At 34.6% G+C, this 133,168-nt stretch overlaps 10 protein-coding genes, 5 long non-coding RNA genes and 1 pseudogene across 18 annotated transcripts; 9 read left to right on the forward strand and 7 right to left on the reverse strand.

The window, feature by feature from the left end:
* The first annotated feature begins 8,799 nt into the window (after nucleotides 1-8,799).
* Nucleotides 8,800-13,297, forward strand: LOC120341681 (methionine--tRNA ligase, mitochondrial-like). Its single transcript, XM_039410253.2, has 8 exons — nucleotides 8,800-9,074; nucleotides 9,209-9,296; nucleotides 9,433-9,560; nucleotides 10,018-10,156; nucleotides 10,933-11,225; nucleotides 11,443-11,648; nucleotides 12,295-12,470; nucleotides 12,748-13,297. The coding sequence occupies exons 1-8, from the start codon at nucleotides 8,840-8,842 to the stop codon at nucleotides 13,199-13,201; spliced, it is 1,719 nt and encodes a 572-aa protein (XP_039266187.2). The 5' UTR covers nucleotides 8,800-8,839; the 3' UTR covers nucleotides 13,202-13,297.
* Nucleotides 13,298-16,369: 3,072 nt separating this feature from the next.
* LOC144432150 (uncharacterized) lies at nucleotides 16,370-18,646 on the forward strand. Its single transcript, XR_013480417.1, has 3 exons — nucleotides 16,370-16,445; nucleotides 17,125-17,233; nucleotides 17,990-18,646. It is a non-coding gene; the product is annotated as an uncharacterized LOC144432150 (long non-coding RNA).
* Nucleotides 18,647-21,604: 2,958 nt separating this feature from the next.
* LOC120341690 (uncharacterized) lies at nucleotides 21,605-24,686 on the reverse strand. 3 transcript variants are annotated; one of them, XR_013480418.1, is made up of 5 exons: nucleotides 24,565-24,685; nucleotides 24,354-24,470; nucleotides 23,816-23,925; nucleotides 22,433-23,130; nucleotides 21,605-22,009 (listed from the first exon to the last, which is right to left on the reverse strand). It is a non-coding gene; the product is annotated as an uncharacterized LOC120341690 (long non-coding RNA). The 3 variants fall into 3 exon arrangements; XR_013480419.1 differs by having other exon boundaries at nucleotides 24,354-24,478; nucleotides 24,565-24,679; XR_005569431.2 differs by lacking the exon at nucleotides 24,354-24,470 and having other exon boundaries at nucleotides 24,565-24,686.
* Nucleotides 24,687-29,357: 4,671 nt separating this feature from the next.
* On the forward strand, nucleotides 29,358-35,163 carry LOC120341678 (guanylate cyclase soluble subunit beta-1-like). The gene is made up of 14 exons (XM_039410246.2): nucleotides 29,358-29,492; nucleotides 29,561-29,634; nucleotides 30,004-30,104; nucleotides 30,395-30,513; nucleotides 30,617-30,811; nucleotides 31,051-31,212; nucleotides 31,381-31,696; nucleotides 32,003-32,156; nucleotides 32,555-32,752; nucleotides 33,017-33,137; nucleotides 33,214-33,330; nucleotides 33,668-33,808; nucleotides 34,303-34,457; nucleotides 34,545-35,163. Exons 1-14 carry the CDS (start codon nucleotides 29,490-29,492, stop codon nucleotides 34,678-34,680), a joined length of 1,992 nt encoding a protein of 663 aa, XP_039266180.2. The 5' UTR covers nucleotides 29,358-29,489; the 3' UTR covers nucleotides 34,681-35,163.
* Nucleotides 35,164-38,364: 3,201 nt separating this feature from the next.
* Nucleotides 38,365-40,954, reverse strand: LOC144432153 (uncharacterized). The gene is made up of 3 exons (XR_013480422.1): nucleotides 40,824-40,954; nucleotides 40,242-40,312; nucleotides 38,365-40,153 (listed from the first exon to the last, which is right to left on the reverse strand). It is a non-coding gene; the product is annotated as an uncharacterized LOC144432153 (long non-coding RNA).
* A 2,863-nt stretch (nucleotides 40,955-43,817) lies between these two features.
* LOC144432151 (uncharacterized) lies at nucleotides 43,818-44,598 on the reverse strand. The gene is made up of 2 exons (XR_013480420.1): nucleotides 44,368-44,598; nucleotides 43,818-44,131 (listed from the first exon to the last, which is right to left on the reverse strand). It is a non-coding gene; the product is annotated as an uncharacterized LOC144432151 (long non-coding RNA).
* Nucleotides 44,599-44,651: 53 nt separating this feature from the next.
* Nucleotides 44,652-48,926, forward strand: LOC120341687 (large ribosomal subunit protein uL16-like). Of its 2 annotated transcripts, XM_039410262.2 has the most exons (6): nucleotides 44,652-44,707; nucleotides 44,813-44,843; nucleotides 45,282-45,479; nucleotides 47,078-47,185; nucleotides 47,998-48,160; nucleotides 48,722-48,926. In XM_039410262.2, the coding sequence occupies exons 2-6, from the start codon at nucleotides 44,821-44,823 to the stop codon at nucleotides 48,869-48,871; spliced, it is 642 nt and encodes a 213-aa protein (XP_039266196.1). In that variant the 5' UTR covers nucleotides 44,652-44,707; nucleotides 44,813-44,820; the 3' UTR covers nucleotides 48,872-48,926. The 2 variants fall into 2 exon arrangements, with proteins under 2 accessions (XP_039266196.1, XP_039266195.1); XM_039410261.2 differs by having other exon boundaries at nucleotides 44,701-44,843.
* An 11,878-nt stretch (nucleotides 48,927-60,804) lies between these two features.
* On the forward strand, nucleotides 60,805-68,011 carry LOC120341677 (uncharacterized). Its single transcript, XM_039410245.2, has 11 exons — nucleotides 60,805-61,205; nucleotides 61,518-61,558; nucleotides 62,098-62,225; nucleotides 62,541-62,607; nucleotides 62,957-63,260; nucleotides 63,667-63,789; nucleotides 64,430-64,582; nucleotides 64,958-65,759; nucleotides 65,824-65,879; nucleotides 66,223-66,453; nucleotides 66,913-68,011. Exons 1-11 carry the CDS (start codon nucleotides 61,077-61,079, stop codon nucleotides 66,973-66,975), a joined length of 2,097 nt encoding a protein of 698 aa, XP_039266179.2. The 5' UTR covers nucleotides 60,805-61,076; the 3' UTR covers nucleotides 66,976-68,011.
* Nucleotides 68,012-70,061: 2,050 nt separating this feature from the next.
* Nucleotides 70,062-75,523, forward strand: LOC120341683 (solute carrier family 41 member 1-like). Its single transcript, XM_039410255.2, has 8 exons — nucleotides 70,062-70,719; nucleotides 70,834-70,941; nucleotides 71,327-71,543; nucleotides 71,747-71,874; nucleotides 72,561-72,733; nucleotides 73,466-73,677; nucleotides 73,757-73,908; nucleotides 74,429-75,523. Exons 1-8 carry the CDS (start codon nucleotides 70,129-70,131, stop codon nucleotides 74,612-74,614), a joined length of 1,767 nt encoding a protein of 588 aa, XP_039266189.2. The 5' UTR covers nucleotides 70,062-70,128; the 3' UTR covers nucleotides 74,615-75,523.
* A 671-nt stretch (nucleotides 75,524-76,194) lies between these two features.
* Nucleotides 76,195-79,766, reverse strand: LOC120341688 (DNA-binding protein SMUBP-2-like). Its single transcript, XM_039410263.2, has one exon. The coding sequence runs from the start codon at nucleotides 79,334-79,336 to the stop codon at nucleotides 76,268-76,270; it is 3,069 nt and encodes a 1,022-aa protein (XP_039266197.2). The 5' UTR covers nucleotides 79,337-79,766; the 3' UTR covers nucleotides 76,195-76,267.
* Nucleotides 79,767-80,073: 307 nt separating this feature from the next.
* Nucleotides 80,074-81,563, reverse strand: LOC144432145 (putative hydrolase LipZ). Its single transcript, XM_078120258.1, has one exon. The coding sequence runs from the start codon at nucleotides 81,446-81,448 to the stop codon at nucleotides 80,426-80,428; it is 1,023 nt and encodes a 340-aa protein (XP_077976384.1). The 5' UTR covers nucleotides 81,449-81,563; the 3' UTR covers nucleotides 80,074-80,425.
* A 3,989-nt stretch (nucleotides 81,564-85,552) lies between these two features.
* LOC144432143 (membrane progesterone receptor epsilon-like) lies at nucleotides 85,553-90,186 on the reverse strand. Its single transcript, XM_078120257.1, has 4 exons — nucleotides 89,683-90,186; nucleotides 88,338-88,514; nucleotides 87,163-87,793; nucleotides 85,553-86,050 (listed from the first exon to the last, which is right to left on the reverse strand). The coding sequence occupies exons 1-4, from the start codon at nucleotides 90,065-90,067 to the stop codon at nucleotides 85,921-85,923; spliced, it is 1,323 nt and encodes a 440-aa protein (XP_077976383.1). The 5' UTR covers nucleotides 90,068-90,186; the 3' UTR covers nucleotides 85,553-85,920.
* Nucleotides 90,187-93,973: 3,787 nt separating this feature from the next.
* LOC144432144 (isocitrate dehydrogenase [NAD] subunit beta, mitochondrial pseudogene) lies at nucleotides 93,974-95,250 on the forward strand (annotated as a pseudogene).
* Nucleotides 95,251-95,628: 378 nt separating this feature from the next.
* Nucleotides 95,629-109,026, reverse strand: LOC144432147 (vasopressin-neurophysin 2-copeptin-like). The gene is made up of 4 exons (XM_078120262.1): nucleotides 108,941-109,026; nucleotides 100,785-101,066; nucleotides 97,278-97,512; nucleotides 95,629-96,705 (listed from the first exon to the last, which is right to left on the reverse strand). Exons 2-4 carry the CDS (start codon nucleotides 100,959-100,961, stop codon nucleotides 96,467-96,469), a joined length of 651 nt encoding a protein of 216 aa, XP_077976388.1. The 5' UTR covers nucleotides 100,962-101,066; nucleotides 108,941-109,026; the 3' UTR covers nucleotides 95,629-96,466.
* Nucleotides 109,027-122,987: 13,961 nt separating this feature from the next.
* LOC120341682 (uncharacterized) lies at nucleotides 122,988-128,580 on the forward strand. Its single transcript, XM_039410254.2, has 11 exons — nucleotides 122,988-123,442; nucleotides 123,570-123,626; nucleotides 123,753-123,941; nucleotides 124,043-124,116; nucleotides 124,347-124,476; nucleotides 124,914-125,076; nucleotides 125,523-125,652; nucleotides 125,865-126,065; nucleotides 126,308-126,539; nucleotides 126,876-127,090; nucleotides 127,848-128,580. Exons 1-11 carry the CDS (start codon nucleotides 123,308-123,310, stop codon nucleotides 127,885-127,887), a joined length of 1,566 nt encoding a protein of 521 aa, XP_039266188.2. The 5' UTR covers nucleotides 122,988-123,307; the 3' UTR covers nucleotides 127,888-128,580.
* Nucleotides 128,581-128,710: 130 nt separating this feature from the next.
* On the forward strand, nucleotides 128,711-129,720 carry LOC144432152 (uncharacterized). Its single transcript, XR_013480421.1, has 3 exons — nucleotides 128,711-128,929; nucleotides 129,455-129,526; nucleotides 129,615-129,720. It is a non-coding gene; the product is annotated as an uncharacterized LOC144432152 (long non-coding RNA).
* Nucleotides 129,721-133,168: the final 3,448 nt, after the last annotated feature.

The raw sequence follows: 133,168 nt of genomic DNA on the forward strand, positions 1-133,168 counted from the left end.
CATAAGGAAATGGAAATTTTGGTTTTAAACCCCCCCTGTTTTTAAAATCCTGACTGCGCGCCTGGCTGATTTTCATCATTCCACCGTGAGCTACATGTAACCCTAACAAAAACGATGAAATAAAGGCGCTCCGTAGTATGTGCACCAAGATGGCGGACGCCGGAACGTAGAATGTGTACCAGGTTTGGGTTAGGGCATAATTTTATTCCCGTTCTATTTAGAGATGTACCGATACCGATTAATGTTTAATGTTTACTTTAACTGATCAAGATACACTGTACTGTACAGTAACGCTAGTAATCTCGGTGTTCAATTAGAAAACTCATAAGCCGGCATGTCCAATTTGAATTTAATGTCAATATCGCGACCTTTGAATATCGTTTTTCGTGTTTAAAAGAATATCGAATATCACCCACACATTCTAGCGCCGCCGTCCTACGTTCGAATTAAAAGCATTTTACAAATATTTTATTTCGTGGCTAATCGTAATCGTCGACGCAATAAGTCAAAGCCAACATGAAAGAATATCGATCAGCACCAACAAAAAGGAGGCCTACCTATAACCGTCGAGGATGTTTTTTACTTTACTATTTTATAATATTCTACAATTGCTATCATATATTTTGAGACAGTCTAGAGGGCTAGGCGGTCACGTCAATATATCTATAAAGTAATTGTGTAGTTAAACAAAATTAAATTAATACCTGCGTAGAGGGATAATTGTGTCGGAATTTAGTTTATCGATGTCGACGGACTAAATGACACTCGTACTTGACGACAAACAATCAGAATTCATACCCGTGCCAAAAGTATATGTGCGGTTAATAGGATTTACGAATCGAATCGCATCTTTTCCGAATCGATTCGAATCAGATTTAAGCGATTCGGAAAAAGAGAGAGATTAACCGAAAAAAACAAAACATTGAACGTTTGTTAATAAATCGTTGTTTTCGGCGGCTTTAAATCTGCCGAATGCGTGCATGCGCACTCCAAATAACACCAAATTACGGGACCAAAAGAAATACATTCAACATTTGTTCATCGTTGTTTTCGGCGGCGTTAAAACTGCCTAATGCGTTTATGCGGCACTCCAAATAACATCAAATTACGGGACGGAAATGAATGAAAATAAATTTTTCGTGATTGACTTTTTTACTTATCTGCCGTCATTTGTTTCAAATTCGACACAACACACTCTTTTACGCATCACTCGAGATGATGTGTGGCGTAATTTCCACCAAACTGCAAGTTCAGTTTTCCACTAAATAGCCTAAGTTTCTATTATGCGCGAATTTGAATAGATCGTATACTTAAAAATTCGTGATAATTTTGATAAAAATTTTCAACAGCACACCTGCGCTGCGGCTGAGTTATTGTACGCCCTGTCATGATTGGATAAAGAATCAGCTACCGACGTCTAGATAATATTTAATTTTGATTGAAATTTAATTTGAACTTTGTTATGAGTCAATTATTTCTCGTACAATCGAAGAGAACTATTACTGAATGAGTTCATCGGCCGGCAATGTTAATTGACAATCATGTTTCTCATCTTAAAATATATATTTATTTTGTTTGCGTTTGTCAGGCTTCCACTCGAGTGGCGGTAAACGAAATCAGGGGGACATAATGTAATAGCTAATACGAAAAAAAGTAGTATATACTTACTTTTAATTCTGTTAGCGCGATACAAGCGGGAATAATACATTTCGGATTATTTCTAGCAAATGTCATAACGGACAGGTGGGTGTAAATAATACTTGAGGTATGGCAACTTGTGCACTGTTTTATACTTGTGCACTGTTTAAATCAACACGTGCCAGATTCCATACCAGACCAAGCATACTGTGCGAATGTCGTCTTACTTTAGCCCTGTTTGATCGAGATGAAGCGTCGATCAATTATCGCTGGTCAGCGCGGCGTCCGTTATGCACATTTGGACTTTCTGAATTACGAAATTAAACGTAGTCCACGATAATAATGAAGACCTAGTTAGCCAATAACGCTGTTAGCCACAAATAATATTGTCTGCAGTATTTATGAAAATTTTTGTTCGCAATCGTAGTCGGGTGAACGATTGTTTTTTCGAAATTAATGTAATTAATCGTGGTTAATTTTATCGTCTTCAGTCATATTCTTGCAAGCATTTCCCATTTATAGTAATTCAGATGCAATTAGAATGTTTTTGTCGTATTACTCTATGCTGCTAGCATAAATATAAAATATTGTACTGAAAATTTTGAAGATAAAGAATCGCTAATAAGGCCGGCCTCAATTCAATATAACAAGAAGTGAAACACCACATATACTGGAGTGGGACTGGGAAAGCAGTGCTGTTATTGTGTTTATGGCATAACAGTACAACTGTTTCCTGCTTATTTTCTTATATGAATTCCGTCGAATTGCCTCAGTCCTGATACAAGTACAGCGTGTTTGGAGCTCAAAGATACACAATAATAACTCAATATTGTAAGACTCACAGATAAGTTGCAACAGCAAGTTTTTCATCAATGCATTTATTGGGGATATCTATGACCTACATCTTTTTTTATCATGATGGAAATAAGTGTGGCTTATTGACTGAAAAACCCTTATCATCCTTGCTATATAGCTTATTTCACTTTCAAGTTTTTCTCTTCTAGATTTGAGCTTTTTTGTGACTTTGAGCAAACATACGCATTCAATAAACAAAAAAAAGTTTAATGGAATCAGATTCGGAAAGATTCGATTCGAAAATTTTTGATTCGCGATTCGATTCGAAAAAAATGTATCCAGAAGTGGCAACCCAAGCCGTTGGTAAGGACCCCAATTCCACTGTATGATTTAAAACTGGGCGCCTATAGTTGTTTTTTGTTATGTGCTGTGTTGATATATTTCTTCATAATTACTACGTAATATTAAAAATGTCAATATAGAAATTTGACAGCGAAAATAGCCAAATTAGTTGAGCTAGTTTGGCTGATAAATAGCTAAAAACACGTGAATCCTATTCTTTCGCGGGGATGGAGACATGTATGGCTCATGGCTCACGATCTCTCCAGACGAAAAATAAATTAAAAAGTAGTATTCCAACTAATCTTTTAAAACACTCTGGACCATATCAAAAGGGTAAATATATCGGAAATATCGGCCTTAATCCAACCGATGCCGATACCGAGAAATGACCGACATTGCCGATACCGATACCGATATATCTCTAGTTCTATTACGAGTTTGGGGACTAGCCAAATGACTCCTGTAGTATTTGTACCTGAAACCCTAACTTGGTACACATACTACGTTACGGTGTAGGTCATCACGGTGCACATAATACGGGAGTACCAAAATAAATTTTATCTTCTTTAGTATTTATCGCGATTTCATTGTTTCTGGCTACAAAACTAATCGCGAGTGGCCTTAATTAATACCTATTACATAAGTCGTCCAAAGACAGGTCGGGTGTAGAAATGCCGTATGCCGAAATCTCGCGTAAGCTATTTTCCATGCACGTTATTCAATAAAATGATTTTGTTGCTCATCCGCTTACTATTCAAACCAGGTAGATGGCTATGCAAACCATACGCATAAAAATGTTTAGCACGCGAAGGTGCTCATTATTCTTAAACTGGCACGCCGAGTTCAAAAGGTTGCCGACCCCTGTGCTAGAGGTAACATGCATACTCTTCTCCCAACCCCAACAGAATTTTGTTAAAGCTATTCACCTGCTCGAATTATTATTATTTGTATTTTTGTTTTATCAGAAAGTTGCTATTTTAAAGGGCTGCGAATTCAATTTTTTTGTGTGCACGATCCGCGGAGGAAAACTTTCACATGGAAATGCCGAGATTTTACATGGCACAGTATTTTAATATGTGGATCTAATTATTTTGGCCCTGGGTATCAACGATTTGAGGGGGTCGTGCGCTTCTCATGCAAGGCCACTATAGTGGCCCAAGAAGCTGACTTCCTTTCTTGTACAATAAATCGACGTTGGATGGATCAATTTTAACAATATTCACATCGACAAAATCTGCAATCAATTACCTTGCAAACTTACATCAATTCTGTGAAAATGAGCAAAATAGGCCTGAGAAAAAATTGTGCACGGTTTAAATATATTTCCATCGATTCCAAAATGAATATTATATCTTTATTTGTCGCTGAGTTATAGTCAATTAAGTTTGCCATATTCAGATGTCATTGGTATCTTCCTGGTTTCATACGATTAAATTGCGGAACTTACGTATGCATCAAAGTCACGGTCACGATTATTTTTTGGTCCTGATGCGGTGACCCATTGTATACTGCACAAACACTAGAAAATATAAAACGTACAAAAATAGAAGAAACTTGGGTGAATGAAAATAAACTGGAAATTGAGGTAAAAGAACAGTAGACAATGATAAGGTGCTGTCAACGATTATGTATTTTCATGCGATATAATTCTGCACCATGTGCGGGGCAAAGAGCAACATCACAACCCATGCAAGAATATTTGGTTCTTGTTCGTCGAGATTGGCATGTGCTTTTACTTCAGAGTGAGGTTTTAACAAGTCAAGGCATTTATCGTGGATAAAATCTTTCAATACTTTTCCATCTTTCCGGACTCCACTATACAGAATATGTGCACTTACCATGCAAATGCTCATCAAGGCATCGAAGATTCTGAAATACCACCCTAGTCCCCTTTGAGGGAACAAATAGGTTCTCATTTGTTGGTCCATACGATCGACTCCACCCATGTACCGTGTGTGATTTACAATACACAAGGGCCTTTCACGCTTCTAGAACCCGTTCGTGCAGCTTTTCAAACGAACTTCCGTTGTAACGTAGGGGTTTGTGTGAATTGTGGATAACAACGCCAATATCTTCGTATCATGTCGCGTACAGGCCAAAATTTTGTTTAATCGCAGGAAGACGGCATAATCAAAAAGAATTGCATAAGCTATATGATAATTACTGGCGTCACATCCGAAGACGTTAACCTCGCGACGCACAGCTGGAGGCGCGATATCGACGATAGCCACGTCGTCACGTGCGTCAGTGTGTTGTTCAACGGCAACGCAGGCAAAAAACTTAGCAAATTTTGCCAACTTTCCCGCTTCGTTGTTCGAAAAATTCAAATGCAACATCATGCGATTTTTTGTGTATGAAAAGGTAAATATCTTGGTTACCCAAATGTCAAACCTAATTCATTTTTTATTTTTTTCGGAAAACATCACTATTAATCGCTTTGATTTTTGTACCAATTTTTTGGGGGGAATATTTACGTTTATCTTTTAATCGAGCATTATAGAAAACAAATAATTTAATCATTAGATAGCTCTGAAAAAACTAAACAACTGTCAAACTTTGTTTTTTTGTGGCTGTAACTGTTTTAAAAATATAGCCTTTAAAAACATGACTACGAAACGTAATTTTGATAAATAGGGGTATTTTCAACAAGGAAGTACTCCCTTTTCTAAGTTCGAGTAGTTTTAGGTTCAATGTGTGTGATAAACTTGATATATTCTACTTTGATATGAAATTATAAAATCGCGTGCCTCTTGAGCGGAACATATTTCTATTAACATTTGAAAATTGCAAAATTTAACCCTTTTTCGATTTACGTAATTTTGATGAAAAGGGGTATCTTCAACAGGGGAATACTCCTTTTTCTAAGTTTGAGTAGTTTTAGGTTCAATGTGTGTGAAAAACTTAATATATTCTACTTTGATATGAAATTATAAAATCGCGTGCCTCTTGAGCGGAACATATTTCTATTAACATTTGAAAATTGCAAAATTTAACCCTTTTTCGCTTTACGTAATTTTGATGAAAAGGGGTATCTTCAAAAGGGAAGTACTCCCTTTTCTAAGTTCGAGTAGTTTTAGGTTCAATGTGTGTGATAAACTTAATATATTCTACTTTGATATGAAATTATAAAATCGCGTGCCTCTTGAGCGGAACATATTTCTATAAATATTTGAAAATTGCAAAATTTACCATTTTCACGTTTCACGTAATTTCGAGTAATAGGGGTATCTTCAACAAGGGAGTACTCCTTTTTCTAAGTTCGAGTAGTTTTAGGTTCAATGTGTGTGATAAACCTAATATATTCTCCTTTGATATGAAATTATAAAATCGCGTGCCTCTTGAGCGGAACATATTTCTATTAACAATTGAAAATTGCAAAATTTAACCCTTTTTCGCTTTACGTAATTTTGATGAAAAGGGGTATATTCAACAGGGGAGTACTCCCTTTTCTAAGTTCGAGTAGTTTTAGGTTCAATGTGTGTGATAAACTTAATATATTCTACTTTGATATGAAATTATAAAATCGCGTGCCTCTTGAGCGGAACATATTTCTATTACCATTTGAAAATTGCAAAATTTAACCCTTTTTCGCTTTACGTAATTTTGATGAAAAGGGGTATCTTCAACAGGGAAGTACTCCCTTTTCTAAGTTCGAGTAGTTTTAGGTTCAATGTGTGTGATAAACTTAATATATTCTACTTTGATATGAAATTATAAAATCGCGTGCCTCTTGAGCGGAACATATTTCTATTAATATTTGAAAATTGCAAAATTTACCATTTTTACGTTTCACGTAATTTCGAGTAATAGGGGTATCTTCAACAAGGTAGTACTCCATTTTTTAAGTTCGAGTAGTTTTAGGTTCAATGTGTGTGATAAACCTAATATATTCTACTTTGATATGAAATTATAAAATCGCGTGCCTCTTGAGCGGAACATATTTCTATTAATATTTGAAAATTGCAAAATTTACCATTTTTACGTTCCACGAAATTTCGAGTAATAGGGGTATCTTCAACAAGGGAGTACTCCATTTTCTAAGTTCGAGTAGTTTTAGGTTCAATGTGTGTGATAAACTTAATATATTCTACTTTGATATGAAATTATAAAATCGCGTGCCTCTTGAGCGGAACATATTTCTATTAACATTTGAAAATTGCAAAATTTAACCCTTTTTCGCTTTACGTAATTTTGATGAAAAGGGGTATCTTCAACAGGGGAATACTCCTTTTTCTAAGTTCGAGTAGTTTTAGGTTCAATGTGTGTGATAAACCTAATATATTCCACTTTGATATGAAATTATAAAATCGCGTGCCTCTTGAGCGGAACATATTTCTATTAATATTTGAAAATTGCAAAATTTACCATTTTTACGTTCCACGAAATTTCGAGTAATAGGGGTATCTTCAACAAGGGAGTACTCCATTTTCTAAGTTCGAGTAGTTTTAGTTTCAATGTGTGTGATAAACTTAATATATTCTACTTTGATATGAAATTATAAAATCGCGTGCCTCTTGAGCGGAACATATTTCTATTAACATTTGAAAATTGCAAAATTTAACCCTTTTTTGCTTTACGTAATTTTGATGAAAAGGGGTATCTTCATCAGGGGAGTACTCCTTTTTCTCAGTTCGAGTAGTTTTAGGTTTAATGTGTGTGATAAACCTAATATACTCTACTTTGATATGAAATTATAAAATCGCGTGCCTCTTGAGCGGAACATATTTCTATGAACATTTGAAAATTGCAAAATTTAACCCTTTTTCGCTTTACGTAATTTTGATGAAAAGGGGTATCTTCAACAGGGGAATACTCCTTTTTCTAAGTTCGAGTAGTTTTAGGTTCAATGTGTGTGAAAAACTTAATATATTCTACTTTGATATGAAATTATAAAATCGCGTGCCTCTTGAGCGGAACATATTTCTATTAACATTTGAAAATTGCAAAATTTAACCCTTTTTCGCTTTACGTAATTTTGATGAAAAGGGGTATCTTCAACAGGGAAGTACTCCCTTTTTTAAGTTCGAGTAGTTTTAGGTTCAATGTGTGTGATAAACTTAATATATTCTACTTTGATATGAAATTATAAAATCGCGTGCCTCTTGAGCGGAACATATTTCTATAAATATTTGAAAATTGCAAAATTTACCATTTTTACGTTTCACGTAATTTCGAGTAATAGGGGTATCTTCAACAAGGGAGTACCTCATTTTCTAAGTTCGAGTAGTTTTAGGTTCAATGTGTGTGATAAACCTAATATATTCTCCTTTGATATGAAATTATAAAATCGCGTGCCTCTTGAGCGGAACATATTTCTATTAACATTTGAAAATTGCAAAATTTACCCCTTTTTCGCTTTACGTAATTTTGATGAAAAGGGGTATCTTCAACAGGGAAGTACTCCCTTTTCTAAGTTCGAGTAGTTTTAGGTTCAATGTGTGTGATAAACTTAATATATTCTACTTTGATATGAAATTATAAAATCGTGTGCTTCTTGAGCGGAACATATTTCTATTAATATTTGAAAATTTACCATTTTTACGTTTCACGTAATTTCGAGTAATAGGGGTATCTTCAACAAGGGAGTACTCCATTTTTTAAGTTCGAGTAGTTTTAGGTTCAATGTGTGTGAAAAACCTAAAATATTCTACTTTGATATGAAATTATAAAATCGCGTGCCTCTTGAGCGGAAGATATTTCGATTAATATTTGAAAATTGCAAAATTTAACCCGTTTTCGCTTTACGTAATTTTGATGAATAAAAGCATAATCGACACGGGATATTTATAAAAAATTAGTTGCTAACTATTTATTATGCTCATTTTACCAAGCAATTAATGTTTTTGCTTTGTAAATGGTAATTTTAGTTATATTTAATAAATATCTTTCCTTTTTTGTTATGTTAATTTTACCTGTCTACATTTTTTCAGTTGTAAATAATGACACGCCTATAATTCTGCCAAGAATTTTAACCTTTTCGCCTCGCCGCACACAAAGGTCAAATTCTACTAGCTTCACAGCGGTCGCCGGGGTCGTTCCGTTTGTTCATCTCCGCAAGACCGCAATGCGAGGTAATTTTTTGAATTGGGTGACCGTTTTTTCAAGGCTAAATTGTAAGTGTCGAAGTAACAGTCATGCATTTACAACGTCCTTACGAGGAAAAAGTTATTACGTTACTACACCAATATTTTATGTGAATTCACAGCCTCATCTGGGGCATTTGTATACTGCAACTCTGGCTGATGTTGCTGGTCGTTGGCAAAGACTGAAGAATGGAAAAGAAGTTGTGTTTGCGACAGGTAATTATTGAACAATAACTAGCCTACATTGTTTTGTTGACTCGTATTTGCATCCTATATACTGATATAAGTCAGTAAGTTATGTGTTACCGTATCTTACATTTTAAACAACTTTGGACACTGAATAATAATAGGAACAGATGAACATGGACAGAAAATTCAGGAAGCTGCTGCTGAGGAAGAAATGGAACCCAAGTCCTTTTGTGATAAAGTCTCTGGAAGGTTGGTTAGTTAGTATTGTCCTAGTTCTGTAGTTCAGTAGGTTATGATCATCTTCACTATAGTATAATTAGGATTAAAATAATCTTGACTATCAGACTACTTCCGTATTTCCAATTTTCCATTCTTTAAATTACAGATATAAAGATTTGTATGAACTATGTAACATAGACTATACTGATTTCATCAGAACAACAGACACTCGTCATAAAGAAGCTGTTCATGCTTTTTGGAAAATTTTAGAAGATAAAGGATATATCTACAAAGGTGAAATATTATATTTTGAATCATATTTAGTTATCCTGCATGGGTAAGGGATTTGAATCCAGCATGGTCAGGATGGTATAAATAGGGTGCGAGGTGATGGGGACAATTTCTCAGTTTTATCATAGTATAATGATCAAAATCTTAGCGCACTGAACTTTTTTATCAAAATCAATGAATTTATCAAAAAAAAATTGTTTCCATTTAGGTTTTGCAATCATTCCTTGAACATTCTTTCTAAAAAAAAAATATAATATTTCCTACTAGTTCGTTCATATATTTGTTCTTACTAATCATACAATCAAGTTCTCGATATTAAAAGGATCTTGCTCTGATCAGTTTAACAGTTTACTTATAGCGAAACTTTTTTCTTATTAGCCATTGAAATTTGTGTTTATCGTATTGTGAGGTTCAAGAAGATTTTTGCTTTTGATTCCTTATTATTTCTATCCATATTCAGGCTCATATGAAGGATGGTACAGTACTCAGGACGAAAATTTTGTGACTGAACTCCAAACCAAAATATCGGCGGGTCATAGAATATCAATTGAAAGTGGACATAAAGTAGAATGGGTTAAGGAGAATAATTATGTATTCAGGTGAGTAAAAATATTTGTAAAATAATAACCAATTATGTAAGTTTACAAACTTTGTTTCATATAATACTTTATCACATATTGAGGCATATTTATATAAAAAACATTGGTATTTGCCATATTTTTATACAAGCAAGCCTTAGTTCAAGGCTTCATAGTCTCTATCAAAAGCCGAAATGAAGTGTAAAGTATCATATTATCATCTTCCCAGTGAGTTTGGTTATTATAATACAACCATAATATGGTTGTCATAACTATATTTTAATGAATGTGTTTTTGAAGGTGGATCTGCTATGCCAATCTTAATAGGATAATTTCGCCCCTCTATCACTTTGGACAGATGAGTTTGCTTCTGACACTTATTGGCCTCATAAAGCTTGATCATATTCATAGGTCTTTCATTCCAATATTCATATTTTCTGAAGGTGCAAATTTTTATATTTCTGAGAATAAGGATATAACATATTAGTGTGGAATTAGACCTCTATTCTATATAGTATATACTAGGGGTTATGGGGCAAGGTTTTTGGATCGGGGTCTACAAATTTTGTCCACCCAGAATGGCTATGTAAGTGTGACGTAAGAAGTTACATTTTATGAACAATATTCACAGTATTTCACAAGCAAAATTGGGAAACGCTAAGCCTCATGCCAAAACTAAATTTAATCCCAATCTCAACAAATTTCTTAATTTATTTTCGAGCTTAAACAGACTCTTAAATAGACTCTTGAGTTATTTCATTTTTATTCATAGCAACTATTTAAATCACCATGTGCAGATTATCTGCTGTCATCGATGAAGTGAAAACTTGGGCTCGACAGAATCCAAGCTGTGTTTATCCTGCAAAATTTCATCGGGTACTTTTGGAAAATTTGGATGCAATGACCGGTGACATATCCATATCAAGAGAAAGTTCGAGGGTTTCATGGGGAATAGAAACTCCATCTGATTCAACACAAACTGTCTACGTTTGGCTGGATGCTTTAATTAATTACTTAACAGTCGCTGGATTTCCTGACGTAAATGGGGAAAGGTTTCAAACAACCTGGCCTGCCAATTGTCATATTATAGGTGAGTCGTATTCAAATAATGACGCATTCATTATCACTATATCTTGTACTTGTTAGTATATTTATTTTCATCGTATGATATACTAGTATGCTATTTTGTATAAAAATGGTTAAGTGAAGCTTTGAATTATGTTTCCAATATACACTGTGCACTTAACCTTCTTCTGAATTTGTCTAATCATTCGGGTTGTCTAATCATTTGTCTAATCAAATTTCAGGTCATGACATTCTGAAATTCCATGCAATTTACTGGCCAGCATTCCTTATTGCTGCTGGGCTTGATCTTCCCAAGCAAATTGTTGTTCATTCTCACTGGCTGATGAATCGAAGAAAAATGTCGAAAAGCCTAGGCAATGTTATTAATCCTTTCAACGTAGCGAATTCTGTATCTGGTGAACGACTTAAATATTTCTTGATAAAACAGGTAGGTTTCGAAATGCTTGCGTCTGCTTTATCTCTTTAGGTATGTTGCATCTGGCATTAGCCATGTCTGTGAATTGTTTAAGCGGTGCTGAATGCCCTTTTAAATGGTCAATCATTCAGCAAGCCATCGTCACTATCAAGAGAGCACTGAGAAATGATCAAATATATGATTACAAAGTAACTTACCGTACCTAGTCCACAGTATGTTACCGATATCAAAAAACTTTCTTGTAGCACGAGTTCTCAAAGGAAAGACAGTGGTCTGGTCACGCTAGACAGGATAAAAACCGCTTCCCATTCAATAAAAATTGAACAGCGGAATTTGGATGAAATATCAAATTTCATTTATAGGAAATTTAGGAACTAATGAAAGTAATAGCCCTCTAGTGACAACAATAATCATGAACCTCTGAAAATTTCAAAGCAGTTGGTCTAGTAGTTAACGAAAAGTGATTTTTTTCATAGAACAAAAATACTATCAAGAATTTGATAAGAATTAACGATGAGAAGAACAACAACAACATAATAACAATATGATCCACAGGACCACTTCGTGTTCAATAAAGTTTTCCATCATTTAACCAAATGTTTGATCCTCTCACCAAATTCTTGTTTCATATTTACTATATTTTCAATATTCTCTCCAGGGAGTTTTAGAACATGACTGCGATTTTACTCATCACTTATTGCTGCAATCTGTAAATGGTGATTTGTGCAATTCACTCGGAAACTGTTTGCATCGAGCTGTTGCTCCTAAACTGAACCCAGATCAGATCTACACAAATTTTTACAAAGATTGCTATCCAAAATTGATAAGTTTCAGGTAAGTGAAGGATGTAAAAGAGCTTGAATTTTTTTTAAACACATGAGACTTCGCATTTAAGGTAAGGTTTGAGATAATCATGCATGTGAAGATGTAGCATGAAATTTCATGTTCATGTTTTTAATAAATGTTGTTTCAAATATACAAACTCGTTTATTTTCTTTTTTCTTTAATGAATATTTCTAGAACATGCCATTTCCAATTTTAGCTAATAATTTATATGTCTCGATTTTTTATTTGTTGTATTCTCATATTGTGTATGTGTTCTCATTTTCAGTGACAAAGCCTCTGGCGAAAAACCATCTGGTTTAATCAACTTAGTTCAGAAATTGCCTGATGACGTCAACAAGTTTTGTGAAGACTTTCATTTTTATAAAGCAGCCGAAGCAATTATGGAATGTGTTCGTGAATCAAATCTGTTGATTCATAGAAATAAAACGTGGAGGCTTGATCTTCACAATGCAAGAGATAAGAAACTCAACGACACAGCTTTACATTGTGTTTACGAAACTCTTCGTGTATGTGGTATATTATTACAACCTTTTGTTCCGTGTATTGCCAATGATATGCTGGATAGATTGAATGTGCAGCATCATGAAAGAACATTTTTGCATGCAACCAAAAGTTTTTACGGTTATGGTAACAGTGCTGAAGCATGTCCAATGACTGGTCGAAAACTTGGCAAAAATAGAGGTGTTCTTATCAAAAAAGTTTCTAAAATAAAGTTTTGATAATGTAATACAGTGGTTTTCAACATTTTTTTTATACCATAAATTGTTTGTGGAACACTACGACTAAATGATGGTTTAAAATTTTCTGAAGTAGAAGGTTGATTAATTGGTAGTTGCCTCCGTTAATTTTGGCTTAGAAAAGACATACTGAAAAGAACAATAGTTGTGGACTATATAGTGGGAAAAGACCTACCAAATATGGATTTTCAGCACAAAACGCTGAAATACCGACGCGAATCATATGGTAGGCTGTTATGTATCTTGCGATAGATATGACATCTTCAAGATTTTGGGCCTATTTTGTTGAGAACAAGTCTTTTATTTTTGCGGCGATTAGGGGAAAATAAACACGTAGTTATTCTACAATGTTTCTCACATTTTTTTAAGTCTTTTCTATTCCGATATCTATCTTTCTTGGATTAATTAAAATCCCCTTTTCTTCGAAGATAATTTATCGTGCGAGACATGCGTTTGATTGATTCATGCGACACCTAATTACCTAGTCAAAGGCATCCGGAGTTATTCGATTTGACGGCACTGGCAATTGTCTATATTCGTGTTTCCCAATAAGCATTTTATTGCATTTGTCTGCGTAAATTCTAAAGCAATGACAAATGAGCTTGGCGGACACGACTTGCAATGGACCTTCCCCCGACCTTTAACCCCATAAAAATTCTTCCCATACTTTACCATGGCAAAATGCCCGGGACTTATTTTAAGAGTGGTTTCGCGAGTTGGCGCTTGTAAAATGGGGTAGTTGTTTCAAACCATCATTCTGATTCATCGCATACAACAACCTGTTTTTTAAAAGTACCTGTAAAGAATTTTAGCCTATTCTATCACAGGTATTCCTATATTACTTTTTTATTACTGCAATTAAATTAAAGCTCCTAGGAAGACAGGATCATTGAATTATCTGATTTAAATTTCCGAAACACAACTGAAAACTGACAAATAGAATCCAAAAACGAGGTAATGTTTACGACCACGCCCGAAAATCTGTCTGAGTGAGAAAAGTGTCTGAGCGGAAGCGAACGGAAACATTGTTACGTCACTTTTTGCACCTTGCTGATTGGCCAATATCACGAAGTAAACAAGGACGTCGATGCTCGGGGAAAGGTCCGAATTAAAACAAAATATCGATTGTCGTAGAGCTCGGAAGACCCTTGAAAAATTAAGTATTTGAGCATTGAAAATTTTAAATCGTTTGGTTGCGGAGAAGAGCGATTTTCCCCACTAGCTTTGTTGGAAAGATATCGGACTGGTTAGATATAATGTCACGTGGTGGTGCAATATTCTTGGAAATATCAAACTTGAAGATAAAAAATCGATCTATAAAAGAACTAACCTTTGACATTTTAGAACGTCAAATGCCACCTCAATAACGATTGGCAAATCTAATAGTAGCCGTATACAGTTTGTGTCCAAAGATGCAGCAATTTTCGAGAATGAATTGGTTGGAATATAGAGTTTGTCACAATGCTGTCAATTTTGTCAGCAAGTTGTGCATTTGATTAAAACTGATTCGATATCTTAAAAATTCCAATCTTGTTAAAAATTAATAAACTTTAATTTGCGATTCTGATATTCCAGTCATTTCCCTATAACAAATATCCTATGCTTCAAAAATGTGAATATGAAAATAAACTAAAGCTAGATTTGCTTCTTTTCTGTCGTTACAATTCATTTTATTTCAATGTTAACTCACATCGGGGTAAACCAATTTCCTATAACTTCAGTAGAATTATATATATTCGTTACTTTTCCACAAAAATGCTGTCTTTTATGGGTTATTAGGAATGGACAGTTCATGTATGACATTTAGTAGTAAAAAAAGTTCAAAATTATACATAATAGCTCATGTATGGAAATTTCTAGGAAGATTTCCTCAAATGCGTACATAAGAGTTCATTCAAAACAATTTCAAAGAAGCCTACAGTAATATTGTTCATAAATATTAAACTTACTGTGAAATAATTGCATTCCTCCTGAGGAAGCATTGGGAATAACACACATTTCGCGGCATAATAATGAGATAAGTTATTAAAGACATGATGCCTAGTAAAACAAGTGCATTCTAAATTCCAATTTGTTTGAAAGAACAGAATTTTTTTTAATAATTTTCCATTGACTAGAGCAGGAGGGGTGGCCAATACGTCGATCGCGATCGACCGCCACGTCTCGAGCAGTCAATCGCGTCTGATGTTGGGTGAATTTTATTAAAATACCCCCAAAAATTTACAACAGGAAGAATACAGTACTTTACCTGCGCAAAATACAATATACACATGCAATATTTGAGTCTGAGCAAGCCCGATAAATTACGTAACAAAGGCAAGTTTTTTCGCTGCCAAGGTTCAAAAATGAAGTGCGGCGATCGCGTAGTAGACTGACAAGCGATCCTGCAACAACGTCCGCAGTATGCGAAAGTTATTGTCTCACTCCAAGAGTAGTGTAGTGTGATAAATTTAATTTGCAATGGTAGAAGTGGCATCAAAATGCTCATCTTGTTCTAATTCTAAGCAAGGGAAGAATCGCGTTTGAAGGAAATTGTAAATTAGATACTGACGTTTGAGCAGTCATGTAACATTCATGGTTTGAGAACATTTATATTTTGCTGCTCAGATAATACATGAATACTTGGTAAGGTTTCTCGAGGAATTTTCAACACTTGCGTCTAAAAATTAAGAAGGCCAAGTATCGGAATTGTATGATTTGAATAAATCTTAAATAAATGATGAAACAATTACTCCGGGTACAATACAAATTTTGTGTCAGTTTCATTAAAAATGCGCCCACGAAGCCGAGTTTATTGACAGTGGTGAAATTTTTCGTATGTGTAGCCTATGTGTGCATTTATATGCGTATTCAGTATTTATTCGATTTTGTGTATGACCCCATTACACCCCAATTGATCGCAAACCATTTTGATGATTTTAGTCGATCGCGGTCAAAAGCAGGTTAGCCACACCTGTATTTGAGCATCGTTAGACCGACATTCAAAAATAAAGTTGCGAGGTGAAATACTAAATCTGTAGATGTGCTTATTTGACGTTCCAGCAGTCCCGCCGTTTCCATACAGATTCATTTTTCATGCATATATAAATATTGCCAATCACTGAAAAGTACATGAATTAATTAAATACAGCTTATTTTACTGAATTTAACAGTCACGAAAATAATCATCCAACGTTTGCGAAATGAGACATCTGGGCTTCGTCCTTTTTTGTATCGCAGCCTTTGCGTAAGTATTGTGGATATTATTATTGTGGATGTTTTTCAAACCGTTCACAAGTATAGTGATCGGTATATTCAAATGGATGCTTCCCCAACCCTGGACATTCTCCTTTTACTTCACAATTGCAAAATTTTGCATGCCTAATTTGACTAGTTTACATTTTCAAAAGCATCAATTTGTCCCTAACTGTTTAAGCAGCTGCACAAAAAAAAAACATAGTTATACAGCTAATTTCAAAAAGTCCAATCTACCACTCTTTTCGATGGTTCTTTCGATTACCGAAACCAGACTAAAATAATACCGAGAAAAAACGATAGCTGAATAACCCTATTTATAATAACAATTTGAAAAAATAACTAAAAACTAACTAATAACACTCTAAATCACGAAAATAAGTCAACGTTTCCAATCACGTCCAGATTGCCTGAGTGATGAAGATGGCTGAGCGGGCCCGTTAATTAATTGTTACGTCACTGTTGACTTCTTACTGACTAGTGACTAGACATGTCACGAAAATAAATAAAGAAATCAAACCTCAAAAAAGCATTCGAGCTCGAGGAAGCATTCATTTTAAAAGACTTCAATTATAGTATACGATTATACTAGTATACCTTGAAAAGCTCGACGCAACAAATGAACTGGGGATATCGTGATATTAAGACGGTTAGGTCTTTTATTTTTTTAGAATCTTTCAAACATTTGCGGTCAAGTATTGCAATGGATTGAATTGTCCAATAAAGTGCTGTAATGAAGTATTTTCAGAAAACTACTATTGTGCTAATCACGACCAAACAGTAAGTTGATAAAAAAAAAATGCTGGAATATAATATAAAGTTGATACAACGAGATAGGAAATATTCCAGACATATTCTAAATCACACGATATGCAGCGTAATTTTAAAAGTAAACTAGACTATAGATCCAGTGGCGTAGCATCCACTCCCGCAACCCCTGCGGTCGCGGGTGGGCCCACATTGCAAAGGGGCCCCAGCGGTTAGAATTTAGAAATTTGAGCCGCAAAAGCTGCAGTGCAAAACCAGTAATGCACATCTTATACCGTTGATGTTAGTTCTGCTCAAATCATTTTGTTACGTAACAATGCCAGTGAGTCGGTGATTTTTGGCGTCTTGTAGGTCGATTGCACCGGCAAAATTACGAAGGCTGTCAAAATGATGTCGAAAGCAAAACCTTTCAGTGGCGCACAGAAACGCAGAAAAGGGGCAGAAGAAGAAGCACGTATAAAAAAAAATTACCAAGATAAACGGAAAATTTTAGGTTACCATTGCCTTTTAATAGCGACATATTATGCTTTTTGACGAAATAAAAAAAGCGTTGTTTCAGCTTATGGGGGGGGGGGGGGGGGGGTCTTGTTACGCCACTGTATTGATCAGTAGACTGAGTAGAACCTTTATGATAAATTTACAAATTACGCTATGGCTTTCGTTATCTTTTTCTACGCTTCTGATATATGCTTTTTAACTGTGGGCAAAAAAGACAATAAAAATAAATTTACGTTGTTCTTTATGTTTGAATGTCATTTTTTTTTTCAGAACGGGCTTGTGAGCTGTTGGTAGGATGATTTTGATGTTCTGAAGAAAGAAGAACATTGATTTCCTGAAAATGTTTTGAGAAATAAAAGATCTGAAAAAATATTTTACTTGGTCGTTTATTTAGTACAAGAAACTTTTAAAATTCTAGATGAATATTCAGAAAGTTAAATAACCAATACCCTATTGGATTCAAGTATTCTAACGCTAACAAGGCAAACCACAATACACAGGAATTTAAAATGAGTGGTGACTAGGGGCCAAATTTACCTTACCAGTCGAATAGAAGCGCATAGAGTAACAAATCTGAACAATTCTCAAATGAATAAGATTATTAGATTGACCTAGGGCTGAGTGACCCCAATTCATTTGGTTCGGACCTGAATAAAATATAACGTTGTATATGTAGCAAAGCTATTTTTGATTCTTGGTCTCCTGATACGTTTTAATTGAAAACATGCCCACATCAGTCTCAATTAATTCTATATATCGAATTCGGTGCATTGGCTACTTTTTCGTATTTTGAGGTTGTTGAGAGTTTAGTTGCAATTTGTATTTGATTTTTATTCAAAATGTGTACATAATGTCTTATGTACGACAATTTCTAGGAAGTTTTTCTAAAACGCGAACATAACAATTAATTCATAACAATTTCTGAGAGGTTATGTTAAAATTAGAGTTTTTATATACCGGCTATATTGTGACTGGAGGAAGCGAATGAAATAACATTTCCAGGATATTTTACATCATAGGAATGATATTAATTGTTGTAGACTCAATGTCTAGTGAAATATGTCCATAACATACGAAATATATTTCAATATATTCTTTCTCAGTAAGATTCATTTGTCATATATGAATAAATATTGTTGATGACCAAATGTTTTTTCACCTGAAAACTACTTATTTTCCTTAATTTTAACTGACAAGCAAATAACCAGTTAATGAGTGCAAAATGAGACATCAGTGTCCTATCTTATTTTGTATTGCAGCATTTGTGTAAGTATTGCAGTTAATAAATGAGCATAGGAAACGTTTAGTGGTTGTTATATTTAAGTCTAAAACAGACTGCTATTACAGTGAAGATTACGTGGGTATACATTGACCAGCTGGGTGAAAGAAACTCAATAATTACTCTCATGATATCAAAAGATCTGCGGATTTTATTTTGCAGAATTTTTCAAACACTTGCGGTTGTGAATTGCAATGGTCTCATTTGTCCAAGAATATGCTGCTACGATTCAATGTTGACAGGGAGGTTTGGTTGTTCTGAATATGACCGAACGGTGAGCTAAATAAATAACCACTGGGTAATAATATGTAGTTAATACAACGAGACAGGAAAGCTGAAAAAGTTCGCTTGTATGTGCTAGAAATACATCCATCCTTGCAATATGCTCTCCAATGCAATGCTGATTGCCAATTGAGAATGGGATCACGTAATCGCAAGGAATAAAATTACCATATTCGTCGATGAATCTTTCAGGTTGAAACTTGTCAGGGTTAACGAATTGTTGTTTCTGATCGCAGTGACAACCGGTGTTGCAGAGTCAACACATAACCAATTTGTACTAAGTTCAGTTAGCTTTTCATCTAAGTTCGTTGTATATAATAAAAATGGGTAATATTAATATTATTCAACTCCTAAGTTTTTTTTAATTTTACTGATTCATGTTCAACAATACTGAGCATATCGGCAAGTTCAATGGGAGTTTGTGTGTTTTAATTCATGTGTCGGACGTGCATGCATTTGTCACAGATAGAATTTTTTTCTGTGTGTTGAAAGAATCAGAAGACTCAGATTCTGGATTTGTGGTTTATTATGAGACAACTTCACAGTTAAAACACTTAAAACAGAGAACACAGGAAAACACGTCCGACATCCAACCCAGCCGAGCGAAGAAGAGGCGGGAAGCTCTTTTTTCTCACGACTCGATGGTGGTCGGAGTCTCACAGTAGCCGGACCCGGATGAAGTATATCCAAATTAACGGTCCTCGCATATCGGCAAATATAAAAGACAAACCAAACTAAAACACACGGATAATAAAATCCGTGACACATTTACATTGTGGAACTGCACTTTATTTTTTTATTTATTCAGCTGTGTTGTTTTATTCGTTCATTTTGTTTTTTCTTTTCTTTTTTGTCATGCTTTTGGTGTCCAGTCAGTCAGAGACAGCAGGATATCGGTATGCAGATATCAAAAGCAGCGTCAGATCGAAGCTAAAGACAAACAAATGTATTGTACGGTAACATCGTAATGAACTTTGAGGGCAAAGTGCCAATATTCTTGAAACAACTCTTATTATGGCAATTAATAAAATACCCTTTTAATGTGAATAAGTAACCCGAAAACTTCGACCTGGACTTTCTTCATCTGTGGACTTCGAGAAATCCAACTGTAATAATATATTTTTCCGAAAATTTATTTGGAATTTAATTTTAGACTCTAACTCAAAATTCTTTTGGGACTCTATGGTTCCAGTTTTTAACTCAAATATCAAAATTTCAACGTTTGTATATTGAAAAATTTAAATAACGACTCCCGAAACAACAATTTGAGAACTGAGTTCCTAAAAGCGAAAATGACACGTTATGAAATTCTTACACCGTGGAGAAATTTCTTTTTCCTAGGCCTTCCTTTCCTAGGCCTTCAGACCTACCGTATTATTTTTACAAAAATGTCAAAAGAGAATTCTTCTCGATAGCAGTGTAAGAAGTACCATTACATTCGTCTCGTAACAATGGCAAGAACTAAACATACATTGTTAAGCTTCAGGGATGCCTGCGCAACTCTACCTCGGTGGCCTTTTTGCATTTATTTATGTCGAGGTGATGGTTACCTACTTCCACTCTCTGCCATCCCAACACTCTACCACTCTTTTTCCCATTTACTTCGTTTGGAGAATCGACTAGCTGTATTGGGGGTATCTTGCAGATTAATGGGTAAAATATGCAAATAGGGCTAAGATATAAATCTACGAGACGAATGCAATGGTGTACTTACACTGATATCGAGAAGAGTTTTCCACCCGACATTTTTGAGAAAATTTAGTTAGAATCGTAGGAATAAGAAACTTTTCTACAGTTGGATCTCCCATAACATGTTATTCTTACTTTTGGGATACTTCAAAACTTAGGGCTTTAATTGTTGGGTCGAATTTTCCGATATTCAAAGTTGAAATTTTTATATATATTTGAGTGTTGAAAACTGGAATCATAGAGTCTCAAAGGAATTTAGAGTAGAAGTCTAAAATTAAATGCCTCAATGAATTTTCGGAATGCATAACATACGCAAATGCATTACAGTTGGATTTCTCGAAGTCATCAGACGAAGGAAGTCCAGGTCGAAGTTTTTGGGTTACTTATTCACAGTAAACGGATATTTTAATAATTGCTATAATAGAAGTCGTTTCAAGAATATTGGCACTTTGCCCTCAAGGTTCATTACGATGTTACCGTACAATTCATGGCTGTCTTTACCTCCGATGTGATGCTGCTTCTGATATCTGCATAACGATATCCTGCTGTATCTTTGACTGACTACCAACACTCGACACCAAAAAAATGACAAAAAGACAAAGAAAAACAAAATAAACGGATAAAACACAGCTAAACAAATAGAAAATACCAAAATTGCAGTGCAGTTTCACATTGTAAATGCATGCACGTCCGACACCTAATTTAAAACCCATATGAACTTGCCAATTGGCTTAGTTATGTTGAGCATAAATCAGTAAAATTAAAAAATAATTATACAATGAACTTAGATAAACAGCTAACTGAACTTAGTACAAATTGGTTATGTGTTGACTCTGCAACACCGGTTGTCAGGACCAAAATTTGTATGAAGCATAAAATTAAAAAACATTACACTAAACAAAATGTTGTTGACAGGGGAATAATGGAATCATGAAATTTTTCAAAAGAACCAAAACTGAACTTAAAATGTTTTCCTCTGCATTGACATTTTCACACGCTCGCCATCCATTGCATGCAGTAAAGTTTATAGTCAACCTTGCCTGCAAGATGAAGAAATGGAAAGTTAGTTTGTTTTTATCTGTTTCGGCATTATCAGGTAAATCCACTTAAATTGTTTTGCACGGGGGACTACGTTTGTTATTCAGCTTATCATTAACTGAATCTGTATAGATCGATTATTATTCAAAAACAAATTGAATTGGCGGATCCATTTCTGACCTTTACCCTTCAAGGCGCAATAGCCCGATGAAATTTGAAACTCGAAATTTTAAAGTGAAATTTGTCAAAGTCTTTTTTATTTAAATCGACTGATCAATTGGCCTCAAATAATTACCATTCAAATTGACAAATACGTTGGTGTATGTGATTAAAAAGACAAAATCAGAAAATGAAAAGGGAAAAATCAGTGTCGTTTATAAACATTTGTAAGACAACCCGCTGTTTGACAAAAGCATATAACTTACATGTAGAAGCTTAGTAGAACATTTGTTCCCTATAGCCGCTTACGTTTTCAAATTTGTCTTGTTTCTAGAAAAATATAATCAGTTTCAATTCCATTGATTTGTTTAATCTAAAAAATATTAAATGTAGCAAAATGTAATAAACACTATTCCGATAGATTTATATTGTAAATCGCTACAACCCACGTGTATGACTGATAACAAGCTCATAGTTAGACTTAGTTTTCATTTAGTTGGAAAATTATATAATTGATAATAGAAGGGGTAAACTCAATAACACTGGCAGTTATTACTTCTGACAAGAGTATAACAAAATTTTAAGGTTATTCTTTAGTCTCTGTGAGCCAATCCAATGTACCATTCTAATGGATTGACAAAATTAATTTTTTGATGTATTGAATTCATATAAAATAAATAACTCAAACGGTATACATATGCAACAATGCTCCATTGCCAACTACAAGAAAAAGGCTTTTTTTTTTTATCTCAAATAACATACGTGACCCAATCTGAGGCCAACGTATGGAAAATGTTCTTTTTGTTGCACATATACGCCCCAACCCCCCGTGGAAATTTTTTTTGAAAATAGTAAAACACTTAACTCTCCACTTCACATAGTTGTATAATTCACAATGGTGACTTTTGCCTTGTTCCGACAATCAATCTTGAGTTCACGAAACAATAAGATTTGACATTGCAGCCTTAAAACAAAATAAAAATGAATAAATAGCAATGGAGTGACAAATGCAACACCATGGTACCATTGATTAAATGTATAACTAATTGAATTATGATACCTGTATCTTAAAATTTCATCTTAGTTTTTGCCGAGCTGCTTGTCAAATCTTTGATATACCCTGCAGTAATAATAGTTTACGTTGTGCAAGGATAGAAATTGAAAAATGTTCAAGAACGAATCAAATTTTTTTTTATAAGTACGATCTAAGATCACCAAATACAGGCCACGCAAATATTTAACATTTTATTTGAACACATTCTTCAGCCTTCCCTAGTCTGGCCAACATATTATATACTATTATCACGACGGTTTGCAGCATCGAGTACTTGCTTAATCCGGTATTAAATCTTTTTCTGAAAATTATTTGTTCTGATTCAAATAATAGAACACGTTCGAAAATATAAATATACTTATTTCTTAATTGGTAGTGAACATGAATCTATTATTATTTTTGGGTCAATTGAGTTCGAATAATTTTTTTTTACCTCACTTTACGTTTTTGAAAAGTTTTTTACATATAGAAAATATTGCTAATCTAAAATGTTTTGAAGGTTTTTTTCTAGGCTCAGATTAGATATTATATGCTTCTTCATTGGCTAAATAGGCTGTAGATTACCTATTATATAACATCAGCGTGTAATATTTACCCCTGTCTGGCGCCTATCTTCGCATGTTTGCAAACGTATTTTCTCCAGGATATGGTCGATATCTCTTTGTACAAAAATGATCCACGTAATTGCCAAACCATGTAGGATATCTGAATACTTGATAAATAAATATATTCACAAAATTTCGATTTATCAAAATATGTAATAAGTTTTACATAAAAGGTTCCGCGTATGCCATCAATTTTGTACAATTAAACATAAACAGCTTCACGCCAAAAATTGAATGCTATGAAAGAGGTGTTGCTAACGAGTTATTCATAGTAATGCCAACAATAATAAAAATACTTTTTAACACATTGGTGATCGCAATTGCGCGTATAGGTGAATGGAACCTATATACTGACCCACGACCCACATCACGAATGCAACCTATTGGAGTGGCACGTTAGTAGAACGTGTGTATGAAAACAATAAATATTGAGCACAATGAAAAAAGACTCTCACTCATTCGGGTAACCAAGCCATTTGTTCGTTTAGCTTTGTAGGCTAACTAAATATTTTAAAAATTTCGACTCACCTGCTGGGAATCAAAATTTAGCAAAGTTGAGTTTTAAATTGAAATTCCACGCTTCAACCTTTTTGATTAATATATTGTATAACTCCGCGATCATCGACCGCCAAAATCTTGATTGATCTGAATTCCTCAAGTTTTATAATTTGCCACTTATAATACCAGAAATAGCAGCGGCTTAGTATATCTATTTTATTATCGAAAAACATCTTCTTACCTTAATGTTGCATCCAAGGAATCAACGACTACGTTGAATAGCCTTCGTCCTACACGAAACAGACAAACCATTCGTCATCACGCACCCCAGTGACTTGTTGAGAAAAGCGACGCGCTTCTCCACATTCCCGCCCAGACTGATTAGCGATATCACATAATTAATTAACTGTAATCAAATTAGAAAACGGTCGAGGAAAAAATTGAGTAATTAGTCGGGTTACACAGGGTAGATCCCTTGGTCCGGCGATATCATGCGTCTGGAGATGTTTTGCGGTGTACTCCATGTTGATGCGAATTTCACAAATGACAACAGATATTGTTGCACGGTGAAGAGTTTGATAGGCGTATGGCTATAACAATAAGAGTATTGTCCTTTGATTACGGTATTTAAAGTGGGCCTATGTTATTCCTCTTCCTCTTTATTCGACGCAAGTTGTGTGATTTGCGTTCCTCGAGAACCCACCGACAGACCGATAAATTTCGTAATGATATACAAAAGTATTATTATAGGCATTTAAACTTAGTGATTAGACTAGGAGGCGTCTAATTTCAGTGATTACCAGAACTGAACTAAATATGCTCCCCTTCTCATCATTGTGTCTTTTGGTATTTTGTATTCTTTTATTTGAACTTCGGACGTGGATTTATGAGCAATTGCCTATTCCAGTAGGCTTTGATAACGCGATATATATTCTAATTACTGAGCGCACGCTGGTTAACGACGCAGTCTCTATGTCGTAATCAAAGGACGTCAATCCCGCTTGTTGGTTTACGCCTTACATCATAACATTGTTTATTCAAAGTCAATACTTTGGTAGTGTAAATGAGCTCCAAATATGTTTGAACATGGAAACCCAGGGCAATCAATATAAATTTTTCTTATATCACATACTTTTCTAGAATACATACTTTTCTATGGTAAATATATGTAGACACGCCACTGGCTATGCGTGAATATCACAAAATTTATATTCTGCTCTTTCTGGTTTACCAAAGAAAATATTTATTTATGTAAATCTTGGTTTTGCCCGATCACTATCATACGCTATGGTGATGTTCTATGAACATCAGTTCAGGCGCTTCTGTTTCGTTTTGCTCCCACTTTTCGTCGTCATGCGTGAGCTATGCACGCTTCATGCTGTTTGTATATATTTGCAAAGTGGTCTTGCAATACAATTGAAGTCATGTCATACAGTTGCCTTTCAGGAAACAATTCTTTTTGCTTCTTTTCTATGAAATTGAAAGCACTCAGTCAAGATTAAGCACTTTTAAATGCCAGAAATATGTATCATGAATGTATATTGTATGAGGACCATAGCAGATAAAACGAGGGAGGTAATTCCCCGGGTTTGTGTCATCATGATACCATGCAATAAGAATAAGGCGAAAACCTTTTGTATTCGTAAATGTGCGTATATCTCATGGAACCTGTAAGAGTCTATGGTGTTTACCTGTCATAGGCGGTCACCTTTACGTACATGTTTCATGTTATCCGAATCGAAAAATGTGTAATCGACTCATTATACCATCCTCTAACGGAAAAGATCCCGGGCATTTCAATGACGTTATTCTATTACTCATTAGTAGATGCTCACTTTGTTTCGGAGCGAAATTGCGAAGACAACAGCACGAACAAGTTGTTATCCTTAGGAATGTGGTATTGAAATTAGTGAGTGGAGTTTGTCAGTTCTTGTTGGTATCGGAGTCGAATGTAAAAGCCGACATTTTACATCGTTACAAAATATCTTAATATCTTATCTTATGCCAAGTTATACCATAACAGCTGGCGGGTCTGGTCTTGAGGGTCTAAATAGCGTTACAAGTTGCGGAAAGTATGTATGTATTTAGTATGTAAAAGACAGAAAAAAGTTAGGTTTTTACATTTCGAAAAGGGGGTGGTTCCGACCCTCACACATCCCCTGGCCACGCCCCTGTTTTTTACTGTCGCTTTATATAACCTACTCAACTTATATAAGTTGGTACAACTTGTTTTATTCGATTAATCGAAAAGCTGAATATCAGAAAAAAAAAACAGGTTTTTACCATCTGAAGTTTTCAAAGCCGCTCACTGCCAGGCGAATACATGCATATCGATTGCGTTTCAATCATTTAGGCCAGCGAGTAGCCGACTATGTCATCGCTCGCGAAATTTCGACTGAAACGCTATCAAACCTACATTGTAAAATAAATTTTGTCCAACAAAAGAAACCGACGAACGGTTGTTTGAGGTGACGTCCGGGAAATTTACGATCAGATGGGATCTCGCTTTATATCAATATTTGCGCTGTAAAACGCGGCCAGGTTGGATTTTATTTTTCTTCTTAACTTATCGATCGAAAATGCTGCATAATTACCGCAGGAATACGCTTGGGAGCCCGCGAGGAAAATATCGATTTGAGTGACCACCGGTTACAGGTCGACTTACTGTAATTGAATTTTTGATAATCCTTGCTGCGAAGTTGTTTAGTATAAGTAAAACGAGGATGAGATTTATTATTTTTTTTCACGGAACGTTGATATTGCGCTATGGTACTTGATCGAGCAGTCCAGCAGGTGATGTTTGGAGAGATTGTGACACGAGCTGACCAACCGAAAAGCAAACTAACCCAAATTGAAGATTTTCTCAATAGATATAACTGCGATATAGTTTCATCTGTATGAGCATATTTCATGTAAAATGACACAATTATTACCATCCAGTAGTTTATAAAGATTGTTTTGTTCGGAAACTTAGCCTTTATATTTAGCAGGAGTAAAAGAAATTCGTAGTTCCGTAAAGATACGAATTAATTGATGTTTCTAGTTACATCAGTCTCTTAGATTTAGGAGAATCAGGAAATCGAAAGCCTATAGCAACATTCTTCTAGTCACTACATAAACCATTAGTCACAAAAAGAACGAAACTCTATTTGTATACAACAAAGCGTTGTGATACTTCCGTATAAAAAGGCTATAAAAATTTGTGATTTGACATCAGGAATAAATACGAAACTTAGAATGTACAGGTTTATTAATAAGATCCACTATTAGTATGCTATTTTGCCCCGTCTAGTACCCTAGTACATAAACAATTATCTTAGCGTTTGCAAATACATTCGATAATGCTCATAAATTTTGGATGAGGAATAAAGGTTGCATAGCACGCCGTTGTCTGCAGAATTGTTAGATTTGGAAATATCATTCACAGCTGAGTAGTGAAGTTGCGGTAAACCGAAAACTTGGAGCTTCTGAAAATGAAGGAGTTTAGTTAATATAGAAACTTACACGTGGTGTACAATCAAGCACGCCAGATAGGTTATTGGATTGATATCGCAAATTTCGAACGTAATTGATTAAGTGCTCATGGCCTCACTTTGGACACAGCATCGATAGAGAGAAAGATTTAACAAAGTAAGCACCGTCATAAATTCGAATAAAAACGGAAAATTGATACTTGTTTTGTGTGGGGCAGAGTGTGTGTGGCCGATAAAGATCGAGGCTGCGAGCCAATATGCATATACAAGCAATATTTGGGCTATAGTATCAATAAAAAAAAAGAATTGAATTCCCCGCTTTCCGCTATAAATCGTTAAAGTTTCGGAAGTTCTTGGCACTTCAAAGGCCGCTCGTAACTTGTTCTGAAATTAAATAAAGAAATACAATTTCGCTGGATAATTTCGTCCCACAATAGTATTTTCGTGTACATTCGTTTTGGTGTACAGACTGTAGAGTAGACTGTCGAGTATAATTTCTATACTTTCGTTGTAGCTTCTACTGCTGCGATACAGACTATACATTTTAACCCTGACTCATCAATTGATGCGTTTTTGACGTGAGGAAACGTTTGAACCTTTCTTCAGCCGTGAAACGACGTGGGTGTCGGTTGATGTTTTTGTTGAGGCATAATTAAGATAGATTACAGAAATGACGCCAATGTTGAGCGAGCAATTATGGGTAATATGCCCCTTCTACCACCACTATATGCGAGACTGTAACAAAATCTTAGAATCGGTAGTATGTTGTGGTGATCAATGATCATAGGGAATTTCAGAAAAAGGTTTGATAGTAAAATGTGCTAAAAATTCTTTGCTTTTTTAAATAAGACACTGCATGACATACAATATCATTTTATGTCTGAAATAAATTATAGATTACGATTCATTATGAAATAACAAAATCGAAGCATTATTGAAACAAATAGATACAATTCACATTATCAGTTTCTATATTATGTAAGTTAATCCAAGAAAAGTTGATCGTATGTTTTCTTTTTATAGCATTTTAAAATTAGTATAATCCTGTAATATTTTATGTTACGATAACGCAAATCGATATAGCTGATAGCTGCAACATCGTACTTCATTATTAATTCGTGCTTGTAACCTGGCCAGGTTAAACTTACTGCATCAATATTTGATTGAGTTTGTTGATGGTCTCTTTACTTTAGTATGAGAAATATTCTCCAAATGTGAGATATAGATAATATGTACATTGTTGCGACTTTTCGACCGCGGTCCACGATCGGAAGAAATGATATAGCCAATGTTTTTCAAACTAATCCATATAGAGTTAGACCCTTTGAATACACGAAACTAGCCTGTCTCAACTGATAAATCGCTTTTTTATCGGAAAGTAAATAATCTAAATGCTGGCTAGACTGAGGGAAGATATATCTGGGATGTTAATATATTATATAACCCGGTATACAGGAAACTGCAATGAAATGCAAAGTTTCGAAAGATATATGAACCAAAGCACGACGATAGGCAACTTTGCTCAATCACTTTATTGAACGATCTCTTGTATATATTATACGAAAAAAATTCGAGTAATGGTATTTTTCATGTGTTATTTCAGATTTTTAAATTACTAAATTAGCTAACAGAATTCTTGAATGCATTGACATTTTTTGCATTTGGGCCGAAGCAGGGGATCAGAGTAAGCAAAATGGTGAGTATTTTTGTGTAATCTTTTTTGGTATCTTCGCAATATAAGGTTAACGACGCATTCTCTTTTAGTATGGATTTGTGAACTACGCTCTTGAACAACTTGTCATCAGAAATTTTGGCGAAGAAATATGGAACAAAATAAAGTAAGATTTTGATATCATTTAAAAAAAAGAAGATGTGAATATGAAAAGATAAACCTTCAAATAAGATTAATGGTATAATGACGAATAGCGATGTCCTGTATATATTGGAATATCAAATTCCGTAAAATAGGTAAACGCGTATGGAATAGTAGTTTTTGGCAGCATTCGACTAAAAATGTTACACATTTCAAGACTTTGTGGTGAAATAATGCTATGCGATTCAATATATAATTGTCTTAGCCACTTTATTACGATCTTTCTTTGAAATAGCCAATATTAACGTGGCTATTGAATGCAGACCGACGTAAACACGAAAGGTTTGCTACAATTCAGAACAGTTTGTAAACTCTATTTTTTATATCATTGTAGAGAAGCTGCAGATGTGAAAATGGAAAGGAAATTTATTCAGAGAATGATTTACGAAGATTTTTGTACATTCGACTTGGTTAAAGCAGCAACTGTGGTTTTAAGTGAGAATACATTGCAATTTCACACCATTTTGTAGTAAACCAGCCTAAAATTTATAGTGTATCATCGCAGCGCGTTTATTTTCTATGTGTTAATATAGAACTTATAAATATAGTAAAAATGTTCGTTGACGATGATAAACTGTACAGGCTCACGCTGACGAAAGCTCGCAATTGCTTATTTTCTTAATTAAATAAAGTTGAATGAATTCAGTTTGGCTGTTGCTAAAATCGACAGAAAATTGAAACTTCTTGCCTTTTTAACTTAGTCTTATATTTGTGTGAATTTTTAGACGTTGAAGCAAACAAAATATTAGAGTTATTCGGGAAGTTCTTCTTTGAGTTTTGCCAGGAGTCTGGATATGATGTAATAATGAGAGTACTCGGCTCCAACGTCAGAGAATTTCTCCAGGTTTGTATTTTCCGAATGCTTATTCCATACTTTCTACGCACATAGGCCAAAAATGCCGGTAATCAATCATAAAACATTCAACTCAACCACGTTTTATTTATAGAATCTCGATGCTCTTCACGATCACTTAAGTTCCGTTTATCCGGGTATGAGAGCTCCTAGTTTTCGATGCTCTGACGGTGATGATGGTTCCCTTATATTGCATTACTATTCCGAGAGAGATGGGCTGGAACACATTGTAATTGGAATAGTAAAAACAGTTGCAAAGGAAATTCATAAAACTGATGTTGATATAATGGTTTGTAGATTTCCTATTTTATATCAATATATTTTCATTCTTTAGAGCCCTGGACTAAAAATCATCTTCATTGATTCATAATGTATTTATTTAAGAATATATTTACGTATAAGTTTTTAAAACCCGTTTTTTATGTAGATAACAATATAAATAACTAATTATGGAATTAAAATAACAGATAACAGCATAATAAAAATAAGATTCAAAATTAGAAACATTTGTTCCATCCATTTTTGCAGGTATACAAAAGAAAAGATGACGAAACTTCTGATCACGTGCAACTAAAAATTGTTGCGAAGAACGGATCTTCCCTTTCAGGTGGTGACAACGTAGATATAGCTGAAATTGAAGAAATGCTACATCAAATGGATCCAATGATAACTCCAGAAACATTTAGCAAGGTGGATAATTTTTTATTTGAATGTCAATACACAACCATGCTTACTATGAAAACAAGGTTTAGTATAAAACTCATGCATACGTTTAATCCTGTTATCATCATGTTAAAGGTTGTAATAATTAATTGGACCTGGATTTGCATTTAAACATCTGACAATTTTTGCATTTAGGCATTGCCGTTTCACATAATGTTTGATCGTAATATGAACGCAACACAAGCTGGAACTGCCATAGCTAGAATCATTCCTCAACTACGCGAAGTTCTTCCAGGATATCGCAATTTTGATGATGAATCTTCTGACAATGATTCTGACTTAGATGAACAGGATGCCGAGAATGATGTTGAATCCGGGAACGTTAATGAGGACGAAGATGAAGATTTAAAATTATCCAATTTATTTGATCTTGTTCGACCACCGATACAATTTTCGTTCCACCATATTTTGTCCCAGATTAATCAAGTTTTTGTGTTGCGGACTAAAATAGGTACGAGATAAGATTTCTGATTATATATATAAAGTTTTCCCAATGCATTAACTCTATAACGTGACGTGCGGTGAACCCCATTTTGAAATACATTTTACATCATAATAATTACGGTATTATACACATCAGTATAAAAGTTGAAGTTTCTAAGCGTACAGTGCTATTCTTGGATTACACGACAACATGTAGCCTAAATGGCAAAATTGTTATATTATAAATAAATAATTTGTGATTCAAAAGTAGCAAAGCAAGTTTGCAAACTATGTAACTCAATTTAAAGACATTATGAGTCGCATTTCTGTTCAGATGTCTTACAAACAAAATCTAGGAAAATCTCAGTTATTCCAGAAGATCCAAGTACTGTAGAACCAACTGATCCCGAATCGCATTGTTTACGGTTGAAAGGTCAAATGATTTTCGTTCCGGAAAGTGATAATTTACTTTTTCTTTGTTCCCCAAGGTATATTTATTGAATTATAGTATGTGATTGGCGTGACAATGTAGATTTATTGATTTCTAGTGTTAGCTGATATTTATACACTTGGATATTAGATTCTGCTGTTTAAAAACACAAGGCAAAAAGTGCGAAAATACTAAATGTAACCAAATGTAATATTAGGAATCTTTTGGAAAAGATCAGGCGATTATCAAGTATCAGAATCCAAATAAGCATTTTGTGTTTACCATATTTTGATCTTGTTATGAAGAGACGAGGTAGCATTTTATGTCGTATCCTATCAGCACATTGTATTCATTATCAAGAAATAAATTTGCATTGGCAAATTGTAAATAAATGAACATTCAGGCTAAATTTTCCAGTCATTTTTCTTAATGTTCTTTAAATCGAACCTTTTTCAGCGTTATGAATTTGGACGATCTGATGAAAAGAGGTTTATACTTACAAGATATCCCACTACATGACGCAACAAGAGATCTGCTGATGTTGGGTGAACAATTTGAAGAAGAATACAAACTCGCACAAAATTTGGAAATTTTAACGGATAAGTTACAACATACAATGAGAGCAAGAGAAAGGGAAAAGAAAATGACAGACAAGTAAATAGAATAAAAATTTCCAACCATGTCGGTTACACACGCAGCGATGGACTCCTATGTGCAGAACATATTTACTTTCTTAGTCTATGGGTGTGTGACTGTATTTTTGTTACAAATTTTTTTTATTTTTTAACATGTTGTTCCGGGGTTTGTCCATATCGCGAATATAGAAAACAAACAATGAACTCTTGATGACATGAAAGCGAAAATATATTAATACATGATAGTCTCAAATCACACTATTTATTTTCTTTCATATAACAGACTATTGTATGCCGTTTTACCACCATCTGTTGCAAAGGAGTTGCGACATAAAAAGCCAGTACCACCAATGAGATACGACAAAGTAACATTATTGTTCAGTGGAATCGTTGGATTTAGCAAGGTAAATTGAGTTATTAATTAAGTAATGATAACACTTGGAGTTCTATTTATTGCTATAATTTTTTATTCTTTTCCAGTTTTGTGCAGGTCTCACAAGCTCAGACGGTGCAATGAAGATTGTTACAGTACTCAACACAGTTTACACAAAGTTTGATCAACTCACTGATCCCAAAAATAATCCTGATGTGTACAAGGTGATTAAATTCCTTAAACGTTCAATATGTTTAAAATATTATTTGTGGGTCAGATATTTGATTTTAGGTATCAAAAAAAGTATTTGTTCGTGTATTTTTCGGCCATGTCTACTTTCTCTATATGAGAATATGATTTATCGCGAATAGAATTTTCCGAATTCCATTATTTTTTTATCATCAAAAATTGTCTTTTCGTGTACACATTATGTAAAAAAAATTATTTAGATTTTACGCAACTTAACTGAAAGCAGCACAAAAGTAACGTTTCTACCAAAGTTTTGATAATCGCATTTTGTTTTCAACTCATTCCGAATTTAATATTTTATGTTATTTTAAGGTTGAAACTGTCGGTGATAAATATATGGCGGTAAGCGGTTTGCCTGAACCTTGCAAAGACCATGCTCGACAGATTTGCAATGTAGCTCTAGATATGATGGATATGTGCGAGCAAATTGAGATTGATGGTCAGAAGATTCAGGTATGCCGCTTAGGAAAAAATTTATAACTGTTGCTATCGGCAATTTCTGAAGTTAATGATCCAAGAATGATTGAATCGTGAGATCCTAAAGGGTTCTGCTGATAATATAACAAGAATGATTTCATTGACCAGTAATTCAATTGTCGATCGATACCAATTTTCGTATACTTCGTCAATTAAGTACAACGTATTTAAGTTGAAGTGTTTGCAAAAAGATTTTTAAAAAGATAATTTAATATCATTGTGCTGATCTCCATGCACCATGCTAACAAATTTTAAGAATTAGCCAGAATATTCACCTACCAGCTGGGAGGATGATAGAAATCTAACCACAAATCGTTGTTTTTATGTGCTAGCTAGATGGCACATTTCTCAAAAGACATCATGAATTACTATTTATTGCTCATTACCATTAAAATTATTTGCTCTAATTACAAATTTAATTTATTTCATTCATAAAATTGGAATAAAATTTACATCTAATCATTTTTTAGATATCTATTGGGATTCACACAGGTGAAGTGGTAACAGGGGTGATTGGACAGAGAACACCCAGATATTGTTTATTTGGCAACACTGTCAACTTAACCTCACGATGTGAAACAACAGGGGAGTCGGGACGAATTAATGTTTCAGAGTTTGCTTACAAGTAAGGTTACCTTCATTCTGATCGCACCACAGCTTATAACTGTACTCCGAAACTTTGTTATAATTGTTTAATTATATTAAATTTCAGCGCTGCAATTGCTCCCGGCTCTTACGATCCAACGTTTCAGTTCGATTTGAGAGGAGAAATAAAAATGAAAGGAAAACCGAAACCAATGAAGATGTACTTTTTAACTCGACGTAATATCGAAGAAACACATCTCTAATAGAAAACAAGTTATAGGAAGGGATGAGTAAATCATGTTGCTGGGGCGCATCACGCAGAAAAAATAGATTTTTTTGGTTGAGTAAAGATTCTGTAAATACTCTAAATTTTATGTATAATTCAAATTGTATTAAATGTTTTGAATAATGAAGTAAAAACAACTTGAATTTAAAACTGATTAAGCTCGGGGTTTCAGTTATTATCCCGACCTGAAACATTGATGTATCGTATGTGAATCGGGTAAATAAAACATATATATTACATAAACAGTATTATAATGCTTATAGTATGTTTGATTTTATAATCTTATTGATTGAACCAGTACCTTTTCAAATAATAGTTAAGGCAATTTCTGCATCTTTTCAAGCAGTGTTACACAATCTTTCATATCTATCTTCAAATATTGTTTTTCATTGAATATCTGAAATTGTATTTTTAAAATGTTCCTGTGTTGTATTTTATGTTGAATAAACTTGTAAATAATACAAAACACTGAGCGTGTATACGAGTATCTGATGAATACGCAAATTTTAAACGCAGGTGATTTCTGACAGAAAGTTCACTGTTTTATTTGAAACAAAATGATGATTGAGGCACGAGTGTATCGTTTTAAAAGTGAAGTAGCCTATGGCGAAATTGGCGCCGTCTGGTTAATTATATATTCCAAAATTGTGAATAAGTGAAAAAGTTAAAATGAATTTGTAGTTTTATCAACAGCTTGAATAATATAATTTCTTGAGTTAATATAATATTATAAAGTTCATGTTTGTGTCTTGCACTCGCTCTGACCATTCAAGCCGGTCTTTCGTGAATAATATACCGGAAAGTGTTTCCTAATAATTTGTTATCAATTTCACTTGCCGAAGCATTTCTGCGTGATGACATTGTGAAATTGTGAGAGGTGGCCGTCTTGCCTTTGTTTAGGGGAAGATGGGACATGGGGCACAGTGGGAAATCAGCTCTCCCACCCATACTATATTTGGAATCCGGTCACCGGTTCGCTGTTTTAATCTGCCCTTTGGTGAGTTACAACGTCCCCACAAACGGACAACGGCCGTGAAGAGCGACGGAAGCTATGAGGTTAAATTGTTTTTGTGAGGTTGAAACTGAGATTTCACCATTCCATTTTTTTCATTTTTCTACTTTAGCCTTTCCAACATGACGAACCACCGTCTGATATTTCTCACCTTCAGTCCACTGTAAAATATTCATAACGTCGGTGAGTGGATGCGCCTTCCCTAATCTCGCCATGAGATAGTCTAAAAGTATTTGTTTCCTATGGGGAACAATGGACCGGGGTTCAGTGTAAAAACCACTGGGCACAATTCGACAGTGTTTGATTCATTAAGTGCTTATAGGCTTATGTTTTGTGAAATATTGGGGTTTCTTTTGGCCCATGGCCCAATATGGAATATATATATATATATTCGAGAATCAAAAATATTTTCAGATTCAGATTCGAAAAAGGAATTAATTAAATTTGTTCAGGTAATTTTTTGGTAAACTGTCTGAAATATTTCGGTTGAACATTGATTTCTGAAGTCCCCCCGTTTTTTTTAGATGATAATGCTGATTCTCTGCTTATTTTTAAGGGCATACTTCGTTGAATTTAACAGAATGCGCCATTGTACCCCAGCGTCTGTCCGAATGTGCCCCACAAGTGACACTTGACAAACGTTTTTCAAAGCATTTTGGTGGTAAGATGTGTGTCGCAAGAAAATTTCTTAGTCGCTGAATAAAAACTACATTTACCCCTCTCTGCATTAGTCCTGCAATGTGAAATGAATATGCAGAATAAAGTGCCTAAATAATTCAAAAGAAAAAAAAAGTGTCCCAACCTTCCCCTACTATCGTGTACTACACCAGATGCAAATTTTGGATGCATTAAAAGTGGAAAATTTTGAAGAATGCCAAGAAAATATCGAAGAGTATTAAATAGAGGCTCGTGGGCAGAACCTCAAATGAGAATGTCAGTGCGAGCTATTCAAAACAAGGAAAGGGTAAAGAATGCAGCACGTAACGTACTTACAGTGTTCCGAGAACAACCCTACGAAGGCATGTGTTTCGATCTGTTAAAAAGGCAATGGTAACAAAAGAATGGCAAAGAAGATTATGAGAAAGAGGTCGAGGCATTTACGGTCGAGGCAGAGGTTCAGTGCCAGAAATCCCAATGGCTTCATAATATTTACCCCGGTGTTTATGGAAGAAGCATTATATCATTCACTGTGATGGCTGCACTGCTTGTAGCTACTTCTATCTATTCTTTACGCAATTCAACGAGTTTTTTTGTTGTTATGATTGAGATTTGTGTAATAGTGCGAGCAAATAAAATTTTACTCCATTAAAATAAGTGTTTTGTGATACTTTTATGGGCTATGCTATGGTTGTCAACTGCCAAAATCCACAGGGTAAATTTTTTAATGGGCCAGGATTCTTTTAAATATATCGTTTATTTTGATCTTCTGAAAAGCAACAGAACACATTTTCCGTATTTCGATAAGATTTTATGAAGTGTCCGTCATATCCGAATTATTTTTTCAGAAAAAAAAATGAAGAGACGGAACGGAACGCTGGTCTGATACGGTCTAATACAGTACGAAATATACCCCACACATTTATATGTGCTGAATAAACCTATTGCTGGTCTGATGCACAGTTTCGACATGTACTCCGCATAAATATATGTACTGAGTAAACTAATTTGATTGGATGAAACTATGATTTCATCAGTCATCATTGTCATACTCACGACAATGACATTAAACAACATGATGCGCAACTCCGGCATTTTTGTCCGAAGATCGTATTCGATAGCACGCTCCAATGCACATACTTGACGAGACGAAAACCAATGACATTAAACAACATGATAGGCAACTCTGACGTCACTCCATAAGACTACATGCGAAAGATTGTATTTCATGATACGCTCCAATGCACATATTTCTCGTCGCCTTTCGCGACCGTTTTCCGCTTGCTTCTGCTAATCGGCGTCCTCTTTACGTTTAGTACCTGCCTTTTTGCGCCTGTAACGTAAGAAAATAATCTCTATATCTAAGAAGTTTTGCTCACCTGGAAAGCTGGAATGACATACAAGCTGTAAAGAGTAAAATGGACATCATAGACTTTTTTTTATCAGAGAAGATTACAAACGCGATAGCGTAAAGATTTGTGTGGGACATTTTGCAGATAATGACAAAGTTCAAAGGTAGTAATTTTAATGTTTGCGCTTAAACATTGAAATTTCATTTAAAGAGGGTGTCATACAAAACATCAAAACTGTTTTTACTTCTCTTAACGGTGCTGTGATACAATTCCATAACACAAAGTTTGCACCTATCGAACTTGCCTTAGTAGGTGAATTTTTTGGACAAATTTATTGTGAGGGATTTCGCATGTAATTCTCATTGATTGGTGGCTGTTTATAATTCCTATTAATTGTGAATTCTGATTATAACAAAAAATTTACTGGCACCTTTTTCTTGTCAATACTCCAAGCTGAGGTAATAAACAAGACAATACATTTATGTCATCTGGAAGCAAAATATGCACACTAATTAAAAGTTTGACACATTGAGATAATACATCATTACAGAAAATACAAGTTAAAGATATGTATGACCATCACATGGTAATTAAAAATAAAATTAATAGGGGCTGTGGAGTATGTAAAGTTCAAGACAAAGAAAAGAACAAAAGTTCATAGCTCATGAACTCTCAATTTTGCCTCCATTGCTTTGTGAAGGCCAATATATTCCCAGTGGCTGAATTGCTTTACCTTTATGATAGCAACGATTTTGTATTTGATACGGCAAGTTTTTTTCAATTTAATTGAAGTGATATTATTTCCCAAAGCAATGCTTGAATTGTCTAGAATAGATCAGTGGTGTCAAACTCATGGGTTTTCGAGAGCCGCATTGCATGTTGGAAATTGTAAAAAGGGCCGCAAACAGTTTTTGATAATGTATACTTGAAAGATATTTTCAAGATAGTTTTAGTTTGTGACATTTATTAGGATGCAACTAAACAGTTGGATTAAGTTTTATTATTTTCTTTAATTTCAAATGCAATTTCATGTTATTATTTGCATTCCACTAATATTGCAAGTTACTGTATTTATTACAAAAAATCATAAAATTCTATGTACAACCATCAAAATCATTTTTGAACAAGCTTTGGATAAGGAAAGAATAATACATACACTAAAAAAATGACTTAATCTAAATATATGAACCTAAAATTAACAAAAATACTACAATATAAACTCAATGTTTTTTAATTACATTTGTCCTGACGTTTGGCATCTTTTTTGTGTCACCAGCATACTAAGGCCAGGATGAAATAATTTTATAGTACCAACTCTAACTAACGAGATCACATGATCATGGGTTAATCTGGATCTTTGCGAATGTTTAATTAATTCCAGTAATGCAAAAAAGTTACTTTTATCATTTCATGTATAGATCAGTAAAAAAACAAATGACAGATTTTTTCGACAAGACATTTCGCGCCACATTCCATGGCATAAGATTGCTTGAATTATTATTGATATTTAGTAACAAAAAAGTTGTATAATTATATTAATATACAAACATATGGAAATTTTCTGTTCGAAGTTGGTCTTCGAATTTGTCATATTGACTGCTAAGCTTATTGTGTTTTTTCATTGTACTGATGGAAATATGACAAATTAAACAATGTGCTTCAGAGAATTTTGTGAAATGCAGAAATATTGCAACTCCCATTTTCTTCGAAAATGCCACCTTCTTCATGTACTTTGCGTTTAATTTAATCACTCAAGTGTTTTATTCAAGTATTCTTTTGCTAGCTTGATGTGTATTCTTAAATGGGTTAAAATGTGAACAAAAAAAAATTAATTTTTTAAAACTACTTTCAGTAAATTGTTTTCTGTGTGAATATTCAATTTCACTTTAAAAAGTTTGAAAAATCTGTTACATTTAGATAAAAAAAAAACTTCCAAAATACTTTTACAATTATTATTAAGCGTTCGAGGCCGCACTGGAAGTTCTCTGGGGCCGCGAGTTTGGTCTAGATTGAAGTTTTCCAAAATATATACCAGTATTTTATCATGAATCATGATTATACCCTTTCCTGAATTTCTTCTACAGTACTACCAAAAGTTGATGGACCAAATATAACACAGGTGTAGTGAGTGACCCGAAATCCTCATTTTTCAAAGCTGTTTTAAGTATGCCTGGCATGTTTTGTGCTTTTTCACAAATAAGACCGCTTATGCAATCTTACGCATTGGAATTTTTAGTTATTTTCCTCAAGCCTTGCAGGATGTAGGGGCCATACACAACTCTACCGGAGGGTCAAATGCATTTGCATGCCTCCATAGGTTGTTCTTCTATTGCAAACATTTATGGAGTATTCTAATTATATTTCTTGGAATCACACTGTCACTGATATGTCGCCAGACTTCTGATATCTCCCCTTCTGCTACAGTTGTCCTGTGAATAAATAATAGGAAATTGAGATTAGACGAATAGTTGAAAGTTTTGCTTTATGTCGGCTTAATTTCTTGATTGATATACTTACTATTTTTGCTATTGCCGCTTGTGCTGCAGGAGTCTCACAATGCTAGACAGGTTTTTCCACAACATTCACGTCTGAAGAAAGAGAGGAGATTTATTAATTTTCGTCAAGAATAAATAAAGCAGTCTATATGATTTAGAATGGAAAAGCTAATAAATCCAATATCCCATGTCTATGTAAAATATGTTTTACTGAATTTGGTATATAAACCAACTAATAAAAGGGTTTAGTCAGAAAATTACAAGCATTCTTATACTTGAGAGATCAGACTATACAATATAGACCGGTATGAGTAAAATGTTAGGTGAACTTGTTAACCCTTTGATTCAATACGCAAATAAAAGTTATTGAGCAATAGTATGTTACAGCAATGAGTATATATCCTCACTGATTAAAAAATCTAACTGGAGGTGCATGAACTATTTGAAACCATAAGGGGTAAGTAAATATGCAATTTCGGCAAATGGACAACTACGTACCGTACTGAATTAATAACTTCGTAGTATTTGACAAAAGCTGGCTTTCCCACATGTACTAAACAGTGCGATGCCCGGGTGTGATATACAACAATAGTATTTACCTTACCTTTTTCCAATTTCTTCCTACCTCAACTTTACAAAATATCATTAAAATCGACAACAACTGTCAAAGCAGGCACGAACACCATTCGTGCTATTCCTTGAAAGCAGCACACATCCGCTCGTTTTCGTCTCGTCAAGTATGTGCATTGGAGCGTGCTAACGGATACGATCTCCGGCCAAAAATGGCGGAGTTGCGCATCATGTTGTTTAATGTCATTGCGAAAACGAGCGGATGTGTGCTGCTTTCAAGGCGTAGCACGAATGATGTTCGTGCCTGCTTTGACAGTTGTTGTCGATTTTAATAATATTTTTGAAAGTTGGGGTAAAAAGAAATCGGTAAAAGGTAAGGTGAATACTATTGTTGTATATCACACCCGGGCATCGCACTGTTAAGTACATGTGGGAAAGCCAGCCTTTGTCAAATACTACGAAGTTATTAATTCAGTACGGTACATAGTTGCCCATTTGCCGAAATTACATATTTACTTACCCCTTATGGTTTCAAATAGTTCATGCACCTCCAGTTAGATTTTTTTAATCAGTGAGGATATATACTCATTGTAACATACTATTACGCATTCACTTTTATTTGCGTATTGAATCAAAGTGTTAACAAGTTCACCTAACATTTCACTCATACCGGTCTATATTGTATAGTCTGATTTCTCAAGTATTTGGAGCCACGAATGCTTGTAATTTTCTGACCAAACCCTTTTATTAGTTGGTTTATATACCAAATTCAGTAAAATATTTTTTAAATAAAACATGAGATATTGGATTTATTAGCTTTTCCATTCTGAATCATATAGACTGCTTTATTTATTCTTAACGAAAATTAATAAATCTCCTCTCTTTCTTCAGATGTGAAAGTTGTGGACAAACCTGTCTAAGCATTGTGAGACTCTTGCAGCACAAGAGGCAATAGCAGAAATAGTAAGTATATCAATCAAGAAATTAAGCCGACATAAAGCAAAACTTTCAACTATTCGTCTAATCTCAATTTCCTATTATTTATTCACAGGACAACTATAGCAGACGGGGAAATATCAGAAGTCTGGCGACATATCAGTGACAGTGTGATTCCAAGAAATATAATGCATTTGAAAATAGAAAATTGCAATAGAAAAACAACCTATGGAGGCATGCAAAGACATTTGACCCTCCGGTAGAGTTGTGTATGGCCCCCACATTCTGCAGGGCTTGAGGAAAATAACTAAAAATTCCAAAGCGTAAGATTGCATAAGCGGTCTTATTTGTAAAAAGGCACAAAACACGCCAGACATACTTAAAACAGCTTTGGAAATGAGGATTACGGGTACCTCACTGCACCTGTGTTATATTTGGTTCATCAACTTTTGGTAGTACTATAGAAGAAATTCCGGAAGGGGTATAATCATCATTCATGATAAAATACTATCATATATTTTTTGAACAACTTCAATCTAGACCAGGGATCTCAAACTCGCGGCCCCAGAGAACTTCCAGTGCGGCCCTCGAACGTTTAACAATAATTGTAATAGTATTTTGGAAGTTTTTTTTTTTTATCTAAATGTAATAGATTTTTCAAACCTTCTAAAGTGAAATTGATTATTCACACAGAAAACAATTTACTGAAAGTAGTTTTGGAATATTGATTTTTTTTGTCCACATTTTGACCCAATTAAGAATACACATCAAGCTAGCAAAAGAATACTTGAATAAAACACTTGAGTAATTAAATTAAACGCAAAGTACATGAAGAAGGTGGCATTTTCGAAGAAAATGGGAGTTGTAACATTTCTGCTCTTCACAAAATTCTGAAGCACATTGTTTAATTTGTCATATTTCCATCAATACAATCAAAAAACACAATAAGCTCAGCAGTCAATATGACAAATTCGAAGACCAACTTCGAACAGAAAATTTCCATGTGGGTGTATATTAATATAATTATACAACGACTTAGTTACTAAAAATCAATATCAATAATAATTCAAGCAATCCTATGCCACGCAATGTAGTGCGAAATGTCTTGTCGAAAAAATCTGTCATTTGTTTTTTTACTGATCTATACATGAAATGATAAAAGTAACTTTTTTGCATTACTGGAATTAATTAAACATTCGTAAAGATCCAGATAAACCCATGATCATGTGGCCTCGTTAGTTAGAGTTGGTACTATAAAAAATCATTTCAGACTGGCCTTAGTATGCTGGTGACACAAAAAAGATGCCAAACGCCAGGACAAATGTAATTATTAAAACATTGAGTTTATACTGTAGTATTTTTGTTAATTTTAGGTTCATATATTTAGATTAAGTTATTTTTAGTGTATGTATTATTCTTTCCTTATTCAAAGCTTGTTCAAAAATGATTTTGATGGTTGTACATAGAATTTTACGATTTTTTATAATAAATACTGTAACTTGCAAATGTTGCAATAATAGTGGAATGCAAATATTAATATGTAATTGCATTTGCAATTGAAGAAAATAATAAAACTTAATCCAACTGTTTAGTTGCATCACAATATATGTCACAAACTAAAACTATCTTAAAAATATCTTTTAAGTATACATTATCAAAAACTGTTTGCGGCTCTTTTTACAATTTTCAAAATGCAATGCGGCTCTCGAAAACCCATGAGTTTGACACCACTGATCTATTCTAGACGATTCAAGCATTGCTTTGGGAAATTATATCACTCCAATTAAATTGAAATAATCTCGCTATATTAAATACAAAATCTTTGCTATCATAAAGGTAAACCAATTCAGCCACTCGAAATATACTGGCCTTATCAAAGCAATGGAGGCAAAATTGCGAGTTCATGAGCTATGAACATTTGTTCTTTTTTTTGTCTTGAACTTTCCATACTCCACAGCCCCTATTAATTTTTTTTTAATTTTAATTACCATGTGATGGTCATACATATCTTTAACTTGTATTTTCTGTCATGATGTATTATCTCAATGTGCCAAACTATTAATTAGTGTGCATATTTTGCTTCCAGATGACATAAATGTATTGTCATGTTTATTACCTCAGCTTGGAGTATTGACAAGAAAAAGGTGCCAGTAAATTAGGTAAAAAAAATTTCAACTCATTGTTATAATCAGAATTCACAATCAATAGGAATTATAAACAGCCAACAATCAGTGAGAATTATATGCGAAATCCCTCAGAATAAATTTGTCTAAAATCGGAGGAAGGCAAAAAATATAGGTAGTTTCCATCCACACAAGCATTTCAAGAAGACTTGCTCGAGCCAAACTAAATGAGCATCGTCAGGTGATCGGTAAGGCTGCAAGTTGAATTCAGCCCTGCAACCTCCTGCATAGAAGATAATATTAATTAGTGGGCTATGAGCTAAATTCCTAAATTTAAACAAACCTATCTACGATGCATTATGTACCAGCAATGTTACCTACGATTAATAAATTCACCTACAAAAGCAAGTTCGATAGGTGCAAACTTTGTGTTATGGAATTGTATCGCAGCACAGTTTTGTATGACACCCTCTTTAAATGAAATTTCAATGATTAAGCGCAAACATTAAAATTACTAACTTTGAACTTTGTCATTATCTGCAAAATGTTCCACACAAATCTTTCCGCTATCGCGTTTGTAATCTTCTCTGAAAAAAAAAAAGGCTATGATGTCCAGAATTGCTCTTTACAGCTTGCCTGTTATTCCAGCTTTCCAAGTAAGCAAAACTTCTTAGATATAGAGATTATTTTGTTTCGTTACAGGCGCAAAAAGGCAGGTACTATACGTAAAATAACCTCCGTACCAGCGAGACTTTGATGGTGCAATAAATGATGACTCATTGGTTCTTACTCACGTGATCATTTTATACAATTGCTTAGTCATGATTCGTTCTTTTCTGTGGATGAGAGGAGGCGCTCGGTACGTTGGAAATTCATATCTTCTTTGATCCTGATTGTCAGAGGCCTGGAACTCTATAGACTTTAGGTATTGTACATTTTAGCAACAGTATCAATTATTTTTCAGATTTCAGAATGGGTCGACGTCCAGCTCGTTGGTGAGTAGTGTTCATTTTGGTGGTGTTGGTTTCGTAATGCAGTTTTGCCTATGCCTGTGGTAAAACCTATTTTGCACTTCAACGTGATACCGGTATCGTTAATTCTCTGATCCAGGGAATATAAATAACTAACATTCACCAATATCGGAATTTTCATATACCTGTAGTCTAGTTCTCGAATTTCACCTGAAACAAAATATTGATTTCATGTGCAAAAAAAAATTCACAACTTTGCTGGGACAAGAAAGTAAAAATTTATCTTAAATATACCCCGCAAAAACTGCATTTTTGAAGCCATTCAAAGGTATTGTTGAAGTACAGTGAAATTAAAAAAATCAGACATATCATAAATCATAAAATTATGGTGGTCGTTGTGGCAAACTTTGCTTTGCTTCCTTTTTTTTGTGAGGTTTTGACAGATGTTATTGATTATTTCAGCTATCGTTATTGCAAGAACAAGCCTTACCCAAAGTCTCGGTTTTGCCGTGGTGTACCAGATCCAAAAATTAGGATCTTCGATTTAGGAAGAAAGAAGGCGAATGTACAAGATTTTCCATTATGCATTCATATGGTTTCTGATGAATATGAACAGCTGAGTGCTGAAGCCTTAGAAGCTGCTCGAATTTGCGCTAACAAGTAAGATTTACCTTCCTATATTGAAGTCAAATGTCATTGTAGTCTATATTGACACAAATTATAGATTAAAATCTATTGATCTATGTTTAATAACCCATGTCAGTATGGCACAGTTTTCCGATTGCAAAAAGAACCTATTACAGCAGGCCTGCACAACATGCGGCCCGCTAGATACATCTGTGCGGCCCGCGGGTGATTTAGAAACACGCCACTTCTCGGGTCTAACAATCAAAGCCGGCATTGTTATGCAAGCGTGCCGTTAGTCCGCTACTCCGATCATATTCGAAATCATGAGATTTATGTTTTGCACTAGTTTCAATAAATATCGACCTTTGTGTGAAATTGGTGTGCCCTTCGCGATCCCTAAAATTCGTCGTTCGACCCCTCACCCCCCAGTTTGGGAAACCCTGATTTAGATATCTCAGTATTCAGACTGAATCACGCTTAAAACAATATCGGTATACGATCTCACACCCATTCGTGCATATTAGCAACCTATTAATAATCTCATTATTTTTTACTAGCAGTTTATGAAACTGAAGTTTCTTTTCGATTCAAATTTAGAACTTAAAAAACAATTCCTTCATTTATAAATGGTGCAAAAATTCTCGCACAAAAGATATTGCTATTTACTGTAAAATTTCAAATAAATTGGAGCAGATTTTGTAGAAACATGTAATTTAACAGTCAAAAAAGTACAACAGAGGAGAATATATTGGTACCAAACGGATTGTTTGTATAGCCTACAATGGAAATATCCAATATTGGTAGATATGACTGAATAAATTGTCATACATATATTTGGGACGATTTTACAAAACTGAACCCGAGTAAAATATTTTTTTCTGCAGTCAGTTTATACTGCAACACGCAACACCTAATGCTAATAAAAATGAAATATTGAAAATGAAGGGTGCGTTTTCAAGGTAGATGAACACTTAAATACATATTTGCCATCTCATATGCAAAAATCCTGTACCTTGTTTTCACTCAAGGAAATAAGATTCTTCATATTTTAAATCTCCCCAGTAATGAAAGTGTTTCATTAAATTTAACTGTTTCACAATAATATTTTGATTTGTAGTTCATCTTGTGAAAAATGTATGTGGCAAAGTTTACGGCCCGCCGGGCCTTCAGATTTATGCTTGTGGCCCTCGTGGTAATGAGAGTTGTGCAGGCCTGTATTACAGTATTATGCGTCAATTATAACGATGAGCACAACTCTCATTTGGTGAGAGAAGGTATGGTGTCGTTACCTCTCGATATTGCTACAAAATTGGCAAACAGGTACTGCACAACTAAAGTAAACGGAGCGCGCATTCTGTGAACACCGCTATTAATTTCCTCAGAAGAATACGATCAGTTTCCCCAAAGAAAAAAAATTTCACAATGTAATTTGATTTTTCAGCAAATACCTTGTCTGGAACTAATTTTGGTTACATAGCACTAGCAGACATGGAGCAATCTTATGCAATTCTAATTTTTGTAATAGTTTTTTAATAGGATATATATAATTTTCTTTTATACAAAGTCATTTTAAATTTCATTTTTGAGCTAAGATTTGATGCCTTATTCTATATTTTGGTTGAACTTTTCAGATATATGGTGAAATTCTGTGGCAAAGATGCTTTCCACATGAGAATTCGTGCCCATCCTTTCCATGTTGTCAGAATCAATAAAATGTTGTCGTGTGCCGGAGCTGACAGGTATGTTGGTCCATTGCTTTAAAACAAGGTAGAAAACAATAGACAGTGTATGAATAGGGCTGGGCATTGCGAAACTACAAAAACGAGGCTTTGACATTTTTAGACCAATTTTTCTTCTTTATTATTGTTAGTGTGAAGGCAGCTTCTGATTTTTTGGCTGATGAGCTGAATTCGAATGTGGAAATTGGTTCGTTCAGCTGTTTATACAGGGATGTCCTAAATGAGTCAAATATTTGATGTAGTAGATTCTTGATGTTAGGAATAATTTAGAATCGTTTCATTTGAAAACGTCACTTTTAGGCTTGGTCATTTACTATCTGATGCCCAAGACAAATTATCCTTCACTTAAATTTTCAACTTTTGTTCTCCAAATTCATTTTCTGTAATTTTCATGGATTTGCACCTGTTTAACATGACCCGATTCAAAATATATTTGACATCCATGATGAAAAATATCTTATAATGTATAATTTCGGTCATTGCTGCTCGTACTTTAATTGTATGTGATTTTATTTTCATACACGGCTGTTTGTCAAGTGTCATTTTATGTATATCAATGATACAAATGATTTCTAGGTTGTATCTTTCTTTACACTCATAAAGGGTGATTGATATTCAGATGATATTTTCCGTTCTTTAGTTCGATATCGTTTTGAAAAGTACTGGCCCTGCTGTGAATTTCAGCGAGACGATTTAGACTCGTTAGTTTAGACTCACTCACGACACACCATCGGTCAGAAGTGGGATCTTCATTCTGGTTGTCTTGTGTGCGATATTTGTTTTTACATTGTGGGATGAAAATTCTTTTTCAGGCTCCAAACAGGTATGCGAGGTGCATTTGGAAAACCCCAAGGCCAAGTTGCTCGTGTCAATATTGGTCAGTCAATTATCTCAATTCGCTGCAAGGATAACAACAAGGCCCATACCATCGAAGCTTTGAGACGTGCAAAGTTCAAGTTCCCTGGCAGACAGAAGGTTCGTTTCACACTGGTTAATATTTTTATAGAGTGTTTAAAAAAAGGAAGTAATAGATATTTGGGTACTTCTGTAGTATGTGTACCAGTTTAGGCCACAATTTTATTCCGATTTTCCTTATTTTAGTTCTATTACAAGTTCGGGGACTGTCTGTGTTAGCCAAGTAAATATACCCCCTACCCACAAATTGATGTAAAGTAGTCGAACAAAATTAGTTACCTTCATCTTGGTACACATACTTCTGGAGCGCCGATATTTGTTAGCTAATAGTGGTTTGTCAGCAATGTTGGTACTGATATTTCATAACATTACAAAAAAAGATCAGAAACAATGTCCCGTTTGTTCATGTTGTTATGTTATAACAATAATCGCGAGATTTTTATGTAGGGTCTGATGTCCGAAAGCGTGTGTGTCTTTCTCTAGTTGTTAGTTCTATTTTCCATTCGAATCTTAATAGCAATTAAAATTTTTCGCATATATGCTGCCTGTCATCTGGTGAGTCCTGACTTACTCATGATTCAGCTTGGTGTAAATGCCTGAAACTTTCTTTTCTTGTTGCAGATCCACATATCCAAAAAGTGGGGATTCACTAAATGGGAACGACCAGATTACGAAAGGATGCTGGCTGAAGGCATTTTGATACCTGATGGTGTCACCTGCCAGTATAAGCCCGATAAAGGTCCGTTAGATGCATGGAGGAAAAGGCAATGAGGTCTCTCTTGAAATTTATCATGATTGACTATTAAATCTTTGCCTTGACCTGCGATTTCTTGTATTTATCTTTGAAAATGGTGGGAATAGGCAAAATTTTATAGCAGTAAAACGGATTAATAAAAACGGATATATATATTGCGAAGAGAAAGTCAGGTTATTGTGCAAAGTTATGGGTTTTCTGTGCTTGGGTCACTGGTCATTGTACACAAATTCATCGTGGTCCATTTTGTATCATTAATGTGTGTTGATTCCCTTGCAAGATTACAGGTTGATTATACTGGAGACCAGGATCTTATTTACCTAAATCGCTGTGTGCAACATTTATATATATAATCTAAAATACACAACGTTGATGGTCGTATTTCTGATAACTTAAAGGGGTAGGCCGGCGGTGCAAGACGCACGGCCCAATGTTGGATCATGGAGGGCAACAAAAAAGGGGGGTACCGTATACTGGATAGATCATGTTTTAGAACCATGAAGTTGTTAGAAATCTTATAATACAGTAGTGACTTGTGATATCAACAGCTGTTTGTTTAATTTTGAATAAAATGATGTTTTTGAAGCGTTCAATCTGTCGGCACACGCCGGAACTTGAAAACCCTTCCTAAAATAAGCATTGAAAATATAATGATATGGTATGTTCCCTAAACTTTGACCCCAGAAAATTTCTTTTTATACTTTACTTTTGCGAAAAAAATTTACGCCTATTTTGAGAGTGTTAGCTCTCATTGACTGGTTTATATGCTTGAAACCAAAATTTGTATGAGAATCATCCGTTTAGAAATACTGATAGCTAATTTTAGCCGGTCTGTATCTATCGCATAGTCTGCGAGCCTTATTTATGACGACTGAAACTAAAGATCCCCCGGGGAACTACGAAAACGAGGCAATGTTTACAACCTTACTTGAATATATATATCTGTCTGATTGACGGAAGTGTCTATGTCTGAGCGACCGCAGAAATTGGAACCTTTCCATCCGCGACCCACTGCCATATCTGTCTTAACCTACCTGTCGTCGATCCACTGCCATACGACCCTCAACCTTCCTATTCTCGACCCACTGCCCCATCCGCGACCTGCTGCCCTATCTCCCCACTTTCAATTTTCGACCCACTGTCCGTCCTATCTTTTTCAACCTTCTTATCCTCGGCCCACCGCCTACTCCAACCTTCCTGTTCTCAGCTCGCTATCTTATTTACCCCAACCTTCCTGTTCTCGACTCGCTGTCCTATTTCCCACAACCCTTCTATTTCCGACCCACTGTCATATCTCTCTCAACCTCCCTATCCTCGACCCAGTGCCTACGTGCCCCAAACTACCTGCTCTTGAATTTCTTTCCTACCACCCCGACCTCTCCATCCTCGACCTTCATGACCCACCGCCTTATTTTCCTCAAACTTCCTATCCCCGAGCCACTACCCTAGCTCCCTCAACTTACCTATCCTCGACCCTCCGCCCTACAACACCCCGTACCTAAGCACTAACCGTGCTTTGACCACGCTCCGATCGTCACACCCAACCTCGTATGCTCGCGATTATGCAAAATCTCGGGTTTTATACGACTCTAGTATGTCAATGAGATGATCGAAGCGTACGTCGACGAAACAAGCCTATAAGGTTGACACCAATCGTGACATATTATTATGAGTACATTTAAATAATAAACAAACGTTTAGCTTCAGTGAGTGTACATGATGACAAAACTGTTTGAAATCTTCGAAAGGCACTCATTTACATCATTTGCCAGGCCATTTAAATGTAGGCTGTAATCCTACTATCGCATCTGAACTAAAGCCCCCCGGAAGACACGAGGACAATTAAGTTATTTGATTTTGTAAACAAACCTGAAGAATGACAAATAACACGCAAATCCACGAAAACAGTGCAATGTTTACACTCATGCTTGTCCATGCATCTGAAACAAATAACTGGCTGAGTAGTTCCATACCTAGAATTACCACACGTCCCGCTTTTCAGCGTTTTGTCCCGCTGATTCCCATTGATGGCAGACGTATCGCATGTAAAACCAATACTAATTAGTCTAGATTATTTGCACTGGTATCGTTAACGTCAATTCCTTCCGATTTTTCGAACTGAACCCGATATTTTGACAGAGAATATGCGCATGAAATTTCGATAACAATATGGTCAATAAAGACAGCCGAGACAGCTTCAAATGTAGGCCTATGTAGTAAAATTGGAAAATGTGAAGTTATAAAATCACAGCTAAGGGGTCGTTGTCTTTCGAGGCGTCCCGATTTGAAGTCACAAAAATATGGTAACCCCTTTTCATACTGGGCATTTTCGAATACCTTGTGATTTCAGAATCGAATCGAATAATATTTTTCGAATCGAATCTCGAATACTTGAAAATATATAATTGTAAGCGATTTTATTATAGTAATTGGTCCTCTCAACAAATGAATTACCGAAGACATAGAATAAATCACCCAGATAGATTACTGAGCGCTCACACAGAATAACAAACACGTTTTATCAATAACTCACTACAGAAAATAGTCATATGTTAGAATTTCGTTGAAAAGATATGACTCCAATGAAAATAAAATTGGGGAATTCACCACGACCATTAGCGGAAAGATAAAAACAAGATGGCGGCGATTCGAAATTTAGCTCTGAATCGATTCGAATAATTTACTATTCGATTCGATTCGAATATTCGATTCGAAATGCCCAATCCCTAATTCATACCCGACATGGACTGGCAACCGGACGAAAGGGCGCGGTTCGCCATATGATTAAGCCGTCTTACCCCCCTTTTCTCCGGGATAATCTGTCTGAGTCAGGGGATCTGAAACTGGGGTCCGCGGACCTCCGAGAATCCGAAAAGGACCAGTAAAGATTTTATGAGTGAACCGAAATTCATCGCAATACGGAGTACGAGATGAGCACAAATTAAAAACTTTCAGGAGAATAATTGTTGTTTTTGCTTGTGGATAATTGGTTTAATCTTTTACCCATTCAATTTGGGATCTAACATAACAGTTCTAGCAATTCGCCACTCATTTCTTGGCGTCACAAATGTTCTTCGAACGATTCCTGGGAATGCTGGAAATCAAAACTAAAAGTAGGATGTGAATGATGACACAAGGGACACGCTTAGATCAATAAAATATTTTAGAGGTCCGAGGTAGAAAAAATTCGAAAACTTAAGGTTTGAGATAAAGAAGTATGTGAGTGGCTGCACAAAGTGCAATTTTTACGTCATTCTCGACTTATTGCTGATTGGTCATTGTTTCGAGAATAAACGAAGAAATTGAAGGTCGAAGAAACATTCTTGTCTCTGATAGGTAGGCTTACCATTACCATACGTCCCGCTTTTTAGCATATTGGCCCGCCGTCCCGACAAGTCAGCCAAAAGTCCCGCTTTGGCGTTCAGCCATCCAGTATAATACACGAACATGTTCTCGTTACTGTTATTGCTGTGTAGCGCAACGCTAGCCTACTTACTGAAGGTGAATGCGTTATTTTGTTTGTTTCGTTGTCTCCCGCTAACATTGTTAGCAAACGTATCACATGTAAAATCAATTCTTATTGGTCCTGTTCGGATGTTCACGTGAATGTGACATTGAACAACGTCTTTTTGAGATTTTTCTGTTTTATCTACAGAAAAGCATGCATGGACGATAAAGTAAAGTCCCAATGCTTGAAAACAGCAGACTATTTCATTATTCTTTATTCCTATTGCTGTACATAAAAAATCTAAATTCGGATCATTTGTATTCTATTTTACGAACTGAACCCGAAATTTAGACAGAGAATATGCGCATGAACTCTCGATGACAATATGGTCAATAAAGACAGCCGGGATGACTTTAAATGTAGGCCTATGTAGTAAAATCGGAAACTGTAAAGTTACAGGATCACAGCTAAGCGGTCGTGTCGTGTCTTTGGAGGCGTCCCGCTTTGAAGTAAAAAAAATATGGTAACCCTACTGATAGGTATATTTTCAAACGTTGGTTCAGTAGTAAAATTGCGCGTTCTTGTGTTAACGTTCACGTATAATACACCATCCTTATCAGAAAAATCTTATTTTATCCCAAAAGCTGACACTAAATTCTCCCAAAAGTCAACCAAGTTCACTGGTCCAAAAATTTGGAATCGAATTCCTGGATCAATTAGATTAGCATGCAATTCAAAAAAAAAAAATACCTAAATGTTCTTGTTAAGGATTACTACCATGTAACAATGATGCTCATTGCATGTAGTGATAATATTCAATAATGATGAAAAAACAAGTAATTACTCATCATATAATTGTCACATAGCCACTGTTTGCTTACTATCTTTCATTTTTTTGAATAATGTTCTACTACTCATTATTATTTTTCTTGTACCTCTTACTTTTATATTATTATTTGTATTTAGACGTAGTAGTATGTATTTACGATTAAGAGCATACTTCGTTTAAATATATTTGGTAGCTAACTGGTCGGCGGTTATTTTTTTTATTTCCTTCTCAATGATTATTTGGCTGGAATGTGTGGTAGCTGACTTTGATCGTATCGCCATCTCCCAGTCTATACCAAAATAAATGCTGTGTAATTTATTGTTTTAATATTTATTTGTATTTTGGTTGACAAAATAATAAACTTTTTCCTTCTCAAAGCATCGCAGTAATTTGAAACCCGCTAGCTGGCGCTTCAGTCTTCCAGTTGGAATGATTTATCATCATAATGCTTCCCTCGGTATCAGTCTTGTTCGTCTGTTCGTGGCGCCGGTAGTTGTGCCGTTGATATCCGTATGATGCTGTTCAAATTAAAGTACCGGTACCTGGTTCAAATGTATTGTGACAGTTTAATTTCATACTGCAATGAGTTCCGGTACGGTACCGTAGTTATCGAATGTAACACCACCGTGTTCTGAGGGGGAGGCGGACAACTCGACTACACGGACAACTCACCAGAGACAACTCGACTACCTGGAGACCTGGTGAGTTGTCCGTCTTTTCGCATTTTCTACGGTGGTGTTTTAGGTCTATAGAAAAACGTTTTTGATATTTTTAGTGCTCAAATGCTGAGAAAAATACATAAATATTCTCTAGAAAGTATTTTTATGTGTATAAGTGGCTTATTTTAATCATGTTGTATAAATACAAATACAGTCTACAGACGAAATTGAAGTAACGTTAGCGAAGTTAGACCGTTGACTTATAGGACTGTGTTCGTTTAATTTTATGACCTTTATTGGTATTAAATGTTTTGAATGAGCACATTTAAATATATTAAAACCTTTATACTTCACAGTAACACTTAAATATTTATGAATGTGAGCTTAGTAGTCTGTGGTTGCAGTAGTCTAAACTCGCCTACGGCAGTCGCCCGTCAACTCACCAGTCGAGCAAACGCTCTGCGACGTGACGTCATCGATGCTCGAGGTAAAGACAACTCGACTACCGAGCAACGAGAGTCAGACAACTCACTAGTCGAGCAATCGCTCTGCGATATAGATGCTCGAGGTAAAGACAACTCGACTACCGAGCAACCTCACTAGTCGAGCAATCGCTCTGCGATATCGATGCTCGAGGAGAAGACATTGCTTTGCAAAACGCAGACTCAATAGTTGCATAGCATTTACTTAGTGCCGACTGATATTAGTTGTAAGCCAACTTACCACGGCAAGGTTTCAGTCATAGAGTTGGAAATTCTTTTTGCAGAAGAAAACCAGGAACAGATAGGCACTGTCGCTGCGCCCGGCAAAGAAACTGGGCCGAAGAATGGATAAAAGATGTTTACTTTTTGTTACGATTAATGAATTTATTATGATATTTAAATACTAAACGTTATGGGGAAATTTAATGGATGGAAGGTTGTGTTTTCTTTTTCGTTACGAATATTGAATTTTATTTGAATTCCAGAACGTTATGGGAAATTTGCTGCGTTACATACTTACTCTTTGCAATACTGCGGCCCGTAGATCCTTGAACACCTCCGAGGAAGAGAGTCCACAGCAGTGTTAACTCTAAGCAAATTATGAGTGCGAAAGTGCTTCGCAGTCGAAAAAAAAAGTGCGAAAGTGCTTTTGCCGATTTTAACAAGTTAGGTGCCCTAGCCTTTCATATTACCCACTTAAAACGGCATAGATACTCGAAAAGGCGCTTCTCCGGTTAATATTATGAATTAAAGAGAAGCCTTTTCGTTAACCGAGTTCCCTTTAAGCGGATTCATGTTTAATTAAAACCAGCGAATTAATCGGCAACGAAATGACATCTGCTAACACCTGCCGCGGACAAAACTTTCATGCAGTATATCACGGTGTCAGTTGCTTACTCGCGTAAACAGCAAAGACTTTCACATTTGTTACTCCTTCCATCTAACAGACACGAGGCAGGCTGGAAACCATATTAGTTACAGGGTGGATCGTATGTACAAATCCCGTGCAAAATAATCCCCCCCCCCCCCAAATATAAATAGCAATCAACTAATTAGAGTTAGGTGCGTTGGAAATTCAACTTTTCGATTTATCCCTAAACCTAATCTGACAAATATTAATTTGTGATTTTGAACCACTTTGAAAGTCGCCACCCGCTGTTTTAAAAGATAGGTTAACCTACGTTCCCTCCGAAACATTACGCAGGATACTCCCCTGTTTTAGGAGATAGGTTGACCTACTTTCCTTTCAAACTTTTTCCTCCGAAATATTACACAAGATCACTTTGAAAATCCTCCCGTTTCGTGAGCTAGCGTGACCTAATTTCTCATTTACATTTATATTATACTATTTCAGAGCTTACCCAAAGACAAGTAATTTTTAAATGTCGACACGCCTTGGTGTGCGTGCGAGTTAGTTTAAATCGGGCAGAAAACATCATATATTGGCAAAATGTTTAGTAATGTCATGTACTTTCAGCATTCATAAATAGCACTCTTTGTAATGCTGCTGACCTAGTATCAAATATTCGCATCATAACGCCACTTGCGAGGTTTCCATATATTTCAATTACACAAATAGGAATGATGACACCAAAGAGTTTTCTTTTGCGAAGGTACACTAAATATAACGAGGGTGATTCTTGAGAAAAAACATGAATATAAAAAATAAACGAATGATATGATAGTGGATCCCAAATAATTTTGAGAGTGTCTCGAAATACCAATTCATTTGATAAATAATTTTTATTCGACCACATGAACGCTGATATCCTGAAAATTAATGTTGAAAGAGAATTACGCATTCTCAGATATCGGACATCCAGTCGCGATATTCAATCGTTCATATGCACAAATCTCACATTAATAGTAATTGCTACCCAAGTTTGTAAAGTTTAGAAACCAACAAACAGAAAATAACTTATCCTAAAACACAATTAAAATTCAGTCGGCAATGAATTCGTCGAAAAGACGATGCCATTACAAAACAAAAAAGATTTGGTCGCGAGAGTTACGTGAGATGACTGCCGTTGTTTTTTAAGCAGAATGTAAAAAAATTTATAATTAATAAACAGGAGTTACGACGCCCTTTACACATCGTGTGTATTAAACTTCCCTGGTACGTACTATTATTATTGTACCTAAACACCTGTTGGAGTATTTCGGACAATTTCGAATTTAAAATAAATGGAAACCCGACATATAATAAAGACGCAAAAGTAAAATGAACATTTATTGAAAAAGTTATTATTTAAGACAACATGATCGTACAATTCCGCCAAAACCTCCATGTTCGCAAGTGAGATGATAAATAAATACTTCCCTGTATTCGATCAATTAACTTTAGCGTATCGTTGTTCTGCCAACAAACAGCCGGGTGCAAAATATTTCCGTCCTGTGATATGCTCACAACTATTCTCGATATTAATATCATACCCTCGCGTATGTACTTTCTATTAGCTCTTTAGTGATCCCTTCCTTCCTTGGCCAAGTAATGTTTCGAATATGTGAACATTTTATTCGACCATACATGGCCGGCGGGATGTTAAAATTGTAAACAAGAGAGAGGTATAATCAATCGCGAATTTCGTTATAACGGCTCGTTTACGAATTGTTGCGCCTGTTATCGTCGAAAATGATTACATTTGTTGTATTTTGAGGCATTTAAGCAGTAATAATTAGGGCATGACATCATCAAAATCGTCAAGTGAGATCTTGAAATTGCAAATTCCGTAAATATAATTGTGAATTATTCGGTAACGAATTCAGCTTTAATGACCGTCGGGGTATTGTTTTGTTGAAAATTAGTATTAATGTGAGAGCGCCAAAAACATACAGTCCATACCGATGCGACTGCAATTTATATGGTCGCAATTGGTGTGGCGCGTTTATTAATAGTGTAAAATAAATTAAACGAATATCAATTATAACCAAGCCTGTCAGCGTGTTTATTTTCTGTGGGCAGGAATCGTAAAATACCATCTTGAGACAAATTCACTTCTATTATAAAATCTTAATTTTCAGTTATTATCGTTATACAAATAACGTGTGGCAACTTTTTAATTTATCGTCGACCAAAAAACCACCCCACACTCGTCCAAACGTGTGTCGAGCTTGAACGACAGGAACAGATTCATCGACGACCTTAATTAGGGAAAATATGTATTTTATTGGGAATGCAAAATAAATGTAACAAAACGCATTTTTTTGTGATATAACTTTGTATTTTCGGAAACGGGTTGCCGTGAAAGGTAAAATTTGATCTAAATTAATCTTTATTTTTAATGTAACAAAACACATTTTGCGATATAACCTTGTATTTTCGAAAACGGGTGTCCTGAAAAGTAAAATATGATCTAAATTAATCGCAAAAATGTTTTATTTTAAATGTAACAAAACACATTTTTCGAGTTACAACTGTATTTTCGGATACCGGGCGTCATGGAGAGTAAAATATGATCTGAATTAACCGTAAATAATGTTTCATTCCAAATGTATCATAACGCATTTTTTGCGATATAACTTTGTATTTTCGAAAACGGGGCGTCACGAAAATTATTAATCTAATGTTTTTTCTATCGTCTAACTAACCTCTGCAACACATCATTTTCGGGGAGAACTCTAACCCGCAAAACGTCATTTAATTTAAAATAGAGAATGTTTCATGCATTTCAAAACGGAAAATCACCAGTAAGTGGACAGGGATTCAACCCTCCGGATTCAGTATTCTATATCCCCCGTGTCAGAACTTTCTGAAGAATAGAACCAGGGTTGTCCAAAACGAATCGAATATTCGAAATTATTCGAATATCAAAGTATTCGAATACCTTTTCGGCTCATTTCCGAATAATTACGAATAGTAGTCACTTTTCGCCGTAAACACGGTGTTTCGTTTTACCGGAATCTTCAAACGACTTTTTACGCTTTCTCACGTATTGTAATGAGACGATGAAATAGAGTCGGCATTTTGATTGTTTATATTCAGCGCGAATGTACGTCGCATAGTGTTGCGACACATTTGCACGTTTGCGTTGGTGGACATTGCCGACATACGTCTTTTAATTCACAAAAAATACTCAAGATCTCAAGAACTTCGCCGAATATTTTCAAAACACATGGTTATACAACAGTGTCTGGACTCCCAAGGATTGGTCAGTATTCGACGTAGAAATAAGAACCAACAATCATCTGGAAGGTTGGCACCGCCATTTCAACAGTATAACTCGGAAAAATATGCCTTTTTACAGTTTAATCTCAACAATGTACGAGGTAAGTATAGGGATAGAGGCGGACGTTGTGGATATTTTGGGAGAGAATGTTGTGGGGCGTGTCAACAGCAGGCATGCGGAAGCCAACGAGAGGGTGCAACATGTTTGGGAACAGTTTAAGGAAGGAGAGTTATCTGTGGACTCTCTTCCTCGGAGGTGTTCAAGGATCTACGGGCCGCAGTATTGCAAAGAGTAAGTATGTAACGCAGCAAATTTCCCATAACGTTCAGTATTCAAATAAAATTCAATATTCGTAACGAAAAAGAAAACACAACCTTCCATCCATTAAATTTCCCCATAACGTTTAGTATTTAAATATCATAATAAATTCATTAATCGTAACAAAAAGTAAACATCTTTTATCCATTCTTCGGCCCAGTTTCTTTGCCGGGCGCAGCGACAGTGCCTATCTGTTCCTGGTTTTCTTCTGCAAAAAGAATTTCCAACTCTATGACTGAAACCTTGCCGTGGTAAGTTGGCTTACAACTAATATCAGTCGGCACTAAGTAAATGCTATGCAACTATTGAGTCTGCGTTTTGCAAAGCAATGTCTTCTCCTCGAGCATCGATATCGCAGAGCGATTGCTCGACTAGTGAGGTTGCTCGGTAGTCGAGTTGTCTTTACCTCGAGCATCTATATCGCAGAGCGATTGCTCGACTAGTGAGTTGTCTGACTCTCGTTGCTCGGTAGTCGAGTTGTCTTAACCTCGAGCATCGATGACGTCACGTCGCAGAGCGTTTGCTCGACTGGTGAGTTGACGGGCGACTGCCGTAGGCGAGTTTAGACTACTGCAACCACAGACTACTAAGCTCACATTCATAAATATTCAAGTGTTACTGTGAAGTATAAAGGTTTTAATATATTTAAATGTGCTCATTCAAAACATTTAATACCAATAAAGTTCATAAAATTAAACGAACACAGTCCTATAAGTCAACAGTCTAACTTCGCTAACGTTACTTCAATTTCGTCTGTAGACTGTATTTGTATTTATACAACATGATTAAAATAAGCCACTTATACACATAAAAATACTTTCTAGAGAATATTTATGTATTTTTCTCAACATTTGAGCACTAAAAATATCAAAAACGTTTTTCTATAGACCTAAAACACCACCGTAGAAAATGCGAAAAGACGGACAACTCACCAGATCTCCAGGTAGTCGAGTTGTCTCTGGTGAGTTGTCCGTGTAGTCGAGTTGTCCGTCAGCCTTCTGAGGTTGCCGAGTTCGTTCTTTATTATTGGCTTACAGTATTCAGGTATTGGCCATTGCTGTATTGTCTGATTGCAGGATTGTGAGTCCGTAATACTCTGATACGCAAACAGGGTGATAGATTTATTTACCGCTAGTTCTTGTTTTTTTAAGTAACGTCATGATAACAATTGCCTAGCATTTAAATTTTTATGTGGCAATAAAAAAATAATAAATTTCACAACTGCTATTTGTAGATTTGACCTGCCTGCCAGTAAAGCCATCACCAAGTATTTAGCTATCATGGTTATCCTTATCAGTTTAATTTTTGTTTTAACCATCTTCAACCAATATTAAAACCAATAATTGAATATATCAGTATATACAGTCATACAGATATACGGAAGAACAGAACCTTCCAATTACAGTGGAGTTATTTATTATTTTATTAATCTATTAATTAATCTTGTCAATATCCTGATATCAGTATTTCTTTATGTGCCAATGAAGTCTGACGCAAACTCAAACAAAAATTCATCATACCACAAAAAAGTTATTTGACAGTTATTTGCAGCCTTAGACAAAAAAGGGCCATGCATGCATCTGAATCAAATAATAACTGGTTAACCGTGTCTAAATCCTGAACTGGTAATTGAACAAGAGATTAATATATTCTAAATTGGTAAACTGTGCCAATAGTGCTTGTAGTCTGTATACAGACAGCACTATCAGACTATTTACAAGGATTGTTAAAAAGTTTGCTGGTTTAAATCGTTATATCTTTTAATGCAAGTCAGTGGCAAAAGCACTAACTTGTATTAAACAATCAATGCAATTCCACAAGCTTAAGAAAATTGGCATTTCGACCTTGAATTATTAAAATTATAGCATTTCATTGGACATGTGTTAGTGGTGCTATATCTTATTTTATCTCTAGGTTAGGTTGGGATTAAATCTTGCTACTAGACTCAGTGGTTCTCAATCTTTTTCCTTCCGTGGCCCATTTTTGTTACACAAAATCCTCGTGGCCCACTAACTTTTATTGCAAGACGAAAATGAACACTTCTCCTTCAATAAATAGAATGTAAATTACCAGTCAGCAGCAGAAAACAGCATCATCAATCATTGGTACTATAATCAAAATTAAGGATAGTCATACAAATAAAACTAGCAATTTTTATTAGTTCTGTGGCCCAGCTCAAAATCTTTCCATGGCCCAGCAGTGGGCCATGGCCCACTGATGAAGAACAAGTGTACTAGAGTCTGACGTAGTCGCATATTTTCAACTTGTTTTGTCATCAGATATCAAAGATTGATAGTTAAAAATTGCTAATCAATTTATCATGGCATTGAATGCCGAATTGCGTATTAATCTGGCATCGTTGAAACGTCAAGATCCATATATAGGAAATATCACGGATTCATCTACTCATGTTGCTGTCTACTCATTCAGTCCCCAGTCTAACGAATGGGTAAGAAAAGTGTGAACTAGTATCATATTCAGATAGTGAAAAATGTCGACTGCGTTTGTCTTATATAAATATTATGAAAGGGCATACAAGCAAAATGGATATTGAAAAATTGAATTTGAATTGATGTTGACTGTTTTAATTACAATTTCAAATTGATTGTGTGCATCAGATATATAACACCTTTAATTGTAAAATTTTAAGGATGCATGTAGTTTGTTGATTTAATTTTGATCAAGTGTAATCTTTTAGATCACATACGGCAATGGTGATTGTTTATCCTTGAAATTTAAATTATACATTCATTTTCTATAGGAAAAGACTGATGTTGAAGGAACAATGTTTGTGTACAAAAGGTATATTAATATTTTTGATGCTCTTATATTACTACTGTGTATTATAAGTAGAATATCCAAATACTATGGAGTTGTATTTGTCAAACTCTTCAAACTTTTGCTTGCTTGGGGGTCAAATATACTTTGAATGTAACACCCTCAAACCAATAAGGTAAATTCATTTGAAGGTTGCATCTAGAAATGCACATTTTAATTATTTTTGGTCAATTATACGAGAAAGTAGATTGTTTATATTTTGCTTTGCATTGTTTCGCATATACTGGAATAACCATATAAATTATTCATAACTCTTCATATGTATATGTTATAAGTTACACACATCTATTGATTTATTTGATAATATATACCGGTATGTACATTGATCATGAATAAAAGTTTTGGAATTATTAAAGCAATATTTTTGAACTCATTATATTTCAAACAATTAAGATTTATGTCAATTGTACAATGACACGTTTTATTGCTATACTTTTCATGATACCTTGTTGTGAACATATCGTTTGTAAACATACCTAATTTTGCAAAATCAAATTTTCCAGAGTTGCTCCACCATATTGGGGTTTCACAATTTTGAATCGATTGAGCATGGAAAATCTCACAGAACCACTGACTTCTGAGTTAGAGTTTCAGACACAAAATCCTTTCTTACTATACAGAAATGCGAAATGTAAGTACAATTAGATTTTGTTGATAACACTGACATTATTAGGAACCGAATAATTGAGTCTGTTTGTACCTTACATTGGCTTAATTATTATGTAAATATTTATGTTAAAACAGGTGTATGCTGTTTTATTGTCTATTCCAAAATGTAATGCCTTACATCAGTAAATATAAAGGAGGATAAATAATAGAATCAACGCATAACATATCAAATTACCGGATTCTCTATTTTTATTTCAAACTACTATTCTGTTTTGGTTGTCTAAAATTTTCATGAGAATTAGCCTCTTCATTGTTTAGCCAATACTATTTTTTTCAGTGCTTATTTATGGAATATGGTTCTATGATCAAGATGACTGCAAAAGAATAGGAGAGCTTTTGGCAAAGTAGGGAAATATATATATATATACCATTTTTATTCATATTGAAATCACCAATAATAATTTCTTCTGATAAAAATGATGTTCTCTTGATTTGCTTGATATTTTTTTCATTATATTTATTGATAGCAAAAGTAAGCTATTCACTTGATTATTATGATGCATTATAATGTTCGATGCTTTGTTATCACTATTTGTAGCGGGCTATGTTTTTTGATGACATCTAAAATTTAGCGAGTTACTATTTATTCTGTGAAAGTTTGGAATTCATCTGGTTCAGAAGTGTTTATTTTCTTCGGATCCTGGGTTAAATCATAGGTGGGACACAAAGTATATAATTATACATCATTTTTAGATTATGTAGAGAATCGAGCCATCCTCTGGCAAACGACACAAAAGCACAAAAAATAAACATCTTTGGTAAATTGGATAACAGCATCTTAGGCAACAAGGAATCAGTCCCAAAGTCAAATTCCCCAACATCCAACTCTGTGAACAGCATATCACCGGGTAGTTCAGTAGGTGGAGGTCAGAGACCACCAAGCAATAATGAGGAAGCAGATTCTGAGAGTGAAGACAAAGAAGTACAACAGAGTACTAATAAAGGATCGATTAATATAATGGATTTATTATATAAAGCTCAAGATAAATATGAAAAGGTATGTGATATTGTCAATTCGAATTTAGATTAGTAGAAATATTTATGATTATATATTAGGTAAAGGTATGTTTGTTAACCTCATATTCATTTCATCACCTCTAGAGCAGCATTGGCGTTGTCATCATTATATTTTTCAATCTGTAGGTCAGCTCGTGGACCATCCATCTAACTTTTTATACATTAAATCTTTGAATTTCCTATTAATATTATTCCTGTTCCTTACAACGAACAAACGAATCAATCGAAGGTATCACTACCGTATTTTTTGGGCATTATAGTATTGAAAGCCACCATATTCGTTATACTGTTACTACACAGAATAAAATTTTTAGATATACCGGTAGGTAGTTTTGTATTGTAAATTGTAATATTTACAATTACAATATGTTGTTTGTCTTTGACAGGAGAAGAGAAACACACCAGATCCAGTAGTTGATGGAGCGCAGAATGGAATGTTAATCAGTCCAACAGATGCTGAAATGCCGCTTGTCAAACCAGTGCCAATCAAACCAACTCATCCACAAAAGGTAAATCAAGATAGGGATTTTCAATCAGAATGTAAACGCAGGAATTATATTATTTCAATAGTATTACGTTTTCAGTTTTAACAACATTAATAAATCCATAATGATACATAGCTATGCTTGTAAAGTTTAAATTCATCATTACCTTTACCACCATGTATACTGGTACTTATATTGTATATTACTGTTGAGTCACAAAACAAATTTCCATGAATGGAATATTGTGGTCAAACACTTACTATTGTTCGATTTCCTTTTTGCTCTTACGACTTACTTCCTGATGATAAATTGAGACTTAGAGTACAAGTAGATAAGGATATGCTTGCTGTGCATGACAAGCGCTGGCATCTATTTCATTTGTGTCTAATCATAGACTACTGTTGAGTAATGGAGAAAGCAGATTATAGATGAAGTAATTTAGGATAGTAGAAAAAGTTCTATTTAAATGAGTACGGTAATTGAATATCGAACAGAACTGGCATAAGGTTTTTCTTTAAACAATAAATTGGTTGAAAATGAATATATGAGAAAATCATTCAGCCCCACTATCAGTATTATCACATTGATATAATTTAATCATAAAAAAGCGAACATTTATTATTACTCTGGTGGTTGTTAAATGTTGCCTTTTTTTATTTTCTAGCTCGATGTTGCATCCTTGTTTAAGCAGCAACCACATAAACCATCATCTGATCCTTCTATTGTGAACAACAATCTACCTATTACTGTGGCTCCTGCTATGCTTCCAACTCCAACTATGAATGCACCCTTTGGTGGTATTTTGCCGCAACAAATGGTGAGTAAGAAGAAGAGTGAGGTATAGAGATATTCAACATTTTGGTATTAACAAAGTATTATAGTACATTAGACTGGATTAGTTGCACTTTATGTGTGAATGAATACTTATTATTTGAATGTTGTTATTTTCGAGGGCAAATGCAGGTTGGTGGAAAAATTTCACTGCAACTGACAATTGCGTTCATTCGAATGATCTTTCACCTTTGACAGTATCTAATTCAATGAAACTATCGTTCTACATTAATAAATTGTTTCAGTGGTAATTTATTTATACTTTTCCACATTGATAAATAATGTTCTAGTAAGTGATTTAAATACTCAAGTTACATTTTCGATGTTGTTTTCCTCAAATAATTGTGTCTTTAATACCCAGGTTGCAATACCCACACCAAGTGCCAGTGTTAATATTCCAAATCAGCCACAAAGAAGACAGCCTCGACCTATAGGAAGATCTTATTCCCTGAACGAAATGGCAATGCGACAACATTTTGATGCTTATGTGAATGGTAATGTTATGTCAGTTGAGGAAGTAGAAGCAAGCATGAATCGAGGTTCTACAGCAAACCGACAACAGGAGGTCAATTCTACTCTGGACAGAATGATCGATATGATTAATTCTGGAGGCGGAGTTTCTGGCAATGTGGCAACAGGAGTTGCACAAACCCCACAACTACCAGGAATACAAGAAACTGTTTTAAATACACTGCCTGCAGCACCGAAAACATCGTCTGGAAATAGTGGAAGTATTGTTGTAAATGGTAACCATGCAGTTTTCCATGGTGAGGGTGAAGTTTTTGGAAAACCTTCCAGTCTTACTTATACAGGAAGCTTGATCCATGCTGCCCAACCAGCATATGGGCAATCGTCCGGCACACCGCGACAAAGGAGTATCTCTACATCGGGTGTGCATGTTTCTCGACCTAATTTTATGGGTGTCAGCAGTGCACCACCAGTTGCTGTGAAAACGCCATTCACTCCTAATTTTCCTTTATTACCGAATTCGTTGACTTCGCCAGTTCAAAGCACTGCCAACTCTGCTTCTGTTCCTCTCAATCCTCAGGTTACCAAGTCTACAGTCTTTCCCACAATGCCACAAAGTGCCGATTCAAGTTTATTGCTGCATGGCAATGCGGTTATTTCTGAAAAATCATCATACAATATTCCGAATTCACTAGGTAAGAATTTATCATTTATCCAATTTGGAAAATTTTCGAGGTAACTATTGATTGTTATTTTCAGTGTCTGCCATAACAACATCAGTATCTGCAATCAGCATCCAGGATCAGGCTAATAAGGTAAAGAAAGTTTAAAATCATATATTAGGTTTATGCCAATGTAATATAACATTCCATGATCTAAACTTCTTCGTAATAATGTTACATTTAACAGGACTATACTATGTCTTCAGTATGCTTAGCCAGTGCTAATTTTAAAATATCTTAAGCCAATGGAACATGTGAGAATTTTTACAGACTTTTTTAAGAAAATTTGAATTGTCATGAAATTACATTGTCTATTTTTCACATTATAACTACATAATTGTGAGCATTTGGTATTAGCATGTATTATTTCAAAACTTGACTTTTAGTTTTTACTAATGACATCATATTTTTAATGCAAAAAATTCCATTTTTCCAGGTTCCTCTCAATACCACAGTCATGCCTCGTACAAGCAAAAGTTCTCCAGCAGTTGCAGCCACTCTTATCTCACCAGAAGATTTCGAACGTTCATCGACAACACCGCAAAAGAAACTTGAATTAAAGCAGAGAATGTTGCAAGAAGTAAAGCAGCCAATTCCACAACCGAATTTGGCAACAGTTCCACTCACAAAACAACAGCTTCAACAAACACTGGTGTCCCTTCTGCAGGTACGTTACTGTCATTCTATACTGCTTCAATCTATAGTACCGCTCCTAGATTGTAAATCAACCTATTCGATATAGAGCTTATTTTGAGAGCCATAGCTCATAAAAGATTTTAAGGTAATTTCAATTAATTCTGGATTGTCAACTGCGGCTTTGCACTATATGCGATAGGTGTTTCATGTTCGATACGATTCAAACTCCCTAATCTATTCTGTTTTACCTGTTGATGCTTATGTTGGGGTACAATAAAGTCGAAACGTGTTGTTTGTGTTTTGAATATGACGTCATGGACTCTGAAAATATGATTCTAGTCCATAGTGTAGTCCTTGGAATCATTGAATTCGGCAAATTCCAGACTTACCCTATTTCTAGTGGCGATTAACAAGTTTGTTGACTAGCCTTTGCTTCAGTAGTCTGTCCAAATAGTCTTGCTATAATTATTAATCCTTTTTCATTCTGCAGAAAGACAGTTCTTTTCTTGCTGCAATTCATGAGGCGTACCTGACCAACTTCCAACAGACATAGTCTGACATCAGTGCGAGAGTCACATGTTCTATGCAAGATTTCAGCAGTCTGTTTTAAACTAGATCTATTTTTAGGCAACTGGAATCTCAGCGTGTATATTCCGATGTAAAACTAGAAAAAAATAAATAATTTGGCTAATTATGTATACATTATGTCTTTAAAACACTATTGTGCCAGTATTAGAGTTGCAGTCTCACTTTGTGTTTTATTGCTTGAACATTTGAATATGTGATCCTGATGATGCAAATCAAAATTACTGTTGGGATGACTGAATGGTGACTACCGTGATTTCGGAGATAGGTCATCAAAATGTGTTGTTTCTGCCCCCAAAAATGAGGTGTATGGTCTTTTTTTACTTTTTGGTAAAAGTTCTTCTCCGAAGTTTCCAAATGTTTTGGTATTGTACAAACTAGTTCAACTCTTCAACACGAAAATTTGTGTGTTTGTCATTCATGTCGCATCAACTGATTTTTCTTTAATATGCTTGTTGCAAATTTTCAATCCTTCATTTAGTAGCATCTTTTATCTTGGACTTATTATTTTCATTCATACCATTGAATTTTGTCAAATTAAGCTACAGGTTTTTGCAATTGTGGAGGTAAATGAGACATGCTCCATGACTGCTGTGTTTTCCTTCAATTCAAACTATGATCGAGTGATTCGATAATATCTTCATTATTGTCTGTGTACCAGGGGAATAGAATTTTTTCTATGAACATTAGTTTTGGAGTTTGTGGTACAGTTAGTTTTGTGTCATGTTGATATTTTTTGCACTTTGATTTTTAATGTTGATTCTGTATGACCTGCCATTAACCACTTTTGTTATACTGCCTGTTTGTTGTATTTTACGGCCTACCACAAGCCCAAAATCGAAACCTACAAATGTATAAATTTGTTGACAGTGGGCTTGAATATTTGATCCTGTAGCTCTCATTGAGTTATTTCAATTACTGTCAAATTATTCTGTTATGGTTGTAAAGTAGTTTTAAAACTGTGGAAAACAATCTATTAAATTTGGTAATAACATCTAACTAGACTTCGTCTGATACATTTTTTGAATCGAAAGTTGGGGTTTACTTCATTCTACCTATTCAAGATTTTTCCAGATTGTAGTAGGGAAGCTTTCGTCGGCTGACCATTTGCCTGGAGTTCATAGCACAGCTCCCATAACCACATACTGCTTTTGTGATCACTCCGATTCAAATCGGTTTGCAATGCCAGCAATTTTGGGAGGCAGGTTATACTATATGTATCAGGGCGTCCGCAGTATAATTTTTTCACCGAGATAGATTTTACACACTTCAAGTAGACTGGACAAGGATATGCTGCATGCTTGTGGGGGAATTCGAGCAGATAAATTTATTGTCAAGATGTAGATTTCAAGGCAATCCTAAAGATGGCTATGTGGAGTTTTATAAGTGATTCAAGAAGAAAATATTACTCCGACAGTTCAATATTTACTATCGCGTTTGATGTTGTGAAAGGAGTGTTAGCTAAAAGATCTCGGTAAATAAAAGGTCTAAATATATCAACAAAAAGGTATATATATATATACAGGGTGCTCTATGAACATGTGAGCCTATAAACAACGAAAATCAGATGGGGTTCCGACTTCAGGAATATGGACGCTACTGCACCATCAATGCCGATTTTTTTTTTACCGCATACAGCAAGAAATTCATTAAATCAGAATGTTAATTATTCTGTCTCTATTAAAGGATTGAAAAGTATGTTCAGGTATATAGTCATCAAACGTATAGTATTAAAAAACCCGCCGTTGTAATGGTGAATTTGAAACTCGCACAAAATGTTCGCCAGAACCGCGTTGCGAGTGAGAAAAGACGCACCGAGTTTATTTAATGTACTTTGAACTCCGCCATAGCACAAACGCGTGACACAATACGGCACGCACGGGATGGAAATTCAAGAAGTTGCCAAAGCTTTAAATGAAGTTTACTTTCTTCCGTAATCAGTTTTGAGCGCGTTTAACTTTCACTTATTTGTGTGGCCACAACACAGGCTATCATTCACAAAATCCTTCTATAAGAAGAACAGAACGATTCTTTAACGTTGCTGGCCTTGTATTTCTTTCGAGTCGGTTCGGCTCACGAAACAGACACACCGCTCCGTGAGAGTGGGAAATGACCGTCCAGGTCAATCAACCAATATTCGGACATTCCTCAAACGCCCCACGACTCTTTGCGAACCCGGAGGCTTGTACGGTCGTTTAGGCCAACGAGAAGAGCACGACCACACTCCACTCCGAAACCTGAATAAAGTGAAAACGTTAGGGTTAGTTAGCAAGAGCCCCGAGAACGCACCCACCACCAACGAGATCAGGCGGCGATTGAATCTGCGACTCACAGCGTGCTGCGAACTGCGAAAGCTTCTTGTTGCGCATCAATGACTTCAGAGTTCAATTCGATGACGATTCCTTTTTCAGTTTCCATTTCTAAACTTGTGATTACCAGAAACAAATGGATCTGTATCTATGCGCACTAGCGCCTGTCTAGACAGTCTGAGTTTTTTTTATATTTATTTTTATATTTATCCTCATATCTTATTTTTTAACGTTGTTTATAATTGATATCGTATCTAATTAGCTTTACTGGTATTCAGGTATTAATTCAATATTATGTTATGAAAATATCAGATCTTTAATTCTCCGTAATGCAGTGATGATAATAGTTTTGCTGATATTGGCAAGACCTGATACTGGGCTTTAACTTACTTAAATTGCGGTATCCTGTTTGCATCTATATCTGTATTTAAAGTATAATAAATGAAGGGGTGATGTAATATGCCAAACCATAACAAAATTGATTTGATGTCTGGTCCTTTGTTTACCATATAGCAGCTTATGATAAGTGTAAAATGCTTTAATTCTACAGCAGTATGGTACTTGATGTTTCCATAGCAAGGTCTCAATACTGAACGAGATCTCAATGATACTAATCAGCACATTGAAAGTTCTGAAGTATTAAAAATCTGGCTGTTCTAATACCGGTACTGTAATACTTCAATGTAATTCAATTTCAAGACCTTCATTAAAATCAGTTTTTTTGAACATTCTCTTTAATTTAATTTTTAATTAATTTTTACAGATCAGATGCCAGGTAAAAACTATGAAAGTTCAAATATATATTAATCCAGATGCAGAAGCCTGATAAATCTGCGTCTAACTCGAAGGTAACATCTAATTCTACCTCTTTACGTCGACGGACAAATCAACAAAATATGGTACCAAAAGCCCATCTTATAAATGATGGTCCATCAGTTTCATATTGCCGGATAAGTAGTTCAAATGAAGAAATAAAATTAACTGATTTAACGAGCAACAAATACAATAACCAACATTTAACGAAAGCAAAAGATTCAAATATTTATCTAAATGATTTGGATACAGGAGGAGGGACAGAGCGTTCTAATTTTTCTATGGATAATTCTCGTAGTATTTCGGAGTCTGAATCAGAAGACTTCAGCGTTCAAATTTCACACAATAAATTTCAAACAAATAATGGTGGAATTAATCATATCGAATCAGATGATTTAAATGATGATGATTTGTCAAAACTACTCCCTCAATCAGCAAGTAACAGAATTCGTCGTTTTTCGGGCGATCCAAATGAACATAATGAGCATCAAGAAGAAGCATCATGTACAATTGCTTTGCAAATATCTTTTCCTTTTTTAATGGCTGGTATGGGAATGGTGTGCGCTGGCCTCGTTTTAGATAAAGTTCAAGTGAGTAACTTTATTTTGAGACTGCTTTCAAAAGTTTTCAGTCTGGCACATGATTTTGTGTATAATAGTTACGATATAGACAAGATAAATATTATTTGCCACAACTTTTTGCAGCATTGGGAAGTCTTTGAGAAAGTGTCTGAAGTTTTCATTCTTGTTCCTGCTTTGCTTGGATTGAAAGGAAACCTTGAAATGACCTTGGCTTCAAGACTTTCAACAGTAGTAAGAACAGTTTTAATTTTGCTTCTTCAAACTTGTGTTTAGAACTTAAATTTAATCATCATATTCAAAATCAGGCCTGAGGAAAAATAGCGTTTTTATAGAGAATTTGCTCAAAGCAGAGTCACATAAACTCACTTGTAACTAAAGGAGATTTATCTCTGAGTATGGTTATGGATGGCCATGTATATACTGATAGTTCGAGTTATTAAATTTTATCCTATTTTCATTTTGACATGTTGTCAAGTTCTGTTAGGAATATTTATTGTCAGAAAATTTTGTGTCGAGTAAATTTGTAATATACAGTGCTATTAATGGATTGCTATTAGTACATTTAATTTCAATTGATAAATTATTGTGATTGTCATTATACATATTTTCTTATCAGGCTCATCTTGGACACCTGGATGATCCTAAGAAAAAATGGTCAATAATTGGAGGAAATATGATTCTAGTTGAAGCTCAGGCCAGTGTGGTGGCTTTTCTTGCATCTCTTGTTGCAATGGTATTAGGGTGGATACCTGATGGAAAATGGGAAACAAATCATGCTCTTATTCTTTGTGCAGGAAGTTTACTTACGGGAGCTATTGCTTCTGGAATTTTAGGTATGTTGGTGTTTGTATAATTTCATCTTCTTCTTTATGGTCAGTGTTAATTTAGTATGTCATTTTTTTTTATATTGCCATTTAAAATAAAAAAAGTATGTCTACTTATTTGATTTGACTTATCCAAATTGTTGATATAGAAGCAAGTGGATTCAGTAATTCAGTTCATTTTGATTATTAATTTTAATAATATATTGTTGTAGGTGCAATCATGATTCTTGTTATTGTTTTATCACGGAAATGTGGAATAAATCCTGATAATGTGGCAACACCTATTGCTGCTTCATTGGGAGATTTGACAACTTTATCTTTACTATCTGGAATTGCGCAGGTATATTTATTTATAGAAACCTTTCAACCTCTATTATTAAATGGATATGCAGCCCATCCCATTTGTTAAACAATATTTCAATAGTTGGTATGGATATTTTGGCGTCCGTATTTCATTGACCTTGTTTAAGTACTTTCAGAAATTCACAGTGAGCCCTCTTAGTTGGTTTAATGATAGGGTTTGAAAGCACTTGAGATGAGATATTCCATTCCTGTACTGTCAATAAATTTTAATCATTTTTGTAACAAATGTTAAATTTACAGGTTATTTATTAGATTGGGAGTGCTCATATTCTGCTACTATGCATTGTAATTATTGATTTGATACCCAAAATATGCCATAATGAATAATTACACTATTATCATTGTCTAAAGACTGATTTCTAACCTCCTACCTAAACAAAACATGAATTTGTTTATAATAATCTTACTACCATGGATGGAAAAAAGTTACACATACCTGTCTTTTTAAAATTTTGAATTCATTTTTAGGTAATATTTTTCATTACGACACAGAATCAAAACTTAATAACACCAAATTTTATATCCTGAATGAAATAAATTGAATATATATCAATAGAAAGGAGACTTATCTTTATATAGGATTTAATCTATAATTGTATGTTGCTGACGTATTGCTCAGAAATAAAATCACCAATATATTTATTTACACATTGTTTTGTTCAGGCGTTATACGATATCTTGTTGAATCCATCAAAAGTTTGGATAGTGTGGTTGATCATTGCTTTGTTTCTGCTCGTTACTCCAATTTTACTATTTCTATCTTATCGAAACATATATACGAGAGACGTCATACAGAACGGGTGGTTTCCAATTCTTTCTGCTATGGGTATAAGTAGGTACGTACGTGCATTGAAATACATAACAACTTTTGAAGCTTTTGTCCTAATCATATAAATAGCACTGTCAAATCATGTTTGCAGACTTTTGCTATTTATCTTGTAATATAATTAGGCATCTTTTTGGCCATCAATTATGCCCTCTAAGGTGTTATTACATTTTCACCTCAAAATTTTTTTTGTGGCTGACTTTGAAACCAGCTATTATGTCAGTTCCTGATATTTTGGATAACTTGTTTTGTTCGAGAAGATGATAACACTGTATTATTCGCATTACAGATTACTTATCTTAAATACATACATTTCTTGGACACTACTTTCTGCTTCACTAAATCTCGCAGTGTGTCTGTATTGCAAGAATATAAAATGGTCGTTAGGGCCTTGACCGATGTTCCAATTATTCACATGAATAAGGATTGTAAATTGTTAAAAATTGTGTTATTGGTGCCATTTAAAAATAAAAAATGGCAAGATTGGTTGATTGATGACGATTAAACAAGATATAAAAACTTGAAATTCCAGTAACTTGGTAGGTTCATGTCTGAATGAATTGGTAATTGAGAATTCTGACAAGACAATTTATTGAACTTCTAAATATCAATATAGATTATTTGAATACTTGGAGTAAACTTTTTCTAACAGTATTTATTTTGCCAATGACGATTTTGTTGAAATGGAATTCTTTTGATGATTTCAGTTGAAAGAAAGTTTATGATCTTTTGCCTTTTACAGTGTTGGAGGTTTTATTCTTGATTTTGCTGTTTCCAATAATCCTGGTATTGCTGTATTTGCTCCTGTAATCAATGGAGTTGGTGGTAATTTTGTAGCCGTTCAAGCAAGTAGAATCTCAACTCATTTACACAAATCAAATTATCCATTGGGAACACTACCAACAACCAAATCATCTGATTGTATCACTCCATGCTTTTTATATTGTGGTCAAGGTTTGTTTGAACTAATTGTAAAATTTACTAGAACTTGGTTCAAATGAGAATTTACTTCATCACAATTTCACATCTCTAGGTAATGCACATGGGAGGAGTGCCAGGGTAATGACAATGATGGCGGTTCCGGGACAACTCGTATTTTTACTGACAATCAGATTTTTGCAAGCTGGTCACACATCAATAACTCCACAATTTGTTATCATGTATCTGGCTGTTTCAGTTATACAGGTAATTGGCCAATTCTTTCTAGTATTAAAAAAGGGGCATATGAAGCATCTACATGTAAAGTGAAACTTTTTATCTTTCATTCTTGGATTGGAATTTGATTTGACTAAGACATTCCGATGGTGTTTATCAAATGAACCATTAGTGCATTCATGCGCTTTGATTGAAATCCATATAAACCATCCTCATATTTGTTGTTAGGATCGATGATGTTTCCTGCCTCGTCAAATATTCAATATGAGCCATTTTTAGACCTCCTTTCATGAAATATTGCTTATCTGTTAGTGTTTCTCAAGATACTCCTCTTTACAATTTGCTAACACCCCCACCACATTCTGCACAAAACATGAAATGAAAATGAAAGTGCCTGGCTGCACGAAGGAATATAAAAACCTAATACGTGCTAATACACAGTCTTGTGTTGTCATATATAAGTTACATATCGAAGCGTCAATTTGTACCTCATCAAAGACTTATAAATGCCAAGGATCTCATGTTCTAATATATTTTGTTATTTTCTCAGGTTGTTGTTTTATTATATGTCTGTCACTGGTTAGTTCATCGTTTATGGAGAAATAAAGAAGATCCAGATAATTGTGCAATTCCTTACCTAACAGCACTCGGTGATTTGCTTGGAACTGGTCTACTTTCGCTAGGATTCCTTATTTTATGGACAATTGGAGACAGGGATTTAGATGTTGGCGATTAGGGTAAAATTTTAAGCCATATTGCCTTTGCCAAAGGGCTTTCACGCAATATTTTTAAACAGCAAAATTATATATTTATACATTGTTTGATTATTAAATACTGGAACTAGGTTTAACATGTGTTAATTGATATCTGCAACAAAAGGGTGAGGATATGAATAACCAATAATTCATTTTATTTGACGAAAAAAATTTAATGATGTATTGGTGTGGTGTTTTTTATTATTATCCAACTTAACTCTTATGAAGTTATTTTGGAGCATTGTTACTGTAGGCAAAATAAAGGCCTGGGTACACATGCATTTGAAAGAAAACTACCGTAAGTTGATGGGACAATAAAGCACTTTATTTATAATCCAGTGGTGAATATATGCATGACCCTGTTTGAAAAGTTCTTGATAAAATTGTAATAGTATTATCCATCTCATGGCTCACTATTTCACAGACTTGTGGTGAACTAAAACCTCTATCTGTAGTTCTTTAAACAGTTATTTTACTTGTCATTAGACGTATGGTATTATTGTGTATAAGCTGCATATATTATGTCACTGCCATATTTTGTGATAATATTTGCACATTTTTATGAATTATAAATATTTCTTGACTAACCAATATCCTGTCATTTGGTGATGTTCGTACTTACATAATAATTGTCTTCCTGTATATGGTATTGGTAAAAAGGGCAAAATTTTTCGTAGCTAATCACCTCTATCTTTAGTAGCGTAGATATGTTTATTATCATAGTTTCATTTTCCTTAGTGTGAAATTTTAAATTTATTTGTCATCTGCTGAAAATAGTGCCTCAACTAACATGACGAACACGTCATCACTAGCATATATTTTGTTGGTGTGCAATCTGTATAAAAAGTAAATAAATATATATCTCTTGGAGATGTCATTTGGAAATAAAAGAGCAGTACTCAATGTGGAGGGCTGAAGTTAGAAGGTCCAATGCATGGGATTTTCTAGGTGAGCCGGAGGTGCAGAAATACCGGTACCTCCTTTTTTAAGCTATAGCACAAGGTGCTATTGCAGATATGAAGATTGATGGAAAGTACGTAGAACCAATCTGATATCCCAGACAGGCCCCTTTTTGTCATCAGGATAATACATTCACATCCCATAAAATTCATTCAAAGTAATAAAAATATGTCACCATGTCCGTTTGATGTTTTTCCTGCTCTAAAAAGTCTAAAACAGGGTGTAGATTGTTGTTAAAGTAAACTAATTTGGTTTGTTACATGTTGAATAACAAACACATGTGTGTGTAGTTGGATAGTTCATACGCATACCCCACTTGTCTAATATTTCGTATCGATCTTCGCCCAGAACGCACAGCGCATTTCTGAGACAAGGTTCACCACCTAGTTCTCAACGCGTCAATGTAGATTTCTATTTATCAAGTCCAGTGATTGCCTCTGACTGTCCTATTGATGCTCTTACCAACTTCATTCAGATTTGAGGGGACGGAACCCCATTTCGAGAAATTCTGCGCAAAACATCCTATTAGCTTATGAAACTGTACTTTAATCTGACTCTGGTGAATGGCATTAATTACAACAACTAATCGAGAGAAAAAAAATTATTTGAAGTTGTTTAATACATGTTAATGAAAGAATGCTAAATTTTCACAGTGGAGATCTAATAACAATACATTATTTCTTTTTGTTCACAGCTTTTCTTTTATCTTCCATTTCTTTCAATTTACTTCCCAGTTTACGCTGCAAATTTGCATGTTTATCAGGTGGTAGTTTTTTACTGGGAACACCACTTCCATTATATAACACTCCATCTCTGGATATTTGTCGTCTTGCTGACGAATGTGCTGCAGAGCCGCAACCATGTACTTCAGGCATATGGTGTTGCAAACAGAATGTCTTTTTGCAAAATGGGCAAACCTGTCCCAATAAAGTAGTCGATTGTTCGCAAGAGTTTCCAGCACAAATTTTGTTTGAATGAATTGCCTCGTTAACTAAATTATCGTCACTCATTTGTGGTTTATTTTTGTTCTTATTTTTCTTAATCTTTGAGTTGTGCGATTTTTGAGAACTTTTAGGATTTTGTTGTTTGTTTGATTGGAATTTATCTTTCATTGCTTTTAAACGTTCACAGTGAATTTCATGGAGTTTTATGTTTTCAGACGGCAGCTTTTTACCACAAGTTTTGCAAGTTGTGATCTCAACTTCCTCCAGTTTTATAACAGGTTCTGGTTGCTGTACATGTAATAATGTATTTTCAGGTGGTTTTTCATCTTTCAGGTTTTCAACAACATCTTTATTTTGATTTTCTGACTTGTTCGACGTAACTTTTTCATTAAGTGATTCACTTTCCACAGTTGTCGGAGAAACATCAATTTCAAGAATTCTGTTTTCTGAAGCATTCTCTTTTGCAAGTGATATTACTATTCTTCTATCTTTGTCTATTCCAATACTTTCATGCTTCAGTCCCAATTCTTCACACAATTCATGAACTGCGAGCCTTTCATGAGCTTTCAAGGTTGGCGAAAACTCATAGGACTTACCATCAAGGGCTTCTTGACTTGTGCTAAAGTCTAGTATTGTCTTGCGGAATCCACTCTTGATCTTTTCCAAATCATGCTTCTCTTCCTGTTTTTGTGTGGGAACAGGTTTGCTATGTTTTTTCTTGACAACATTATCTACAAATGCATCAAAATGAGATGCATCATCATCTAAATCTTGAGTAAACTCGTGAGCCGATCTCACTTCCCCTTTCTCACTCATATAATCAACAAGAGTTTTTAAGAAGTTATGTTTTCCAACAGTTAAAGAATCACAGATTAAAGCAAGATGACGCCGTGCACGTGTGACTGCAACGTTCATTCTTCTGTCATCAGATAAAAATCCAACTACGCCTTTTGGGTTTGACCTTACTAAAGATAAAACAACAGCTTCCTTCTCTCTGCCTTGAAATCCATCTATAGAGCGTATTTCTATGGCTTTGTATTCTTGATGCAAGAGCTTTCTTAATAAATCAACTTGCATATTGTAAGGTGATATGACTGCAATATCGGCTGGACTCATTCCCGCTGTGATGAGTTTTCTTACATGATTTGCAACAATGTCGGCCTCTGCTGGGTTACCAATGGATTCACTATCAATAGTTTGAAGTTCAGGCATGTTACATCCAGCTGTATCAATGTATAATAGTGGTGTTATTGTGTCCTCTGTATCATCAACTCCTGTGAGCTCTTTCAAAAGATGATCTTTCACAGAGTCATGAGCAGTTAATTTTGAGTTATACATATTATCTGAAGACCAATTCATAATCTCACTGTTCATTCTGTATTGCACATTCAACATTTGGACAACTTTACTATGTTTGATGACAATCCTTTCCAACAATGATTGAGAAAGTTGTTTTGTAGCAGCTGACTTTGATTTCACAGTCGGGGGAAGTTGGAGATGATCTCCCGCAAGAATTGCTTTTGGTGCTTGTAGCAATGGAATCCAACATGATGCTTCTAATGCTTGACCACATTCATCAATCACAACAACATCAAAATGATCATTGGGTAAATGTTTGAGTGGTCCATCAGCATGAGCTCCCACATTTGTTGCAAGAATGACATCTGCAGTTGCGAGAATTTCTGTAATTGCTTTTTTCTCTCGTGCTCGTAACTCTTTCATCAGAGTCTTTTTCTCCTCTCTGAACTTGAACTGTTCTTGTTTATTGTGTTTTTTGCGAAAATTCAAGTATAAATTATCTAGATCTTTACGTACATCCTGGACAATTCTAGCTGCATCGCTTTTTGCGATCATTGCATCAAGGGATAATCGATGTAGGTCTGAAGATAAAATTCGAGCAGGATGACCGAGTCGTATAACTTTTATTGGTGCCAAAGTAGTACTGCCCAACTTTCCCTTATTTATCTTTACTTTTGAAAGTTTTTCCAAAATATTATCAATTGCGACATTGGAAGGGGCACAGGCTAAAACTTTTTGCTCATTGATCACAAATTGAGTTATCAATTCAGCTATTGTAGTAGTTTTTCCAGTTCCTGGTGGACCGTGAATAACAGCAAGTTCTCTTTGTGACAATGCAAATTCAATTGCACTTTTCTGGGATGTATTTAATGCATCATTATAATATTTATCAACCTTAGCTGGGCTGGAATACGTTGTTGGTTCGGCCGTTTCAAAACAGACATTAATCAATGATGAGACAATTTTTCCATGATGAAGAAGGCGTTCCAAACCTTTTTGAAGACGTCTATATGTGACTTCATTTGCAGTTTTAAAAACAAGTAAGCTCTGATCATTTGAATTTAACTCATCAGCTTTTGAGCGAGAACCATCACCATCTAATGCCACATGGATTGTATCATCTCTCACAGAAGTAACAACTCCTTGCAATTCTGGCTTAGAAAGATGATCCACATGTTTCGAGTGTAAATCCACAATGTCACCAGAAGAGAAGTAATGTGATGGCAAAGGTCTGTCTTTACCACCTCTTAATCCAAGTTTAATGATTGTTCGCCCATAAAGGCCAGTTTTCATAGATACAATGTGAAGTTTTTTTAAGCAAATTCCACGGTTTTGTAATTCTGATAAAGGAAGAGACTTTTTCAGAGAGCTGCATTCTTCTATTTCAGCCTGATGTTCCTCCTTCAATAACTCTTTATGGAGTTCAACAAATTTCTCCATATTATAACTTATTATGAAGAATGTATCTAAAATTTTAAACAAATGAATCACAGTCAACATTAATTAACATGGTCGTTTGAATGAATTCATTATAGCCTACCTCAAAAATTGAAATTCAAGGGATTACCAGCCTATAAAATTTCACATGTTTCAAAAGTAATTTGAAAAATAATACTCCATGATTCAACAATACAAACATTTCAAAAAAAGCAAAAATTTTCAAGGCAATGATCTTATTAAAAATTGTCATTGCTGACATTATTCATTATTAAATGGATAAAATTTTGCCTTGATATTTTTACATCAGACATAAGTATGCATCATGAAATATTATCAACAGCTCATCAAAAAGTAATACTGGATACTATGACTGCAACATTGTTAGATGGCATATCACCTAGTTAACAATTTAGTTCAAACTTTTTTGGTAAATGCGGAAAAATTCAACCAGTTAAATTATATAAGAAAGCAACCTAAAATTACATATTATTCTCCTTTACGGCCCCGAAACCTTGCTCTCATGTCTAAAATAGATCTCCGGCATTGATAATATGTATATCTAAGATTTTGACAAGCTGGATCAAGTTCATTACTAGCCAAGCACTCTCTTGCTGATTTTTTATCTTTAAGTATACAGTCACTTTCCATCACACATTTTTTTAGGTCATGACGAAGCATCCAACATGCTTTTGTTTGATCTTCTTGGATATCAGTAAATTTATCACCTTCACGCTGAATGTACGAGATTTCACTATTTTGATGACCTTCACTTTCAGCAGTCATCTCCAATAGAAAAGTAACATAAAGCTCTGCTGAAAATTATAAAGTAATTTCACAGAATTATTGTATTGAACATCATGATATTTATGAATTTACAACACTGCATAGATTCAGTATAATAATTATAATAATCATTAATAATTATTATTATAGAGGAAAATGAGTGCATATTCACTGTACCAACAAAATCAAATCAAAAACAGCTTCAACTGGTTTCCAACATTTTCAATTGAAATTTGATGCATAACCTAATAGCACAATGCAACATAGAATCAATTTTATTCCGATATCAATTATCAGCTATTAAAGGTGTTTGTTATCTTTAAAATCTAAATATTACACTGTTAGTATGTTTTTACAGTTTGAAAATTATTTATCCAATATTTTGATGACTTCCTTCACCCATCTATTTGGGTTTTCTAGCATCCAGAAATGTCCACAATTTTCGATAACAGCCAGTTCAAAGTCAGGAACCATATTTTGAAACGATTTGGGAATTTTAATTGGACTAACAGCATCAGAATCACTCCATATAAATCTAGAAGGAATATCAAGTCTTTCAAGAGCAGCAAACCATCTAAACTCAAAGTGATATCGATCCCATAGATAATAAATGGTTTTGTAAGAAATATCAATTGCGCCATTGTACAAATTTATAAGCATGATATTTTGAATATCCTTCTCCCGTTCAGCTTCATCTATGTTCGGACCCCAAATCGATTGAACTTGTTTTCGAAAGATGAATTTTCGCAATCCTAACACCTTCACAAGACTTACTAGAGGTTTGCCTATTTTGGGATACATAAGAGCAGTTTGGGTTATTCTAAAGTTTATCATTTCAAAATTCATGCCACCATTTGTAAAAGTAACACTCTGGAAATAATCATCAAAATAGCTTGGCAACATTTTTCTATCCCTCCGCGCCAGAATTTCTGTTAGAATGGAGTCACCCATATCATGTGAAACAATGTGAGCTCTCTTTATTCCCAAATGTCGCCACAGTGCCAAAACATTTTCAGCAGCCTCTCCTAATGAGTATGTGTAATTTTCCTTTGGCACATCAGAAAACCCAAATCCAATATGATCATTCACCACAACGTTTCCATATTTAGACAAATTTCTCAATACTTTGTGGTATTCAAAACTTGAAGATGGAAATCCATGAATAATAGCAAAAGTTGGTGGATTTTTGAGGTTAATATCAGCACATTTGAGATGGATATAAAATATTTCACGTCCATGAATCGTTGCAAATTCGCCCATTTTGTACCACTCTTGAATCTCCAAAGGAAGTTCTTCAAAGGAGACACTCTCTTCCTTTAAAAGTAAACTATTCCCGACGATATAAGCACAGATTCCCAAAATTACAGCGAAGGCCTGACGAAGTACCATCTTTGCCAAGTTAAAATTTAATTCAAGTCAATACCGTACTGCAATAGTTCGATAAAATGACACACCACTGTGAAGTGAAGCTAATACCACGGTGACCTGTATGTGCGACCAAGCGAAAAGTTCAAAATTTCTGGCAGAAATAATGTGGAGCTAATTTCTCATATGATAAACTTCTTCAAACGTAAATATCAGCAATGAAAACAAAGCACCTGTCAGAAAAGAGATTTCCCAAACAATAAAAATAAAATGAGTAATGACAAAATACAAACCTTGTCAACACTGCTATCGCACAAGAGGGGGATGATTTTATTAGTGAAATGAAAATCAGATACATTAACTATACATAACAGAATCTGAACAAATCTTGCATTTAAATGTAATCCATTGTCGAAAATAATTTTTCATCATAAAACTCGATATACGCATATAACGAGAAATTTCACAATTCTAAAACCCCAGCAGCATTTTTCCAGATTAAGAGGAGCAAGCCTGTATTACTGAAAATTATTCTAGTACAGTATATATGTCGTGCATGTAATCCGTTACTGAAAATGTCCTATTTGATCAAAATCGACATGGGCGAAAAAAGTGAAAATTCACACAACAGGGGCAAGATTTTATTATTGATAATCATTTAAGTTATACACTCCGCATCACACAATTTGAGTCGTTTGTAATCCGTTACTGAATAAGTCCTATTCCGCCAAATTCTACATAGGGGACAAACATGAAATTTCACAATAATCAGAATGTCTGCAACTACAACAGCATATTTTACGATTAGAAGGGGCGAGATTTATTATTGAAAAATACAATGTTATATATGTGATACATCACACATGACTGAAAATTACTCATATTGTCCCAATCAGCAGCAAGAACGATAAAACTTGAAATTTCACAATTTTCAAACCCCAGAAGTTTGTCTGATTTTATTATTATAAATATTTTATATAAATTAGTATATGTAGTACATACTCTTTACATCATATATACAACTTGAGTTGTTGAGAATAAAAATTTGGCATTCATGTATCCTCCGTTACTGAAAATGCCCTATTTCGTCAAATTCGACACAGGCGAAAAACATAAAATTTCACAATTTAATTTTCAGCATGTCAGATAACCCAACTATTCACATATTGGACTAGGACAGTGTCTAACCGGACGAGAGGTGGCGATTCGTCATATGATTATCGACTTTTCTCTTCTTCTGGTTGAATATAAAAATGACCTTCCTTCTATCCCACCCTGAAACAGGCAGCGGTTCAGCGACTGCTCTTTCTGGCAACCCCAATCGGCCGATGTCCCCCAATATTCAAATACGGAATTAGGAAACTTGATGAATTTTTACCAATATGTTTGTGTTATAACTACCAGTAAAGTCGCACGAGACTAACTCCCAATCCTTGCTCATGCCTTTGCGCTTTTATTTCAAACAAATTTATTTGTCACCCTATTTGAACCCCATGATTGTTCTTTTCTTGTCATTGTTGTAAACTGCTTGTCTGAAGAAGTCTGATTTTGGTCGAAACGTTTCAGAAATACATTTGTGTTAGTGTGCAGCAGGACTCCTGAATTGCATAGTATGTTTGTGTTAAACTCACTCTTCTTTTTCAACGACTATTTCTAATCTAACATTCCTTACAGAAAATACCAAAACAAATCCCATTATGCAATTGTGTCGCCCTTGTAGCCTACCCGAAATCTATAGAATTATGTTATTAAACTTATTGGATGTGTTTCTTTTTACGACACTAATAATAGTATTTTATATGACAATAATGCATGGTGTATCTCTATTTCTGTTGGACGTATACAGTACATACATGCTTGAGACTTTTGATACAGAAAATTTGAACGGTATCGATATATCTGATTGTCCTGTACTTTTGCGGTCAGGTATGTTATAACGCGTTTAGATTTTATTCCACTACACTTTATATGGCCGTCTAACAATAGTTTTGCAGTAATTTTCATTTTTTTTCTCGTATTTTCTGTATTCAATTGTTTTTTATTTATTTACTGGCTGGAAAAAATAAACTTGGCTTGAGATATTACTTGCTTTCATATTGGATGTTACCCCGAGTATCGATTTCCTTGTTTATTTTCGTAACAATGTCTCCCAGCAAAAAGACAACGAAGACGTAACAATTGCAGTTTGTGCAGCCGCTCAGACAGATAATCAAGCATGGTTTTAAACATTACTTCGTTTGTGTGTTATTGGACACGTAGTGGACATAACGATCGTTTCAATATTATGTTGTTGTTGTTCTTGTTGTTCTTGTTCTTGTTCTTTGACACGTTTTTAAAAAGTCGCTTTTCTCTTCGAATACTGGACCAATTGCTTTGAAATTTTCAGTGGTTGAAGATTAATTTTTTCGCTAGAAGGCTATTACTTTTGTTTATTCTTAAATTTTATATGAATCCTATGAGATATGATATTTCATACAAAATTTCGCGGTATTTATTTTTACTCATGGGAACACTGTTTTACACTTATTTCAAGCGGTTTCGCGATCGATTGTCTTGCTCAGTACTACAGCTACTGTAGGTCGGTACTGGTAAGTTGCCATACCGGTGCCGTAACGCAGTGAAATTGACTTATTCCTTCCGCGGTATTACTAATGCTGCAATGCAAGTTTTATAGCCTATCGTATGCGGAACGGAATATCAGACCTACAGGTTCGGTACCGGTACTGGTAGCTCAGTACGTAAGTACGATACTGGTACTGGTGCCGGTACCGGTGTCTTACCACAATGAAATTACCGTAACTTATTCTTTCACGGTCCTACCAGTGCAGTAATGCAAGCGTTGTAGCACTTGTAGCCTACTATATTTGTTTATTTTGATGAGAGTCTACTGGAAACAACATAAAATTTGAAAGGGAAGAATTGTTCTGTGATCAATTATCTGTCCTAAAGTGTAAATAACATAAAATTTGCAAGGGAACAACTGTTCTGTGATCAATTACCGTATATGGCCTACAGTGTACAGGTAAGATGCTGGCTGACTGCTAACCGGTACTGGTAGCTCAGTACGTAAGTAGGTACTGGTACTGGTGCCGGTACCGGTGTCTTACCACAATGAAATTACCGTAACTTATTCTTTCACGGTCCTACCAGTGCAGTAATGCAAGCGTTGTAGCACTTGTAGCCTACTATATTTGTTTATTTTGATGTGAGTCTACTGGAAACAACATAAAATTTGAAAGGGAAGAATTGTTCTGTGATCAATTATCTGTCCTAAAGTGTAAACAACATAAAATTTGCAAGGGAACAACTGTTCTGTGATCAATTACCGTATATGGCCTACAGTGTACAGGTAAGATGCTGCCTGACTGCTAACTCAGTACCGCTTGACACGTTTTTAAAAAGTCGCTTTTCTCTTCGAATACTGGAGCAATTGCTTTGAAATTTTTAGTGGTTAAAGATAAAAATTTTCTCCAGAAGGCTATTACTTCTTTTTTCGCTATGACGTCATCAAAATTATGTGACTCTACGTGTCCATATATTTGAGCATAGCTCTCTTGTTTGTCAATTGTCATCTGTGTTACCAAAAATTAGTTGTAATTGAGATAATTTTATAGTCATTATGTCTTTCGATGAGCTCCAAATTAGTTGCAATAATCAAATATTAGTCCCGGAAACGCTGCGGTGAACTACGCTTAAGTTGGTTATCAATACCCGTAAGCGGCACGTGATTGAATGTGATTAATAAAAATGATTTTGAACATGTAAACCAGTTTGTAGGCGCCAACTCTCAAAAACACTCTCAAAATAAATATATGAAAATTTGAAATAGTAAAGAATAGGAAGAATTCTGGAGCTCCAGAAGTATGTGTACCGTTCGGGTTCAGATTGTGCACCATCTTAGTGCACATGCTTCGGGAGCGCTATAATTCTTCTGGGGCCTAGAGTTGGGGAAACAACTATATGCGTCCAGACAAAGATTTTCAGAACAATACAAAGCTGCAAAAGTTTTTCTAGGGAAAAGGAAATAGTATTTTTTTCGTATAGGCCAATTCAGTATAGAGTACTACACTTACAGTACTCTTAAATACTCATAGGACGATCTTTCCTGTTCTGGAAAATTCAACGCAATAAAGCACAATATTATAAAAAACGTCTTCGTAGCTTTATTAAAGTCTGTCAGAGAAAATTAGACAAACAAATATGAAACCAAGCGTTGTATTTCATAGAAATTACGTCACGAGAAACAGATAAATATACAGTGTTTTGAAAACCATTTACAGAACAACAATTTCGTTATATATTGCACGCACTCCTAACAGTCTTTTATCTTTTAATGCAGTATTCGATATAATAATAAACAAAAAAAATAACTTTAAACGGCCAATATTAAATAGACTTATAAGTTGATTTGATGAGATTAAACTAATACTTCTAAATATAAAGATGACAGTGACGAGTGATTAATATAGTAAGTGCAAGACGGTTCTCCACTAAAGTTAATGACGACTAGGAAGAGCTCTACTATAGATGAAAACAATGACTGATAAAAGAACAGCGACGGATGACATCCAACCTAAAGTTGACCATGCAGTCACACCATCGAAAGAATCTAAAGTTTTGTGTGCGCTGAAAAAATAAGAAAAGTTTTAAGAAAATTGTATGATACGATTCAGAGAAATAATATGGTTCGTGTCATAGAATGCAGAAAGCTGTCGTCAAATCATTCGGTGTTGATTCTTTTTAATGAATTTGTTAAAAAGATATATATATTAAATACAAACAACCAAATATAAACTTTGATTCTACCATGTTGTATTCCAAAAGAAAAGTTTTTACTTATTAGCCCAGGGGTTCTTAAAGTATGGGTCGCGACCCATCTAAAAATGGGTGACGCCAAGGTCGATCCAAGAGAAGATGGTCGAATCTTTCAGCTGGTCCAATGTATCAATTTACTTTCGTAACTTTAGTATTTAAAAACTATGAAATGTCATTCAAGGAAAGAACTGTTTTGAGCTCATTGTTACATCACAATTTATATAACAGTCACGGGTCTTGTTTTATGGTGTAGGTCGGTAACCATGCACATCGCTTGTCGTTGTGTTGACCGCGCGGATTCGCGGAATGTCATCTTACTGGAGCAAAATAACCAATAATGGATGCTTTCTTTGGTAACGTGAATCCTAATGGACAAGGAAAAAAACTCGCTTGCCAACATCAGCTGATTCAAGATCTGAAGAAAATGTGGCTTCAGCTCGAAGCCCCAATTACTGCGAACGAAGCACTGTGTGCACAAGTGATGAGTGAAAAGTTGCGGGAGAGACCGAAGGCTTAGCTAGGATGGCATGTTTGCGTCGGTCAGCGGTATAGACAAATTGGAAACGAAGCCAATAATTAGAAATGACGCAATAACTTTTCTGCTACCATTCGTGACCACGTATCTATGCGAGCATGGATTTTTGGCACTGATGGTTATTAAAACTAAGGGCTCGCAATCGCCTCGATTGACGACTTGCGCATTGCCTCAATAAAATATAGGCGTGTATTGAAGATATAATGAAAAGGGAATTTCAGTTTCACCAATCACACTGAGTCAATGGACAGTTTCTAATAAAGCATTGCCTGTATTTGATTCAAAAAGTACTAACATTAAAAATACATTTCTGTGATGTTAAGGATTGGGTCGCGACCACAAATCAGCCAGTATAGTAAATAAAAAAAACGTAGTAATCCAGACATACCTTGAGTATTCGATAGCTTCAAGAAGAGCTTCTTCTACGATGACACTTTGAGCAATTATTCCGAGGGCAATAAACATATGAAAAAACTGGTGAGAACTTCCGACAACGTCAAACCGGCCTGGAAACTTTTGTTCCGGAAATCGTGTGACATTAAAAAACGCAGCCACCAAAAAGAACATGAGATGAAGAGTGTAATAGAGTGGAAACGTTGTTTCAGCAAGTCCACACAAGTGAGCCGATTTTGGATTATCTTCAGCGTCAGAAGTGGAGGTTTCTTGTTGTTGTTGTACCAAACGTTTGTTCTCTATACATGACTCGTTTATAGGGCACGCGTTTGATTGATGGTCATAAACATATGAAAATGCGGTACTTTGTACTTCTGCGGGTTCAGCTCCCACTACTGGAATGATTGAAAATTGCAGTTTTGTATAATTTGCCTCCATGGTTGGAATAGTAACGTGGTCTCTCAGACGTAGTAATGTAGGTGTACTGATAACAACGAATGGCATAACATACGTGAGAGTTCGTAGAAGATAGCGCGCTTTCACGTGAGGGAAGCGTGTATGGCAACATAGTACGTGTGATAAAATGGCCAAGGCAGTGGCTACAGGAATATAAAATTCTGAATGGTCTGAAAAAGAAAGCAATTTGGATAAATAACATGCACAACTGTAAAAAATGCAAGGATATATAACTGTGAACGTGGGATAAGATATATTTTACAAATCAAAAAATAATCTTAGAATTAGAGATAGAATTAGATGGCCACAAAACGCGACAGGTTTTGAGCAAATAATACGAAAGTTGGATTTCGCCGAAAAGGCACTTTGTTTCGAACAACTCAATTGCTCACTCCACCTGTAGCTTACCGCTGGTTATTGATTAGAAGTAGACCAAGTTGAAAACAAGCAATATCACGTTCGTTCACAAACGTGATTTAAGTAACAGGGCTTACATTTTTTCTCATTAGCAACGATCCCTTTTTTTTCGAGGTTTATTTAAAAATGTAATACTTAATAGTATTAAAAATAGTGTACTATACGTTTGTCTGATTAGATTTTGGATTGATTATTTGTAAATTTACATTTTAGTAAATATCATAATAATAACTCTTTTTCGAAGAATATGATCAAGATTTGAATAACTTCCAAGCAAAATTCCAAAACGGTATATACCTTCATTAAATCCATGGCAATGTGGTGGAGAAACGAGGTAAAAATAAACGATTGTACCAGCAACGGAGTAGATCGATATTGCACCATAGTCAGTACAGAAGCATATGTGACGAACTCTTGCTGAAACGCAGTTAAACATATGTGCAAATGAACTGCAGCCGAGTAAAACGCAGCAACCTGAAAGAAGAAACGTAGCTTGTAAAATATTTCCTCAAACTACGATTAAATGCAATAGACGGCATCAATAGTTTTTCGATATCGATATAAACAGATATTTCAAAGTTGAGATACTGTTCGCGATTTGTGCCTTGTTTTTTATGTATTGTCAATTGATTTTGTTTTCTTAATTGAAGCAATTTAGCGAGTCATTAACTTAAATTAGAAATAGCAATGCGCTCAATGGTAAGCTATTAAAAATAGAATACCATGCGGAAAATTCAATTTAAAAATACTCGTTTCTAGGTCATTCGGCATTTTCTATAACGGGAAGAATCTCCAAACAGGAGGCGCGCAGTGCAGCGAACGCTCACTTGTTTTCATGGTGCAATTAAGCGCCTATATTATAAATTATAGATACGATGAAAATAATCGCGCATCGATGGATTATCCTCCGTAGCTCTTACTAGTAATTAGATATTATATATATAAGCTGCACGACATATGGATATTGCGCATGCGACTTACGGTCCATGCAAAATTCGATAAAGGTTAAATTGATTTGGAAAATTGATTCAAAACTGACTGCAATATTGACTGAAAATGAAAATTGTGGATTCTGACTGACACACGTATAAAAGAATATCAAGCGAAAGCTGTGAGCATCACCTCCAACACGAGCGTTTGAACTTTAGTATCGCCTGAAAACGTACGAATTAGCATGCGAAAAAAAACAAATTTTAATCTTATTTGAAACAATTAGTCAAACACTCCAACATATTCCGGTTTGTAATCTTTGTCGTCATTCAAATGCTCCATTATTTGCCTTACACCATTTTGGATTTTTTAACTGCTTCTGATAATTTTGGCTCAAACAGAAACATGAACCGTGTCCATCTGAGCTGCCAAATGAAATCTCAATAAAATAGATTACCAATACTATAAAACGCAATTAATATGTGAATTTGTTCTCAGTCATGTCGTTTGATAAAACAAAAAATATAGTATTTCAGAATACCCAATTGCTAATTTTATCCGATATTAAAGCAGATATAGAGAACCGCAGGTTATTTTTAGTATATTCCATGTTAAATTTATTTACCATCCATCCATTTATTTCAGTGAAGTTGTACTTCTGCCTAAATACTATGTTGTGTTAATCAACACAATTCGAAAGCAATATTCTCACCCATAGAATAAGTCCAAAATGGATAGGATATGATCTTAACATCTTCCCTGTCCCAGTTGAGAGTTTGGGACAAATTGAAATGCCGCGACATCAAAAACAGCATTGGTAAAAAGTGAGTCCAAAAATTTAACGTTTCATTTGTGGGATGTAAAGCACTGGTAATGCAGTATTTCACAGGACTCGGATTCGGCCTGTATGCCTGTCGTATGTGGCGTTCTCGACAAAATGACGGCATTTCATCATATTTTTTCAGGTTTGGCGAATGGAGTCGAAACAGTTGTGTTGTCTTTGTCCACCATTTTTGTAGCTTGTCATCTGAAAAATTTCCTATGCCTTCGAGTGTGCTGCTTTCATGGCTCGGAGAACATGTCCGGCGAAGTGACATGTTTATCAGTTCTTTTCAATTCATTAAACAGTTAAGTTTCTATTACACATCGAATAAAGAACTTCAATAGACAATACAAAAAGCCTGAAAAAAAAAATCAAACTATAAAGCCCAGTTAATCTCGATATTTCATTAGCTTGGAAGTCGTGGGATAATCACAGATAGAAAACGATTATTTACTGACAGAGCAGCTACGCAAGAATCTTTGGTGAAGATTCCCACCCATAGAATAAATAATATCTCTGGTAACGAGTCAGCATAAAGTTTTTGATTTTCAGAATAAGGTTTACCCTTCGCAACCTCAGAAAGAGAACACGCTAAAAACAGAGAAAAGCATGGAATATCAAAGTACTAAGGAAAGAGAACGGACGTTACCGACATAAATACCAATAAAATTCCAATGAAATTTTCAACATTCTTACTCACTATCTGAACCTATTAGTACTATAGTATGTATTACTGGAAACAGGTACAACATATGTACCGCAGTTCCCAACATATTCACCATGCTGTACGTTAACTGACCACGAGAGTTTGAAATGAACAACTAGCAAATCGATAGGTTTCTACGAAACATGTCCTACAAAAAATCGACTTGAAAGCTTTTCGTCAGTCAATAAATAAGGATAATTTTTCCACTTTAAAGATATTTAATACCTGACAGGTGCTACCTGATTGTTCTCATTGGATTGTACGATTCTAAAGTAGTTGAATTAATACAACAAAAGCACAGCTTGTCGTAGTGCAGTATTAATAAGTCGCCAAGGAGTAAGGGATTAATGTTATTGTGGAAGACGTAGGCCAAGTAGACTAAATTATTTATCAAGCAGACGTACTTTACTCTGAAACGGACGTCCATACTCATCGTGTTTTTGTTTTAAAACGTCAAATCAATGTGCAGAATGGCCTTCAAAAAGGTCCGAACGTACTTTAACCTACGGCGACTTCATTAAAATGTGCAAAGTAGACGTCAGAAAAAGTTGAATATGCACGAATTATTGTTTAGAGATTCATATGGTATTGCCGTCCAAACTTAATCTTCTAACTTATCTCGTATTATGAAAATGTCGGTACGCGAGGTGTTCAAAATTAGAGATCGAAATGAACAGGACACAAAAAGTAATAATTGCAAAATTTGACACAAATTAACATTATATCAGTTATCAGAGTAGAAATTAAACCAGAATGAATGTTTGAACCAGAATGAATCACGCTTATGAAGTATCCACGACGCCAAATATCGATATAAATATTTCAGGTCACCACATAATTCATTTTTGGTAAGCGTCCAACGCGCGTCAAATAATAAGCATTTTTTTGTGTTTTAAAATTTCGATGTTTCGCTTTGTTCGTAAATTCGAATTTTCTCCTCTCAGAAAATCAGTTCCACATTTTGCTACAAAATTCGGCCCTCTTCTTTTATGCGCGATAAACTCTGAAAATACGGAAATTAGTGGCATTGAACTGATATCACGTTAGCGCTAACATATTGCTATGTCCTGAATTGAAACATCTGCGACCTACCACAACCCGGAAAAATTTGCATATCTAAGTTTCTTTCGTATCTAATACATATCGTCTTTCTACACGCCTAGCACTCTCCGTAAGTACCTAATGAACTAGATGTATATGCTGCGTTGGAACAAAAGCGAGTTTAGTACGAGTTCATACTTAGCGCGATCGATTTTCCGATACACTCTTATTATACGGTCGCGACTTTCGTCAGCTGTCGACAGAACTGCAAATTAGTTCCTATATCGGAAAATATTGAAACCGTTGCGATATCCCAATAATACTTTGAAACTCCAATTAAACAGAACGGCTATGTAAGTCACGCGTAGATTAGTTAGTACACAATCAAATTTAGTCATTATGTCGATTTAGGGATAATTTCCTATATACATCGATGAGCGACCACATAGGTAAGTATAAAAAAATTAAATTTCTTACTCTGAAAATTGTGATTCAAATTGGCCAGGAAACCAAAACCCGATGAAAAATAAGAAACACGAATGCTTACAACAACTAAGAGGCAGAAAACATGAAGGCGCATATAAAATTCTATGAAAAAAGAATTCAACTAGAGGCGCTATTGGACTGCACAGCACAGTTTTAAATGTACTTCGTTTAGGAGTTTTTACACGTGCTGTAACTTGACAATATATTGCTCAAGTTTTCTGGTATCCATCTATGGCTATAAATTGGCGGGGTGGCCATGAATGTTTCCCCAATACTTAGCTGATTAGCAAATATTCCAAAACAATCGTTTTCCAGGCATAAATTCAACATTGCATTGCGACTATAACACCGCGGTATTTATGAATGCAAAAATGCACACATTTCGATCACGTGTTATCAGCTTTTTCGTTTTGAATATCCGAATGCCGAAGGTGGTCAGAAGCTAAGTTAGCATTGATGTAGCAATAAATTTGGAACTGGTGCAGACAACAGATAATGTAAGCTTACTGAAGTTACACAAAATTGCTAATGAAACCTCCTGGCTCTAGCAGAATCCTGTGGGTTTTTCCGCGTGGCATCTCAAAATAATTCCTCACAAACCAGAGAGTTCATTAAACTACGAGGAATAAAAACTGTTCCGAGAAAGAGAACAAACCCCAGACGTAACCAACCTGCTGCAAACGCTTCCTTGTCGGGTTCTGTCTATGTTGGTCATGTGCGCGTTGGCAACATTTGTTACGACATAGACACTACGATATTATTACATCATACACAAAGTGTATATTCTGGTTATGAAAGCTTCGACCAGAGAAATAGGGAAATGGTTGGCGCGAAGTTCGCATGTTTCATGGAACTTATCGCTGTATTTGTTATAACAAGCTTTGAGATCCATTGATATCTATCACCTAAAATCTTGAATGTATACATCAGCTGTTACAATCAACGATACTTCCTTATTCCATGTCGTATTTCTGCCATGTCTAGGCCGGTGCTTTCGCAACTGCTCATTGCAAAGGTGTATCGTATGTATCCATGATCCTATCAGAGCCATTAGGACTGTAACTAGTGTTATCTGAAATTAAATAAGCTGTTTTAGTATTCATTACTGATTGAAGTCCAAATTATGATCAATTTGCATGATATTTTTCGGAAATAGTTCTCATGCCTACAAACGTATATAAGGTCTGAGATGATACTTGAAAACAATGAATAAGCAAAAAAAAAAATTTTACCGGGCCTATATTGAGGTCTGAGTCATTAAACCAACTCGAATTATTTCATTAAACGTTGAGGAGCAAGTGCTTATTTTGCCTAATGTTTAATCCAGCCCTGCACCATGGAATTTAAATTAGGAAAAAATGAACACACAAGCAATTCTTTCATCGCAAAATTGTTGTAGTATAAAGATCAGGCACTGTTATATCCGTAAATGGGCTTTCCTTCACGTTAATTACATCTTGGGTGTAGTTAAAGTATGGATTTACGCTAAGATCTAGCCCTGCACCATGGAATTTAAATTAGGAAAAAATGAACACACAAGCAATTCTTTCATCGCAAAATTGTTGTAGTATAAAGATCAGGCACTGTTATATCCGTAAATGGGCTTTCCTTCACGTTAATTACATCTTGGGTGTAGTTAAAGTATGGAATTACGCTAAGATCCAGACCTGCACCATGGAATTTAAATTAGGAAAAAATGAACACACAAGCAATTCTTTCATCGCAAAATTGTTGTAGCCTAGTATAAAGATCAGGCACTGTTATATCCGTAAATGGGCTTTCCTTCACGTTAATTACATCTTGGGTGTAGTTAAAGTATGGAATTACGCTAAGAATTTTTGTCGAGCATTGACATACAATCGAGAACTCAATTTGCCTCATGCCATCCATATTGATATTTATTATGATTGTTACGTCATAAATGTGACAAATATGCATATGTTAATTGTTTTATACATTTTGGTACTTACTCCGGACAATACGGGCTTCGTAATGGCTTTAAACGTTAAAAATGTGTTGCGGATCTTCAGATCCAACCGGTTTCAAGACTGTTATCCTATTTGGCCAATAAATAAGTTGGAATTTCGAAGACATTTTTCGGACAAGTCGTCACAAAACAAGGAAAAACGTACGGTTACTTTGGTTCCAGGAGATGGTGTTGGACCGGAGCTAATGGCTTCCGTTAAAGAAGTTTTCAAATCTGCTTCCATACCAGTAGAATTCGAAGAGTTCTGGGTGAGTGAAATACAGGGTCGGGCAACAAACGTGCAGGTGGAAAAGTTGACAAATTCAGTCATTAAAAACAGAGTAGCATTGATTGGTGACATATCATCGCGCTTGAGTGCAACTGATGGGGAATTAGCATCCACCAAATTTGTCATCAGGAGGCGTCTTGATCTATTCGCCAATGTCGTGAGAGTTAAAAGTTTCAAAGAATATAAAACTCGCCATAATAATCTAGATTTCGTTATCATTAGAGAGCAAACCGAAGGTGAATATACGGCATTGGAACATGAAAGCGTACCCGGCGTTGTTGAATGCTTGAAGATTATTACAAAGGCAAAATCTGAGCGTGTTGCCAAATTTGCATTCGAATATGCAAAAAAACATGGACGCAAAAAGGTTACGGCTGTCCACAAGGCGAATATAATGAAACTTGGAGACGGAATGTTTCTGGAGTCATGTCGCGGAATAGCAAAAAATTATCCTGATATACAATTTGAGTCAATGATTGTGGACAACACTTGTATGCAATTGGTTTCAAACCCGAACCAATTTGACGTTATGGTCATGCCGAATTTGTACGGAAACATAATCGACAATTTGGCAGCTGGACTTGTCGGCGGTGCAGGAGTCGTTCCCGGTGAGAGCCACAGTCCGGAATGTGTGGTATTTGAAACCGGTGCTCGTCATCCGTTTGCTCAGGCCGTTGGGCGTAACATCGCAAACCCGACAGCCATGCTTTTGTCTTCCGCTCATATGCTGCAGCACTTGAATTTGACACAATATGCAAAACTGATTTCCGGTGCAGTAAACAAGGTTATCAATGGAAGCAACGTTAGGACAACTGATCTTGGAGGATATGCCACAACTACTGAGTTCACACAAGCTGTTATTGATGAAATGCAAAAATAAAAATGCGAATTTTTGAGCTATATATAGGTTTCTGCGTAATTTGATATTTATTTATTTACAAAAAAATATAATAATAATTGAAACAAAAATATGCTGTGTGTTTACTATGGTAAACTACGCGTAACTACGGCGGCAGTCTTCGTCAGTATATTCTCAAGTGTGACACCACTGCTTCGCTGTATCGAGGGCATCTCAAAACCGCACAAGAGAATAATGAAACGGGGTGCTTGGTGATATTCACTCTCCCTACGAATGCGCTTTTCAGTAGAGTTTGTACCAAATAATGTACTCACTCTGCGAGAATTGATGGTGATTTTCGCGTATGTTCAATCTGAGCTTATCCGGACAGGTGTACAATATAGAAAAACAGCGGTAATATAATTATTGTATATATATATAATTATTGATAACGGAGAATGTTATAAATTTTATTGATATTATCATAATACTGAGGAGTGATTCGTTAAACCAGAAACACCAATTCGGGCTATGAAACAAATTCAATATTTTGAAGGAATGCGTAACTTCGCAAGCTTGGTAAAACATGCTATATACCAGGATATACAGATTAAGAACGTTTCATCTGTTTTTCAGTCATTTAACACGACGCTTTTTGTTATATCCGAAGTCCCAATTCATGATCTTAAACAGAATTTTCAGATAATTCCCAATTAACCCATCTGGAGTCTTTTCAATACTTTATAGAGACAAATATATTGTTCAACGACATAATATTTGAATATAATAAACTGCAACAATATTCAACAAAGAAACATAATAGATATTAAGTTTTTTTAACGATTGTTTTGTTTGCAATGGAATAAATAAAAATAAAGCCAAAAATATATAAGGTAGCAGACAAGAACCTTAAATTCAATTGTGTCTGTTTTGAATCTTAAAAAAGAAAATGAGGATATAAACGAGGATAAAAAATTTTACTTTTCTTGCAAATAATTTTTTAACTGTGAATCTATTGTAAAAGTGTCGGGGTTTTCATTAGATCTCCGAATTCCCAATAATTCGCGTTTAATAGTGAGTTTGCCTGCAACTCTGGTCAAAATTAACTTTTATCTTGTTAGTCGCTAGTTGTCAATGATTTGCATAAATAAAAATAAAATTGATTTCCGAATGTCAAACTAAAAATCTTCATGTAATATATCACAAAGTCAATAAATAATATATGAAGAAAGAAATGCAAATGTGTTCCACAGTATAACGAAACAAAACAATAATATATAAATAAATAGCGTGATGCAAGTTATTGAGATGGGCAAATATTATGCGATAGTTATTTGTTCTGGGTTCCTAGTACATTCCACTTTCGTCCATTAACATTGCTTCTCTGCGGGGATGCGATCGTCTGTATTCTCGCAAAACTGGAATGGCATCTCGGTCGTCAGAATAATCTGGATAACCCGGCGCTTCGTGAAGCTTTTTCATCAATCCTCCGATCAGAGCTTCAAACATACTGTCACTTGCGGGCGTCATTGTTTCGGATGGCTTCTTCTCTGACAACGCACATTCGTGGTGATAAGTGCAACCGTCTGAAAACAAATATTGACGTTTATTATGAGTTTTAAAACATAAATTTGAATTCTGATGAACGGAGTACATCACAGTATAATTAAGGTAGCATTGAATACTATAAAAAATTCAGGTCATTAAGATTCACACGGTTATATATATACATATATATGCCCAAGTCACGCGAATCTGAGATCACACTTCAATATTTTAAGTATCTGATTCCAATGAATAAATCATTATTTCCCAATCCTCGAGATAATCTCGATACATCAGCGTTAAGCTGGACTTATAGGACCACTTTGGCGGCTTCCAGGCATATTTAGAAAACGATGACTGTTTTAAATGAACGGCGGCTTTCGTCCTTCATTCATTATGAATAAGGAACGGAAACGCGGTTCAAAATGATTTTATCGCTGTCAAAGTTGAGGTTGCTGTTTTCACTTGACCAAAAGCGATATAAACCCATTTTCCCGTGGTCGGAAGTGAGGGAGGGGATTAAAATGATCAAATGAAGACAAGAAACGATATCAACACTTTTTCGAATATACAAATCCTAATAGTCTACATAGAATAATATAGAAAATCTTACCAGCATTACAACACAATCCGTCAGCGGCGCACACTCCCATTGATTGTACGTTTCCCTTTTCTCTGTCTTTTCTCATGCACGTCGGACCTGCCGAGGCGCATTCGACGGGAATTCGGGATTCGTACCGGCATGGCTCCGTTATCTCGTTTTCCCCAATGACGCAACCGAGGGCTGGCGTGCAGCACATCCGGGAGCTGAAGCACTGGCCTGTCCCTCGTAAGCCGCAAGGTGGACACTGAAATAAATAAATAACACATTGATTAGACCACTAAAAATTATAGGAAAGTCATAGTCATAACGTAAAATCAGTCAAAAATTAGGAAAATAGCATTCCCCACCAAAATATTGCCATATAGCCATATTTATATGATTTACACTTCGATATTGTTACTCTTGTTCAGCGCGTGAAGTGCATTTGCGTAGTTGAGATTTGTGGCAAGCTACTGGAGTAAAATTTCAAAACGAATAGATTAATACGGATCTGTTTTATCTAAACGTCATGTTCCAAAAACGTTGGCAAAGTACATCTTCTTATCTATATATCGCGCTCTGGTATTTGCGTATTACTGCTGTAAATTGATTCATAAAGTTGGTCTTATTTGGATACGATTATTGAACGCATCGAAATTTTTATTCAATGTTCTGGAGTTTCGTCTGAAAAAATTTTGGTCAATATCCGTCAGAGTATATTTGCGTCATTTTCGATTTGAATTTTTGTCCGATTTTGATTCGAAGTCCGATTAAATGTCTAGACCGGTATAGCCGGTTTGGGTAGAAAGCAGATTAAATCATTGGATATCGCTCAAAACATTCTAGATGAGTCAGAGACCTATCGAAAGACTGTGCCCAATATCGATCATCATGGTATAAGTAATAATAACAGCAAAATCTTCACGTTTTGCATAGTTTCGGCACAATATTCGTATTTATTTGGCAGAAAAAAATTGTAATGTAAAATAGCAATGAAGGCATTTTACATGCTAACTATTCGATAAACACCAATATACGTTTTATTTACTTTTCACAACTTGGAGAACTTAGCAACTCTCACCACTGTGTTAAAATTGGCTGATGGCCAAACTAATATTATTTGCAATCATGAAGATTATACCGGCTAATCTGACAAGTTGCGTAGTTTCGGTGGATATTCATGATTAATATGTATAATAAGTATTGATCTTTTATAGGGTGTATAACAAGTTTACGTGGTACTTTTGATTTTGAATATCTCTACAGTATTCACCAAATTGCAGATTAGTTAAATATAGATTTTTGGGGATTACTAACCACCATTGGTCAACGCATATTTCAACATGCAATCGCAGCACTTCGTTGGCATCAAGTCGACATTGTGCAACCTCACACTACCCGCTATTTGTCTTAAATATAAGAAGATCAGAGCGGCCTCATTTGAATGCTTTGGTGGTTTATAGAACAATAAATAAAAACGCGAGAACATTCATTCTTAACATGATAATCATGTTCAACAGAATGTTAAGAATTCACAACGTTAGGGAGTCGTTCCTCGTAAGCCTGAGGTGCATTTGTATCAAACTGCGATCGAGTCGCACTTTCAATTTTTAAGCTCATTTTATTGCATCAAGAAAAGTATACTGAGCAAATCGATGACGAAGCTGTGAGATTTTCCAATCACAGACGGGCGATTCGGAGTTGGAAACGACCTGATTTCCGAGTTCATATTATTATGAACAAAGACAAAAACTCACGACAATACCAATTATTAGCATATTAGCTCAGAGTTACAGAGACTTATCACCACAAACTTAACGAACCTCTTCAATGACATTAGTATTTAAAACACTTAACGTTAGATTAACATGCTGATTTATTATAATTGACGTTCTAAGGCTAAGCAAAATGAATCGAATTTGAGGCAAATGGTCATCTTTCATGTTTTTGATTAATTTTAGTCTTACAAAAAAAAATCAATCCATCGACCGTAATGAAAAACTTTTAATCTGATTATGTTGAGTAAATTATGTTGTTATAACTTTATTTTACAACAAATAATTCGAGACATACCACGAAAAACATGCATGAAATTTTGACCTCATTTATTTCATAGCCTGGTACCTCTAATTCGATGTGACAACACTCGTCGTTACGCACGTTCCTTTCACGGATCGTGTAAGTGATTTCCAACGTAGCCAGTAACGTAAAGATTTGGGTTTTGATGGTTATCAGAATATTTTATCGCATACATTTATGAGTCAATCGAGACGTGCCGCCCACCCCAAAACTCAAATGGTACCAACCACTTCGCGTTACTAATTATTTCATTAATGGAATACTACTGATATAATGTTGATGTTTTTAGCGAAAAAAGAAGAATAAACTCTCGTGAACTAATTTTTCAAACTTAACCCCCAAAATCAACAAAAATTCAATTGAAAATTATATCTTGTCGCTCTTCAAAGTTACCAAAAAGTTTTAGCAGTATTTTTTTCATTACTGTATATAATTGCAGCTTTGAGAGAATTCTTAAAATTCATGTTGAGAGGGGTTTGTTCTACTTTGAAAAATCCTCATGGAATACTGACAAATACAATACGAAGTACGAAAACAAATAGTTCGAAAACGTCCTCTTAATGAACTCCGACATTTACCCCAGTGTCATCATTGACTAGTTAATCAATACGAATATGCAAAAATTTAAAATAGCATTCACTTTATTGGTGAGAGATTTCACTCTTTCCGCAACAATATACTGAAAATGATATATGGAATAATTCAAAAATTAAGGTAGTTATCCGCTAACGTGTTTAATAATTTTTTGTACATATATATTTCATTTATTGTTCGTAGTTACGCCAATCAAAATGGGATTAAACTTATCTATTACCATCTGCGCGTCGGGAACTATACTTGATTTAATTTAAAGTTTGTTGTCTTGTTTTTGCGATAAACTGAGGTGATTAAATACCTGCACTAATTCTTATCATAGAATTCATTACTAAAATTGGAAACGAATTGTCTTTTTCATGTACAAATGAGACAAGAGAATTTGATTATCATCGATATTTTATGTGCTAAGGACGGGACACGACGATAATGTCGTTTTGTTTATTTTCCATTTTTCACATGCGTGTCTATCGCAAATCTGATTGTTATGATCGGCTATGTTGATTGACAGATCGCTTTATTCGAAATATTAGACAAATTAACAGAATGTCAGTGGAAAGTTCTGTTCGTGCTTATGTAAAGAAGGTTGCACAAGACGAAAAGTTCGCGACGATGTTGCATATGCTAAATGAGTTGAGACTAAATGTTTATTCTTCTTGAAAACGAGGGGTAGTCGTTCTGCGGTTTTTCGAGTATGTTTAGTCTACTGGATTAAAAAAAATCGATTATTTTTTGAGAAAAATTTTCACGGCTAAAAAAGTTTAGAAAAATGGGGAAAGTGAAACATGTTAGTTTTTCATGCAGAAAAGAATATAAATTGACAAACGAACAAACACAAAACATCGACTTACGAAGTGTCCTCACCTTTCGGATCGGAGGACCAGAACGTGTTTGCTTATCTCGTGTGGGTTCGCGCTTTCCAGAATTCCAGAAAACTGAGTTTGGACAGTCTGTTATGTAACAACTTTCAACGCTGACGTAACTGATAATGACGACAAAAATAATTAAAAGATTCAGTCTTTCGGAGTACGATGATGTCATTTTTCTTGTTGTCGTAGAATGATCCCGTAAATGCGGTTTGCTTGTAACAGTTTGATTGATTTTATTGCACAAATAACGTTTCACAGAATAAATTAACTACACCTGCTGTTTGAAAGAACAAAAAATAGATTAGAAGTTGACTAATCGACTCTCTCCTCTTAAAGTAAATGGATTATCCAAACTTGACATAAAGTAATAGATAAAATAATCATGTCGAATTTTGCGTTAATACTCTTACATTTTAGTTCTATTTTGTTCTTGTTGACCTTTTAGCACGCAATTGCTGATCAAAAGTGTTTCCCCCAAATCCCTTTCATCATTCCTCGAAGACGGGCGTATTAATATCGAGTAGCCCCGAAACACGAAACCAAAAAACCGCTTTTCGGTTTCTTTATTCATTCATTGTTTAAACAATAAGTACGGGTAACTGACAATGATTCTGCATCATACTCCACAACCTCGCCGTCATGGTGTTGGAAATTTGGGAGGAAATTGTTAGTTTCGGGTCCAGTATATAATTACACTCGACGGCAAATAATAAAGACTGCAAATTGCATTGAATTGCTTTCTTCTCAAAAGTTGTTTCAGGTGTTTTATCCGATTTCTAATAAAATATTGACAAAGTTTTTAGTCTGAAACGCTAAGACGTTCCATTTAGTTAGATTAATGAACTCTCATGCGACGCTGCTGTCTAACTATCACAAATCGAATGCGTTACTCGAAATTACTGCTCAGTTTATATTAGAGAATTTGAATGAAATCCACCCTTTTGAATTTCTGACGGATCTTATCCGGTTAATTAATAATTCAAGCATAAATGAGTATCTGTTTTGTGGTTGCCTTAGCTGGAAACAGTTGGCCCCGACTCCTCCCTTCCTTCTTGAGCCCGTGCTAAAAAAACATGGCTTTGTTTGTTGTTAGTTTTATTTGATGATAAATAAATAACCATATTGGTTCTAATTGATTCTAAAGCGTATTGGCATCTTATCGCGCCCTGGTCTGGCATCTTCTAAGATCAACTATTTTAAATACATCGCATCTAAACAATTAGCAAACTCGACGAACATTCTTTTAACACACATTTTAATAAAAAAAAAAAAAAAATTGGAAGTCTTCGCATGTCATATAGACATATTTTAGATATAAAATAATATTGTTGATAATATAATTATTAGATAAAATATATTTACTGATATATTTATTTATTAAAAATGTTTATTCTTTTATATTTAAAACAGCTCTTGTTGATGATCTCAAACAAATATTACACTATTTTGTAAAAGATTTGATATTCGAGGTTTGTATCGTAAAAACTTCCGGAACGAAATGAGGCCCATAGGGACTACCGAGAAACATATATTATTCATTAATTGAGACTACTGAGTTATCCACCAAATGAATTAAAAGTACAGTTTAAATGGAATAGTACTAAAATAATCTGAAACGCCGAACCGGATTTAAAATTTAGCACGACCTTTTTAAGTTATATGCATTAGTCATTAAGAAGCGATTTTCCGCAGGTTTAATCTCAAACGCAGACTAATTCACAAATCACAAATAATGGCAACATAATATAAAAGTCATAACGATTTAGAAGTGTTAACGAGAATTCCTATAAAGGTCATTTATGAATCTTCATATGCGCCATATACCACTTACAGACCGATTACAAAGTTTTGACTACACAAAACTCCCCATGAGTAAGATGATCGATAAGTACTTAACAAACTCGACAAAGCTTAAAAACCATTCAAGTCGATGACTAGGAATCAATTTCATTTAAAACAACCACAGTTAAATGGACGTCCGGTTTGTAGTGCGCTGACTCAATAACTTTGGAATGTTAGACGCTACCGGTAATATGCGCAACTCGTAAATTCCTATAACAGTGGATGTGATCATCCACATTTACATAAGTTCGTCGTATGAGAAACCACCGCCAATAGTTTCCAATTAATTTCTACTTATTTAAATACAAAACATTCACAATCCGATTTAAAACTTTAGCCACGAGATAATTCGAAAAAATGAATGCGAAATAGATGCAATGCCGATTCTACCTTCTAAATCTAACAAACTGAACGTTTATCATTATCATATTTGTAATTTAAGATTTGTTTTGCGTCCCCTGTATTTAACTAACTTCTGACTTTTAAGTAATATTCTACGGCACACGTTGTATCCATACTGCCCACAAACAGTGAATTCATCATATGAAACACTAACGGATGATGCAGGTATATATATATCCGTGAATTTTTCTGATTTTTTTCTAATTATTCTTTTTCTTTAAACATGGACTTTTTCTAGCAATATATCACAATCCAGCTAATGAAGCGGACGCCTATCTTCGATATAAATACACTGGGAAAATAGAAATAAACAGAAAATTCATCAAGTAAAATAAATGATAAATCATACTGCTTCTCACTAATCCGTACTATCCGGAAAGCAGAAAACGCCATTTTTAAATTATGACGATCAGTTTCACCTTAAGTTTATGGCATACAGTTTCACACCAAAGCCGGAGAAATTCGTCTGGGACTTCCTCCTTAATTCCAAATCAAGAAAAATATTTAGACTTCACGTTGAAGTGAGAACGCACAAAAAAGAACAAAATTGAAAAGTGTTTAATTTAACGATTTTGTTTCCACCGTATTGTTAGAGGAGGCTGATTGCGAGAGCATCGATGGCTATTTTGGAACACGCGACTTGGACATGACGATAATATAAACTTATGATTTTATTCATTGGGGCAGCATGACAACATGTCCTGTTGAAATGTATTTGCGATGTCGTGAGGATATATAATGTCACGGATATTTCGTACATACGTGGAAACACAAGTAAGCTGTAATGGAACCCTGTTTTGTTCATAAAAGATATAGAAAGGTTGGATATAGGTCACTCACGTCGTAATGAGATAAGCTTTTACGTCACAATACATCTCCGACGTATCTTCGTCGACATGGCGTAATATAAGGAAAATGCAAGTCATTTATAGGATGAGATTCATTTCTCCATATATAACGTGGCGGAAATAGAACGGCAATACTGATTTGGGTCGCGAAATCTTTTGAATAGTTTGTGCCTCGTACGTGGCAATGTAAAAATAAATATAGTCGTATTCAAAAATAGTATATTGAATACTGTTTTGCAAACACTCCATTAGATCTCAACATTAGAGTATCTTGACTGTACTGTTCTATATATATATATTTGTACAATATACTGTATGGATATGGTCGAAAGTATAAACGCAATCACTACGTAATATTCTAAATTCCCAGTGACTAACAATACTGCTAAGGGATAGTGTTGTTTACGTAGGAAGTAATAATTCTGAATATATCCTATGATATGTATTGAAATAAAATGATTTTAATTCGCATAAATATACATTTCTGTCGACGTCATTTATACTTTCCTATATTTCAACAAGACGCTAATATCTTTCCACCTTGTCATTGCATGAAAATAACTAGGCTTATTTTGATTTTGTTCAGTTTCGGGTTTATATTTTCAACTTTTGAGTCCAACTTTCTAAACTTTTTTCTGTTTCCGGATCTTGCTATACGCTCAACTCCTTTTTCTAAACAGGTACAAATGCTAATAATAAGAAATGAACACTTTGAGCACCTAAAATATTCCCAGTACATCCCCGTTTTCTTCAGCACCAAGTAAACTCGACCGTTTCGTTAAAGTGTAACAGTATCCATAATGGTGATGCGAACATGTGTGACGTGGTGAATACCACCATTTTGTTTTATTATAACGTTGCATCATATATGCGTGCCTATTGTCGGTAGTCATGATGGAATGTTGCGAAATTACTGAAGAAATGACGTCACGAGGTAAGGAATGTTGATCATTGACAAATGCAAATATATCCGTCTGTAACGAGACAATGGATTTCCTCTACCGAAGGGCGTGAACCCGTTTAAAAGAAAGTTTAACCTCACTCGTATAGGTAGTACGTTACTTTCACTAATATTAGATGGGTGGCACCCCATTGTTTGTTCGATTAAATAGTATCAAGATCTGAGAAGAAGGGGTGTGTGTCGTTAACGTGACATGCCTAACATATATTATATTTTTACCCAGAGAAATATTGATAACGGAAACCATGAAATCGTTGCCAAATGGATCGACTATGTTGTTTTAGTGGTCTTAATTGTACCGCAATAGATTTCCAGTATGATTAAGCGATCCGTACAAGGAGCGATAATAGATTGACATGTATACATTCCATTCTCTGCCACGTGCCACATACTTATTATCTTTGGTTACGGGGCCGAAAAGGTCATCAGTACTTGTCACGTTAAGTCTTCTCCATCAGGAGTAATTTCAAGTGGAAATTGACTCAAAAAACATGATTGGATAACAAGATTTATCCAACTAAATCAACCATCTGAATGCGATATTGTGAAAGTCGGCCATCTGTGAGTAATAAAAAATTTAGGTTTCGTTTTGAGACATTTCTAAACAATTTAAAATATGTCAAATATTTGACAAATGATTACTTCGCTCTGGTGAAAAAAAGCCCATTCTCGGCCGTGTAATTTTCCATTTCGAAAGATTTATGCTTTCATATCGTTTAAAAAAATTGAAATAGATTTATTTTTTTTTATTTTTAACTTATAGCAAAAATAAAAATTATGGCTATTTCCCGAAACTCGATTGGGAAATTATGGAGTTTGTTTCATAACAGTTATAGCCCCATATGCAAGAGGATAATATTCTCATATATTAGTTTTGTTTCGCTGACGTCCGCCTAATAATGTATCTATTTAATGTAATAACTGCATTGTTTCGTTGACGTCCGCGTACTGGCATTTCTTTCATTTTCATTGAAAGGAATACAAGAGAGACCGAGGTGCCGATCTCTCCCGTTTGTGACTCACAAATATATTAATAATGAACAATATATGTTCCCAGCTAAATTGCCACCAATTTTATTGTCTCAATATAAAAACAAAAAACAACAATTTACCCCATAGGAATACAAAATGCAAATAAAATATTCATCATGTTTTATTTTTGAAGCATACCTTTTATATAGCACTGCATGCTCATATAGGCAAAAGGGATTTATTCCGTTTTAAATTCTGTCAAACGCACCTAACTGTATCCAAATCGTAATTATCTGTCAATTATACGTCTAATAAACATTTGCGCTGAAACATGATTTTTTACCCTACGGTATTTTTGACAGGTGGCGTTGATCAAATTGCGTTAAAGGAACCCAATTAGGTATGTTTCATTTTATTGTGTTCACTGAGCATGATATTTGTATGTTTAACTCTACATCGTAATCATTTTGTGTTTTTAGAATCTATTTTGTTTAAAAATATTCAAACATCGGGATCTTCAAACAGTTCGTGATTTAACAGATGGTCACTGATCATTGTAAGCAGATTGCCGATCGATTAAATAAACATTTATTCATCGTCTTCGACAATGGTCATGGGATATTATGTTCGAATTGTTTCAGTACTGCTGTAAGTCAGTGTCCAGGCAGCCAACCATACAAACCATCAGAGTATTTCTGACGAATTTAGTCAAGTGACAAAACTGATAAACCTGATACATCGGTTGGACAACAATTATCATTACATTTCATTATTATTTGACCTGTGTATTGATTACTGATTTCATACTCTTGTCTTTGCTTGTCGCCAGTAAACATCTAATATGTGCGAGTAGAGAAACTAAAAAATAAGCTGAAAAAAATACACGAAAACTACATGTTCAGTTTCGCACCTTCGCCTGGGAAAAGGGAACGCTCAATTTTTGCAGTGTGGCAATTAAATTATTTCATCGGATGGATTGGACGGCAAACCATGCTCATTTACAGGTATCTCTTGCATCTGACATATTAACCCCAACCAGGACGGGCAATATTTAGAGCGGTTTGTCGTAGGATAATCATGATAAATGGATGGTTGCGAGCTTCTGGGTATACAATTTACATTTTCTATCAATCCGGAATGATTAACCCTTTTATTGAACTATATTTAGATGTGAACTTTATTGAAGTGTAGTAACGTAGTTTCTATTTCTCTATTAGCAAAATATGTGCAAAATCGACTTGTGAATTTTAGTATATAGCATGTACATTATTGTAGAATTTTAAGTTATCAGGCTAAAAGCAAGAGCCCCTATAAAAGAACCCAATACGATTGTGGTTCAGTTTAAATAAAAACTTAGTTATTCTATAGAATATGACGATTTTATAGGAGCTTAAAGATGTTCTTGCGTTACTACACGGAGAAATTGCACTCCAATAGACAGGGATGATCGAAATCTTTTTTCGTCGCTGCATTATAATGTGCATTAAAGCGTGCATGTTATCTCGATTAAACTGGCAGCTAGCTTCCGCGTGGAGAGAGAGGGGGTGGAAGGAGGGTGTTTATTATGAGCGGCCGCTTCCTTTGGTTGGTACATGGGTGATTTATATCAGGACCAAGCAATATCGGATACATTTATATCGAAGAAGCTCAATTTTTACTTCACTTTATAGACCAAAATGGAGGATACAACTACAACCCAATCATTTGAATATCGTAATGTTTTCTGGGAGACATTGAGTCATGCTCCACTTTTTTAACATGTTATTATGACGTCACAGTTTAAATTTATATTTCATTTCTTGCATCCGCGCTCCACAAAATATAACTCTCGAATCGAAATAATAAAAATATATTGATTGTACTTTGGTACACTCTACTCGTAGGGCTATTTATAGAATTTTAAAAAACAAAGGTTTTTTGGTCCGGAAGCTTAGAGAATAAACATCAAAACGTCTACAATTTAAATTCCATTTATATGGAATACCTAATGATAATAAACGAGTGCGGTTTACATGCATTAGTATATTGAAATTAAGGTATTTGACATTGGGTAGTACTACGAGTATAAGCAATGAACGAAATAGATACTGATGAAATCATGACTTAGCTGATATTTTTGGATAAAAGAAACGGAAAATCCAACTCTTATTTTTATCGAATTCCCCATCACACATTATATTCAAATCGGACAAATATAGGGATAAAACGTTTTTCACCTTTCTTCAGGGAAAATGTCAAACTGTTTATAAATTGATCCCACGCTGGAAAAATACTGTATTTACTAGAAATATTTCATTGTGACGTAAACCCACGAATTCAAATTTCTTTGACGTCAAACCTTTTTAAAATTAGGTTGTTATGTTACCCTCTGCAGTTCGTGGCTACTCAAAAACTTGCATATATATTTACAACGACGATTTTAATTATTTCTGTAGTAGCTTGTTCAATTGTGTTCAAGCAAGAATAATTCATAGCGTCTTGCACAATAATTAGTATTTACCTGAAGCTGACAGCGTTATTCTGCAGCACGTATTTTCCAACTACAAATACCCTCAGGACACCAGGTCTTAATTATCAGAGATTTTAGAGTTATTTCAATAATAAAAATAATAATAAAAACAATAATAAAAATGGAATTAAAATTAAAAAAAAACATGAGGGAATTCAATCTTTTCCAACAATTGCTGTAGATAATATCTACTTGAAAAAGCTGAAAGGGGTAAACTGGAAAAATATATGCCATATCGGCTAACATTTACGGGGAATTCTGTTTTGTTCAAATTGTTGTTTCATTGTTTTATTATAGCGCTAGTTTGTTTTAGTGTAAAAAACAACAACAGAGTGATAATCTTATACCCGTTGACAGATATTTTTCAAAAATATAGTAACTTATACCCTTAGCTCGCAAACGTAGCCACATCAATACAGTTTCTTACTTTCCTGCTAATAAGGCAAAGAAATGAACGATTGCGACGGTGAAGTCCCGAGTATATGTTAAACTTTACGATTGAATTGAACTCGCCCGATGAATTTACTACATTTTTATTCGAATTTATAGGTAAAAAATTGAACAATTTTGTCTTCACTTATATTATACAACTTTTGTAATACGAAGATCAAACTCACCCATAAGTAGAACGAGACAAAAATCATCTATACCGGGAAGATTCTTTCCACATCCTTCCTGACCTTCCTTGGCATGCATGCTTTCTATATTCCATAAATTCTAATCATGATTCATCTTTATATCCGACGCTCGGATGCCTGTTTCCCAATAATTCATTAAAAATTCAGCTTTGAAATAAGACGATGTCAGCACGCCAGATTGAGTTGATAGCAAGCCGGTTGGTTATAGAAAACTCTTGCATAGTTCAAGGATAAATCATGCATAAAATTTGTGATTTAAATATGACTCAAACAAAACACAATTCTCATATAATGCAATGGTTGTATCTATAAAAAACACATATTTAGACAGTATATTCAACAAACAATATCAAACATTTATGCGTCCCGAGTCTGCTTCCGAGGGAATACGCAAACAAATATTCCCCTCTGTGTATCATCTCATCAAGGATCACGTTTACCTTTAATATCATTCTAGGCCCTTCGTTCACTTACAGGTATTAAAAAGATAATATGACAACAGAATGCAATAAGAAAAGGAATATATAATATTGGAAAATATGCATTAATAAGAGACTTTGTACATTTTGTAATATTACCATCTTCATATTTTAGTATTCACATATATTTTTGCACAGAAAATGCTAAGAAATAGCACTTACTTTTAGGACTTTGCTTTTATTTTAGCAAATTATTAGTTTTGATTTTTCTTTTAATAAAGGTTGTTATAGTGTTTGAAGGATAATTTCGGTTAATAGGAATTGGAAGTAATGTTTATTATGTATGGAAGTATTCAAACGAGAAGGCATTTCTTCCTATCTCATAAAAATTGTGACTCTTGTATGGTCATTATCTCGTTCTGTTCATGACTCCTTGTTTAATCACAGCAAGGCAATTCTTATTCCCATGGCTCATTCGTATTTACGTAAACTTTACTTCGTTTAGGAACACTGACCAACTCATGTATGAATACGCGGATGACACTCTTTTAGATTAAACATATATTTTTAGATATATTGACGATCTGTTCGAGTTTTTTATTTTTTATATAAGTTGTTGTTTCAAAATATCTGGGCTGATAATCACTTCCCAGAGAAACACTTGGAAAAGCCGCCACTCTGGGCAAATAGCGTTGAAGACTTTATGAGGTGTTAAACATTGTTTCAAACAAATATGTAGACGAGCAGATGGGTAAGGCTGCTGGCAACGAAAGAAACGTGACCGACCATGTATAGATCCAAACTTTCAATTCTGTGACGGCAATATGATCCAAGGTCATCGCGTTTACTAAACCAATACTTGAGTTCTTCCATTTGGCGATTTTATTTTGTAATTGTATACTTTGGTGGTTATTGTTCTATTTAGACTGTGTTTTAGGGTAGACAACAAGGTGTATTTAAAAATTGTGAATCATTGAATTCGTTTTTCCTTTGTATCTTACATACCTATTTTAAAAATATACTCCAAATTATACCCAGAGCTGTCAGACGCATGGAACGAAATATTTGAGTTGATATGAGTTTATCTCTCGTTTTCAGTTGAACATGATCATATCTGTATTGTTCATCAGCTGATTAAGCATTGTCTGTCAAAAATTAATTAATGAGATAAAGATCGAAATGTGAACTATGCTGTAAGAGAGAAAAACAGATCTAAGGCGTTTTGTGACAAACATATTTTCGTTTTCAACGTTATGCTTTGGTTGCCATTTTGTTGCGATTTGCCTTTGTTCAAATAAGATGTTAAATGATACTTCCATATAAGAGTGATGCAAGAGGTGCTTTTTCGCGCGCGCTATTAATGCACAATGCAACTGAAAGAGAAAAACCTATACATGCCTACAACTATACAATGAATGTGAATCGGTTCTAATAAAAATGACATTGATCGACTAAAGATAAATATGTGTAGGTTCATATCACATCTATATTGACGAAAAAAAGTTGCATAATAATGTTTCCGTTCACAAAGGAAAATACAACAACAAGGATGATGCTTATAGATGGATGTGTGAAGAATGTGCTGAATTTGTATCTTTTTCATGTTTTGAATAATAATTCGATATTTTTCAGAACCTAATTGAGCCCGGAGTTACAAAGTCACAAAATTTCTGCAAAAACTGATTTATACCAACTTTGATTTGAGAGCCGCTACAGATCAAGTTGGTGATAAGTAAATTTTGTAAAACTCTGATAAACTTGCATTAATAATACAAAATGCCAAATAACAAGTTGGTTATTTTTTCGTTACTAAAAAATGCAACGTTTGTCTATATTTTGTCATGTTTTTTTGTTAAACAACACCAAACAATCGTAAATAAACCAAAAAAGTTGTTGAGGTAGATCGAGATTTGAGATATTTTCATGCTGCTTTATCTGAAACAAGTTATCTTGCTATTATTGAGTTTCATAATTAAAGTATAATATTATTATATTTACAATGATTTTACATTTTCTCCGTGTTTGTGAATGTGGGATTTCGTTATCACGCTTCAGTATACTGTACTGGCTGGAACATCTATTTAGTTCAAGCCTGTTGATACACAGCAACCAATGTGCCAAACCACAAGACCAATTTTTGAGATGGTGTCAACATAAGTGAAATGGGTTGCATTCCTTTGTAGTATTCAAAATCTTTTGATAATAGTGTACTTTTCAATACATTTAACAAATCCTGTAAATTATAGAAATGAATAATTCACGTATATCAACCACCCTCTCTGTGAATGTGTTAAATAGTTGCGTTGGAGGTAATCATGCAAGAAATATGACGCTCTTTTTCGTGATGTGCAATTTTGAATTTCGCAGTTAAACGGTATTACGAATCCATTTTTCGCGATTTTCAAATGCGGTAAATGAGCCCACATTTGGTTGTGTATATGTATTATTTTGTCAGTAGAGACCTAATATTTTTTTTTAAAATGGTATCTTTGACATAATGATCGGATGCATAATGACGCCCATGTATATATAAGTTAATGTACACCAGGGGTCACCAACGCGTTGCCCGCGGGCACCAAGTCGCCCGCGAAGACCATATGAGTCACCCGCAGGTCTGTTCCAAACTAAGCTTAATAACGGCTCTTATAAGTAAGCAACATCAATTATATTTAGTCCTGCTATTTTAGTATAAATCACACTTATATGGGAACTAGAAATGACACTATATTAGTTATTGTAACCATCAACCTTATTTTTATTTGACCTCAGTAATGTGACGGGTTAATCAACATTCTTCCAATTATGAAATCACACTGAGATCAGTATCAGTAGTTTATTTTTACACATGCCGAAAATACACATTATACGAATAGGATTAAGTAAAAAAAGAAAAAAATGCATTTTAGTGTGAAGAGAGACGCGATAAACCAGTAATGGTTATCGAGCAGCGTCACCTACAAGGAAGTCTAACATCAAATTTTATAAAGGAATAAAAAGACGAACATTAAATACTAAGAGAATACGGAAATAGAATATATTCAGGCGACCCGAATATCCGAGTCTCGTTCATAACGAAGGAAGCAAGCGACTCCAGTCACAACAGGCGAACAGGGGAGATCACTTTCCACGAACCCGCGCTTTTTATCGTCCGTTGGTTAGCGGAGCGGTAATAATACAATTATTGATTCGAAAGAAAAATCCATCATTTTTACGATGAATGGGAGGTGGATATATTTATACCAACATGAAAACAGCCTGCGTGTATCTCATTTGTGGGGCGATTTTAGCGACGGCAAAGCGGAGAGATATTTCACATCTTGTCACGTAATCTTCCGCGCTAACTACCCACTGGTCAGCACAGTACGGACAGAAAAAGCTCGCGATTCAAATCATACAGCAATCCTATTTTACGAGACCATCGTGTGTTTCAACCTATCCTTTCGAATAAACATTTTTGACATAAACTCAGGATAGGAGGAGATTTACATATTTATCCCGGGGGAGAAGATAGCCGATAGGGCGGCTTAATCATATGACAAACCATGGCTTCTCGCCGGTTACCATTCGATGTCGGGTATGGGATTAGTTATTTATTTGTTTTCGGAAGCATGGACTTGATGGCGGAGAAAGCCTTAACCGGACAGCGGTTACGTGAACCACCCTAAGGCGGCGAGGAGTCCATCAATCCTTTCGCACATAACTATCCCCGCATGGGACTCTAACCTGCGAACTTAACGCTTAGCACGATGGGCCATAGCGCCGCGACTCAATCCACCAGGAACAAAAATGGAACACGCCTCACTGATGATAACAGGTGTTATTGATAAAAATTTATTTGCAACATTGTGATAATCGTTTAATTTCCTGAAGAATCCTAAAGTTTATTAGTGTCTATACTTCACTAATACCAGTAATTATATCAATATTTGAAGCTTAATCGAGCAACTGATTTTTTTAGAAGTGTACATTGAACTGGTAGCACGCAGCTTAATCTGTACCGAAAAAGTAGCTCTCGGCTTCGAAAAGGTTGGTGACCCCTGATGTAGACTCTCTTGTTTTGTTTTTTTACAAACATACATTCAATTCATTTTTGTACTCCAAATATATCGACATTTATTGTGGAAAAAGGGCAAATTTTGTAGAACTATTTCTATCTTTTTGTAGGAGTTTGCAAATAAAGGAGAATAAATATAATAAAAATACGCTAATTGTACCTTATTAATCATAAAGGTTATTCATTTTGTGAGATTAATATTTAAAAAATTTGTAATGAGAATAATCACAAGTATTTTATAAACTCAACTAAGGCTTCAACTTATTTTTTCCAAGTAATTTATAAACAAAATAGACGAAACATTGCTACAAATCAGCGAATCTTTACTGTACCTTACATATGTTTTATCAATCAATATCATTTTCAAATTTCAAAAGTTTTCGACTAGTCTAATTTACAGTTTTCTAGATGAACATTCTATTTTTGTAATTCACAATAGATTAAACTAATTAAAATCTCATAAAATACTTTAAATATTATAATATATTTAAAATAATCCCATTATCTGACTTGACAGATACACACGATTATCTTGTTCTTATCGATGACTAAGTTTCAAACATGACCATGTATGTTCTAGTATGAAAAATAGAGACATCATACATTTTTATATATAAATTTATTACAATGTACGTATAGTCCAACGAAGCGTAAATCATTTCGTACCATTCAGTTCACAGGGGCTCAGTAGAATGATTAATGTTTATTCCAATCATGCCTTAAACAGTTAGTCAAAACTTGCAGTGAATGTACTTAAAGAGTTCAGAACAGGATTTTCGGGGGGTCGGTTTCGGAGATGAGTTCGAAATTGAAATCTTTATTAAAAAACATGATTTATTGTCTTCTGATTCATGGTAAGCCGTTGTGCATCATGTTTTGTATCAACTTTGAGGCTTTTTTGTGGGCCGAAACCAATGAATGCTAAAAATTGAACTGTGTTGTTTGACGCGATGGTTCTCAAATATTTAACGATGACTCTTTTTTTAGGTGATGACGTTTGTCTACACTTCAAACTTTTTTGATGAACTTTAAGCAGTAATCTTGAAGTGTATTATGGAGTTGAATTACCGTATATTATGAACTGATATCCGTTTCAGATTGCTAAAATTGAACATGAACCAGGTTACATATTTATACTCAATAACTCTATATAAGATTCAAAATTGAGCCGTGTTAAAATTCCATACAAACGTATTTCCTAGTGCTTCTAAATAAATCAGCTTCTGCACGTGTTCCGGCGTTTTGTGATATTGCCGCCCTAATAACGATGTATAGCACTTTGATGTCAAACATAACCACCTCATGAATACAGTTCAAGTTCATATATCTCATAATTCAATGATTACGTGAAAATTATTATTATTATTAAAGGGTCGCACAATCTTCCTGTCTTCATTTTCAATGATGATTTAGAGTTTTTGAACGTTTTACTTTAGGAATAGTTAAATGCGAATCCAATGTCACACTGCTGTCAACTAATCGCGTTGCGTTTGATGAAAATCAAAATGACGAGTTCGATCAGTCAATTCTAATGAAAATTTATATTAGCGGTCAGATACAGGTTATGCCAGTAAAACTGCGGTATTTCTCTCTCATTTTTCAGGACTCATGCTCTATCGATTCAATACTGCGTCATAATAGTGTTTCTCAGATGTGTGACGTCAAAGCTTGCCTGATATTTTAAATCCGAATATTCACGCCTTGATAACTTGTATTTCTTCTATGCTATAAATAAACCTGTAATACTCTTTCATTATGTAAAAAAATCATAGAGAATTAGCTCGAAATAGTAATGCATGAAAAGGAAATGAATGAGTATTCAAGGAATCGCCTATTGTTTATCGAATTGAACAATATTTCCAGCTGCTAAGGGGTAGCATTATTTGTATATTAAACTAAACAACAAGAGGATCAAGAACGACACTGAATCCAAACAAATGACAAAGAATTCACAAAGGCAATTTGAAAATTTGTAACAATTTTTAAAATACGTGTAAAATAAGACATGATGGACGTTATTGAATTGATTACGTTTCATATGTTCATATTTGTTTGGAAATGGTCCAGTCTTTATAAAGTAAGCCTCTGATACGAACAGTTATCAGATGGTATGAATGTTTAAAAGTTTGCCAAATTCTTGTGGTGACAGTTACATGTGATTAATAACGTCCACGATAATGCATATCACTGATAGTTTTAATACGGTTCCATTACATTTGAACCCACGTACATTTGAACCCATGACAATTGCACCTGTATGCTATTGCACCTATGGAATTTTTTTTGTTTCACGGATAGTTAAACCCATACTAACCCTAACCCATGGGTTTCAGCACCCGCATATAGATTGAACCCGTGGATATACGCATGGGTTCAAATGTACATGGGTTCAAATGTACGGTCACCTTTTAATACAGAACAAAAGTGTAAATATTTAAACTATGTTTGTAAGTAAGAAGTGCGTGAGAGCAAGTCTCACATCAAAAGTAGTAATTAACAATGTGTTGCCACTTGGAGCTAACAAACGAAGTTTCGAATTGAACAATCCAAACCAGACCCTAAGGGAGAGTACAGGTTGGCAACTAAATTGGCAGACGATCATTTTAACTTCAACTCTGAATATTTGTGACAAATCTGTTCAATTATTTATACCACATTGTCTGAGAGACACATTGTTTATTTGGCCATGACAAAGTATCACACTTTTTGACGTGTTGGTATTTACGGAAACTGTTAAATATCCTTTTGAACCTGGCTTACCTTGTGTTTTCATCGTGATTTTAAAGAGTAAAAGCCAAAAAAATATGTTCTTACAGTTTTCATACATTTTTTTGATATTTATACTATTGCAAAAATGAGTTCGCGTCAAACGTCATCGCTACATTCTTTCAATCTACATTATCGCAATGGGTCGTTGCCCAGATGACAGTAGAAAAAATTATTCATTTTTAGGTTATAAACAAAAGCCTAAATAAACGTCTGAACCCAAGAATTGAGTGTAATTCAAATTTTGTAAGTTCCGAATTCGAACATATTCCTACAGGCTATATATGGTCATTGTGCATGTTATGTTGGTTGGTGTAGCTAATCCAGCTTTATAATCATGGATTCCATCGATCTGGAACCCAAAATAAAGACGACTGGAAAAATTTCTGCATTGTGAGAAGAAATAGCTCGCTTTCCTATGGCCTCCTGTTTAATGTCACAATTACAGACGGCACAGTGTGCGGTGTACTCATCCTTCAAGCTTTGTTTAACTTGGAATTGTTTTCCGTACTCATCACGAAAAACGTTCTTACGTTTGCTAATTTTTACCACAAAACACAAGGATCGCCACACTAACAATGGTTCATGCCTATCTGTGCCTTGCTTCTTTGTGTTCCGAATAAGATTGTGTTGCTTTTATGATGCCACGATAAAGTTTTGGCGATAAGACAAACAACACAAAGTTTCCTTTATGAGGTCCAAATAAGACAAAATAAGTACAGGCAAGCCAAAAATAAGGATACAAGCCCAAAATAGGCCAAATATAAGGACATATCTTAGAAATAAGGACGGTATGGAATTCCTGTTTATAATAGAATTTATCCACTTCTGTTGGAAATAGCGTTTGTTATTTTATCCTAATTAACCAGGGTGTAAAATCGAATAGATGCCTATATGAAGGTTTAAATAATAGAGTAGGAAAGTAAAACTGACAACCTATTTACTGGTGCATTGATGTATGTTTTATTCATTCCTACACAACAACACGGTATAAACTGATGCTCGTCAAATGAACACTTATGATAAACTGTGACCGACCTGTGGTATAGTTTGTTCGTAACTGCTTCTGTTTTGATTTTTTGGATAAGATGATACCTTCTACTTTGGTGTCCATTTGACAATGACACCACTTTGATTGTCATTATGGTGTCCTTATTTCAGGTGATAACAACGACAAAATCTCTCTCGAAAGTTATTAAAAATTCAAGGGAATTTCCACATCGTGAATCTATTTAGATGGCGGTCCTTAAAATTGTGCTGAAAAAAGACAGACCCGGACACGGATCTGAAAATTGACAGGAAGTTTCTCGATAACGGGCACGATATGACAACAATGGATAAATAGATAAAGTGTTTGATAAACCCCAAAAAGCTTTTATGACGAGTTTTACTCTGCAGTGATTGTATCTCGGTTATAACATATTGACTTTACAGATTTTTCATTTCAATAAGAAGATAGATTGTGTTTTTTCAAGTCATATTGACCACGACACGTGATGTTTACGTTCAGTTTTTACATTACGTCATTGATCTGTTCATTAGATATCTTAAAATGAGTGAAAATACCTGAAATATTACATTTGGAATTACAAGTGATGTAAACATTGAGAAAAAAATTTTGACGAAAAATATGTGAATAATTTATCAAGTCATTTAAAAGGAATCTGCTTTGCTTGTTTCCCATGTTTCCTTATTTAGTAACCTGTTTTTTTTCAAAATTAGAAATGAAACGTAAAATGTTACAGATCGCATGAATGACATCATATAACAGACTAAAAAATATATTGATCATTTTTTGGAATTTTGGGCGTGTTTAACCAAATTTATCCTATGAATCATGACTTAATCTGGATATTTCCCAGAACTTTCAGAAAAAAGCTGACATTCCTATTTTGCCAGAAAATGATCATACTTTATATATATGTTGTAATAGTAAGGGGTAGATCATTGAGTAATTAAAAAAGTGCTATTGACGTATTCCCTTTCCTCACACTGTTGAAAGGGAAATGAGATTGCCTAACAACATTTGTAGGTTATCTAGTCAGGGGTGCACAACTCAAATAAGGATACGTGGGAAAGTTTTGAAAATAATCTTGTCGCGTGGTACTTTCAAAAAATTATTTATATTGTAACAAACTTCCGTACAACACATAACAACAAACTTCAATCAAACACATATTAACAAAAAACTATTCATTTAAACAATTTAATGTCCTGAAGACGTTTTTGACGTCGTTTTAAAGTTAATCCAATATAAACTTGAGTTGTTAGGATTTATTACAAATACAAGAATTACCTTTTTCCAGGCGTTAGCGTTTCACGTTCGATCATATGTCGTGCCACATTTGGCGTGCCCCGTGTTATGCACCTCTGATCTAGTGGTTAATATGGTGAGATAAATAGTAATATTTTTAGGAATGTGTGCATCAACAGGCTCTTCTGTCATTTAATAATTGTTTTGAGAAGTTTATGTTATCATGATATATAATTATACCCGTACTTTATTTAAAGAAACAGGAAAAATTTATTGTTTTTGACCACGATGAACTGATTCACAAATTTTCCACTAAGAAAGATCTTGAAAAATTTACTTATTCGTATGCTCAAATATATGTACACAAAGCCAAAAATACTTTTTTTACGAACGATTTCATCAAAATTATATCCCGAACGAAGCTAGAACTGCGGAATAGTAACTTACCAGTATCTGTATTAACGTACCGGTACCCGGATTGCCCTAACTTTCTCAGGACTTGTGACGATGATGATTAATGCATCCAGTTTCAACGTGACTTGAAATACCAAATGATTCGAGTCACAACTGTATTATCGAATATTTTAAAGTAGCGGTGCCGTAGTATACAGTACCTTCTAAAATAAAAGGCCGGACACGGAACCGCTACAAGTAATTTTTAATTTTGATGACGTAACCCCACACAACTTTGAAGTGAAAAACAAATCCCATAAGATCCACAGATATTTTTAAAATACAAAACAGTAATAGCCGTCTAGCAACAACAACAATCTATCTTTCAACACTGAAAATTGCTCCAATGCTCAATTGGTCCAGTAGTTAGAGAGAAAGGCGATTTTTGCATAACAACAACAATAACAACAAATTGGAAAAGAGGAATAGCAACTACAACAGCAAAATACTAACAAAACGATCCATAGGTCCACTTCGAATAACGAGAGACCAATACTGAAATATATGGGCACGAAGATTTTGCACCGGTACCTACAGGGTCTTCGGTTAATACCAAGTTTACTGGAAAGGTCGGCGGAAAGTGACCAAATAGTGTTTTCATGCTTCATAAAATGTATTAAAACAAAATAGAAAAACTTTGAGGATTTGAGAAACAGAATAATATTAATAGCCTTCCACCGAGTTCATCCATCTTCAATAACTGAAAATTCAAAATTGATTGAAAGCGATGTTTTCTAACAGCTACAATTTAGCAAAACAATTTATAAGTGCATTTGGTGTCCAAAAATACTGTGATTACTATACAGAACTAAAGCAATGGCGCTATCGCGATGGATAGAAAAAGAAAAAAGAGGGAATGCATGACTTAAGCTTGCCACCTAGAGGTATAACAAGCTGATAACGTCGAAACAAAACATATCGAAAATATTATTTATGCAACGTTGCAATTGAAAGAAATGAATTACAAATACACAAAATATTAGAGAGGTATGACAAGCTGATTACGCCGAAAACAAAACATATCAAAAATATTATTTATGCAACGTTGCAATTAAAAGAAATGAATTACAAATACACAGAATATTAGAATAAAATTACCCTATCATATGAATTAAGAAAATGGAATAAAATAAACCTCATTCCACTGCGAAGCATTAGTCTTTCAATAAACCAACCCGGCTTCAAAGATGTTCTGGCCATTCTTTGACTTTTTCTTTTCTTTGTGATTGTTCGTAAAATATGTGAAGACCTCGATGACTTTAGAATGTTTTAATTGGCAAAGAAAATTTTATTATGAGCCAGCTCAAATCTCAAAGCATAACATATAACAAGTGATAGGGGCAAAATAAAATAAAAATTGTCAGTGCAGAATTGGTTGTTAGGAAAAAAGAAACTACTACTCTGTTTATTTTAAATTAAAAACGATTGAAAATTTCTTCCTTTACAAATCAATGAATAAACAAAGCACGCGATACAGTTGTTATTTCATTGTTCTTGTATTGTTCCGTTGTTTTTGATTCTGTTGTATCGAAACACGCCTACAATTTTCATAGCATTTGAATTATCGGATATTAATTCTTTTAGCAATGAGAAACTGCCCTTTTCACAGTTAGGAATTGTCATACAGTTGTCAAATGAGTTTATTATGAAAAATACTGATAAAATATCATTCGAATTCGATCGATTCAAATCAAACGAACACGGAGCAATGCTTGTTATATAGGTACCGGTATATATACAACACATGATTTCTATGAATTCCTGGGCATCCGGAAATCAATCGAATCAAAAGCAACAGGAACTTTCACCTTTGAACTTAATATAATTATAAACGGGTAGGGTAGATTCAGGTTATCACCTGTTTTAAAATATTTCTGGCCATAATAACATTACAATTTGAAACAGATCTACGATTTCGCGCGCTTTTGTCAAAAATTCAAAACGTCACTATGGCACGATCTCTTGACAATTGCGGGCAATTACGGGGTCGGTCGATGGGAGGTTACACATATCACATCATCGAGTACCATTGTATCTACACATTTCGTCTTTCGAGCCAGGTTATCTGTTTTCCCGAGTAAACAAAGCGCGGCAAAATAATATGGAACAGAACAAAGAGGTCTTTGTGTGCACAACAATAGCCAATTATTGACTTGCCCGTTAAGGGTCGCACTTGTGTACCAGTGGAGTATGTGCCTACTACTTAGTCATGCTGAAGGCAGTCAGAGGGTTAACCCAGAATAACAAAAGATTACACGGTATGATGAATCTGAATTTGTAATTTCTGGGAATAAAACATTTTTTTTATTCGTCGCAACACAACGAAAAGCCTCTTGAAATGGATTATTATCGTCAGTACAACTCAGAATCCTGATTATACCGAATGTTGATAGTGCGTTGTCAGGGACGAATGGACGTGAGAATATCACAGCTTAGCTAGTCATTTAAATCTCATACAGAATATACAGAGAAAGCTTCATCAATTTTTATTCTAAAAAAATTCAGAATTATTTGCCTTGACAATTGGAGGTATATTTTTATAAGTATGTTTTATTAATTGTCGTTGTTAGGTAACGTACTTAGCCAACATCATAAAATTGAGTATATATTTCTGCGAAGCGTGATATTTTAATTGACCTAAACAACTTTTGACAACTCTGATCCAAGTTTTGATAGAAAAAAAGTTAATGAGAAATATATGGTTATGGTTTCATACAATAAGGTGAGTCTGTTGAATTTGTAAGATTGTTGTCCATTTTGTAAAATATTTATAAAATAGAATCCAAAGGGGGTTGAAATCGTAATTTGTACTAAATCTTATGACTGTATTCAAGTATTTCACAATAAATTTAAATTAAATTATTTGTATGGCACATGTCGCAGTTTAACACCAGGGACAGATGGACAATAAATTCCACTAATATTTAACAGATGTAGACTGGTTTTTTCTACAACTTTAAAAGAATGAAGACAATATAAAATGTTGCATATAGTGTTCGGCAAATTGTTTCACAAATTGAATGGATTTAATGTGATGAGAACAATGTAATAAAGTATAATTGACGTAGAACGCACCCAAAGTACAGACACCTCAATAAACTTTAATATTTGATATATTATAAAGCATGCCGACCGACTCAATAAAAGTCATTGGCATCTTATTTATTCTTGTAAATTTCTCACGTTAATCATTCACCCTGTCAAATATTCCACCACAGAACAAATGGATCTTTTGTCATAGTTTCCCTAAAATACGAGTAAGTAAATTTACCCGAAAGACTGAAGCAATTTTAAAACATCGTGTGGGCTTTTTTGAGGTCGATTTCTGAGTAGTATCAAGACTCAAAAGACACAGTTTGATTGTGTGTTGTTTGTCAATAACAATGCGAAACAATGTTCGTTGGCGATCTGTGGCTCAAGATACGATCATGTATATTCATATATTGAAGGAGATTTATCAGAAATGCGTTATATCATCGACGTTCGAGTAGATAAAAGCTTCAAAATTACTTCTGTATGTACTCACGTCAGTTTATTGAAGTTTTTACTGCGAGGAAATAGAAAACTTTAGACTTAGGTTAGGTTTGGTTACGGCGGCATTACATTTACTCTATAGAAACTTTATTTTATCACCCAGTTGGTGAGTGTTTCTACGGCAACCAGTCTGGAGCAGATTGTGTATGATATAATATAATATATGGTGCTGAAGATTTTTTTTTGGAAATTGTTTGACACCAACCAAATAGATAATTGGACAAGTTGAATATAGCTTCCAGCATAATATGCAGTAGTGTTGTAACAGATAAAAATATTGTAACCATATGAATGAGATCTGCTGAATATATTATAAAAATCGACCTCTCATGTATAACCTTATGTTGCACATTTATTATGTTCATCGAGCAACAAAACACCCAATTGTTACGCGGGGGCTTGTCTTAGATTATTTTTTACAGTAATAGCGTTGTGGACAAGAGTTGTTACCTGGATATGATATGACAGATCTTTATACAAGAGAGCGATTCTATTGAATACACAGAAGAAACCCCGATATTTGATAAAAATATATAGTTCGTATTTTCAGAATAACAAAGTAATTGTTAAGATAGATTATGTCTCATTCAAATATATTAATAATTCATTCAACGGCTATACTTATTCAATTGTGTCAAATGAAAACAGGACTATAGAGAACCTAGACTTAATGACAGAGTTTCAGAATGGTATCATTTTGTTGTAAAGTTGGCAGTTTACCATTTTGATATATAAAAATATTTGATGGATAGCTGTGAATGATATACAATGTCAATGTTCCGTGCTAGCCAAGATATCCCACTTCTACCCAAGCCTTGTGATACAAAAAATATTTTTGTAGGTTTCCGTCTTTGTTTACTTAATTTATGGTAATACGAACATCAAATATAATATCGAGTAACAACGGGATGTATTTATCAATTCAAGCGGACGACTGCAGACGTGACAGTGGAGTATCTGACATGGACTCCAGTGTCGGCGGACAAACAGGAAACTCAAAGGTATGAAATTATATGAATATATTGTGCTTAGTTATTTGTTACGTCGAAATTGGCTTTTGCTAAATAAAAATGTATATGCGAGAGAATAAAATAGTTGAATTTTAAATCATGATATGAGTACTTTCAGGAAGAAAAAAGTGTTCAACAAGGTCAAGGAAGTTTGGAATACGCAAAGCTTTGGGAGGTGATATTTAGTTTGCACATAAATTTTACTATATACATCGCTTCAGTTGAAATGACAACAATTACTTGTGGATAATAACAAAAATTACTAAAGCCCATTTATTCCATTATTTAAACATATTCATAGGAATTAAGACACACCGGCCAAGGACTGGACAATTTATTTGAAGAAAGTAAAGAAAGTGCGTTCGAAATAAAGAATGCTTACGAATCAATACATCAGCTTATCACAATCAATGAAGGCTTAAAAATCAAATATTATGAAGCACTTGCGACAAAGAAAAAATTTGATGAAGAGAGAGATGATTATTTCAAGGTAACAATTACTCACTCATTTTTAAATTTAAATTTGAAACGTTAATTTTAGAGATAATTTTGAAATGCATATTTTTTTATTCTAAAAATGTTTATTTTTAGATTGACACAGAACTTTCAAAAAAGAAAGAGGAATTTATTGAAGACAGTCAGAAGCATGCTCTTCAACATTCAAGGTCAGAAAATTCCATAGTGTTTTTATTATAATGTGATTTGTGTGACAAATATCTATTATTTTGATATAAGTTAGCCTTGAAAACGAAAAGTTAGCTCCTCAAAAGACCGTCAGCGCTTTATTCTAAACATAGGTTAAATATTTAAACAAATATAATGTTTACAGCTGCATTGCAATCAAACAGTCATATTGTATTTCGACGGTGATTTGAAGTATTTATTACAATTCCAGATATGTTGAATATTCAAAAAGATTTTCGACAAGACGAGAAGAATATATTGAAAGATTATTAAAAGACGTTGAAAAATATTTGGGTCAAGTTGAAAAATTATCAAAAGAAAAATTGAACCTGAGAAAAGAGGTGACCGAATTTAATATATCTTCTATTCATTATATAATATATATATATAAATATATACATTGTGTTACGATTAGTCAAATATGCTCAACATTTTCAATGTTTATGAGAACATAAAATACATTAACATTACTAAATTACAAAACACCATGATTGCAAATACACAGGCGAATTACTAGTATTTTCTTTTCTATTATGCTTTATATTTTCGTATCACGCGTGTTGGTTTTTCTTATCATAAACTCAATAAGAATGAAATATATTTCAAAGCATTAAACGAGAGGGGAATGGGCGCTGCTAAATCAATATCTAGGTCTACTTTTTGGAACGGGCCGAAGAATTTTTTGTGTAACAAACCATTGGTAGTCTATCGATTTAGTAAAATATTATGATTGCTTTTAAACTTAAACTATTTAAAAGGTAATTTATTTGCCTTTTAGGTTTCCGAACAAAGATCACAAATAACGTCGTTGAAAAATGAGTTGAAAACTAAAACTACACAACATGAAACAGCAATTCATAATTGTGAAAAATTAAACAAAGATCTTGAAAAACATAAAAAAGAACTACAGTGGATGAACAGACAAGCTGAAAAATTGAAAGGTAAAAATATTCATGAATTTGAGAGTATCGGTGAGATTTTTCTGGTGTAAAGGGGATCTTTTGGACCCCGTGCAATCAAAATTTACTAGAATTATCTATCTTATTTGAATACCATTATTCAAAAAAAAACATGAAAATGATTAATCTGTAAAAAATGAAATTCGTAACTCAAGACAGACGAGAGTCGACGTGACTAATTGTGTGGTTATAATTATAAATGACTGATTATACTGAGGACGTACTTGACATAGGCTGGATGAGTATGTATTATAATCTATGGCGCATCTTCACCGAGTGGATTATGTAAACAAAGTTGGGCGATCCAGACGATGAAGCATTCGATTAAAATAAACATTTGTTTGCCATGAATTATGCTAAAAGGCAAATATTACGACCGCTTGACTTGTAATTTTTAATTAAAGGCGAATAAAAGCGATATTTTTTAGCTTTGAATCAAAGACTTGACGAGGAAAATAATAACATGAGGAACAAAGAACAGGAATTGACAAATGAGTTGCAAAAATATATAAAAACAATTGATGATTTATCCGACAAAAGGCGACAACTTCTAGACAGGTATAAACAACTGCTTTTGGATTTTAGCGGCATAGAATTCTTCATGCACAAACACGCCAATTTCTCATGTTTAGAAAAAAGTTATACATATATTTTTAAGTTAAGTAATTAGTGTTAAAACAAATTATAGTTGCAGCTTTTACATAATGTCCAATCGTGTTTACGACTTTAAAATGGTGTAACTTCTAAGATCTAACTTTCTTTTTTGTTAGGTGCTCCCAATTAAATCAGCAAATTCAAGCCACGGAAGAAAATCTTCAGCGAGAATTTGATACGAAAGAAGAGGAAAGAAGGCAATATGAAAGCGAGAGAATCTCAATGGAAAATTCGATTAAATCTTTGGAAAAACAAAAATTAGAATTAAAAGAAAGTAATCAGAAAGTGTTGCGGCAAATGGCACAACTGAGACAAAGGTAACTTAATTGAACTTTAAAAAACAATGACAATGTCAAATGTATATTGAAGATAAGACAAAGATGATTTTGAAACAAGCTTCGCATTCATTGCGGAAAAGTTTGAATTTGTCGTCAGCGATTGCTGGAAATGTGTTAAAATACATGTATTGAAATTTGATATACTGTTGAAGAAGAATAAGTAAATAGGGGTTGACACCTAATGAGAATCTCCAGATTAAATTTAACATACACCATTATAGATTTGACTCGGCGAAACGTAAAAGCGTCGTGGTTGAAAAAGAAAAGAACATTATTGTGAGGAAAGAACACAACACAAGCGAGAAAAACGTTGAACTTGCAGAAAAGCAGTTAGAACTTATCGATGAAGTTTTAACATTGAAAAGAGTATTTTATGAAGATCAATCACGAATGAAGAAAGGCGGAAGACAATATAGAAAATTAGAAGGAAAAGTGGGAAATTTGAAGCAACAGGTAGGTATATTATTGCCAAATGCAGAACTCAACAAAATCAAATCGATGGAGTGGACTATATTGAACCATGTGCCCTTCGCCTAGAATTTTTTATATAATGGTGTATATTGTACAAGCTCGTTACAAGCTATTAAATGGAACAATAACAATGTTTTGATATTACAACATGGTGATAATTGATAAAACTGATGCGACAAATCTCTTAACAAGTTTGAACCAGGATAAATTTAAGGGTCGAAAAGTTAACAAAATATAGAAAACATTGATATATATTATCATTATCGAAGGCTTTTTAACTTAACTTAGAAGTTTGTTCAAAGAATATTCATTTTACAGATAGAGATGCTAAAAGAGGACCCATCAATTCTTGATCCTCTCGAATTTTCACAAGAATACAGGGATGTTGTTGTGAGAAAAATTGTCAATTCTCCTCCCCAATCATATCCACGTCCTGGAACTACTTATTTTGATTTACCATTGAAACAACATATTCCTGTTATTGGACAAATACCAGAAAAGAAAAAGGGTCTGAATTCTGGTGGAAAAGATAGGTGAGTTATATATTTTAAAACACATGAGATGGGCTTTACGCTGTGACTATGGCATGTCTATGATTTTATTGGACACGAAATGGCCCGTTTTGTTGTTGATCATCATGTTGATTCTTCTTCTTCTTATATAAAAAAAATTGCTTATCTCCTTAACTACTAGCTAGACCAATTGCTTTGAAATTTTCAGTGGTGAAAGATTTTCCCCTAGAAGGCTGCTATATTTATTTATTTCAAAAATGTCTGTGGCCTTTATGGGATCCGTTTTCTGTGTGCGATGACATTATCAAAATTAAAAATTGCGCTCCTTGTGACGATTCCGCTTTTGCGTAAGTTCAAATCTGCTGCTCAGCTGCGATACGGTACCAGTAGGCTATTGTGGCAGATTGCTTCGTATCTATATATCTGGGCATCGCCCTCCTTTTCCACTTAGTTAATTTATTTTAATGAAGTCAGATTCGGTTTTGCTCAAAACATTGCCAACACATTTGGGGATTTTTATGCAGTTTACATTCAAAACAGTGAGCAGTTTTTCAGAAAATGGCTATGCTTTCTTGTCCCCTATCCAGATTTCAAACGAAATAGTGACAAGGATTTTTCACACTATGAATAAAAATGCGTGCTTTTTTCTATTTGAATTTTGACCATTTGTAGATAAATTCCAGTAAATATCTCGGAACCGAAACAACAAACAAAAATATAAGATTGCTACTATCTTTCAATGATCAGTTTATACCAAATTTTTTTTTTTCTGTTTCAGATCATCTAATCCAAAAATAAAAGCAGTTGCACAAAAATGACAGTGACATTAGGAAAAAGTTGGGGACATTACCCCGAGAACAAAACATGTGAAATGATCTTACTAATAGTAAAACTATACAGTTTTATCAGAGAGACGGCATGACGCTCCAGTATTTGGATCCCAATGTTACAAAAAAATTTCTCTTTGGTGCATTGTGATTGGTGGTGCACTAAAAATAGTTTTTTACCTTATGAAGCAAAAAACGAGTTTACGTCGTTTGAATAACGATTTCCAATTGTCCCTAGTTTAAGTTAACCTTGATGAAACACAAGCTCTGTTTCTCATTTTCTCGAAAATTTTTATATATGACTCATGCAACATAAATGCAGTAATAAATATATTTTCTACGCAAATATTTTTAGTGGAAGAATAATATAAGATAGTGTTGAACTGTTTTTTATTTTAATTTCTAATTTTTATATTAGATTAAGACGAATATAAATAAAGTTTGTTGCCAACGATACCGCTATTTACTATTCTACAAATAAAATGGAATTAATAAAGTTACATGCATGGTTAATATTGCTGAAAATCCGGAAGTATGAAAACGTAACCGGCACAGTCTAGCAATTGCTTGCAATCCTTATTTGCCTCTTTCGTCGATATAATTGGACCTGGATAATCACAAAACTGATTACCTAATTTGAACTATGTAAACACGCGTATGGCAGTGGAGTCGGAAGGAAAGCTGACCTATCCGTGGGTTATAGTCGACCATGAATTGTCGAACCTTACCTGACTTGAGTCTGATGTTTAACTGACTGATGTTGATTAAATAAATATTGGATGATGACTCTGCATATATAAGAACGTCATAGGTTAAACCAATGACATTAAACAACATGATGCGCAACTCCGGCATTTTTGTCCGAAGATCGTATTCGATAGCACGCTCCAATGCACATACTTGACGAGACGAAAACGAGCGGATGTGTGCTGCTTTCAAGGCGTAGCACGAATGGTGTTCGTGCCTGCTTTGACAGTTGTTGTCGATTTTAATGATATTTTTGAAAGTTGGGGTAAAAAGAAATCGGTAAAAGGTAAGGTGAATACTATTGTTGTATATCACACCCGGGCATCGCACTGTTAAGTACATGTGGGAAAGCCAGCCTTTGTCAAATACTACGAAGTTATTAATTCAGTACGGTACGTAGTTGCCCATTTGCCGAAATTACATATTTACTTACCCCTTATGGTTTCAAATAGTTCATGCACCTCCAGTTAGATTTTTTTAATCAGTGAGGATATATACTCATTGTTGATTGCTGCTCATTGTAACATACTATTACGCATTCACTTTTATTTGCGTATTGAATCAAAGTGTTAACAAGTTCACACTCATACCGGTCTATATTGTATAGTCTGATTTCTCAAGTATTTGGAGCCACGAATGCTTGTAATTTTCTGACTAAACCCTTTTATTAGTTGGTTTATATACCAAATTCAGTAGAATATTTTTTAAATAAAACATGAGATATTGGATTTATTAGCTTTTCCATTCTGAATCATATAGACTGCTTTATTTATTCTTAACGAAAATTAATAAATCTCCTCTCTTTCTTCAGATGTGAAAGTTGTGGACAAACCTGTCTAAGCATTGTGAGACTCTTGCAGCACAAGAGGCAATAGCAGAAATAGTAAGTATATCAATCAAGAAATTAAGCCGACATAAAGCAAAACTTTCAACTATTCGTCTAATCTCAATTTTCTATTGTTTATTCACAGGACAACTATAGCAGACGAGGAGATATCAGAAGTCTGGCGACATATCAGTGACAGTGTGATTCCAAGAAATATAATGCAATTGAAAATAGAAAATTGCAATAGAAAAACTACCTATGGAGGCATGCAAAGACATTTGACCCTCCGGTAGAGTTGTGTATGGCCCCCACATCCTGCAGGGCTTGAGGAAAATAACTAAAAATCCCAAAGCGTAAGATTGCATAAGCGGTCTTATTTGTAATAAGGCACAAAACACGCCAGACATACTTAAAACAGCTTTGGAAATGAGAATTACGGGTACCTCACTGCACCTGTGTTATATTTGGTTCATCAACTTTTGGTAGTACTATAGAAGAAATTTCGGAAGGGGTATAATCATCATTCATGATAAAATACTACCATATATTTTTTGAACAACTTCAATCTAGACCAGGGATCTCAAACTCGCGGCCCCAGAGAACTTCCAGTGCGGCCCTCGAACGCTTAACAATAATTGTAATAGTATTTTGGAAGGTTTTTTTTGTCTAAATGTAATAGATTTTTCAAACCTTCTGAAGTGAAATTGATTATTCACACAGAAAACAATTTACTGAAAGTAGTTTTGGAATATTAATTTTTTTTGTCCACATTTTGAACCAATTAAGAATACACATCAAGCTAGCAAAAGAATACTTGAATAAAACACTTGAGTAATTAAATTAAACGCAAAGTACATGAAGAAGGTGGCATTTTCGAAGAAAATGGGAGTTGTAACATTTGTGCTCTTCACAAAATTCTGAAGCACATTGTTTAATTTGTCATATTTCCATCAATACAATCAAAAAACACAATAAGCTCAGCAGTCAATATGACAAATTCGAAGACCAACTTCGAACAGAAAATTTCCATGTGTTTGTATATTAATATAATTATACAACGACTTAGTTACTAAAAATCAATATCAATAATAATTCAAGCAATCCTATGCCACGCAATGTAGTGCGAAATGTCTTGTCGAAAAAATCTGTCATTTGTTTTTTTACTGATCTATACATGAAATGATAAAAGTAACTTTTTTGCATTACTGGAATTAATAAAACATTCGTAAAGATCCAGATAAACCCATGATCATGTGGCCTCGTTAGTTAGAGTTGGTACTATAAAATCATTTCAGACTGGCCTTAGTATGCTGGTGACACAAAAAAGATGCCAAACGCCAGGACAAATGTAATTATTAAAACATTGAGTTTATACTGTAGTATTTTTGTTAATTTTAGGTTCATATATTTAGATTAAGTTATTTTTAGTGTATGTATTATTCTTTCCTTATTCAAAGCTTGTTCAAAAATGATTTTGATGGTTGTACATAGAATTTTACGATTTTTTATAATAAATACTGTAACTTGCAAATGTTGCAACAATAGTGGAATGCAAATATTAATATGTAATTGCATTTGAAATTGAAGAAAATAATAAAACTTAATCCAACTGTTTAGTTGCATCACAATATATGTCACAAACTAAAACTATCTTAAAAATATCTTTTGAGTATACATTATCAAAAACTGTTTGCGGCTCTTTTTACAATTTTCAAAATGCAATGCGGCTCTCGAAAACCCATGAGTTTGACACCACTGATCTATTCTAGACGATTCAAGCATTGCTTTGGGAAATTATATCACTTCAATTAAATTGAAATAATCTCGCTATATTAAATACAAAATCGTTGCTATCATAAAGGTAAACCAATTCAGCCACTCGAAATATATTGGCCTTCACAAAGCAATGGAGGCAAAATTGAGAGTTCATGAGCTATGAACATTTGTTCTTTTCTTTGTCTTGAACTTTCCATACTCCACAGCCCCTATGAATTTTTATTAATTTTGATTACCATGTAATGGTCATACATATCTTTAACTTGTATTTTCTGTCATGATGTATTATCTCAATGTGCCAAACTATTAATTAGTGTGCATATTTTGCTTCCAGATGACATAAATGTATTGTCATGTTTATTACCTCAGCTTGGAGTATTGACAAGAAAAAGGTCCCAGTAAATTGTCCCAGTGAGAATTATATGCGAAATCCCTCAGAATAAATTTGTCTAAAATCGGAGGAAGGCAAAAAATATAGGTAGTTTCCATCCACACAAGCATTTCAAGAAGACTTGCGCGAGCCAAACTAAATGAGCATCGTCAGGTGATCGGTAAGGATGCAAGTTGAATTCAGCCCTGCAACCTCCTGCATAGAAGATAATATTAATTAGTGGGCTATGAGCTAAATTCCTAAATTTAAACAAACCTATCTACGATGCATTATGTACCAGCAATGTTACCTACGATTAACTGAATATGTAATATGTCTAATAAATTCACCTACAAAAGCAAGTTCGATAGGTGCAAACTTTGTGTTATGGAATTGTATCGCAGCACAGTTTTGTATGACACCCTCTTTAAATGAAATTTCAATGATTAAGCGCAAACATTAAAATTACTAACTTTGAACTTTGTCATTATCTGCAAAATGTTCCACACAAATCTTTCCGCTATCGCGTTTGTAATCTTCTCTGATAAAAAAAAGTCTATGATGTCCAGAATTGCTCTTTACAGCTTGCCTGTTATTCCAGCTTTCCAAGTAAGCAAAACTTCTTAGATATAGAGATTATTTTGTTTCGTTACAGGCGCAAAAAGGCAGGTACTACACGTAAAAAAGACGCCGAGTAGCAAAAGCGAGCGGAAAACGGACGCGAAAGGCGACGAGAAATATGTGCATTGGAGCGTATCATGAAATACAATGTTTTGCCTGTAGTCTTATGGAGTGACGTCAGAGTTGCCTATCATGTTGTTTAATGTCATTGGTTAAACTAAGTCTAGCTATATCTAACAAGTCAAGCAGTTGTCTTTGACTACTGCCTTGAAACTAATGCGACGTTAACTGACATGATAAAGACGATATTAAGGCAAAAATCGCTTTAAAGTTAAGAAACCAGCAGTAAGTTATAATCATACTCTTTCAAGTCAGTTCTCATATGCGACGTTCAATGTTAAGCTGTACAGAGGAAGTATGGCGCAATAAGCTAGTATTACGAACGTTTGGTAATGTATAGCCAATGTATCTTGCACGCATGAGTGAACATGCCGATTTTAAAACGCTTTTCAGCAAACACCCCAGGATAATTCATCGCTCGTATTTGCTTTACTGGTATTGCGTAATGTTTTATTTTTCTTGGCTGATTAACACGATGCACAGACTAGCATGAATTTACATGTTGAGCAACAAGTTAGCAATAGTTGTAGGCGGTGGTGGGATTCAGCCGCTTCTATAGAACCGTCTCACAGAATTTAATGAGATCACCGAACCGGTTAGCATTACTAGTTACTGCCAATGTCTTTTAATAACAGAACCGGCTGAAAAATATGACGTTTGTGGAGGAACCGGCTGACAAAAAATTGAGTCCCATCACTTGCTGTAGAACAATAAAGCGAGGTGATTTCATTTGCGTAATACGTGAAGTTGATCACGCGTACCGTTTATCCATGGATAAGAAAGCATGGATCTGTTGAAGTATCTTACCTTAG

The sequence above is a fragment of the Styela clava genome, chromosome 14 (genome assembly GCF_964204865.1).
Source record: "Styela clava chromosome 14, kaStyClav1.hap1.2, whole genome shotgun sequence".
NCBI lineage: Eukaryota > Metazoa > Chordata > Ascidiacea > Stolidobranchia > Styelidae > Styela > Styela clava.

Coding starts and splice junctions, on each gene's coding strand:
- LOC120341681 (XM_039410253.2), top strand. CDS start 8,840: ATGCGAGGTAATTTTTTGAATTGGGTGACCGTTTTTTCAAGGCTAAAT. Junction 9,561..10,017: donor TAAAGGATATATCTACAAAG/GTGAAATATTAT, acceptor ATCCATATTCAG/GCTCATATGAAGGATGGTAC. Junction 10,157..10,932: donor GAGAATAATTATGTATTCAG/GTGAGTAAAAAT, acceptor CACCATGTGCAG/ATTATCTGCTGTCATCGATG.
- LOC120341678 (XM_039410246.2), top strand. Junction 32,753..33,016: donor GAAAAGAAAATGACAGACAA/GTAAATAGAATA, acceptor TTCATATAACAG/ACTATTGTATGCCGTTTTAC. Junction 34,458..34,544: donor GTTTCAGAGTTTGCTTACAA/GTAAGGTTACCT, acceptor ATTAAATTTCAG/CGCTGCAATTGCTCCCGGCT.
- LOC120341687 (XM_039410262.2), top strand. CDS start 44,821: ATGGGTCGACGTCCAGCTCGTTG. Junction 45,480..47,077: donor GCTCGAATTTGCGCTAACAA/GTAAGATTTACC, acceptor TGAACTTTTCAG/ATATATGGTGAAATTCTGTG. Junction 48,161..48,721: donor AGTTCCCTGGCAGACAGAAG/GTTCGTTTCACA, acceptor TTCTTGTTGCAG/ATCCACATATCCAAAAAGTG.
- LOC120341677 (XM_039410245.2), top strand. CDS start 61,077: ATGGCATTGAATGCCGAATTGCGTATTAATCTGGCATCGTTGAAACGT. Junction 62,226..62,540: donor ACTATACAGAAATGCGAAAT/GTAAGTACAATT, acceptor TATTTTTTTCAG/TGCTTATTTATGGAATATGG. Junction 64,583..64,957: donor GTATTTTGCCGCAACAAATG/GTGAGTAAGAAG, acceptor TTTAATACCCAG/GTTGCAATACCCACACCAAG.
- LOC120341683 (XM_039410255.2), top strand. CDS start 70,129: ATGCAGAAGCCTGATAAATCTGCGTCTAACTCGAAGGTAACATCTAAT. Junction 70,942..71,326: donor CTTCAAGACTTTCAACAGTA/GTAAGAACAGTT, acceptor TTTTCTTATCAG/GCTCATCTTGGACACCTGGA. Junction 71,544..71,746: donor TATTGCTTCTGGAATTTTAG/GTATGTTGGTGT, acceptor ATATTGTTGTAG/GTGCAATCATGATTCTTGTT.
- LOC120341688 (XM_039410263.2), bottom strand. CDS start 79,336: ATGTTGACTGTGATTCATTTGTTTAAAATTTTAGATACATTCTTCATA.
- LOC144432145 (XM_078120258.1), bottom strand. CDS start 81,448: ATGGTACTTCGTCAGGCCTTCGCTGTAATTTTGGGAATCTGTGCTTAT.
- LOC144432143 (XM_078120257.1), bottom strand. CDS start 90,067: ATGTCACTTCGCCGGACATGTTCTCCGAGCCATGAAAGCAGCACACTC. Junction 88,515..89,682: donor ATTTTGGACTTATTCTATGG/GTGAGAATATTG, acceptor TTCTTCTTTCAG/GTTGCTGCGTTTTACTCGGC. Junction 86,051..87,162: donor GAAGCTATCGAATACTCAAG/GTATGTCTGGAT, acceptor TTATTTTTTCAG/CGCACACAAAACTTTAGATT.
- LOC144432147 (XM_078120262.1), bottom strand. CDS start 100,961: ATGACATCATCGTACTCCGAAAGACTGAATCTTTTAATTATTTTTGTC. Junction 97,513..100,784: donor CTGGTCCTCCGATCCGAAAG/GTGAGGACACTT, acceptor TATTTATTTCAG/TGTCCACCTTGCGGCTTACG. Junction 96,706..97,277: donor CGGATTGTGTTGTAATGCTG/GTAAGATTTTCT, acceptor ATTTGTTTTCAG/ACGGTTGCACTTATCACCAC.
- LOC120341682 (XM_039410254.2), top strand. CDS start 123,308: ATGGTAATACGAACATCAAATATAATATCGAGTAACAACGGGATGTAT. Junction 123,443..123,569: donor GACAAACAGGAAACTCAAAG/GTATGAAATTAT, acceptor GAGTACTTTCAG/GAAGAAAAAAGTGTTCAACA. Junction 125,077..125,522: donor ACAAGCTGAAAAATTGAAAG/GTAAAAATATTC, acceptor GATATTTTTTAG/CTTTGAATCAAAGACTTGAC.